The sequence below is a fragment of the Manacus candei genome, unplaced genomic scaffold, assembly GCF_025592945.1.
Source record: "Manacus candei isolate 608988 ecotype Guabito, Panama unplaced genomic scaffold, ASM2559294v1 h1tg000034l, whole genome shotgun sequence".
Taxonomy (NCBI): Eukaryota; Metazoa; Chordata; class Aves; order Passeriformes; family Pipridae; genus Manacus; species Manacus candei.
The window spans coordinates 8,090,638-8,196,514 of NW_026138082.1; the positions used below are offsets into that span (position 1 = coordinate 8,090,638).

General features: G+C 40.3%; 3 protein-coding genes across 12 annotated transcripts; all 3 read right to left on the reverse strand.

The window, feature by feature from the left end:
- Positions 1-6,057: 6,057 nt before the first annotated feature.
- On the reverse strand, positions 6,058-18,962 carry SMPDL3A (sphingomyelin phosphodiesterase acid like 3A). 4 transcript variants are annotated; one of them, XM_051792245.1, is made up of 9 exons: positions 18,591-18,736; positions 17,383-17,491; positions 16,907-17,120; positions 15,419-15,563; positions 12,450-12,546; positions 11,036-11,214; positions 9,748-9,928; positions 7,717-7,841; positions 6,058-6,570 (listed from the first exon to the last, which is right to left on the reverse strand). In XM_051792245.1, the coding sequence occupies exons 3-9, from the start codon at positions 16,948-16,950 to the stop codon at positions 6,265-6,267; spliced, it is 1,077 nt and encodes a 358-aa protein (XP_051648205.1). In that variant the 5' UTR covers positions 16,951-17,120; positions 17,383-17,491; positions 18,591-18,736; the 3' UTR covers positions 6,058-6,264. The 4 variants fall into 4 exon arrangements, with proteins under 4 accessions (XP_051648205.1, XP_051648206.1, XP_051648203.1 ...); XM_051792246.1 differs by lacking the exon at positions 17,383-17,491 and having other exon boundaries at positions 18,591-18,962; XM_051792243.1 differs by lacking the exon at positions 17,383-17,491 and having other exon boundaries at positions 16,907-17,033; positions 18,591-18,809.
- A 2,254-nt stretch (positions 18,963-21,216) lies between these two features.
- FABP7 (fatty acid binding protein 7) lies at positions 21,217-24,727 on the reverse strand. Its single transcript, XM_051792311.1, has 4 exons — positions 24,565-24,727; positions 23,728-23,900; positions 23,010-23,111; positions 21,217-21,580 (listed from the first exon to the last, which is right to left on the reverse strand). Exons 1-4 carry the CDS (start codon positions 24,635-24,637, stop codon positions 21,530-21,532), a joined length of 399 nt encoding a protein of 132 aa, XP_051648271.1. The 5' UTR covers positions 24,638-24,727; the 3' UTR covers positions 21,217-21,529.
- A 12,740-nt stretch (positions 24,728-37,467) lies between these two features.
- PKIB (cAMP-dependent protein kinase inhibitor beta) lies at positions 37,468-91,014 on the reverse strand. Of its 7 annotated transcripts, none has more exons than XM_051792316.1 (3): positions 90,923-91,014; positions 42,817-42,991; positions 37,468-38,374 (listed from the first exon to the last, which is right to left on the reverse strand). In XM_051792316.1, exons 2-3 carry the CDS (start codon positions 42,962-42,964, stop codon positions 38,289-38,291), a joined length of 234 nt encoding a protein of 77 aa, XP_051648276.1. In that variant the 5' UTR covers positions 42,965-42,991; positions 90,923-91,014; the 3' UTR covers positions 37,468-38,288. The 7 variants fall into 7 exon arrangements, with proteins under 7 accessions (XP_051648276.1, XP_051648273.1, XP_051648278.1 ...); XM_051792313.1 differs by lacking the exon at positions 90,923-91,014 and adding an exon at positions 90,668-90,722; XM_051792318.1 differs by lacking the exon at positions 90,923-91,014 and adding an exon at positions 90,683-90,706.
- Positions 91,015-105,877: the final 14,863 nt, after the last annotated feature.

Consider the following 105,877-nt stretch of genomic DNA (forward strand, 5'->3'; position numbering starts at 1 on the left):
TGTGGATGCCCTATTCCTGGCAGTGTTCAAGGCCAGGTTGGATGGGGTTTTGAGCAACCTGGTCTAGTGAAAGCTGTCCCTGCCCACGGTAGAGGCATTGGAAATAGGTGACCTTTAAGGTCCCTTCCAGCTAAACCACTATATGATTCCATGACATGGAAAAACATGGGGCCTTAGAGGGGTGACTTGAAAATCCTGAGCAGAGAGACAGGCTGAGGAGAGGGGTGGTGGCTGTCCAGCTGGCTGCTGAGAGAAGGGAGCTCATGTTACTGCCATGAGCAAATGGCATCTGCTGAACAGCCAGCAGGCCTCCAGCTCCAGCACTTGCACCCAATGGAGAACTGCAGAACATAGGACCTGAGGAGCCCACTGAATGTTTTTGCTCTACCCTGATGCCCCACTGGCCTGCCTCTGACCCACTCCTCCAGCAAACTCCCTGCTCCTGCTCCTCCTTCCCCTGAACAGACTGAAAACTCCTGTCTCCTGCTAGCAGGAATCCCTCCATCCGTCCCTAAAGCCTCACACACTACCAGTAACACACTCTGCTTCCCCCGTGGGTCACACTCTGAGGGGAGTGCTTCACCCATACAAATATTTCAGCCGAAAATTCCCAGCATAGCATTGGATGAGACTGTGGGCTGGGGGTGATGTAAGTGATTAATGGGTCCTCTGCAGAACAAAACCTCCTCAGCTCTGTCACAAGATAGTTGCTATGGTTTTTTGACACCGCTTAACAGAAATTTACTTTGGCCAGGGGATTGGAGAAGGGGAGAAATAAAGAAAAATACTATAGAAAAGTCCTCTATTGTACACTGGCAATTATTCTGAGCAAAATCCTGTGCCTGTCTAGAATTTCAAGCTCTATATAAATACTTACAATTAGACTTAAAAAAAACCCCACACACTAAAAAAAAAACCCCAAAAAACAACAAAAAACCCACAAACCAAAACCACAACAAATGAGGAGACTTTGCTAAGAACAGACAGCTTGAAACATGTCTTGTTGTCTATCAACAGGGTCTGTTAGAAATGCTGGAAGGTTTCAGGTAGGTTGATGTAAAAACAACATCAAATATCCCCTCCTGTGAGAGACCAAGTTTGCAATGACTTAATTAAGGAAGGCTAGGTAACAATGCATGCTTCATTGCAATCAGCTGGAACAACCTCAGAATCTTTTAGCATGATATTTTACCAAAGTCTCAAGTTTCAGCTGGCTTAAAAAATGCTCTGTGACAGATGGCAGTTTTCATAGGTGTAAAATGTTCTAATATATCAGACAAGTTCTGCCTGAAACATCCAACAAAATAGGAATGAAAATTGGCCAGGAAATGTTTTTCCAAGTCTCTAAAAATGAATGCTTCCCAGTTTATGAAACATTAAAAGGCCAGAGCAGCATGAAAGAGTTTTAAAGCACTTTGCCCATCCGGAAAAAGATTCTTTCTGCATGTATTTTGAATGACACAACCACAGGCTTTTATCACCACTCCCCACTTGAAGGAAGATCCTGATAGACTGAATACTGGAGATTTGGGCTTCAATGCTTGTACAAGATTGTAGAGAAACTGCTATCCTTTAGCAGCCTCAGGCATGCCTAAATTGTCTTGTAAATTCCAAAATCCTCAAGATGCAGAGTCCCCCAGCTCCCTAGAAACACTGTATAAGGGGTTTCCATCTATAGTCAACAAACATCAAACCAGAACACCTGGGAGCACAATTCATGTGGGTTTGTATGCTTAAGTCTGTTAGCAACATTACACAGGCAAACATTGAGGGTAACTTGAAAAGGAAAGAAGGATAGCTGTGTTATCACATCATTCTGGGCTACAGGAGCAATTATTCCAGGAAAAAAAGTATACTGATACAGATACTCTGCTACTGCTGCCTGAGACTGCTTGTTCACTTCCAGGCAGGACTGCATTATGTCACACAGAAATGCTTTTTAGGTATATTGGAAAACCCATTCCCAAATATCAAGTAGGATTCGTAATTACTTTATTAATTCATCATTTCACTAATTTCAGTGCTCTGAAGTCAGTTTTTACTAGCAGATCATCTGGCCCACACGAACTATCAAAAAGCTTAGACTATACAGGACTAAAAAAGCTGCTGCAGTGTATCCATCAGGATGTACTATGTTGGACAGGCAAGATGTCAAACTTTATAGCATGCGGGAGAAGTTTTGAGAATTGCTTAACAGTTTCAGTGGAAAATGCTGTGTCACTATCAGATTTTTTTATATAAACGTAGCAGTACCAGTGAAAATTTTAGTTTAGAAAGTGGTTCAGTTGCAGAAGGAGACCAGAAAACCACATTCCTCCAGCAGAACAAGAAAGCTAGGACTGACAGTTGAAAGCTGTACTAGTAAGCAGCTAGAAGCTAGTTTTCAGCTTTTGGAAAATAAGGAAGGAAAGCAATTAATCTTGTTTAGACAGTTACAGTTACTTTCTTCATTGACATTTTCATAGTTCCTCTTGACTGGGCATAAGAGGGACTTCCAAGAGGTTTATTTTATTCTTAGACCGATGTGACAGCTCACCTTCTTGAGATTGTTGTTTCCATAGAAGGAACTTAGATACAGTGTTAAACTAGATATTTATCCTTGGAGATGCTATGTGCTCATCATTTGTCGATTTCATCACAATAGAATACATGTACTTAGTTTCCTCTTTCTGGTTTTGGACAACTTAAGCTCATCAATTTTACTAACAATATGTTACTCATTGCCAGTCTCCTACAGTCATTTCAATTTCTTCAGGCTGGCAAGTGAATAACAATAGAAATTATGAGATCACATCCAGACACTAATGAGTGCCCCAGTCTAAAACAATTAACATGTGCCTCTGGGTGAACCTTCACTTCAGTTTGGATCTGAAGCACATCTTCCAACAGTTTACTGATCATCCTCACTGTGCTTTTATTCATGTTGCAAAGTGCTCTTGGAGAGAGTTCTTTCAGATGTAACCGCAGTTGGCAGCTGCATTTCAAAAGTACATCTAAAGTCCTTCAACTGCTACTGAAATGTGCAGCAGTGACCAGCTCCTCAGCACCAACCCTCCTGTTAAAGAAGGCACTCCTGTTATGCTGCAGTACCCGTAAAGGTAGACATAACCTCTGTTAACTCCAGCAGAGAATTAAAGCACAGAAACTAATCAGAAGACATCAGCCTGCTTGGGGACTATTTTTGGTTTCTGTTGCACCCCTTTTCTGCTGGCTAGCTGAGCTGGACTCCGAGGATATCTTCCATAAGATTCAGTTCTCCCCTGAGTGTGGGCTGAGACCTGTACCTACTGCAGGGTTCAGGATCCATCAAGTGACATGGCCTCTAGAAGCCAGCAACCATTTAATACTCAGAGAAAGTGTGCAACAGGACAGTACTGCTGAAGTACAAAGAAGTAGCAGTACTTCCTTCAAAACCTACTTACCTTCAAAAGGTAGAAGTTAAATCCTATCATATTTAAAAAATTACTCTCCTTGTTTATATGCCTCTAGTTTTAAACTGTAGATAAATGAAAAGCTTTTTACTCCACTAGGTGGTGTAATTTGTCTTTCTGTAAAACGTGGCTTTACAAATATTTCCCCTAACCTTCATTCAAGATGGGACCATAAAATACCATCTGAAAAGTGAAATGGGAATTTGGTCTACAGGAGTCAGCTACTTTATCAGGTCATGCCTCTTTGCCATTTTCTATGATTCCTTACAAAAGCTCCTATGAGGACAGGAAAACTTTTCTGTAGAACAGTCCTAGATCCACAAAGGAATAAAGTAGGAACCCAAAACAAAAACATCGTGGTCTCCCTCTATTTCCCCTTATACTCAGGCATGACACCTGGGTATCTAAGCTGTTCATGTGATTTATCTCATGTATTTTAAAAGTGTAACATTCCTAGAAGCTCTCTCCGTGGTTTATGCCCAAGTTACAAGATAATGCAGTCAAACATATTCCTGGATCTTTCTTGGCCAGTTATGCTAGAACTTGCATGGCTATAGTTACATATAGGGAAAGCAGAGAATGCTAGCCTGCATAACAGGATGTATCTTGGAGGATATACTCTGGCTAAATGTAACCCTGGTGGATATAACTCTCTGGCTAAAACACAAAAACATCTTGGCTGGTGCCATCCAACTCTTGGCTTCAACTGAAGTCCAAATTAATAAAAAAGTATGCCTGGATCATAGCTTGCTGTTTAGACATTTGCAGGCATTTATTTGTTCATGATCAGTGAACAACATCTACTGACACACATACACAAAAAAAAAAAAAGGCCATCTAGTAAGCAAGATGCCCAACACCCCATCAGCAGCATACCTCTCTTCCTAGAATTCTGTAGCTACTAAATCACCACATCGTCCAGCTCTGCCTAAAGTTTAGCATCAAAGAAGTCCATAATGGAAAAATACAACTTGATAATTTTTATAGCGCTTCCAGGATGTCTTGTAGGTATTAAACAGAAGCCATAAAACTCACAGAAACCAACCAGTAAGAGAAAAGAGATGGTTCAAAGCTCAAGACTGAACTGAACAAAACCCATCTGGCAAACTGGAGGAAGCTCAGCTATCCTATCAGCTCCAAGTTCTCTTCTGCTATCCACCCACAACTCTGCCTCCTTGCCCTTGGAAAACTGGTACTGGTAAGAGGCGTTTTTTAATGAACACACCCATGAGAAACGCAACCAAGGAACACATCCAACACAGATGGAATCATCAGCTTTCAGTGCTGAAACTTTTTGGCACTTCCTCATAGTCGTAGTCTGTACAGTACCTGCGTTAATTCACGTTATTTACATATACAGACACATTTAAGAGCAGCCAGAACAGATTAAAGAGTTTACATGCTCACCATACCTTCTCCAAGCACTGAATTTAAAATATAGGACTGCCTACTGTGCATTATTAATGGCATTTCTATACATTAGCACCACTGGAGGATTTTTTTTTTAATGCAAATTTAACAAACCAACGATTTCCTCTATGAATAATTAATGTGTGACAAATCTGAGGTATCTGCATCTACAGTTGTGCATGCTAGAGGCTCAGAAAATTTACCTGAAAATTTTCTGTTAAGTACTTCAAGGTTGGGTAGAAACAAACCCAGAAAGTTCCTCAATGGCTACAGTAAAGGCTTTAATCTCATTAAAAAAACCATAATTGGATTTGTCTCATAACCACTTCTACAACTCCAGTTACTCAGGGATAATATTATCTAGAGTAGGGTCTGTGTTGCATTATACTGACCAAAGCTTCCAAAGGTGTAGCTGTTGAGGTGACAGAAAAATGGGTAAAGGTCCTTCTTGGTTATACACACACCAGATAAAGGGCCATCTTAATAGCATCATCTTGTGCACATATTTAACCACAAGAAGAGGAAGAAGCAATTCTGCAATTGTAAATTCATATGTGATAATCTTCATATTAAGTACTAGACTGTTCTGTGAAAAAAGAAACATAAGAAACACCATGACAAGTGCATGACCTATGCCACACAGAGAATGTATCTGTTATGTCCAGTTACTGATGTTGATCAATTTAAACCTGATTTACGGTCTGCTGCAAAATCTTATACCAGGAGACTCCCTGATAGCAGTATCAGTGCACATAGCTCTATCATGAGAAAAAAAGCACTTCATGCTGGGCAAACACACAGATTCTGAAAAAATTAGATTAAGCATTTACAGGATGGAGGTTTGTCTTCCATTAAGTCACTTTTATGCCATCATTAGAAAATGCCCCTAAGCAGAGGTAGGTTTGAGGGATTAAGAAGGAAAACTTGGCACAAAGAGATACCTAATAGTGGCATCGCATCAACAACATAACTGCACTTAAGTCTCAGCAAATGTGGGTTTTGCTGAATTCAGTTTGCAAATTGTGACAGCAGATGGTTGAAACCCGCCCCCATGAAAATTCCATGCCTGAAATGGTATTGCCTATGTTTACACACCCTGAGAAATAAGACTTGGATTTACAAAGAACCAAGTGAGTAACTTCTATTTCCACATGCTGTGATGCCTGTTATGCAGGGTACAGGACACTTGAAAACACAGCAAAGTATTTGGCCACTATTACATAGTCAATAAGCTTTTATTTAGATAATAAAGGACAACATGTTTGCAAGAAGAAAGATCTAGGGAGATTTACTGCTCCCCTGAAATTCAGAGAAGTTCCCCAGGTTCCCTGTCTGTACATCAGTGCTTGAGCGAAAGAACAAGTAGGTTCTTTGAATCACAGGCAAAGTCACTATCTGCATCAACTGCACAGAGATTTCATCTTCACGTTGCCTCCCGCTGGATACACTCTGTGTATGAAGAGTGATCTAAATATTGGATTGCACATATTTGGCAGGTCTTGCACCCCTCTTCACAGACAATGGTTTTGTCATAACTCACAATGAAGTTACTGTAATACTGCTTAAAGAGTGTGCTGTGTGGCATAGACAACTGTTTGGCCATTTCATATAGGCTTTCTGGCTTCAAGTCTTCAATGCCATAAGTTTTAGTCAGGATGTATTCTAATTTCCAGTTGGATTCATTTTTCTCATTGGCATCTCTGAGGTCCAAGTAAAACTGCCAAAGATCCTACAGTTAAAAAAAAAAAAAAAAGAAAAAAAAAGAGAAAGAAAGAAAAAATAGTCATGGCTGTATTGCTTTCTTCCCTGCTTCATTAAGTCTCTGGAGTGATATATTGATTAGGAAGCTGTCACTCCTCATTATTCACAAGCGAACAGAAGGTCATGTCCCACCCCAAGAGCTGGGCTTACACCCAAAGCTGGTGCTTGCAGTTCGGTAATGGTGGGGGGATGGGGAGGAGAAGAAAAAGGAGACACAAAAGGCAGCAGTGCCAGTGTTAGAGGTCTTTCCTGTCCAAACTCCTCTATGCTCATGTCTGCCTTAGGAGCAGGGCAAAAGGATAAAAAACAGAAGTCTCCTTTCTGCAGGCACTCCTTGAGGGGCAGAATGGAGAGAAAAAGAATGGCCCAGGGAGAATTTAAGGGAAAGGAAGAGATCTCGATGCAGGAGTGAAATCTGCACAAGAAAGGAGCAGCCTGTATTAGCATAGGTCTCCAGAGAGAAACCCCACTCCCAGTCAAGCTGCAGAGTGCATTGTCACTGAACTCAGTGGAGTGAAGATTTTATCCTGAACTACAGAGAGAAAGTCCAAGTCATTCAGAGCCAATATAATTATACAGGATTCACTTCATCTCCAAAAATCACAAGACTACAGAGTAAAAGTATTTTACCTTTTTTCCTTCTAAATTTATCTACCATTTCCCATAAAAAGTATAAACTCTATATAGGAAGATGCATGATTACAAGACATCATGGGGTTAAAAGTGCTTTTCTTCCTCTGCCCTTCTAGACCCTTTAGAAGCCTTTCATGGACTGCATCCCAAAGCTCAGGCTATCTTCAGCAAACAACAAGCCTAGGATTTGGGGTGAACCTCCTTCACAGTTGCAGAGCTCCCTGCAAATAGTTTTAGGATTTTGCCTAGAAAAATTCTGATTGTCTTTGATTCTGTGTCATAAGAATATTCCATTGAGAATAGAAGATAGTCCAGCAGGCACAGAAAGACAGATTTCCTTTCCTTTGCCCAGGAAGAAAAATTAAGAGTAAGCACCAAAGTTCCACCAATAGCCATGATACTACAAAGGCTGATATCTCACTGTAATTTTAAATTGCACTATATTTAAAGTCTTAAACAATGCTTTAAAATGTTTACTTACCAGCAAAGTATAATCAAGAATATCATACTGATACAATCTGACACCAGGGTTATTGGACTCCATTTGCCATACATTCTTCACTGGGGTTACAGCAGGTGCCACAAACAAGGAATTGACTGGCTTTTCTGCAGGAAAAAAAGAAGGTGAGGAGACAGTTTCCTTTCAATCATTTTTTCAAACAAATGTTTTTTTAGAGAACCAACACAGCAAGGACAAGAGTGACTGGCTTAAGGATATTAGCTTTTTTCCCCCCTGGATAAGCTATATCACTGTGAACTCCTATACTTCCAATACACAAACCAAAACTTGTGTCAAATACAACAGTACTCACTCCAGTGTGTACCACTTAAGTTTGTCTATACTAGAGGCTTCCCAACCAATTCAACTACCTGTGCAAAGTGTCTTGCCTATATGTGAAGTCTCTGCATTTTGCATATTTCTACTGAAGACATATTCAAAACCTTTAGCTGCTGTTTCCATACGGTATTTTACATGTCACTTTATGTGTTTATAATGTTATTAGAAACACCAGAGTCTCATAACGTGACCCTGACTTCATTCAGCTACACTAACTCAGCACCTAGCACATGAACACAGATCTTTACAGCAACTGAATTGCGAGGATGCAGATGGTTTTAATGAGACAGAATATGCAGGTAACCACATTGAGAGGTTCTCTGTGGAAGAAAGAAACCCTAACTATTCTCTTCTCTGACACTGCCACAGCAATGAAATCACAAGGTCAGTCTCCACATATGAGCAGAAGCTTTGAAAGCTTAGAAATCAGTAGATTCTTCTGGAGAAGACAAAACTGAGCTCTATCTCATTACACTGATGTTGGCTGCAATATTGCATTTGTCTTGAATTCTCTGGAATTCTGTCAAGAGGAAAATGTCATGAATAGAAGACAGACTAAAACTGTACAGATAAACACAATCTGTATGTAGCTACATGCAACTTCACTGTTTAAATCTTGTCAAAAGATGCAAAATTACTAAAATAATTTGGAAGCAGTTGCACATGTGAACTGTAATGACAAGCACCAAGATCAGTCTGTCCCCAGTGAAATTTGCAGTAGAGGTGATGATTTTAAGCATAAACGGGACAAGGTACAAAAAATGTAAATATGAGACTGCCTTAAACACCATTAAAAAAAATACAAAAAGCCAGTTCTTTCATTAGTCTGGATTCTTTTTACTGGAGATTAACTCCATAATAACACCATGTAAAAAGGTAAAAGATTTGGAATAGTGTTACCCTGGTCATCATTTCGGGCATAGTTTTTATAAGTTTATATAAAACATAGATGAAGAGCCAATTAACATTTGGGTATTTTACATAAAGCAAAGCAACGGATCTCTCATTGTTCTATGCTACAGACACAACTTGTTAGATATCTTCTGTTAGAGATGTTAGAGTGCTCCATATAGCCATGCCCATGCTTCAAACTAAGGGATTTCAAAGCAATAAACAAAAATTTCAATGTGGGTGATTTTCTTGAAGGGAAATTAGCTGATCTAAGAGATGCAACAGGCAGAGACTTTCTTTCCTCTGCCTCCTGCTTACCCTTATCTTAATTAACTTTGAAGCAGCAGGAAACTCAGCAGAGAGGCACAGTAATGATGCAGGAAACACAGGAACATAGAGCATGTCTAGCTGGCCTGAGAACATTCCCTTTGACACATTACACAATAGCAACTGGCTAGTATAATTTGCCCGTGTCACTGAGTGGAGAGGAAAGACTAGAAATGCCTGTCTAGGCATAAGCATTCATTAAAAAAAAATAGATTAGGAAGCTAGAGGAGTCTCTTCTGACTTCAATAAAAAAAGACAGTCTGCCTTGCAAGATTCTCTTTGGAAAAAGAATGGCAGTGTGTGAGACTTGAACTCTTGCAGGTATATAGCAGTATTTCCCAATTTCCTTTTTTCCAATTATTTATAACAGAAGCTGACTAGGAAAAACATGCAAGAAAGTATTAATTTGCTTTTAATCAGGAAGAAAAAGATTCAGGAGTCAGCAAGCATCATTACCTTCTTCATCCAGGAGGACCATGATACTATCTCTATGAGTATGTCCAAAAAACTGGCCCGCGATAACACTACTGTATTTGCGAAAAATCTTTACCAGTCTCTCATTGTAATACTCCCTTATAGCTGTAGTATTCCTTGCATATGGCAAGTATCCTACCGGTACATGACCTATTATATATACCTAAGGAATTAAATACAGAAAGTATGATTAGCACCTTCATTTGAAACTTACACTTTTAGCTGTAACCTAATAATGGTTACCACATTTTCATAATAATGCTGTCTCAGAAATGTCATTCTGAAAGATGTAAATCATGACAGTTTTTTTTATATAAAATACAAACAGTACGAATGTTCAAATTCATAATATCAATTAAGTATATTATTAGAGGAAAATAGTTCCAATAAATCTACGCATGATTTTAGGCCTAAGGAAAATGTTATCAATTACTTCAAATGAAAAAATTTAGTTACTAGGGCAAGACTTATAATTTGGCATCTCAAGAAGATAGAAGGAAAAACTTATGTTCAAGTATCACAGTGCCTGTATAGTCAGAGAGTCACCAGAAACATGGAAAAACTAGTTAAAACCCCTCTGTCTGAGGCAGAGGCTTAGTGCCAACTGCACACACCAGCTAATATGCTGCAGAGTTTCATGAGGAAGGGAAATCTCTCCTTTCTCCTGACTGGACTATAATATTTTTTAAATTAAAACACTGCAGCAAAATGTAAACATGTTTCAAATTAAACACATCTTCTGCTCAGATGATGATCCAATCCCTGCACCAATCAATCAATCAATCTATCAGGAGCCAACAATTTATAACTTCACTTCAAAACCTGAGTAATATACTATAACACTCAAATGAGAGCAATTGCGCAGCTTGGCTAAGTTTTGTGGTTGACAAACTCCTTTCTAATTTCTATTTTTGATACTTTTAATTATATTAAAATGTAAATCAAACATGCTAGCTTTTGTCTTAGGCCAAGAGTGTAGATTTTAAAATTAAAGACTATGGGTAAAAAAGCTAAGAAACTGGCTTCTGCAGTATTTTACATAGTAGGAAAGAAAAAGTATTTTACTGTATAATTTGAGAAACTTCATTAGAGAAACTTCATTCAACTATTTTATTAATTGTTGCAGTATAATGTGCCTATCCAAAGAGAAATTATTAAAAAATAAATTTTAATTTTTTAGTATCTTTGGCAGCATTAATATTCTTCTAGAAGCATGTTTATATTTTCATTGTCTCTACTTCTTCTGATGGGTTCTGTTCATGGCCCCTACCTTTTCCTTGTTTTGTGAAGAGGTTTCAAGTATTGCCTCCAGCCAGGCAAACTGGTTGGCTGGGTCAGTGATATTCACAGTTAGGCTGTTGGGGCTGTAATATAAATTTGTGTTCAGACTGATTATCCTGAGCAGTTGAGAGCTATCACCGGATTCAAACAGCTGTGTGTAGAAGCCACCTGTGAAAACAGGACCAATATCCTATGAAAAATGAAAGGCTTCAAGGCACAACTTTACAATCAAAGTATGCCACTGATAAAATACCCAGCCTTACTCTTTCTAATAGATTACTGATGCTTAATCAAGCCACATATCACCATATCACAACAGAACATCTTAACAACGTTTTCAGCCACATTTTAGTATAAATTGACATTGAATTATTTATGAATTCTTGCCTGTAATTGCCTTTGTGTTTAATTGACAGTATTCAGATGCAATTATCACATGCAAGAAGTGCCCTCTAATGTTTCTTCCACACTGAGATACAATAGTTGTTAAAAGTCCCACATTTCTTGAAATAATGCAAACGTACAGGCTCCTCCAGGAAGAACTGTTTGAGTTTAGTAGCCTTGTACTTTGAAAGTCATTTAACTTCAGACTGGTAATATGATGAAAAGTAAAGATCACATTTTTCAATTCTAGCTCCCAAAACTCTCCACAGCATGCTGAGCTTCTTCATGGGTGTAACTTCATAGTTCAGTGGAGCTACAGCAACAGAATTATAATATACGTGAATTTATGGTCTGCTCTTTGAGTTTTATTATCCTTCTTAAAGTTTCCACTTCCATTCTTATCCCGAGGTTGTTCTCATTCAGGACACAAACCCACAAATTAAACTTCCAAATCCCTAATGTTTGAGTGGATTGGAAAATGGGTTGAACTTTTCAGTCCTTTGCTAAAAAGAACAATCTTAATTAGGATATCAGTATTCTCCCAAGTAGTAAGTTGGACATAAATGTTAACAGTATAATCACCATGACTATGTGCTATCATAACCTGAACCAAAATGTACCTATTCAATATGCTCTGAAATACATATAGCATTAAAACAGAAACATCATTTTAACAGTTTTTTACAACCAAAGCTAAGTTTTCTTGTGCATCCATACACCTTCATCTAAAAAGTATTAAGAGGTATTAAAGTCAGAAAGGTATTTCACATGCATTGGTACAATGTCAATAACACTGTACATCTCTACAAGAAGCAATAATTATTGCATCAGAAAGGAATACATGTATTTTGAATATAGGCATTGCCATTGAAAAAGATAAGTAACTTCTTCCAGGAGAAGCATTACAAATAATCCATTGTTCTGATTCATCCTATGAGACTTAGCTAAACAAACAGCTAATCCATAGAAACATTACTTTCCTAAACCTGAGCTTCACAATGCATTACTGCCATATTTACCTTTTCTGAAGGTATTGATTGCTTCATCATTTAGCCAAGGTTTCCAGAAATCGGCAACAGCATTGTAAACTTCACTGGTAGTTACAGGAAGCTGATCCTGTGAGAGAGGAGAATCTGGCTAAATCTTAGCATTCGGACACACAGACAAAAAAAACCCACTAAATTATCCTACCTGGTCTCTTGCATAACATGTAAGTGTATCCAGCCATCACCAGGAGGAATTCGAGAAAGGAAAAAACCAACTTCTGAACATCCAGTATTGCTGATCAGCTTCAAATGCCTAAACTTAGTCAGAACTGACTGCATGGCCTCATTAATGCACTGATAAACTAACACCAGAAATATGTGAAACTTTAGGAATACAGCAGAATGGAAAACCATACATTCTGCAGAATTAATAAACATATCAACTGACAAGTCAAAGTCTAAAAATAGTCTCTTGGATGAAAAGCTTGAAGGTAAGCTTCTCTTAAAGAAGGTGATTTTTTCAAGAACTTGGGGTTCATAGCAGCTCCTTAAAACTCCACTATGGCCCTCAGACACATTCAGAGGAAATTGGCAAATGTTGCTGTGGTGTCCTGTAGTTCTAGTAACAAAGTATTTAAAATATAAAAGAAAAAGTTTTGTCAATGTTTTCTCCCACGGGTTTTAATTAGGACTGTAGCACTCTTCAGCCTGAGCCACAGCCTGTTAAGAGCCATGCTCTGATCTAACCCTGACAGAAAGATACCAGCCTGTCCTAACAGGGGTTGAAAAACAGGAACAGCATTGCAGTGCATGTTTTCTTAAACATAAATTTGACCTTTCCAAGATCTTTGAAACTAAACCTAGGTTGTTAGAGGCTTAGGTAGTAAGCCTCTGTCTAGGAGCAGTGCAATCAGACGTCTGTTGAGAAATTTGCTGCTTGCAGTGCACAGACATCAGTTATTAGGACCGCTTTGAGCCAGACCTAACAGTCACTAAGACACACAGCAAAACCTGATCTCAGATAAGAGATCATGTTATGGACTGAAGGTGGTTTGGACTCAGGCAAGCCAGTGTTCTGTGAACTGCTAGACAGCAGTTGGGGAATTTGTTTTAAGCAGGGGCAAGGGTGTGAAGCAAATAAGACAATGCAGAAAGACTTAGGTCACAATATACGATCTGAAAGGTATCCCAATGCTTGATTATACTGAGTAGTGTTTATAACATGTTCTGCAAGAAAAATCACCCAAGACTCTTCAGTTGTTAAGACAGTTCAGAACACAACTGGGAACAATAAAATTCTTCAGTGTATGGTGAGCACGCAGCTCTCACACTTGCTTTGGAGCAGCCCACAGTGTGTGTCTTGTTCCACATCACTTCCAGCCTACAGGACATTTGCCATGCATGTCCATATGAAAAAGAGAAATGTCATAACTGCAAAAAACAAACGTTGAACCAATCAAAACAGATGAAATGACCCCATAGTGGGGATATTCTGATCCCATGGCATTTTTCAAGCAGTAACTGAAAAGCATGCCACTTCTGCACATTGGTGAAGCATGCGATTTCAAAGCAAAGTATCACACAAACTGTGTGGCTTTGCACAGAGAAAACTACAACAATCACCAGTTATTCAAATCACCTGACTGCTTCAAAGTCCTATTTGCTGCCCATCTGCCCCTCCTGAGCATCTTTTTTTCTATTTTCAGATTTAATTTCGCAAGCAAAATTCATATTTGTTGAAGAAGTCCCTACATTCTTTGTCTACAAAGTTATTGTATCTAGTTTTTTTCTTCTATATCAAAGGAGACTGCTGAATGACAACTATTATCTGTTTAGACATTTTTAAAAACAAAACAAAATGAAAACAAAACAGAGTCCTCAGTTAAGGGGTTATTTATCAAACCAGAGGTTTCCAGTGAACCAACCTGTCCTCATCAGTGCACCTGACAAGCCAACACAAAACTACCACAGTAAGAACCCAAGAGACTGAAGTCCCAGTTTGTTTTGTACGCTCACATTTCCAGTATATGTCTAGCTCTTATTTTTGTTTCGCATGTTTCCTTTTCCCACTCTCTCAAGCACCTCTGTTACTCTTCAGTCTGGAAACCACTAACTCCAGCAATGACACAGGAAATTATATAATTACCTACTACACCAACATATACCGTGACAGGCCTAATGAATAACACAGAAAGCTGGAATAAATCCTTTGGGGTGTGAAAGGGTGTTACTGAATTCCCATGAGGCATTTCAAACAAAATATTTTAGTTGACCTGCTCCCCATCCCTTCTGATCCCCTCAGATCCAATGACAGCATTTGCTTCTGAGTCCTGTGTGCTGCCAGATCAACCCACAACATGCTTGAAAGGACACATGAAGCAACTGTTTACTTTTGAGCTATGCCAAGAACAATATTCACAGTACACTCAAAGCGAAAAAGTCCTCAGCTGCACATAGAAATATTCACATTGATGATTCAGGGGCTAAAGGTCCAATAAGGAAAGAAAAAATAGACATATTTTTAATAATAGTGGCAAAACTACAGGGACATTACAAAAATTCTGCCATTAGTTTGGTAAAAAAAATAAATCCAGTGATGCCAGCAGACAGATTTCCAGCAGGACTTTCAGTACACCTTGAAAGTTATCACAGGCTCATAGATCCATTAATGATGTAATTTCTGATAGATTACACATGCATGACTCATACAGCAATAAAAAAATAAGCATGTATTAACTATTTCAACATATGGTGGTTCTAAGCCATGAGGAACAATTAGCAGTGAATTCACATGATCTCAGGCCACGTACAGATTTTACCTGGCATCAACCTTTCCTCGGGTAAGAGCACAAAGAGAGAGATTTAGTTTCTGTTCTACAGCAGAACTATTGATAATTTTAAATGCTAACTGAAGAATTGTAGAATTCTGTTTCCAGAATAATTTCTGAGGCCTTAGGAACACACTCAGTATGACGTATAAAAAAATAGCTAACTTGTTTTACCTGTGGCCAGTAGTCATGATTGCCCAAGGCCGGGAAAACCTGAAGATCTGGAAAGAAATTACGAATTGTAGAACTCATATTGCCAATGATGCTAATGACCAACTTCGTGGAGAGCTCTTTTACAGGAACATGAGGAGGGCTATCTCTGAAAAAGAAAAAGGCTTTATTAACAAAGGTTTGTTAGCAACATAAGGAAAGGCAAAAAATTCTGCAAACACATCTACATTCTAGCATGTAAGGCTACTATACTTTTTTATTAAAACCACAGAATTGCTTGAAAGACTCATTGCAGAGGCTTTAAAAAAGTGCAAACGAGCAGACTAATGTTGTTTCATATCATAGTGAAGACTTCTTAGAAATTAAACTAATTTAATGCCATCATTTTGAGCTACTGTGCAGTTTGGGTTATATGTCTTTCATCACCTGCACAACTTTGCAAGTTTCTTTTTTTCCTTTTAACAACATCCTGTTGAAAATTAAGTACGATAAGGTAAGTGAAACAAATTCATCACTTATCTTCATATATTAGTATTTTTTAACACCCTTCCCCAGCAAAATTGACACAACATAAACAAACTAGTTCTCACAAACACTCAAAACTATTAATCTCTTTGATAAATTATCTGTTGAGCTATACCATAAAAAACTATGTGATGGTAGAATTCAGAGTTTTCCTATGGCAGAAGAGTACATCAATGCTATCTTTCATGAATACCTAGAAAGTAACAGGGCATAGTACTATCAAGCTACTCATATGCCTCCCTTTCACACTTCTTTCTCCAGTCCCATTGCTAAGGCACAAAAAGCTTCACAGGTAACACCTCTGTGAGAGTATTATTATGCTCACTTTCTAATATAGAAGATTGGAACAGGAAAGGTAAATGCTTTTACTCAACAGAGTAAAATGATAGTACTGAAGAGAGAGGCAGCAACTATGACACTGTTACCCTCCCCCTGAGAGCTGCTGATCTAAAATCCATACAGGCACCAAACCAGAATGGTAACTTCATACATTTAAAAAAAAAAAAAAGCATAAGCTATAGTATTGCTTGATTCTAGTTACCTCTTAAAGAACTAAATACAATGTAGTTACAGGGTATCTTCTAAGAAAGGATGCACTTCAGATGCAGACCTGAAGATGTACAAAATTCACTGCCTCCCGTAATAATTAATTCCAGTCAGTTATTGCCCTGACCTTTCTTTTTGTTTTTTCCATTTTCCACCCCCCCTGCACCATTTCTATTAACTTACACTAACACAGCCATGTGGTAAATACCACAATGAACAGTCCAACAATTAATACAGAGATCAAAGTCTGCTCCTGAGGCCTTATATTCTCAGTCTTCCACCTAGTAGCCATTTGGACAACTAAAGGGACAACTAGTGTTTGTGAGATACTGAACTCAGATCTGTTGGTGCAAATATAGACTTGTGAATTACCGCACTATGTGGCTATCCCGCTTTAACTGCAATGACATGAACACTTACCCTGTCCAAATCATGAATGAAACCTGCTCTTTTGAATCCTTCATGAATGTAAATGCTGACAAAATAAGTTGATAAGGAGAATCACACAAAAAATCTCCAAATGGGCCTGGGTTGGAGGCATTGGCTCCTTTGGAAGAAGAACAAACTTTGGTGCGATCAGGGGTAATGTGATAAGTCGGATCTAAATGTAGATCGGATACATGCCAGAACTGCCCTGTTTTCAGAAAACAAAGATTAAAGAAAATGCATTATTTGCATCTGAACTGGATATACAAGGGTAATGCCAAGTTTGCTCCAGGTTTCTACTGCTATTCCTCTTTAAACTTTTGAAAAGGAGAATAAATTTAACAAATTGTTGATCAGCCTGTTTGATAAGTGTAGGCAAGTTCTGCATTCCTGACAAGAGTCGAGTCCTTCATGTAGTCTACTTAGAAAAACTGAAAACAGAGGCAGAGGCATGGGTTTACACTATTTACCAGAAATAAAAGGGAGATTGGAAGGAACTGAAAAATCAGCTCTTTTTCATTAATAGCAATCTGGAAACTGCAGAGTAGAGGAGGCAATAGAAGGACTTCTCCACTTCACCTGAAAAGAGAGGGAGTTGCATTTTAATTATTTTTCCAGAGCTTCCCTGGCTGGAAGCTACTATAAAAGATCAGAGCCTAGAAAGAATGGCAAGAAACAGCATGTGTGCAAAAATTTCAAAGCTCTTCTCCTCAGCAGCCACAGTAGCAGAGACTGGGCTTCTCACCATAGAGCAATGTGTCAGCCTTACCACTGTTTTCCAGGCTGACATGTTCTCAGCCATGGCTACACAGCACTGCACGGACAAAGGAGCTGAGAAGTATAGGAATATGATGAACAAGGTGAATGAAGTCTGTATTAGCCTATAAGCCTTCAAGTTTCATGTAAAATAAGAGTAATTTCTTTCTGTCCGTTTCAAAGCACTTGGTAAAGGCTTTGATACGTATGTATCTGGGGCAGTGGTTGTGAAACAGGGACGGATATAAATTGATTTTTCCCAAGGTCACATGCCCACTCTGTGGCTGAGCAGGCACCACGCAGCTCTACCCCGTGGAGCTTTATTTCAGGAAGCAAAAACCAGCAGCGTTCTTCAAAATCTGTAAAACTGTGACTCATACGATTAGGACTCTCAGAAACGCCAGGACACTGCTGCGTGTTCGGTCCGAGGCAAGTGTGAGAGACACGGAATGAAAATTCTGTGGGAAACCATTTGGGAGCACTCACCTGCGTACACGGCCGTACCAGGGGCCACGGCGGGCAGAGCGTGTGTTTGCTGACAGCACGGAGCCCGGACGCGGTGTTTGCAGTGCATGCCCCGGGACACCGCGCCACAGGCAGGGCCGCGCTCACCTCACCTCACCCCACCCGCCGGATAACTGGATATAAACCCCACTTAACCCCCCGTACCTGAAAAGCGCCGTGTTTACTGATCTAACAGCCACGTGCAGCTGGAGCCACTTGGGACAGGGAATACCGCGGCAGGGGGCTAAGCGCGGGCAGCAGTGCCGCCAGGGGAGAGGAAAGGAGGCACAAGCGGGGAGCGCGCACCCCAGCCCCCCCGCCGCCGGGCCAGCAGTGCCCCCGGCCGGGTCTGCCTCCGCCGGGCCGCCCTTCGCCCGCCTCCCCCGGCCTCCGGAGGCGCTGCCCCCCGCCGACTCACCCACGGCGGAGCGGGGCTGCGGGCCGGCCGGTGCCGCCTCCAGCGCGGCGCAGAGCAGCGCCAGCCCGAGGGCCACCCGCAGCTCCATGTCGGCCGTGCGGGAGCGCCTGGCCCGCCGACGGCTCTGCTCATGTGACTGCCCGGGAAAGGGGCGAGCCCCGAACGGCTTGTGCAAGCCCCGGCCCTCCGCGGCCTCGCCGGGGCCGCCGGAAACCACGGCGCCGCGCCCGCCCGCCCGGGGCCAGCAGCCGCCCCGGGCCGCGGCCCCCGCCCGCTGCCAGGCGGCGGGTCCCCAAGGGGCGAGCTGCTGTCGCCTCGGCCGGCCGTGCCCGCGGTGACCTTGAGGGGAGCTCGCAGGAGCCAAGCCTGGCCGCGGGCAGAGCTCAAGTCAGAGCACCGGCTGTGAGGCGGCCTTGAAGGAAGGCTGCGCTCAAGACACCCCACACCTCAAACCTCTCTTGGAAGGATGGATCCCGGTTACTTAAGATGCTTTAAAATAAGAAACTAAACAAAACAAAAAATTGATGAAATATGCTATGAAGTACACGTTTAATACAGCTTAAGGGAAGTGATGAGATGTACTGTAAATATGAGTCTCCGCTGCCAAGGCTTTATGGTAGCAAAGCTGCTGTTTATCGCTGAAGTCAGAGTAGTTTTGTCTAGAGTACTTGCTGTCAATTTTAGGAGCAGATCACAGTAGCGGTGTCATGGATCCTGTGGTTGCCCTCAAATGTCACAATGCTCTGTATGCTATTCTGTTCAGATCTGCTTTCCAGGGCTCTGCAAAGCTGTTTTATTAGCAGCAGCTGGAAGTCCCATGTGTCATTTTTTTCACTCCTCTGAGCAGTGTCACAGGCACTACTTCTCCACGTTTCTCTCCTTAATTTGACATTAATGTTATTTATCTTTAGAATAGCAAAAGACTTTACCAATAAGCTTCACGATGGTTTCATATTACATATAGAACTGATGTCTGTAGGGAAAAGTAGCCCTTGTTTAAAAGCAACTGTAATGTAAAATATTTACCGTTCAAGGTTTATTCTGAAATGCAACATCTCTGCATTCATTTCCTCATATTTAATGAAACCCTTTTTTTTTTTTTAATTAATGACTCCACAAATTACTTGTTGTGAAGATGAATGCCAATATTGAGGAGGCAAGTCTGTTTTTCCCAGAGAAGAAGGAAATGCAGCTGCTGCCACCTTTCTCAGAAGGGGTGGCTGGGAAGGACAGCCATGTGGCACGAGCACCCACAGGCAACAGTGGGAAGGCAGATAAAAGCTGCATCAGATACTGAAGCTGAGGATTAAATGAGCTAATAAAACTGAAGGGCAGAAGATGCTGCTTAAACATAGCTTGCACTGTAGCAGCTAAGCAGCCCAGAAGAGCTCCCCATACCACTGGAGCAAGTTCTACTTTCCATTTCTCTGATGAAAGTGTTTGCTCCAGATTTTAAAAACTACCAATAGCCACCAAATAAAACATATCTTTAATGGTTCATAATTAAGGACTCTCTTCTACCTGTGTAGTGTTCCCCACAAAACAGACTTGGATCTTCCTTTCAGACAGCTTCTTTGTGAAAAAATAAGCTAATAACATTGAATTTTATAGTTGTGTGGGTTAGGTGCCTGTTATGTCTGAACTTTTATCAGATGAGTGAGATGGGCTACCCACATTATCCTACCTATCCAGGGAAGTCAACAGCATGTTTCCATAATATCACACAGGAGACCTGAAGGATGATACAGTGCAGGATTAGGCCTGGGAGTTGGGCTCAGCTGTGCCTTTGTTTGCAAGGCTATAGGTAGCTACATCTCCATGTGGTTCACTGACTCAGTGTGTAGAAAACATGGACTCTCTAAATAATCTCCTCCCTGCTGCCAACAACCCATTCCAATTTTCTTAATAATCTGAGGCGTAAAGTGAGTTTTCTTACTCTGGTCTTTTAAGGAAATATTGGTCAGGCATAGGGTTTTAATTTATCGTTTTTAAGCAGCATTTTTATTTTAAATTGCTCACAGTGCAAACTGTTATCTCTCTCATACATATTAGCTATAAAAAAACAGGTCAGGGAAGGGAATTTTGGTAGGTTTGTCTTGTACTGTTTTCCTGCCATCCTTGTGGAGACTGATGAAAGAGTTATTTATCATGTTGACCCTTTCCTCTGACCCTATGAAAGACTTCAATATTCGCATATTAGCAAAGAAAAGCCCAAAAAAAACCCAAAAAAACAACCCAACAAAAAACCACAACCAAAAAACAAACCTATCAAAACAAATTAACTCTCTTAACTACTAAACCCAAAACTCTATGATCATCCCAACAAAGTCTGTCTGTCTACTGACCTTAGCCTGCATTGGGAAACAAATTCCCAGTGAAGAGGGGAGCTGAAACTGGCTTGAGCATCTTACTTCTTTGTCTACATAAAGACAGGGACTTGATCTTTCTCCAGCAAAAAGAAGCCACTGAAGTAAGTCTGTTTTTCATTTCCCATAATACTCTACACCACATAGAAAGGCTGCTGCATCATTGCGGTGCATACTTTTCCATCCTTAAACTCAGAAAAGGAACTTTGAACACCTCCCTCCAGAACACTGGAATATTAGCTGATTAAATACCAAAGGAGCACATGTTTAAAAAATGTTTTAATTTCTTTTTGATTTGCATTCCAAAACAATTCACATTTTTCCATTTACTGTAATAAAAAAAAAAAAAAAGAGGCAAGTGTTTCAGAAATTTAATGCCAAGTTTAACCTGTTTCACTATAGAGCACAAGCATGCCAATTTGATGGCATAAAGTTGTTTTTATATAAAAAACACTCCCCAAAACTCTTTATTAACCTTTCATGCCAGAAATGTGCATTTTAGCTATGCTCGATTATGGACGGGACATTAATCCATCCAGCAGAAGTAACATCTGGACAGAGGTCACGTAAACTCTACGCTTTCTCATAGTGGCGAACAGCAACCACATCACCAAAGGTGAGAGTCTGCAAGTCCAAGGAAAAGACAGACATGTTAGATGCTGGACTATTTTCTGTAATAACACATATTATGAAGGCCATGGTACAACAAGTTCAGTTTACATTGTGTAATTTATAGAAAAATAAATTGGTCTAGCTTGACATTTTGAATGAAGAAGCAAAGCCTTAGTTTAGTTTCCATAAGAAATGAAACTTTCTCCTTGCTACTTTCACACCCAGGAAGCACATAATGCACATTTACAAGGGCAGTACAAGTGAGGTTAGAATTTAAGTTTTTCAATATAGCATTGTTTTAGTACACTTGTTTTCCCAAAGCTGATCACACCAAGATGTAAAATTTAAAATTTGAAGTCCTCTATACCCCTATTCTATACTGTTATGCATAGGTATATACTTAAGGAGAATCTTGCACTAAAAAATGCATTCTATGCCCTGTGAAGCTAGAACTAGCAGATACTATAGTTGCTGCAATTGTGTAGAACACTAACTACAGTATGCATTCTGGAAGTATTTCCTGAAGTAGAACAGGGCACCTCAGAATGTTCAAATTCCAAAGGAAAAGGTTTTCTGTATATGTGTAGCTATTTCAAAAAGCAAAGCATGTGTATTCCCTTGAATCTCTTGCCACATTGTGTTGCATTGACTGTATGCTTTAAAGTTTGTATTATTTGCAACAGTCTCCATCCATGCAGATACTCTCTGAAGTATGCAGGAAACAAACTAACTGGTTTTCTCCAGAGACCAAGTGTGATACATTAGTATAGCTGAAGACGTTTTTTTGAAAGCTACATTTCTGTGCCAAAAATAAGCATGAGAAGTGCTACTGTGGACATTAGCTATAGTAACTTATAACATTTATTCGCCCTATACTCCAGTTTCTGAAAAGCTGGGAAAATAACGTGAATTTAAACTGAGATTTTTCTCTATACAACAGCTGTTTATTGTAGTTTATAAAAAGATAGGAGGACTAAACCCTTTATTATTAAATATGAAAATGCCATTACCTCCTGCAATATTGTGATTTTATTTTCACAGGGAAATACTTATTTTGTGTAATAAACTATTTATGTGTGCATGCTTAAAGTTTTCAAAGAAATCTGAAATATCACTGGCAACAGATAATTTCCTATATAATCAACAACTTTGTATCATTACCAGAACTTTTTTTCTCAGGTATTTACATAAAAGTCTAGAAAGAACATATACACTCTGGAAATCCATAGCCTGACTTGCCTAAAACCACTAGCAGTTTTTTAGTTGTCACTAAGAGAAGACACAAAACAAAACAACTATTTGAAAAATCCCTGCTAGCTTTCCCTGCTAATTAGTTTAAGGATTTGTGTCTAAGTAACACTATCTGTTCACAAAGCTTGAGATAAGGGTAAGTGAGAAGTGTTAGTGGTACATTCGAACGCTCAGGGAGCTTTATACTTACCATTACCATTTTGCCATCCTTTATTTCTCTCACGAAGTTTGTCTCTTTGCCGTCCCATTTCTGTACGTGCACTAGCTTGTCTCCATCCAGGGTCATAACTGACTGTGAGATACCAAGAAACACAAAGACCTTCATTTATTTGGAATATTTGGGATTCTGCTCACACATTCTATTGAATTCTCTTCAATAGATGGATGTGGATCTAGAATTATAAAGTAGTCCTAGCCATTTTCAAGCCAAGGCTATGAATCATCCTTGTTTTAAGCATGAACTCCACACAATTCTTGTTTGTGTCAAAGGATGAAAAAGTTGTTTCCTTCAAGTTCCAGTCTCACAAGAACCTGCTTCAGATGTGCTTTGGGATAACGTTTCATGTTAAGCCCCCAAAGGTGCAGTAAAAAAAGAAATTTGACTATTTCGACTGGAAAAAAGTTTTGCCAAATTGTATTCAGATTGAGAGAAAAGCGGGCAGCTAACACAATTCGTCGACACTGGAAGACAGACAGGGAGCTGGGGAAAGGACACATTGATTCAAGCAAGACGGTAAGCGGGCTGGGCAAGCAAAATGCAATCTTGCCCTTTTTTACCGTCCTTCGCAGTGCTACAACTAGTAGTAGCAGAAGTTACATTTTTTTCCCTTTGACCCTACCAAAGATAGAGCCTCGGGGGCGGGGAGGAAGAAGAGAAAAGAGGCCACTGCAGCCCAGAGTTCACTTACTTTGCAGTTTCTATCATCGGGGGTAGTTTCATCAAATTCCTCTCCAAGTTTACAGCTGACTTCTGTGTTTTTGAAAGTGCTTTGAGTCCTGATCACTACTTTGTCCCCCTCGCTGCTGATAATCACAGTGGGTTTAGTCACATTCCCCACCTGCCGTGTTGCAAACCCCACTCCTAGACCATTCAAGGACAAAGAGAAATCCATCAGACCTTCGTGTTTTTATATATTTTTTCTTTTAGCCACACATCGAGGTACAGAAATCTCTCCTCCCGCTCTACAATTGTAAGCCATCCCTGTGCAGTGCTGCTTTCTGCTTCGCTTGTGCCCTGGTACCGACATTATCCATCGGTACTGCGCCCCCCCTCGCCCCCCGCTGTAGCTCCGCGCCCCCCTCGCCGCCACCGCACCCCGTCCGCGGTCACCCCTACGGCCTCGATCGCTTCTGCTCCTCTGAGTTTCAGTTCCTTATCACTCCAGCATAATGATTTCTTTTGTGTTTGTTTGTTTCCAGCTTATCCGCAAGCAGCATGTGCCCGGCTTTCACACGCATCTCCTCGCCCGGGGCCATCTCCCGGAGCCTCTCCACACAGGACGGCTCCCACGCAAGCACACCCGCACCCCCCGCCTGAATGAAGCAGCGAAGTAGCTCTGGGGTTAGAAGCACAGCCGTCTCAAACAACCTCCCTCATCACCACTACTGCTGCCTATGCCTCATCTACATCTCCGGCAGTGGGGGGGGTCCTTTTAAATTTTGTTGTTTTTTTTTTTTTTTTTTTTTTTTAGTATGGTGCAAAATTCCAAGGTCTCCTAAAGGTGCCGCCGCCCGGCCGTACCTACCCAGGGCCTTCATGTACTCGTCGAAGTTGTGGCTGTCCACCAGCTTCCAGGTGCCGCAGAAAGCCTCGACCATGGCGGCCGGCTGCGTGATCCGAGCGCGATGCCGGGGGTGGCAGAAACGCCGGTCCTACCGCGCCGCCCCGCATTTAAAGCAGGCGCCCGGCGGGGGGCCGGGGGCGGGGGGCGGCCGCGGTCCGCCCCCGACGGCCCCGCGGAGACGCCCCACACCGCCGGGGGTGGGCGCTCCCCGCCCCGGGGAAGGGGCGCGGTGGTGCCCAGCCGGGACACACGGCGGGACGCGGAGGGGAAGGGAGAGGAAAGATTGAAGCACTGCTCCTCACCCGAGCCTCCCCGGGGGCACCCCCATCGGTCCCCGTTGCTATCCCTAAATGTAAAGTAACACGGTGGAAAAAACAGAAGCGGGCACCCAACGTGAAAGACTCCACTGAGGATCACAATGCCACCGAGTTTTCCCATGAAGATTTTCAACCCCAGTTTGGTGTTGGCCAAGTGCAGATCCCTTTACCCCTCACAGCATCTATATGAATGCTTTCTGAACTTGGCATCTGGTATTGCTGATTGGAAACAGCACCTTGCCCCAACAACTGGCAGCATTTGGAGACTAAGAATGAAGAAAGAAGGAAAAGAGATTAAAACTCTTTCTTTCTTTTTCTTTTTTTTTTTCCCCCCTGCAAGAGAGGGAATGTTTTCTTCCTAGTTGTTCTTTGAAATCCTTCTAAGATGCTAGGTGGTCATCTTGTCTCTCAAATGTTTTTCAGAAAGCAGCCTGTCTCTGGGACACACCACAGTGTCAGCTTTACCAGACCTATGACTTGGATGGATTCCAGAATACTGAATCTAGCACTTCAGCTCTCGTAACAAAACTCAGGGACTAAGTGAATTGCTGAGGAACAAAACCTCAGCAATTTTTTACCTTGTTCAGCCATACAAAATATAAATAATTATGAATATTTTCCCAATATTTTTAAATTAGTTTCTGACCATCATTTGCATTTCTTTCAGGCTCTTGTAGTATGGCACATTCTTTAAGCGTAGAGCAAATGATGATTTCTGATGGGATTTTAAGTAAATTTGCCATTTTCTCACTTGTCCTCATAAGGAATTAAACCCTCTCTGAATTAATCTGAGGAGTATAATTCTAATTCCTTTACAATTCTAATTCCTTACAATTCTAATTCCTTTACAACACAACACAATTTTCATTAATCTTCATAACCTAACGTTATGAACTAGTGCATCAATTTCTCTTTAACTTTCCATTCACTTTGAAGCAAAAAGTGCCCTCCTGCAGCTGCTCAGTTTATGTCTGACTGCCTCTTCTGACCAGCAATTCTGAGGCTTTTCAGCCCGTACTCAGAAAGCCAGGGAGACTGGAGCATCACTTGAAATAACAGACCTCCAGTTGTTCATGAGACTGAAAGGAATCAGGTCCCCTTTTTTTTTTTTGTCAAAGTTGAGTAATGCTGTGCCTCCAAAGTTTGCAGAGAATATCAGTCTTAGTGGTGCATCTCATATGGATGTTCCCTAACTTCATGTCTGTAGTCAGTCAAACCCTCTGTAATGAATGAGTGCCAATTACACTTTGTAATTGGCATTGTCATGGCACAGGGCACATGGGTTTGGTATTGTGCATGCGTGTCATCCCTGGCTCCAGTTCAGTTTGGGGATTGTGTTTCCTCAATAGAGTAACATTATCAAGTAAATAATGCCCACCACTCGTAGCCAAACTCTGCAGTGGTGGTCTCACAGAGCCTCATCGCTGGCACCCAGGCAGCTGACACACAAGTACATGCAAACTGACCTCATCACTTACTTACTTCACCTGAGATGCATCAGTACCTAACGCGGACTACAAGAAAGCTGGAAAGGGACTTTTTCCATGGGCATGCAGTGATAGGAGAAAGGGTAAATGGCTTTAAACTGGAAGAGAAGAGGTTTAGACTAGATATTAACAATAAATTCTTCTAGTGCACAGGAACATGGTCACATCTTGCCTTTAGAGCAGATTAAATTTAAGACCTATCAACCTCAGCATTGTCTGGGTCAGTTTTCTTCCTCTACACTGACAGGGAACAAATTTGAAGCCTCTGAGGTGTCATTTCTCATGCTTTGAGTTATTCCCTCCTTTAGCACATAGAGCTGTTCCCTTCCTGAGGACGATAATTTTTCAGCCAAACTTGTGAAATCAGTGAGACACTGGAACATGTTGCCCACAGGAGCTGTGGATGCCCCATCCCTGGAACTATTCCAGGCTATGCTGGATGGGGCTTTGAGCAACCTGATCTAGTAAAAGCTATCCCTGACCCTGAGGGGTGGGGGTTGGAACCAGATGATCCCTTCCAACCCAAATCATTCTATGATTCTATGATATTAAATTCTAAATGATTTTAAAAATATCACCTTGATCTGTATAAATGCTTTGCTATGGCTGGAATGGAGATTGCAGTGTGAAATACACTGACCTGGTGTGTATTTTAGGTTGCTGCACAAGAGACCAGCTTGGAGTTTCGTTTTTGCTGTCAGCAGTTTGATAGTTTTAACAGACTCTGTACTCCTCTGTAAAATGCCTGTGTGACGAAAGCTACCTCTGGAGATTCCTCTCTGAACATGAAGGGATTCATTCTCCTTTACACTAAACTCTTTACACCACCTGAGCAGTCTAAGTAGGCACATTTGTGTTTTCTGTGCAAGGTCTGCTTGAAAGATGAAAATGCTGTGGCAACATATCCCTGTGTAATGAGTAATCCTTGCTTCCAAAGGCCATTCAGGGTGAATGTGAGGCTACTCTAACCTTCAGCCTTCAAATACAGGTCACAAACCCTGCTTTTAGCTACCTTTCCCCTCTTATAACCCTGCTTCACATGCTCTCAGACATTCAGAGAATGAGGCTGTCAGCCTCGTTCAGCCTTCATTCTGTACTTGAAAGAAAAAAATTCACCTTTTCAGGAAAAAGAAAAAAAGAGGAGGAAGGAGGCACCACACTATGGCCACCAGACTCCTATGGTAGAAAAGGGGGGGGGGGGCATGAGATTCTATCATGTGTGGATTCCTCACAATCAATGTCAGGAGCTGCTGAGCATATAATCACTACAGCCAGACACTAAAGGCTTAGTGTCTGGCTGTAGAAATGTAGTGAAATTGGTGCAGCTAGTGTTTGAAGTCAGGTTTATCTGTCCTTCTGCTCTGTACCTCAGTGGATCTAATGCAGGCAGGGCACTCTCTCTACACCAATTCAGTTAAACCTCCATTATTTCACTGTCTTTACAGTACAGTAGCCAGGAACTGCGTATTACTCTGTAAAGTTTGATCAGTAGTTAAGGGGATACTAAGTTATAAGATCTTCAGATAATTTAGTGATGACTGCATTATTCAAATATTTCTTCTGTGTTCGAGGCAGTAAAGACCCTGGAACTGCAGAGTATCTTGTATCCATGTATGCAACAAAGGGCAGCAGTGATACCAGACCTAACTCCCCTGGTATAAAAGCAAATGTAGGCACTCAGAGGCCTTTTAGGTATTGAATCCAATTGAAACCAACATGATTCAGGGTCCTAACTGACTTAGGTGTTTCTTTAAACTCTTAGCATTGTGAAACATATAGAGGGCTACTTCTGAATTAAGGAAATTGAAAATAATGTGCAGCTGAAAGAAGAAGCTTTCCCTATTTATGGACAGCCAGCTAGGGTATTCTTATAATGTTTTAAGCTTTTTTGAAGTCCTGCTGTGAATCTCTGTGCAGTTTTGATCTCAGTGCAACACAGAAATGAACAGATTTTAGTAGCTATTGTGTCAGATGGGATGATGTTACTTCAGGGCTGAGTGCGATTTGATTTTTGATGTTGCAGAAAAACCTAATGTCAAACAGTAGAATGTCCTTAACTAAAATTATCTCATATGCTCTCTAGCTGTCTGAGAGATTTCCTAATCCTCCTAATAAAAATAAACCATTTCAGTGCTGTTGGTGAATCACGGAAAATATCTAGGTTTATTTACTCTATTTTCTTTAGAAATCCCAGTTTCAACAAATGCCTTATGGAAAAGACACCCAATTATGCAGCTGCACAAGGAAGTGGTCACAGAATGGCCCCAGGTACAAAGCATCTGCATGAATCCAGTCTTGTGCTGCATAAATCCCAGGCTTTGCTGGAACTGGAGACCACATGATAGGCAGGGTGCAAGGTAATGCAGGTAGAAGCAGGGAAAGCATGTTTATACCATATCCCTTCTAAGAGCATGGCATACTGTAGGCAAAACTTAGGAGCATGTTCAGCAGGCTTCTTGCCACTGTAAAAGCTCAACCAAAATAGTACCAGGACAGTCTAACATTAGACACAAGTCATGTTAAGGTCTAATTCTGGTGTTGATTGCTAATTAGTGAAAATGAAGTGGTCTGTGATCCTGCATTGCATTTGTGAAGATTCTCTCTTATGTTACAAATTGGTGTGACATGAGATTAGGAGAGTCCTGGAAAGTAAATACCCACTAATACCTCATTATGAACTATTAGACATATATTCGGATTGGTTTAAGCTGAGAGGACAGCTGGTCAACAATGGTTTAAAGAAGTAAGTAAATGCTGTGAAATATCTCCAGGGCCTTCTCTGCGTCTAAAAGGCTTTCGAGGGGTTGTTATCTGTTATCTAATATTACTGCATCAACTCATTTAGAGGACTCAAGTCAGAGGTTCTCCTCAAAGAGTAAGCCTGCACTAAAGCCTTCCTGGCTCCCGGTTCAATTCATTGAAGATGCAATTACTTTAACTTCATGCCATTACGCCTTTTTAGATTTAATATTTGTCTTTGCTGTCTTTTGGATTTAAGAGTAGAAAAACTATTTAAAAACCTCCAAAATATAACAGGAATATTTGATACAGGATGTCACTTACAATAGCAGTCTAGTTATTGTAAAATCAGTACCAGAAATCAGCTTTTCAGACTTAAAATTTCAGAATGGGCAAATGTAAGGTCGTACACTGAGGAAAAAAGAAAGAAAAACAACTGACTATTTCAGGGGTAATAATGGCTCAGAGAAATTTAGAAGACATATGAATAAGAGGAACATATTAAATTAAATAATCCTTATGTGGAAAAACAGAAAAATAGCACATAGATTTAAGGAGATTAGATAACTTGCATTTGACTTGTTACAACTGATTCTGAGTCATGTGTGGATTTGGTTTTCAGGGCATACCAGTGAGAATATTAGTGGAGCTGAAACACACTCTGTATTAAGGTCCAAGGATTCTGTATTATAGCAATGGAGGGAATGATTTTTATCATCACCAAATAAATTTTACAGTGTTAAAGGTACAAGTTTAAATTGTCATATGTCATTAATGTCATATTCTCTTTCTGTAGCCCTAGTATACAGCATGGAGGCTGTCAAATACTTACTAAGTGTGACTACTTGGAATTCAGTGTAATCAATGTCAAGCTAAACCTTTCAGCATAACAAAAGACTGTGTAGTCTGCAGGGCTGAATTTAAGAAATTTTTGGAATAGCTCAATGTAGCTTCATTCTGTTTATCCATACTGAGGCATTCCATTTTCTGCATTATCCTGAAATAACTCTCAACACCAGATGAGATTTAGATAAGAAGTAAAATCAGGTTTATTTAACTAAATTTCAAGTTTAAGAAAACAGCTACTGAATTTGAAAAACAGATGCAAAGTTAAAGCTCAAGGACACAGCCACATCTGCTGGAGCCAGATGTGATCACCCACTCCTCTGGGTTTGCGTCCTCTAAATCAAAATCTCTCATCTGGAGGAAGCCATTTTCTCTGAAGTTCTAAAATGCAGTGTTAACACACTCTGGAGAAATGTCTGAATTCCACAGTCTTGATAAATAATTTAATTATGTTATCAATTTATGGGACGGTCATGGATGAACAAATGCCTGACACAGTTCAGGCATTTGAAATGAAACCTCATGCTGGGTGACCTAGCTGGAATTACACACCTAACCTGATTCATTCAAGAGTGCAACTATATCCCTGCTTTACATATTGGTTTGTGACCAAGCGTTGAGTTATTTCTGAGTTTTCATGAGTCTAAATACATAAACTTCCTGGAACACAAAATTCTAAAGCAACTTGAACCATTGTAGAGTTAAGATAGCTCATTACTAGCTTTAAATAGGTACTACCTCAAGACAAACTTCAGGAAAATTTAGGTCATACTGGCTATTGGGAGACAATCCCAGAGAAACAGTGGTCTCTTCAATCTGGTATACAAAATTCCAGACACTGGAAGTTAAGCCAACAGAAATTTATATTAAAAATGAAGTGCATATTAGCTGTCAGGAGACTTCACCCTTTGACCAACTTTCAAACTGCCTTACAAGACTTTTTATCCCTGCAAGTTGTAAACTGTGCTAATAACCACAGCTATTGAACATCATGCAGGAAGTAATTCAGAGAAGTTCTATATCCTGGATTATGTAAGAAATCACATTGAGATGGTTGCAATAAGCAAGTCTATACCAGGAAACTGAAAATCACATCCCACTTGCTAAGCGTGTGTTTGCACTTTGCCAAATTCAGAATATACCATGGGAAGAGATAGAGATATGCATAGAAAGGAAAAAAGGCATGCAGTCCCTGCCCAGATAATCATGGGACTCACTTTCTGGACTGTACTGCAGCAAGTGCCAAAGAGGAAGTACAGATACAGCCACTATTCCTTTAATTCTATATATTCATGTTTTTCAAAACATGTTTCAAAATATTTCCCTGTCCATGTGGCAGTAGTAAACGTAATCCAAGGCCAAAATGAATAACTAATCGTGTAACATTTAAACAAAGCTTCTAATAGCATCTTCCTCCAGACCTTTGAAACTTTCTTGAGTGGCTGATCAGCCTTGCAGCCAGAGTTCAAAACATCCAGAGTCCGGAGCCAGTGGGGGGTGCAGGAGCAGGCTAACTTGCTTGCACCACGACTGGCTCATCTGTTCTTATAAAAGAAGGGCTATGGAGAAGAAACATGGCACAACTTTCATGCATTTAAGTCCATCTCACTGTGCTTTGTCTCCCCTGTCCTTAAATATATTCCTTCTTACATTTCAACATTTCATTTTATCCTTTATAAATTTACCAAGAAGTTTCGACTCACAACAGGCCACGTTTAAAAAAAAAAAAAAGACACAAAGTTCAAAGGCTGAAAGAAGACACTTATTTCAGCACTTTCTTATATTGCAACACCATCTCTGCATAATCACATGCTATTTGTTTTCTACAGAATCTTTCTCCGTGTTCAAGTCAAGGGCTGTTCAGGGACTGGCTCAAGGGTCTCTAATGTGTCTGCCTGATATGTAAGATTTACCCAGAACTTGCTGGGAGGAACAGCAATGAGTTGTCCTTTTACCATCTCATTTTAGTGAACACAGAGGCAATTAAAGAGATTAGTTTCTTGTATTGGGCGTTTAAAGCACTAATAGTTGATGCTGGGCATAAGAAGGTGTGAGTGAAGTGAAGGGTGAGCACTGAAGAAAAGGCAGTAGATGGATGTGAGCTTTGAATGGAGTTAGATGAGAAATTAAGAGGGAACGAAGGAACGTGATTGTACTGTGAGCAATTAAAATAGAAGATGGGTACAAAATTGGTGGGAGGAACAAGAAGGTTCAAAACGTGTAGTTCTCCTATGGAGTTTTCCTGTTTTTCACTTAAAGGGCCCTTTTCGTTCACAGTGCCCTGGATGTCTTGGCTCAGCCCCGGCTGCCTGTTGGAAGCCGGAGGTTGTCCGGATAGCTGCCGGGGAAATCTCGGCTCCCCAGGCAGCTCTGTGCAGGGGGCTACTGGGCCATGGGGGGGGGGGGGGGGGGGGGCTGCAGGAGCCACAGCTTTGCCGGAGAGAGAGAAGTAATGATATAGTGCTGCTGTTTTAGCTGCGCAGAGGGACGCCGGTGCGGTCCCTATGCAAGGCGCCTCCGAGGGCAGGTCACCTGCTCTTCACCGACAGGAGCTGTAAGGGAGGCACGTTTCCAGCCCAATCTCCCTGCTCGGGAAGCCTCGGGAGTTCCGGCGCTCAGGGCCCCGTAGGGCTGACCCGCCGAGCCGGCAGAGGCCGGACGGGGCCGCGGGAGCCGAGACCGGCCCAAGGCAGGAGCGCCCTCTGCCGGCACCGCCCGGCGCCCGAGGAGCCCTGTCATCCCTCCCGCGGCCGAGGCGCCGGTACAGCCGCCGCTCTTTGTCATGTTATGGATCACCCTGAAGGACAGGCGAACTCCGCCGTGTCCGAGGCGCTGAGAGCCGGCGGGCGGACAGAGGCGAGGGCTGAGGAAGGCGAGGGCTGAGGAAGGCGAGGGCTGAGGAAGGCGAGGGCTGAGGAAGGCGAGGGCTCGGCCGTGTCCCTGGCAAGGCTCGGGCGCCACCTTGTGCCCGCCGAGCGGGAGGTGCCGCCCGGCGGCTGCGGAGCCCGTCCTTGGGGAAAAGGTGTTCCTGCAACCTAAGGAAAGTGGGCGCGTTATGAGAAACACACCTCTGGAATACTGCTGAAGGTTAACTGCAGTTCACGTGCTCCTTCCTTTTGTGTTTACCCTGCTGGTATATAATTTGCAAACATGCCCTAGAGATCTGGGAAAAAAAAAACCAAAACAAACAAACAAAACAAACATCCAAACCAAAATACACAGAAAGGTTAAACCAGCCACAGATTAGCTTTTCCGTACACTGTATGGTAAGCACTGGGTTTACACCACCAATCCCTGCATAGCAGAGTGCCAGGAATAAAGCCCTGGTAGGGATTGTCCAGATCCTCACATCAGGACCCTTTAAATTGCAGGCAGTTGTTGAGTACATGTTTAACACAGAAAAGCCCACAGCACCCAGGAAAAAAAGAAAAAATCCATCAAATCCAAGTCTTGCACTAAAATCCAGAGATCTGGCATTAGGCTATGGTGCAAAAACAAGGTGAAGTGACACCCTTTAGGCTTCCTATCACTCCCAGCCATCTTCGGATATGAACTGGCCCCATTGGGCTGACAAGGGAAATAAACCAAAATAGTAACATAAAGTAACAGCTCTCAGCATTTATTGCTAATTACTAGTAGAACAGCTTCAGGTTGGGAAGATGAAACTGAGTTCTCCCTAACAAGAGGTCAAAACCAGTCTGCTGTGGTGGGATTGACACCCCAGCCGAAATTGCACTCAAAGCTGGGTACCAAGCTAGGCTCAGGCACCTGTTTTACTACAGAATTTATGGGTTGGAACATGAGATGCCTCCTGTTTGCCATCACCTACATTTCTGAATACAGAGGCACCAGGGTTCTGGGCCCTTAGCAAAACCCCTGGAATGAACGTCTCAGATGAGCTGGAGACAGTCGGCCTCTCAGCAGGCCAGTTTGCAGCTGGGTTTGAGGTCTCTTAAACTGTCTCCACTTCCTTGCACAACCTACCTGAAAGCTGAAGACCCCACTAGATGGCAGGACCGTTTAAGCCTTTGCTATTTCTACTTCAGAGCAAGCGCCCCAGCGGGCTCAGCCCCACTGGTCTGTGCTGTCTGGACTGTGGGGTTTATAAGCTGTGCCAAACCAGTGGAGAAATCCATGCAGAAATCTCTGCTCAATTCCTTTTCACAGGCTTTATCACACACAGAGCTCCATCAGACCGTAAAGAGGAATACAAACTAATCCTGATTTGCTAAATCTTTAAGTATTCCTCTTTGTGTGTGTGATACCTAAAGGATATTTGGCTTACTGATGGTTAAGTGTAGTTTAAATCTCTTCTAGCCTCTGCTCTGTTGTAATTTTTAAGTAATGCAAGTGGAGTTATAATTTTGTATGATCACCATTGTATGAAAGTTGCAAAACAGAGAAGTGGCCGCTGTGGGTCAGGTCACAGATGGATATAACTAAGTAAGATGTCTTGGATAGTGCAAACATTTCCACTGATTAGCTTCCTTGCCTCCAAGCATTTGTGTTTATGGACTTTCTGAATCGGGAAATATTTTCTGTTTGATTAGTAACTCATGACTTAAAACTAAAGCTAGATATAACTCACAGTGTAGCTAGTATAGAACCAATTTTTGTCTTCAGTGATAACTAAATTTGACCTGCATATGGCTGCACTATCACTGATTTGGAAATTTCTTTTAAAATACACTACCTTGTGAACTGCTTTGCCACTCATTTCATCCACCCAAGTTCAGCCTATGCAGTACTGCACCAAAAAGATGGTACATAGCACAGGTACATATCTGTATGAAGAATCAGCAAATAAGCTTCATTTTAAAAAATCCTTAATTACTTCAAATTATCTAATTAACATTCTGATAATCAGTCCCCTACTTCAAATCTATTTAGTCTTTTATTACTTTTCAGATAAAAAATTGAACTCTCCTGTTCTATAGGAACAAAAGATGTGCCTCAGAATATATATTCATCCACTGCTTAAAAGAAGCTTATGATGAAGGGCTGACCCAAAGAAAATTACCCTCTTAATGACATCTGGCAAATATCATGGTTAATTTTCTGTATATTCAAAATACCTAAATTGTTTTATATGTGCACAATAAAATTACAAGGGTATTTCCTGGGTTTTTTGTTTGTTTTGTTGGTTTTCTTTGTTTGTAGTTTTGTTTGGTTTTGTTGTTTTGTTTTAAATATGCAGAGTGGGTAAGAATAGATAATTGTTTCATTAAGTTTTAAAATTTGGAAACAACAAAGTTAACTTTTTTCTTGGTACTAAAATGAAATTCTTTATAAAAGCTCAGAATAGTGCTGTACGATGATGAAAAAGTTACTATTGCCTATGCCGCACTTGCTGGAATGGAAATTGGGATTAATGCATTATAATACCAGATTAGCCTTAATAGAAGTTTGCTGCAGTAATTTATCAAGGTAATTAAGTATGTACCTAATTTTAGGCACCTAAGTAGTTCTGTTGACTCCTGTGAGACTAGTCTGCATTTTAAGTTAAGCACGTTTTAAAATACCCTGCTGATTCAAGGCCATAACTTTTTGGCCACAGTGAATTAAGAGAATGCACTGTCCTCAATAACCCATTAGTTAAGCTAATGGGAGGTGGTACAGACTGGATAATGGTTGAAACTGGATAAACTGGCTCAATGAAAAGTATATTCAGAAGCACTTCATTTGTTCTTTACAGGCTCAGCTGAGATTTAGTAGGTCTATTACCTATCTTCAAGATACTAACAACAACATGAACCAGAGCTTTCCCAACTTTGGCTGCGCTTAAGACAGTAAACCCACCTAAACCCCAGATTCCTGGACAGCATGGAATACAGTCCCCCCAGACAGCTCTAAAGGGGCTAGCTCCCATCTGCCTGAGTCAAGCATAATGCACAACTAATAAACTCTGCTCGTGTTCAAAGATTATTTGGCACAATGTCTCCCACACCAATCAGTTTGTGGTTCAGTTTATACTGGTCAAAAATATTCACCTGGCTCAGAATCTGAAAGATTTGAAAAAATCCAGGCATAACTAAATATTCCTCTTCTATTTCTGAATGAGCTCTCTCATGCAGTCTAGACTAATAATTGTTTAGATGCAAACAGTACATGCATGTGGCAAAGAAGCATTTCTGTGTGTGTAGCTTGGTTAATATGCAACTAGGTAATACACGTGTACCACTGTATAACATATTATAGATATTTTAGAAACGTTCATCCCACTTTTAATTGAGTTGCATTTTAAATCTTAGTTTTTACTACTTAGGTATTTTTTTCAAATTTTCTGTTAAAATTCTTCTTTCTCCAGGGTGTTGAGCACTTTTGACTAGTTCTAAGCTATACATTTGTGAGCAGTTAACTCCATTTATGTATATAGCTGTGGAATTATTTTTATATAGAATTTAGCACATGAATAATTTGCTAAATTCAGCTGGTTCATAATTGGTGTTTTAATAGTAAAAAACTTCAAATCATCTTAGGCTAACAAAGTACTAAAAGTATCTATTCCTGTAGCCCAAATTTCAGTGTCTGTATTCTATCAAAGAATCTAAATATATTCAGTGCTGCAACTGCAAATGTGCAGAATTCAATATAGGTTGTGACCCAGAAGAGCACATTAGCATATGCTCCACCTAAAGCATATAAGGAATACTGTTTCAGTAGTACTTGGTTACTTGATTTCCATGGGATCATTATAGCTTCTTATAATTTGCCAATTTTATGTACTGTGATGCTATAAAGGAGGCTGGTATAGGAGAATGAGACTGCAACCCAGAACAAGAGTGCGTGCCACAAATATAGTTGTCTCCAAATCCCTCTCCACTGTGGTTTACAATGCTGATCCTCCCGCATCAGCTACTTCAGTCTCTCAGACTCTCTTACGTCACTTGTTTTTCTCCAATGGAGTAAGTTATTTTACCTTTTCAAACCTGAAAAAACCCCTGAGATGTTGCACTTGTTACATGAATACAGGTTAAAGAGAAGGGAAGTAAATGTCAGTTCAGTTGCAACTGGATCCTTTATTGAATGGTCCCCAAACAGCAGGGCATGAGTAAGTGCACAGCAGGAATGGAAGTTGTACAGAGAGGCCTCTTACAAGTTCTCTGCCAGCTGTAGAATACACAGATATTTTATAGATGGAATACCAGTCAAATGTGGAATGTACCCATCAAAGATGCTTCCTCTGTCTGGCTACAACGCAACAGTGGGCAAATAAAAGCATTTGATTGCAGGTGTTGGTTAGGTTTCACGATGTATGTAAATGGCTGCTACCCAGGCTATAGTGAAGGTGCTTGCCTGTACCTGAATCTTAGGTCTCCTACAATAAGGGAATGAATGCCAAGTATTTTCAGGAGCATGGCCTCGATAGCAAAACAATTCCCTTCAAGAGACAAAAAGCTTTACTTAAAATCTTTGTAAAAATCACAATGATTGAAACATCTTCATTGTCAGCAAACAATAAAGCAAACTCTAGATAAAATAAAAGAAGCATGTATTATAGGGTTTTGTCATACAGGAGAAACATCAAGGAATCAACCCAAGACAGAAAAGATTATAGATAATTAATTTCCACAGTGAGATTAAACAATATTCATCATATACAAACATGGCTACTTTATTTTAGATACACATGAACAGCTATAATATTCAGCTTGAAAACAAATTACAGAAGTGGCAAGACTGTAAGAGTGGGAGATATGCCATAATCAAATAGCGCTAAGGAGAGTTTGAAAACAGTGGTATTTAAGTAGTTTACAAAACCTTTTAGAGACAGGAAAAGGAAACATTTTCTTTTTTTTTAATTTCTCACACCCATCTACATATGTCTAATGAGAACAAAAATCTCAGGAGATAAATTACAGATAATGTCTGTAATCTAATATATACTTAATATCATGGTGGAGAGAGTGAATACACCTCTGTGTCAGAGAGAAGCTGTTTTAGGAAATTAAGATACAGGATTTTTATTTTGAAACAATCATTCTTGGAACATCTGCTAAATATATTAGTTGGAACTGTCAAAGAAGATTAGTTAGGATGAATACTATAACCATGACAAAACCCCAAACAAGAGATACATTCTTTAGTTCTCTTCCCATTTGGATGTGTAGAACACTGGTTTTGAAGGATGACAGTATTAAAAACAGTATGTCATCCACATTAATGTCATCTAGATACAAGTGTGTTGCAAAACCATGTCTATGCTCCTAAAGTTGCTACCACACTTCAGAAAGGGTGACAAAGGGAAGCTGGAAAGTCTGTTGATAGGTTTCATTAACCCAGCAGTCCTTAGGTGTTAAGAATCATTGCCTTTTTGTTCCGCCTCTTGACTTTCCAGCAAGGCTTTGGATGATGGGACTTCTCCACCCTCTGCTCCTGCATCTAAAAATAGACAGAATTAAATATTTATACCACACACATTCTCATAGCTTTTTTAATGCAGCCAAATATTTGAGTTCATCTCTGTTTGGACTGGCTCTTTATTACCACAGTCCTGGATGCTTTAGAAACAGAAATTAACTTGCAAGATAAAGACCTTGCAGAGGATCTTTCAAAAGCAATTGCCTGTTGGTGTTGATTTGTCTGTTTCTTGCACAGACTGATCAATGTGTATTTGGCTTTAAGAAACAAATTGGAAATAACTCTGTATTACTGTTATTCTTTTTTTACATGGGTCATTTCCATAGACAAGTTACAATATTACATTCCTTTGAGCACTGCTTGGTTTCAGGTAGATAATGTTACAGTTTATGAACATGCCAGTTATCTGTCTGACCTTCTTTGCCAAGAAATACCTATGTGAATTCACCCTGTCTTCACAAGAGGAGGGATTTTTTATTACTCTGATTTGGAAGTTTGCTCTTCTATAGATTAGAGTTGAATTCTTACATGACTAATATACGTAAAAGCTCCCCAGTGTGCCTGGTCATTATATGAAGAGTTCCACACTGTTTCTTTTGATCCTCAAGTTTAATCACTAAGAAACAGGAACTTCTCTTCCCTCAATTTCCTTTATAACCATAATAATTTTCACATTACCTTCAAACCCCACATGGCAGTACCAGAGGTAACAGAATACCCAAATCTATGGCAGCACATAGTTTTTGGGGACAAGGAGAAGTCTACTCTGGCTGTACCATCTTCTACTTTAACAGCAATAATCCAAGGAGTACATTTTCAGCTATTTGCCCTGGAGACTTGCTATAAAATATCACAAACACCCAAAAGAGTTACATGTCTTGATCTCTACATATCATAGCAAATATATAATGCTGTACACAATTCATCAGCTAAAGCTGTTGGCAGCAACTGATTATGTTTTTAATTCTGGCTAGACGTTTAGAGACTTCGGAGGTCTATACTGGTAAATAAAGAACTGAGTTATTTGACACCCTTCAACATTAGGTGTCACAGCACTGTTGTGGTAAGGCAGACAAAGCAATATCTTCTATTGGCTGTTTCTGTACAGGGTTGGATGTCTAATAATAGAGGAGTCTTGCAAACAGGGTAGAGGAAAACAGTTGGTTAGAGGAAATCTAATCTCATAGTTGGTAGCACTTAGGTGTGCAAACAGGTGTTAAGCTGCTGAGTGTATCAAGATAGTTATACATAGTCACCTAGGAAAAAATCAGCAAACAATAAAGGTTATTGACAGAATGGTGCCCTAATGCAGATTACCAAATGTGGGAGACCAGTATAGCTGCTTTGCTCTCTCTTTGCGTCTTGCAGCCTCCTCTTCAACCTTTGGATCACCAGTGACACCAATCAGCTGTTTAACTTGGTTCCAGTACAACCTCCCACCAGATCACCTGTGGAAAGTCTCCACCCTCCAAAACTTATGCACCATAAGAGGACAATCAGACAGGATACAGATGGTCTTCATTTCAGAGTTAGGCTCCAAGATAAACAGCTGGTGCCAGAATCTCTCCCTCTAATCTCATCAGAACATTAATGTGGTGTGGCTTGCAGAGTACATGGACATCTGTATCACACAGCTACTATCCTTGTATAAATAAAGCAAATCTCTTTTCTAAGACAGACAAAAGGTATTAGCACATCCTGTTCCTGATTTTTCACTATGACAGGAGCTGAAAGCATTTTAGAAAGAGGAAATGTATGATACAATGAGTATTAGCTAAATTTGAAACAAGATGGAGAGAGTCCTCCTCACCACTTCCCATAATCTTCACTGAATCTGAATTTCAGAGCAGAAACAAAATAGGGCATACTTTATATAGCCACATGTTCCATCTTCTGCACTTCTCTCATTTATCTAACTTCATTCTTCTGAGCTGCAAATGACTTTCAATTTTTAACAATTCATTGTTATAGCCTGAAACAGGCAAAAAGAGATGCCTGTTTGAGCTCCAAATGTTTTGCAAACAAACTCCCTGTCACAGTATTTGATCTTCAAAACTGTCTTTCCATTTTGATGAAGTCTTCTCAATTTGCTTGCTGCCTCCTCAAAAGTTCAACTTACAACACAACGAGGCTGTAATTCCTATCTGATGCTTATGGAATTGCCATCCCCAAAAAGCATCCAAACAGTCAGTGAACCTAACTGCATCCTGTATTCATTTCCTATTATCACTGCTGTAAACTGCTGATAACAGAATCTGCTCCCTTCCAGCAATCTCTGGCACAGCTATATGTCAATGACAAAAACAAAGTACAATTCCATGATCTTAATTGTTCTTCAAATCTCGGCAGTGCTGGTACCTGTATTTGTAAGAAAGCATCACTACATTTTGCTAAAACTAACATAGCTATGTTTCATTTCTTCCTCTTAATACATTGGATGGGTACTAGGAGAGGAGGACTATTCTGTCTGGAGGGCTAAATACTTATTTTATACTATGCTGTAACATTTCTTATAACAAGATTTTCCCTCTCTCCCGTTTATTTTGGCGAGGGGGGGGAGACTGAAGAGAGAAAATTTTTATGCTTTAGAAAGTATATTCTTTCCAACTACTAAACTTTCCAGAGGCTAAAGTGAAACAAACATGAGAAACTTATCTATAGCTGTTGTATTCTTTTGTGGTCTAACATGGTGCAACTCCCTCAAGATTCACTTCTCTAGACAATACAAAGGCTAGTTACCCCTAATATAGCAATGAATATTTCAGTGGATTGAACCTGTCATTTCACTTCCACAGCTCCTGACACTAATAACAATATGAATTCCCATCTATCTCCCCTTTGGTAATGGAAACAATTCTTTCCTGCTGAAGCCTGACCATGCCAGGTAGAAGAGCTATTTGGAACAAAAAACCCCATAATATTTGAAAACCAGAACATTAAATGTTAAGTGACTGTTTGTACTTCAGAATGGATTTCCAGTGCTTCATCTGCACACACCAGAAGGAGAAAATCTGCAGGGACATAATGTTCATATTCATAGCGAAAAAAATCTCTCTTTGAGACAAAGAGTTTTAACTGGACTCACAGGACTCCCAGCTTTACTTTGATTGTACTCTGTCACAGGAATCCCACCTGTTCTTCCAGATTCTCCTAGTTCCCCTCACTATTACCCTGCAGCCTGAGGGTATCTGACCTTGCCATCTTTCACAATTTTTTCTTTATTTCCACCCTATTTTCTTCATAAATCCTTGCACCTTCCTTTCTCAGAAGTAATGTCTTCTTCCAGCACCCATTTAGATTCTTATTTTCCTCTCTTTTCCCAGTTCAAGTCAGGGTAAGGTCATTTGGTCCCCTGTCACACCTCCTGGAAGTGTTCTTTCCACCTGCCCAGCATTCCTTTGATTAGATCCATGTTTGGTTTAGATTACAGAACCCCAAATACATGAATATAAATTAAATCACCAAAGCAACGACAATTTGTGATCAAATAAATCCTCCCCCCCAGCCTTTATGGTGCTTTAGGAAGCTGTAAACTCAACATCGTGTAATTGCTTCAGGCAATGTAAAATGAGGACATGCATCCTCATCTCTCCTATAATCTACTTCAGATTCATGGACCCTCCACAACTCAGTGCAGGCTTGCCTTTCCCTGTGCTGCACCCACACCATCACTGCTCCTGGATGTGGGACCATCAGTTGTGGTGGCATTTGTCATGGCAGCAACAGTGATGGGCATGAGATGAAAAGGTTTGCTGAAAAGATTCTGATTAAAAAAGTAGGGGCAAACCATGTTTAAGGTCAACCTATAATATTCACTTCATATGCATTAGAAACCAGATTTTTCTGAGTATGAAAATCCCCCTGAAGTCACTCTGAAAGTAAAAAGCTCACATGCAAAGCTGGTGTTGATTAGACCTGTGCTAAATTAACAGAGCACCTTATCAAATTAAAGAACATGGCAAAATTGGGCACTGGTCTCAGATAGCAAAGTTGAAAGCCTACTATCAGGAGTAAATCACTATAAACCTTACTCTTAATGTATATGCCTGAGTTAGGTTAGCTGTCATTGGATTAACACCACAGCTTGCTGTCTTGTGCTGTTATCTCAGTGCAGGAGTACATTTGAATTTATAGCTGGAGCGATGGGTTTTCCAAGTTGCCCATCAATGCAACTATGTTTGCTCTTCCTAAGGGGAACTGGAATTCAGTTCCCAGCACTGAACTGTTTCCCCAGGCTGCTGAACACTGAATCTGTGGGTGAATATGGCAGACTTAGTCTGGGTTACCATTAACTTGTCTTATCAGGAGATACAAGAGAGAACTGCATTGGAAGGTTGAACTTATTTATAAATGAAGAAATAAATGTCAGTATTGACATCAAAACTGTGTGGTGGTAGAAGTCTTAAAGAGAAAGCAAAGGACGACTGCATAAAAATGTTCCTGTCTGCATGTGCAGCCATTACCTTCTGAAACAGAGAGATCAGCCAGTTTGTGTGGCAGGTCTGAAGTCCCAGCACCAGCAGGAGAGCCCAGGATATCTGGTAAGGCGTTGCGGCGCCCTGCCCGTCCTGATGCTGCAAAATCTGTGACCACAGGCTCCACATCAGTCATTGCTGACTCCTTTCGTCATAGCAACGTCTGCAAACGGAACAAACAGAAGAGGCAAACAGTAGCCTGATGGACGCTAATCACCTGCTCAACAATACAATAGCCATAGGCTTTGCCCAATGGTTCTTTTGTTATTAAAACCGATACATTTCAATACTGAGTGCTTAAGCTTTATTTCTGCCCCAGCTGAAGATAAAAGAACGTCTGTCCATTTCCTTTGCACATCACATTAGCACTATGAACAACTCTGTACTTACAAACCTGTGAACAGGGTCAGCAGCAGCCCTTTCTGCCAGCCATCTGTATGTCTTTTCATGACCTGTTCCCTTTTTTTAAGTGGTTTTGCCATACAACTACCTGGAAGGAAACTGAAACTCTGTTGTCATAGTATGTATGAAGTAAAGCATGTTTTCTTTATTATCAATCTTGCTCAGACTCTTATTTACAATCTTGTTAGAACAAACTCGTTTCACAGAGGAGCAAATTATACAAAAAAGACCTCTCAAAAAACAAACTGAAATTTTTCATAAAATTTCTTTATCCAGCAGATACCAAACCACTTGTTTTCCTCTACTCCTCGTTAGCCTGGTTGAACTTCCGCTTGGGAATTTGACTTTTAGCTAATAAGTAACTGAATCCTGGAAATAATAGAGTCAACAGCGCTCTACTCCCTTGTTCCCTGTCTCAAAGCCCATTGAATTGAATAGGAAAACTGCTGACCAAAATGGGCTTTGGATCAGGCACGGAGGTGTTTGCAGGATCACACCCTAGGGCAACAGATAAAGTGAGAACACCCTGAGTAGAAAGAGGCGATACTTGTCTGCAAGTGGCACACAGGGATAGTGTGTGAAAACTGCCGTTAGCAGTCACAAAAGACTATCAGACCAGAATTTACACAATAATTGCTGATAATTAACAGAGTAATTTCTAATAATTAGGCATCTGTTACTCAAAAACAATAGTTACTTGCCCTATATGAATGCAGTTCTGTGCACAATATGGAAACAGGAATTTTGTCTCTTTGGGTAAATACGGTCAGTACTTTGAGTGAGAAGGGATACAGATGGAACCGGAGACCAATCCGATGGAAGGCTGTCAGCTTCTGTTTGACAACTGTCCGTATTTAGGATAAGAACTGGATAAGGAAAATCACAATCATGTAAGTGTTTTTAGTGTCGTTCGTGTAAGAAGCAAAGCATCATAATCCCCTTTCTAAAATTCTAAGGTTGGGAAATATTAGTGCTTTTATTTCATGGAAATAAAAAATTATAGAAATAGAGATCAAACACGACTTGCTCTGATTTGCAGGAAGGAAGGAGCAGAAATTTGATTACTGATGCTGACTTGGCATTTGCACCACAAACATTTTCTCCCTCAAAGTGCCTTTCAGCTGTGTCACTCCAGAAACAAGAATAAATATTCTTCATCCTCTTTATATCTCTAAATACTTTGTAATAGAAGAAATGCATAATTTTTGGTGAGAAATGAAGGCACGAGTAAAATCTGCAAGTCTGAAAGATGACCTGAACATGCAAATAAACCACTTTCTTTAACCAGAGTCAGTAAGTAAAAGTTCTGACCTGGAGATTTAGCAGAAGGTTCCTGTCCTGCATGAAAACAGGTCAAGTCCAAATGAATCTTTTCCATAAGTGGCAAGAATATAAAATCATGGATATTCAAGAATGCAACTTTTGAGAAAATACATAAAGTACATGCATTGACATTCTCAGATATAGCACTATACTATGTATTAATTAAAATGGCTAAGATTCAGTACTTGACATGTAATATAAAAATAAGGAGAAAGAATCCATGTTTACAGACAGTCCCATGTTTTTTTGTGCGTGTCCATATTTACTTAACTGTAGGTGTTCTAAATGTTTTCTTCACATGCTCACCAGAGCAAGTACAGACACTGTAAATTACACTTCAAGAACAGAAAATACTTGGGATCTTCTTTTGTTTAGTAAACCTGTTAAAATTTGTTCCCAGTTCTAAAATACGCTATTGCTGCAGTTCCTGCCCATTTCATTTCAGCCATTTATACAGTGAAGACAATAATGCTGTTGCGAGTTGACTCCTGTCCACATGACGATCTACAGAATGACATTAGTGTTCAAACACACCAAAGACTTTCTCAAGCCTGCCTTGTGGAGTTTTTTCCATCTTTTCTCTCCTGCATGGATGTTTTGGTCCCTAAATGTTTACTTTTTAAATGGAGAAAATCTGCTCTACAACTCACGCTATATTAAACTACTCTCTTCTGCAGTAGAGTTTCAACTTACCCACCTTGTGTACTTGTTTCGAATCCCTCCCTCTCCTCTCCAGCACACCTCTTTCTCCTATCCTCTTTGTCCTATGATGTAATCTCCCTTCATTGCACAATACTAGACAACACAGGAAGATGATGAAGGACACATTCTGACACACCTTTGTGTAAGTGAATTTTGATTTATGCACTTGATTAAAAAAGTGTGCAGAGACAAATCTAGAACATCTGTCAGACAGAAAATCAGCTGATCATTATCAATACATCTGCTGGCCATAATTCAAATGGAGTTATGTAAAAATAATATAAGTACACCATCCTTTATATACATAGTGGTTGTATGTTTTCACCTTTGTTTTTTCTGTGCTACACTATGCTAGCACAGGATGTTCTTTAAGTATATTTGAAAGACGAGGGACTATCACAGCATGCTTAGAATTGACATTTAAAAACTTAAGTCCATTTAGGTCCATATAAATCAAAACTTAAGTTCACCTCCAAACATATGACAGACGTTATTCAAAACAGCTTGCTGCTGTACTTGAAAGAAATGGCATTTTGTTCTTTAATGTTCTAAGGAATATTTTCAATTTAATTCTGATGCTCTCTTATAATAGTATTTTCTAGGGCCTATATCCAAGTAAGGATGTAGAGTTTCTCCTCTTCATCTGTTTCTACCTTTAATTTTTTAAACATATCCATCAGGAAATATCTACCTTTCTGGCATCTTCTTGCATCTGTTAAGCACAGTATTATTCATCCTTACTCACAGAGTAAACAATAATTGCAATGTGCAAAGCACCTATTTTCTCAATTCCACTCCTCCTCCTGCTGGCAACATCTCCTTCAGCTTCACTGAACCCATTTTGCTCTAGCCTTATCCAAGATAAAGATACTTATATCTTGCCAACTCCTGCATGCAGTTGCTTCTCTCAGTTTCCAAATTACTATTATCCATTTTCTCCCGTGTCACTGCTCACCAGACTAACAGAGCACAGCTCTAAAAGAATAGTACCAGATTTCCAAAACAGAAACTTCTGTTTCTGTACTTCCCCAGCTCCCTTTTTTCCACAGCAAAAACCCAAGCTACCCAAAAGTATAAGGAGACTGCGTGGAAACAAAGAGCTGGGTAGGGATGCAGGCTGTTTGCAGGAGGGTCAATAGTAGGAAAGCAGATGGATGTCCCAGAAAAGCTCATCTACTAGAGACCAAAGGCTTTGCCTGGCCTCCCATCAGTACTCCATGGCACCAGAGTAACTTTGAAACTCATTCCTGGGCCAGGTTTTTGGGAGCACTAGGTTAATCCTCTCATATGTGCCTCTGAAATCCCTGCAGGACCACACAGAATGCACATCAGACCATTCAGGTGTTGTCAGAGACTGAAATGGTTAATGATTTACACATTCTGGGACCGCTATGGGACTTTTGCAGGCTGGGAAGAGACGGTTGCTCACCCAGCCGGGCCCATCCTCCTGAGGGTGCTGCTGAGGTGTAGAGGACTGAAAGGTGGGATGAGCCGTTTTTGCCATGCCCTTCAGGTGAACTCTGCACATCTGGCCTGGGCTGTTGGAGATGTTGGAGGCTCATGGCATGGCCCGTGACACTACCCATGGTAAAACTCCCCACCCCTGAAAGTACAAGGTAGTCGCACCTGAGCGTGAAATATATAATAATTCATAACTTCTTTGAGCGTGTGGGTTTCCCTTCCCCACCCCCAACAGATCAAGACCACCACTTCAACTAATAGACATGGAAGCTGCAACTACCAAGTTTCATCACTGGATCCAGTGGGCAGTGACTATATATATCTTTCCACCTTTATCTTTTCTTTCCCTTTCTCTCTCTTATGCATTTCCTTAAGTGTTATCCTTATGCTCTAATGATTGATATACTGCTATAGATGATAGATATAGATGATAACACCCAAAATGGCAACATACCTGTTTACCTTTGAAACAAAATTGTTCTAAAATAAACCCTACATATATATGTTTTCAAACACCGATTATTCAGTGTCATTTTCACTCTAATCCACCCCAAGGGATTAATTAATAAGAACTTGGGTTATCCTCCGCTTCTTCTAGGGGCAGGTCAAAACAGGTGTGCAAGCGGAAAGGAAGTGCTCTGCTTGTGAAAACTGGCTACAATGAAAAGCAAAACTCAGTTACTGATGTATGAGACATTCAAGTAATCATTCTCAGACAAAATAATGGCAGGTAAACTACTAGTGACATTTTTTCTGAGAGACAGCTAGTTTGTTAATCTTTGAATCCTCTTTTGTTGGCAGTATAGCCAGCCCTTTGGAGGAAAATGAGTCACAGAAGCTGGTAAGAATTTCTTTAAATAAATGACAAAGGAAGAGAACAAATAAGTCTCCTGAAACAACTTGCGTGCAGCAACAAGAGAAATAATGCTTCAAGGTGCTCAGCTGTAGCGGTCCACATGAAATGTCAGTGCTATCTCTTCCTCACTCTTATCTGTTAGGAAGAAGATAAATCACCACCTTAAGTATTTGTGAAAGCTGTTATTTCTTCTGAGCTTTCTACTGTCTCACACAGACAAAATACTGATTTTGTTCTTCTTGGAAGGACAAACTGTTCCTCAGTAAATGTCAAAAGGTTCCTGACATTGGTATTGTGGCAACTCCACTCCACAGGAGACTGAAAGACCAAACATATCACTCCTTGCCACTCAGGCATTCTGTCAAAAACTCTTGTCTTAGGTCTTAGGAACAGTCTCTGCCTGTAGCAGAGAAAGCTACACTTCGCAAACACTGTTCCTTTTGAATGCCCCTTAATAGGAACAAACTGGAAAGTGTGAAATCCTCTCACAAACAGATGAAAAATAAGTAGCCAAGTAGTACTTTCAGAGCCATACTGACTGATTCTACATCTTGAGGGTCTCTTACTGTAAGATGCATTTCAGCATCTTACTATATTCAGAAAGAACTTTAGTCCTTTCAGTGTTGTTTAGTTCATTTTTATTTACTTGTAAGTAATAAGTGTTCTCCAAGCACCTGTAGGTTCAAAACTTTCTAAGTAAGGAGAACAAAACAGAAAACTTATTGAAGGAAATGCTTCTGACCATGCAACTGAGTTGAAAACCACATCCCCTTGCTGTGCAGTTGTCACGCTTTCACATCCACTTCTGCTGCAACTGCATCCTGATGGCTTTGCCTCCTCTTACCAAAGGTCTCAGAACAGGAACATTCTCACTATATGTGCTCATGTAATCCTTATACTTTACTGTGAGGCATTTTTGTATTACAGAAAAGGAAAAAAAAAAAACCTAGGAACATTGTGCTTTTAAGGAAAACAGCCCAGAGATTATGATGATGACTAACAGTAACCTGGGCACTTGCATAACAAATTTTGTGAGAAAAATTTCTGCTATGTGTTTTTTTCACATCAGGAACATTTGTAACACACTGGTAACCCTAGTGCTGGGAAGCACACAGAAAGATAAGCAAGTGCTCTTTACTATACGTATATCCAAACACAGAGGTCTTGATTTTGTTTGGGGCTTAAGACAAGAGACCACACATTTCTTAATATACAGAAACAATACATCTGACTGTATGAATGTTAGAAGTGATTAATTAAGGAAAAAGAAGTAAATTTGTTAGTTTTCAGTTTTTTAATACATCACTAAACTTGAAACAAGAGTTCCTTTTATTATTTCATGTTAGGAGGATGATTTGGGTTTCCTGTACAAAAAGAGTTGGCCTCTCTAGTCCATGTTCTCTGAAAAACTGATGAGCTGTTTTTCCCTACAGGGAAACTAACCTATATCCCATCTCAGTAAATCTACAGTGCAGAAGCATGTCTGAGTCCTTCTATATCTGTGTCAGTCTGGATGTTACAACCAATATAACACACAACATTTGTGAGATGATATTTCAAAGTCTGGTGTATTGTATAACAGGTTTTCATTTTTGGTTGCTTACAGTGTACACAGCTGGACAGACATTTAGCACAAATGTCTTTTGTGTTCCTTCTGCTCTGGATACACTCTTGCACCAGAAGAACATTCTTACTGATAACCAATATTATACTCATGGGAGGGACAAGAGAAAAAAAGTCATGTAATTTATTAATCCTGCTGCCTTCATGCTTCTGGAGAATGCACAGATACCAATTGTGAAGTTCACTTTCTGCAAGCCCATGCAAAGTAGAAAGCTTTACTGTGAACTGTGTCTGATTCCTGAGTATGCACAGTGCTCCAGTGCACAGGAGAACACATTACAAAACTAATAACAGTTCTAAGTAATGGCACAATTTTCCCTTTGTGAAAGAAAATAAGGGAGAGAGGAGAAGGGGTCATGATACTGACAACTGAATCAGAAGTTATCTGCAGTAAGTAATAAATGAAGTGACATTAGCTGAAGGCAGTCAATACCAGGCAAGCAAGCAGATCACTTTCCAAATGTCTGTGAGTGACCAAGAGCAATGACAAACATAAATGTTTGTCGACTTCATTGGAAACACAATTCAATTCAAACTCATCAGCTATACTGGAAAGAAATCAAACACATCCTCTACTAGAGAACAAGAAATAAAGTTCAGTGGTAACAAATCAATGACCAACTTAATTCTTCCTCTTATATTTTGGCCATTCATCCTCACAGAGTTTTCATTTCCTATTGCAATATGTATAAGTATCACCTGTCCCACATACCCCCAAATAACTTTCTGAGTTCAGCCACGAAGTTCCAACCTTCTAAATCCTTTCTTAGGATCTGTATCTGGCTTGAAATCCAAGAGAATGTTGCCCACTTACAGGAATATACATGAGGAGTAATTTAGAATCACAGAATCATAGAATCAACCAGGTGGGAAAAGACCTCTGAGGTAATTGAGTCCAACCCATAACCCAACCCCACCCTGACAACTAGACCATGGTACTAAGTGCCACATCCAGTCTCATCTTAAAAACCTCCAGGGATGGTGACTCCACCACCTCCCGGGGCAGCCCATTCCAATGTCTTGTGTACACACAAGGAGGAGTCACCATTTCCAGACCAAAAACTAGTCATAGCAGTCTAATACAAAAACAAACAAACAAACCCCAAAACAAAATAAAACCCAAACCAAACACCAAACAAACAAAACCCCCAAATAAAACAAACAAAACCAAACAAAAAAATCTCCCAACACAAACCAAACCAACAAAAAATGAAGTGAAACTTAGTATTAAATTGCTACTTACACAGAGGTCTGGATACAAAGTCAGCTTAACTCTCCATTCTTTACTGAGCAGTTAAAGTGCTAACATACTAATAAAGGCTATTTTTATTTTATTTACCACAGCAAGCTGCAACAAAGCCTGCTTGTCTTTGTCATGAGCCACCTTGTAAATCTAACCCTCCAAGCTTTTATTATTCTGCAGCTTCCTTAAGCACCAGCCTGACAGGCAAAGCAGTTGACAACTTCAGTTACTTTGGTAATGTTGACTGTTAATGCCTCTACCACTCTCTTCACAAAAAGCAAATATCAGTCTGAGAGCCACTAAGGTATCTTGCAGACATCACTCCAACACTTCACTCAAACACAGTTCTCAGGGTCTCAGCATCATCCTTTCATCATGAAGCTCTGCATAACTATTTCCCCCATAATTATTCATATGTTTCTCACTTCAGTTGCTTCTTGTACTCCATAAGTGATCTGGATTAAGCTATTCTTCTGGTCCATCCACGGATCCTTCTGGAAATCCAATCCAAAATACTTAATTTGGCATTCTTCACTGGATAGGATGTTGGAAAGAAAAACATGTTTGCTCAACTCATTAAATGTTTAATTAGGTAATAAAATATTATTTTATTAACTCACTTCAAGGGTAGTAAAAACTCTTTAATTTTGCAAATATAAGTGAACTATTACAGAATAATTCTATAAAGACATCTCCGCTGGTATACCCAAAAGCTTTTCCAATTACATTTTTCTAACTAATAAAAAAACATTTTCTTTCCCTAGGAACTCTGTCTTGACCATGTCCTTAGGCCACCAGTGGTGCTGGAAAGTTCTACAAAATCACTTTGGTTCACTTTGCCCTCAGGGGAAGATGAACCAACAGAGAGGAGAACACTGTGCTTTTCACAGTAATCTGGTGACTTTTAAAGTATGCCCAGGCAGCAAACAGCCATTTGGTAAGCGAAGTCTAATGCAAACAAAATGGAGCTAACTCCCAACTGCAAGTCAACCTGGTGCACTGAAGAGGCCTTTAATGAGACACTGAAGTTTCCTACTGCTGTGCTCAACATGTCAGTGATTTTAAGATTTACAAAGATTAAAAATCAATAGGACATATGGTTACATTTTGAGTAGTTATATGACTTTGCTGCACTGTCTTTGAAAATCTAGACCCTCAGTTCCTGCTCTGTATGTTCAATTAATATTTTATTTATGCTTTAGCATAAACTTTTGCCTCAGAAACAGTATTTCTTCAATATTAAATGACTAATTTTTCATTTTCATTTCATTCTCCAGCATACATCATGCTTACTCTAATACAATTCCACTCAGATTATATCCTCTAGAGTTTACCTGTTCAATCTTGCCAGTTATCCTATTTTCTGATTTTAACGAAATTACAGTTTGAAAAATTTGCCCCCTCCCATGGTGACTCACCAAGAAAATAGACTGAGATTCGAGAAATCTGTCTTCCTTTAGGTTTATAATATAAACAATGACCTTGATTCACAAGACTTTCTCAATTATATTTACAATAGACTTTAACATGCAAGGAAAAAAAATTCAATCAATTACAATTCACTGAAACATATCCTGACAGTAGAGGTTTACAATTTGATCCTGCAGTTCTGCATGTACTTGGCTTCATCTAATTGCAAGGCTTCTGTTGCTTCCACTGAAATTTGCTAATACAGACAGGAGACAGTACTAGGAATGAACTCTTTGACATTCAAGAGCAGACCAATGAGTTGGATTGGTCCCACTCAAATTTGGTGACAGGAGTTGTCTCCAGAGGATCAGACACCTGATGATACAGTCCCTGCTTATCTGCACACCAAAAAATCTGTCACTGCACAGATAAAGGTCAGAGACTGCAGAGTATTTACACGCACAGGCACAAAGGATCAGAACAATGCAAACCTCAGACTTACTCCTCTTCTAGAAAATTCTGAGATTGGGGGAAAACTTTCTCCACAGAACAAGGAATATGGGGGTACAAATATTTGAGAGCATCTTGTTCTTACATTTTCTGTGAATGAGCTACTACTCCACTGAATATCACTGATGAGAGAAATGAAATAAATCAAAAATCCACAACTCACAATCTCCTGAGGACTAATGATAGAAATGAATAGGCTATATGATTATCCAATTTATTTTGGATTAACTTTACACTTCAGGTGAAGGGTTTATCTGCAGTACTATACTTGTTCTTGCCTTCCTATTTTTAGATGACTCCATTTGTTTCCTCTGTGACTCTGCTGAAAGGATACCATCGATCACAGCAATTTATAAACCTGCCTGACTTTCATGCTATTTTAGAGTGTCTCTTTTTCCTAGGAGAACATGTCTAATAGGTAAAATTCATATTAGTTACAAGCCTAAACATGTTTAATTTCTTTAGCATTTCAATATACTTCTATTTTATCAAAATATGAATAATCTCTATTACCCTCCCACACCCTTAGCCTAGGACATTAAAACAGCCTTCTTATCTTAGGGCTTCACAGTTACAGACTAGTTTGGTAAAAACAAAAGATGTATTTCAATCAAAATTCTAGTAAAATATACTAAGGAAATTATTTTAGAATCTCACTGATCTTACTTGGCAATTGAGGAAAATTATCATCTCTCAGAAAAAGTAAGCCCTAAAAGCAAATCCCTACCTCCAAATATTATAACTGATCTGTTGTTCAAGAACAAGCACCAAACAGACCTTCCCAAGGCATGCATGAGGCTGGCAGTCAGGTAATTTGCACACAGTTGAATTTATGTATTTTAAATAATTCAATTAAAATTATCTCAGATTAAGGTAGATGACTTTAAAAAGAATCTTTTCCATTTTGGTAAATGATGCTTCAGTAAACATGCCCTGCTATTGAAGCACCTGGGTAAAGTGCTTCAAATAGGGACCAAAAAAAGGTGTATTTAGATCCCAAAAGATAATTAGGCTATGGAAAACAACCAGTACATATAGGATGATTTAAGAGATGACAGCAGAGAAAAAAATGTGCTTTTTATAAATTATTTGAATGAAGTACTTGCAGGCTTTGAGTACTTAAAAGGGGCCTAGAAGAAAGATGGGACAGAGTTTTTAGCAGGGCTTGTTGTGACAGGACAAGGGGTAATGGTTCTAAACTGAAGGAGGATCAATTCAGATTAGATATTAGGAAGAAGCTTTTTACAGAGGGTGGTAAAACATTGGCACAAGTTGCTCAGAGAGGTGGTGGATGCCCCATCCCTCGAAACATTCAAGGTCAGTTTGGATGGGGCTCTGAGAAACCTGATCTAGTTGCTGATGCCCCTGCCCTTGGCAGGGTGGTTGGACTAAATGACCTCTAAGGATCCCTTCTAACCCAAACCATTCTATGATTCTAAGTACAGCTAGGCCCTTAAGGTATTTTAGCTGGGATGCCAGGAGCCACAGAACTTTTATTCAACTGTATTAATCTTCATGGGCCATTGATGCTTAAGGAAAAGTGGAGGAATGACACCAAAATATAAACAGGCAATCAAGTCTTGTTCCTACTTGTCATACAAACAATATTTAAGTAGAAATTCCACATACTGAATCTTTTGGGTATAAAAGTTTAATCAGTTCACTTTCTCTTGGTCTTTTCAATTTTAGTTTAACGTTTAATCTGCTGTATTCTGAGTGAGAGGTGGGTTTAATTTTGACATGTTAGAGCAGAGCCATCAGAGTCATTCTTCCACAATGAGCAGCAAAAGCAACAAGCAAGATCGGTCGGAGCAAATGTTACTTCCTTTTGGAGTTGAATTGGATAGGATTTTCATCTTGAAAACTGTTTTTCACTACAGAAGAATCTGCACTTCCACTGCACAGAGGTCTGTTGGAACCATGCCATTCCTGAATCACATCAATTTTAATGAAACTTTTTTACTAGGTTTAGTCAAGAGAGAGATTGCTGACTGCTCCTGAAGAGTTGCTTGCCAGTAGTTAGGGGCTGGCACCGTGTGGGAGGACAGTCAGTTTGAGTTGCTATGGATATGGCGAGTGCTTTAATCACCAGGCTTAACTGGAAACTCCATGGGATTTTTCTTTTTTTTTTGGTGGAAATACGAGTTGAGCATTTCAAACCAAAACCTGGAAGTGATACTGACTGACAAGTGCAGATCACTGAGGGATTATGCTGATGTTGTAGCACTCAAAACATTTACTCCTTGTTTTATGTATTGACATTTACTTCTGCATTAAGACCTATATATTCGAAAGGTCAAAAATAAGAAGGTTGCTTGCCATGGTCTCCTGGTGAGTGCATATCCTTAGAGACGGTGGATTCTCTTTTTCTAAACACCACTCAGCACTGGAGTTCAGTAGAGCCTACACCCCATCCCTAGAGTCTTGCATGAATCTGGGTGGAAAACTGCATATGGTGAGATTTCAGGGGAGTCTTTCTGCAGATGATCTCTTGTTCTTGAAGAGCTACTAAAGACTACAGGCACGAGAGGAAACATTCTTCTACATTTTTATGTCTCACTTTAAAATGAGCACTTGAAAGGTTTGTTTTATTTATAACTTTTGGTTTTCTTTAAAAAGTGCAGAAATAGTTCTGCATTTTCTTGATTGCAGATGAATAAGCATGACCTTTCACTGAACAGACCTGTATGCTATTCTCATTTTAAAACCATGGGGCACATTCTGTTCCTTGTAACATCAACTAAACCAATACAGATTTGTTCAATGACATGGAAGTTAAGGAGAGTACTGTCAGAAAATAAATCTCTGCAGATACCCCTCCATAAAGCCCTACTCATTTATGATGACAGACGGAAAAAAGTAAGAGCAAGATTTGTTCCTGCCTGAGAAGTTTCAGCACTCCTCCCTAAACTGCAAAGAGTCTCTCAAATTTGTGATGACTGTGTGAAGGCCAAGTCCAAGCAAAAGCAGCTATTCCTGCTCATTTCAGAGCTGCTTGTGTCCACTGCTCCATCTCAGACTCCTGATGGTCACAAAGGGCTCCAGAAACCTGGCTGTGATACATATGTCACTACAGGACTGACCTGACAATCTGCATCTTAAGGGCCACATACATGGTTTTGCCTGATGAATCCCTCTTCCCCTCCCCAACACAGAAACTGAACCCACTTCTCAGCAGGGAACTCCCTAAAGCATAGACAACCACAGCTAAAGAACAAAATTTTAACATATTATCTAGAGTCTTTCTGGCTTTTAATCTAACCACATTTATTATACCAATAGATGCTTGCTCTGGCATTTCAAAGCAGAGCCTAGAAAGACAAAGATGACTTCCACAGTGTGTAAAGCCCAGTGAACAGGAGTACACTGGCAAGGCTACAAGTTTAAATTAAGGGGAATTTCTCTGTTTGCTTAGTCTGTTCAAGGCAGTAAGGAAACAAACACAGCTCTTTAACTAAACTTCTTTAGGATGGTAGATGCTTATGAAATGTTGCTAAAGTACGTTTTAAAAACAGACTTAAAAGAGGTAGAAAATACAATATGGAAAATGAGAGCATAAGAAAAAAGTTACTTACAGGACAGCAAAAAGGGGCTGATGAATACCAGAGATGCCCAGAAACAAATGGAACATGATCTCAATGTCTGGCTTTTCAGCTGACTACAGCAAAACACCAAGGGAAAGCGGAACTGTTGCCAAGAGGGAAGATAAACTTGCACGCATTTAAAATAAAGGAACGGATTACAAATTCACATAAAGAAGCACATGCCTTACAGGTGGACTTCTGGACTTCAGTCTTTCCATTCAGGGCATTTCTGGTACAAAAATAAGTCCTTACAACCATGTCATTAAAGGAATTCTACATCCTCCCATAACAGAGGGCAAATCTCTCTGCAGCAGCAATGCTGTTATATTCATCCCAAAGGTGGCAACTGCTGCCTGGACATAGTGTAATCAAACAAGTTTTGGCTGTTCAATGGCATTCTGCTATCCAGCAGCATTCTGCTATCCAAAGAGAAAACACGTAACTGGCATAAAAACTACTTCCACGTTGTTGTAAGATAAATAATACTTTCCCAATGCATTTTCAGCAAAGGCAAACAACAGTTAAAATTTCAGCATCTACACACAGATTTCACAGCAGACAAGAAAGCTGCCTGGAAATAACCATACTGCTTAATTTTGTATTAGCTGTCAGTTGACTTGCCCAGAGAACCAACTAGCCTACAAGAAGAGGGTCATCTAGTACGGCTATTTGGCAATCTGCCCAATTCTGCCTTCCCTAAACCTGGAAGTTTGTGATTCAGGTATGCCCCCAGCATCCACGCCATGGTCTTTCTTCAAGAGGGGCCAGGCATGAGCTACGGGAGAAAGCCACTGCTTGAGCTATGCCAGCAGCTCTGGCTTCTATCGTCTCCTCAAAAATAACCTGCTGTCACATAACTACCAGAGAAGCAAACTGCCACTGGAAAAGCCTCCCTGCTTTTAAAAATCAGGAAGGCTGAAACAATTTGAAGCCATAAGAACAAAAAAAGCTTCTTTTGTGCTGAACATGTCAGCAGGGTAAAAAGAGGAAAGGAACACTGAAGAAAAATTAACTTCTCAGTTAAGGAAATGATTCAATATTCTGTGCCAAGACAAGACATTCTCCACTGATGTTTTTCAAGGGTCAGTCAGCCACAGTTGAGGGACTGGGGGGAAGGTGAGGTTTTATTTACTATCAAATAGGTTTCTTCAACACAGAGGACCAATGCTGAGTAAAACTTGGGTGCCGTATATCTAGAGCAATCCCACAGGAGTTATGTTCCTCTAGATGTACACCAGGGCAATCGAGATAGTGATCTTAGTACAAACTGTTCACATCAGCAAATTACTTAGTTACTAAAGTAAAAATGGACATTTCAGTGGATGTCAGTGGAAACATAAAGTCAGGTAGCAGAAATAGAAAATAATTTGCCTAGATACGTATTCCTTTTCTATACAGTGTCATCTCTATTTCAAGTATTTAACCTAGACATGAAAAGAAGATAAAAAAGGAAACAATTTTGATTAAATGGTTCTATTAAGCTAACCTTCAAACAATTAATGTATTAATTTGGGTACCACACTGAAATGAAACCACGCTAAAGTCTACACATATCTATTAAACAATTCAGCACTTGCCAAATACAACCTTTTCTTCCCCATATCCTCTCTCGGATGAACATTCTTCCCTCTGCACTTTCATACTGAGAGATAATACTTCATGAAACCCTGTACAAACTTTGCAAAGATCTCAGAGAACCCCTGCCCTTTTCACAGGTATTAGTTATAAAAATGCTGTACCAGAAAGTTAGAATAATAATATGAAAACCAGCAATGTGAAGTAGATACGGGTTCATCATAGACAGATGACTGGATTTCAAAATATTTCAAAATAAACTGTAACACTTCTCAGCTTCCACCTCAACATTTCTGCAACAGTAGCTGATACAATTAAGAATGCATAAATTTACAGAAAAAGCACAATCTTCCCTGAAGCTTTTAGCACTCTGTAAAATTAGTTTTCTTCTCGTGCATATTGATTATGGCCATTTTATTGTTTTGCTTAATTAGCACTATCTGAAAAAAACTTCACCTACATAACTGCCTTTGACCATTGGTTACAAGATATGCTTCATTTATTTTAGTATAGCTGGCAGGGCAAAGTAAAAATGGGATTCTAATTAAGAGCCAGGATCTGAGGAGACTACAGGGAGTAGTGAATTCACAGTATCTGTGAATACAGGGAGACAGAAAATGTTATCAATTTCTACCCGTTCTACAGCAGCAGAAAGTATGTGGTTGCCACCATGCTGATGCTCACAAACAACTCAGGGTAATGCAACGTCTACAGCACCATTAGCCCCCCTTCCAACCTGTTTTCTTCTCTTCTCTTCCTCCCCCCCACAATAAATCATGCCTGATATCAGCAGGAAAGCATAAAATTGTGAATGTTATCTCAAGTTAAAATGCCATCTTGTTCTGAATCTGTTGCTCACCTGAAGACCAAACCCCATGCTTTTATTTCAGCTGATACATTACTGGACAAACTGTGTTTTTAAGTGCTTTGAACCACGTCCTTAGTCCAAAATAGTTTCTTTGCACATGTCCTTTCAAACCTGACATTTTGTGTGTTTATTTTAGCTGCCTTAGAGTTACCTAAGTGCTGGGGAGAGGAAGAAAACAACATGCACATACAAAAGGTCTGTTGATGGGTTCTCTCTTTCCTATTTTGAAGTTTAAAAGCGCATATATCATACATCTTTGCAGCTCTCCAGCGTTTTCTACTAGCTAAAGGATAGATTTTTCTGAGTTGTTACTGCAGCTTCCAAAACCATTATTCAGAAACCAAATTTTTACACTTAGAAGTTCAGCAAGTGACATGGTGCCAGATAAATTAATGATCTAAGAGCTTCCTAATATGCATCAGGATGCTTTAATGAAAGTTTGCCTACTACATATGCAAGGACAGATTACTTGCTGTAAACTTGGACAAACTTTGTTGGTCTTGCAGCATCGAGAGCATTCAGAGTATCACAAAAGACATGTTTGGATTGTGTAAAGTCCATTCGGACATGTAATCATTTAGTAAACCACTTTTGCATTTCAAGAAATTAATTTTCCAGATAATTCTGCTGAGACCCTTACTTACTGACTTTTTCTACCATAAGAAGTTCTATTTATTAATTTTTTAATATATGAACAAAGTATTCTGAACTTGAATTTGGTGCACTTGAGAAACTCAGGTTAATCTTTTTATAGACTGACCAACCAAACTATCTTGTATTAATTTTTAAAGAAATCAAAATTAGAACGTGAGATATATTATTGGATCAACGTCCACAAGGTTCTTGGGTTTATAAGATGCATAGAAAGGCATTTCAGGTTATTTTTAATGTGCATTTATTTTGTATTATTAGGTATGGACAGCTCCACATCTCCTATACCGAGGAGATACGTTATCCAATTTATTTTCTCTCTGAATGCTCTTGTCATAGCCATTAAGGTGAGAAGACCAGGGATGAAAAGAAGTTCTCTGAGTTTCATTGGATATGAAAATATTTGAGGTCACTCCTACAACTGATAAACCCACACTTTTCTCTAAAGCAAATAAAGGTGGAGTTAAGCACAGTGGAAGCAGCCAATTGCGAAGTCTAACTTTTTGTGGACTGTCATGATAAAGGCCCACTACTGCCCCTGGAACTCCTCTTGCCTTTTTTCTTGTTTCACACACCACAATTCTTCATAGTGTTTGGGAGTGGGTTTTCTTCATTCTTCAGCCAAGAGCATGTGCATGTATGACAAGAGCCACAACACCTCTGCTTGAGGTAACAGACCTGCAAAGCATACAGAGGCCAAACTGAAGAACTAGATGCCAAAGTTTCCTCTCCCAAGTTGGATGCTTCAGAAAACTGCTTCAACCTACAAATTTCATACATGAAAGGACAACCACTCAGAACTAACCAACAGGTAATATCTGGGAGAAGGGCATGCCTAGGGATCCCACTCATCACGGACTTTGCCTTGCTCTGGGTTGTCAGGCGGCATCTGCATCTACCCACCGCTCACTTCAGCTAACAAAGTCATCACGTCTGCAATGACACCTTCAAATCACCAGGCACAGTTCATTCCTCCTTTTGAAAACATGCCCAGAGGAATACCTTGTGATTTGAATAAAAACTGCCTTGAGCTGCGGTCTCCTGCATGAATGTTCTGATCAGCAGGGAAGAAATGAAGTTGAGCAATAGCACTTTACACTGTGCAGAAGTATTTTAACTGAAATGCTGCTCTTTTGATGTCAACTGAAATTTTGCCCTATTCTTTACACTTTAACCTCTAATGCAATGCTTTCTTTGAGGGGGAAAAATGTATGCCACTGAAGTTGGGAGTCAGGACTGGCATTAGTCAGGCCACCACCTGAAACACAGACGAAAAATATTATGCTTTACACCTAAGGAAACTTGCTTCTGTAATTTATGCAGTGACTATTTTTTATACAAGAAGAAAGAGGCCTTGGAGTCAGGCCAACATTCACAACTTCCACATTTGCAGTTGAGCACCATAATTACTGTGCTTGTTTTGTTCCCACAAACCATGAATTCTTATGTGTCCTTTTCTCTAATTAGCTCCCAACTAGCTGAATAAAATCTGTCAGCAGCACTGAGCTTTTAGAAAGGGTTAAACCAACATGAGCAAAACCAAAACAAAATCAAACCAACCCAAAACACTGTACGTTTACACTTAAAAAGCATGGACCATGCTGCATGGAACATGCTGAGTGTTTCTATGAAAGAATATTTTCCTTGCATTGCCAACATTACATTACAAAAATACTGCTAAAGAAAGCACTCAGGAAGACCCCAACAAGACACTGTTCTTTTGGGGACAACAGTTGCAAAACATCTTAGGACATTTACGTGCTTCTTGCAACTGAAAGTGAATGAGATCAATCACAACACAGACCTGCACAGTTGTAATTGTCTCTGTTGCTACACACTATGTTAACTCACCACAACTAATAGTTTGATTTTTCCTATTTCCCTGGTGGAATGGTTAATAGAATTTATCCCTGCTAGTGATATAAAAGGAAAGGAACAAGATCAAAAGAAAGTTGAAGAGTCAGTTTTCAATTGTATGTATTATTTGCATGTACCAAACTCAAACAGAGATTATTTATTCTGGAAAGAATTTTAGACAGTTTTAATACAACTACACTCAGGGAAAAAAATATGCCTCTTGCCAGCCTTTGGTGATGTTTAAATACATGGCATACATTAGTTTGTGAGGAATACTGGGGTTAAGAGTTCTGAAAAAAGGAAGTCAGTGTAGCTGTTAGACACACGCACAGCACTAAACAGACCACTAACGTCCAAAATAAGCAGAAGTTATTCATGCAATTATTTTGGAAACTCTAGGCATCAATTTTTGGGTTTATCATTCCTACATCACATGTGTCTCCTACTGCAACCTCAATCCCCAAACACTGACAAAGCTGTACCAAGTTCAAGAGCTGGATCATCACATAGTGAAGCCTTTATGATGCCTACACTTCATCATGAATCATACATCTGCACTTCATCATATATCAGAAAATGCCTCTTGTTTTGTTCCCCTCACCAAATAGAAGGCTGATTTACCCAGGTTCTGAAAAGTCTTGCTCACATTGCTCTTTTGGAGAGAAGTTCTCAGGCACATACCAAGATAATCACTGAATTTGAAGTTAGTGAACTCTTAGCAACTGCTAAGAAAACAGTGATGACCAGTTCTCAAGGCAGCATAACTGGATAAAATGAAGTGACTTTTTAGAGACAAACTGACCATCCTACCTCTCTGACAACAAGGAGCTGTGTTTTCTGGGAGAGACTTTGCTCACCTTATTGTAAGCCAGTCTAGCAAATTTCCTCTTCAAAGTAACATTTTTAGGGGAAAAACGTAATACCAAACATTCAACAGTGGCCTAAGAGCAAAAAAGAAGTGTTCTTGTTATAACTTTTGCTATATACTTTAACACATTGGAAACTGAGTCCCTTTAATTTTAGGAAAGAAAATAAATTCTGCCATTTTCCTAACTTTCTTTCACATTTTATTATAAAGTTATTCTTTCAGACTACTCATGGGCAAATTTTAGATGATGTCTATCTGCCCATTCTGTATGGATTCTGACTCTGTTGCTGAAGAAAAGCACGAGCTTTCTGAGTTTTTCTCGATGTCAGCTGAGGAGGGTAAAGGAACAAATAATATAAATGAGAAAAAGTACAAACTAGTTCAACTTTATGCTTTTTAGTCTTCTAAAAAATAGTTCTGTGTATGAAAATAAATTAGGGTCACTGCTTCTGGAACAACTGAAAAAATGATTTAAATCAAAGCAAGGAATCTTATTTGACTTTGCTGAATACTTTCTGAACAGATGGGGTACATGAGACACGAAGAAAGGTCTGTGAGGAAGCAGATTGTGGTGGCTTCTTAGAGGCCACATTCCGCTGATGCTTGCTTCAGAATAACAACACAGACAAATTTCAGGATAGACTAAAATGTCTGTCTCCTGAAAAAAAAGAACAGTCATATCTTTCACAGTGAAAACAAGTTAAGGAAACAAAGTTCGTCTGTTCAGATGGGAGTAAATGGATGAGGTAGTCAGGAAGAAATCAGTAACTTTCACTTCCAGCACTGGTTAGAACCATCATCTTCACCAAGCAGATTTACAAGGCCACAGGGAGAGACTGGCATAGGTTTGAACTCTGGTACAGAATCAGTCAAGATGATGATTGGATGTGAAACATGTTTTACACTTCTCTGATGTAAGAAGTCAGTCTCTTGCCAATGAGTCCCGGGTTTGCTGTATGGGGTTTAATTTTTTTTCCATCTGTCTTTTTGCCTAAATGAAGATGTATCCAGTGTCTTTGGCTCATTTCCTGGTCCTGCTCCCAGAAATTGCTCCACTTCATTTTGGACCTGAATACAAGTTCTTTGAACTTACTTGATGCTGGAACACTAGATGGTATTATTTCTTCATTTTCTGAAGCAGAAGGAAAACTTCATTTTTGTTATACTAAACTCCCTCAGCTAAATGTTTGCTGGAATTCCATTCTGCCTTCCTGCTAATTACTGCTATGGTTTCTTGCCAGCTATCATTTTGAAAAGTCAAATACTAGCTTCCAGATGAGCAGCAATGTGAAAGACAACAAAGAATCATTCTAAATAAAATATATGGTAGCATGAAAGGAAAGCAAATGTTTTTCTGTTGGGACAGTTGCCTACAAGTCCTGGCTAAGCAACTGCCTTATGAAGACAAGGTGGGGTTCTGTCAAAGTGGGAGTTTGTCCACATCTCAAAACCAGCACACTTTTCATCATGTCATGGTTCACTTGGTGGAGAACAGCATTCCTTCATTCCCTGTAGGTGTCTGAGAGGTGTCAAGAGGAGGTGTCTGGGACAGAGGCAGAAGTAGAGGACAAAGCTAGGTTGAAAATTTGGTGATATAAAATCATAGAGTAATTCAGGCTGGAAGTGACCTCAGGAGGTCATCTACTCCAACCTCCTATTCCAAGCAGAATCAATAATTAATTCAGATTACAGTCCTTGAGAATTCATCCTTTCAGCTATTGAATATTTTCAAGGATGGAGACTCCACAACCTCTCCGTGCCAGGGTTTGACTGTCATCATGAAAAAAAGACTCTTCCTTACCTGATGTCTGAATCTGTCCTGTTCTAGTTCAAGACCATAGTCTCTTGTTCTCCTGCTGTGCAACTCTGTAAAGAGCCTGGCTCCATCCTCTCAGTAATACCTTACAGCTACGGGAATGCTGGTCATAGGTCCCCCCAAGTCTTCTCCAAGCTGAAAAAGCCCCAGTCCCTCATCCTCTTCTCTTCCCTGACCAACTTGGTGGTCTCCTGCTCCAGTTTATCAACATTCTTTTGGCAAGGCAGGAGCAAAACTGGACAGTCTTCTGTACACAGTCTAATGAGTGCTGCCCAGGATGTTTACTCACCTTCCTTGGTGAGTAAAGTTTGGCTTGCACAAAGCAGAATACGACAACTCATGTTACCAAGAGTTTTCAGGTTGAGTGGCTCACCCTGACAGGTGTGCAAAAGATGGGGAACTATCCACTGATCCAGCAAGATTTTGTATTCTAAGAGTCTCCACCATTTGGAAACTGGGCACGGTGACAGATTTCCAGTTCAGCTGTGAGACATATAGAGCAGAGCATGTGGTACTCCAAATCAGGCATCAAAAATCAGCTTTTTTATTCTGAACAGGACTGGCACCGAGTCTGGTTTCCAGACGGTTTTCTGTTGTCTGTTTCTGTTGCTTAGAGGAACACAGCAAAATCAGACAGGGAAGCCCTTCCCCACAGAGAAGTAAGGAATCAGGGAAGCTGAAGTAAAAACCTGAAGAATAAGGCAATAATTAGAATATTACATCACTTTCCATGTCAGTTTTCTCCAGTAACGAACCAGCTATGGAAGCTCTCACTTTTATGCTAAACAATTCAGTGTTTGACTCTTCTGTCTGTAGTAGCTTTGGCTGGCTACAGTCTTATTTATAGTTAGATGCAAAGCAATCCATTAAAATGCTTGTTATTTCTTTATTAAAAAATGTGGTCTTTTAAAGGACAGCTCTTGTTTACCATCCCCTCAGATTTCAGTCAAACTTCATATCAGTGTTTGTGTTCTATACTATACAAAGTCCGATTTCTTTTGTTCTCTGTCTGCTTTTGATATTTAATTTTTAAAACTGTTCAATGACTGTATTAGGGTCTGGTTTAGTTGTTTCCATATTTGGAATTGTTCCTTACAGCTCACTGATCTCACATTCATTCATGAATCTCATTAAAAGTCAATGGGAAATTTCAGTTTAAGAATGTGATCTTTGGAGTAGCTCTGGCTTCTAAAAGATGCTCAGCACAGCTGAAGAGCACATACTAAAGCAGGGACACGACAAAGTTTACTTAAAGGACTGCTAACTATACTCACCTCTAACTATTTGTTGGTGTTCCATTTACTTGTTGTACTAATTGTCCATTTATTACCTATTATTTTATTTTTTAATTTATTCTTTAAAAATAGCAGATGCAGACTGAAGCGAGACTACCAGGACGCAACAGGTCCGAATGTTTAACTTTCTCTTTTTAACTCTGCAGAGTACTGAGTATTGCTGACTTCTACAGGTACTGGGGAGACATAAAGTCATTTAGCAACCTAAAGGATTGAGCACTGTTAAATTACAGGAATGCACAAGACCTCATCAGAAAGGTTTCTTCCACTGGGGAAATCTTATCTAACAGTAGATTTTTCCCTGACATCTGATTTCCTGTAATAGATGGGATCACATTCTTGTGGGTCTTTTGTGCTGCTGTGGCCTTGCACCCAGGCATCTGAGCAGACAAACAGAGCAAAGATACAGTAAATTATAAAAACAGGATTCCCTTTGGTGCTTATACCATCCTGCCTAAGGGCATGCATAGGAGGCTGAGCCTGGGGTTCACTGTTGCTGCCAAGCAGCAGTACCTGAGATACAGGAATCAGGGCAGGAATTACATTACTCTCTAATTCTACTGCTTTTTCAGCATTTGCCTCTTGACCTTCGACTCATCTCACAGTTTCCTCACTCCTTACCTATTTTTCTCTTTACCTTCCATCTTACTGATACAGAATTCGAGGTAATAAGCTTTATGAGTTTATTACTTTTTCCTGTCACCTACAAATTACTTGGCTTGAAGCAGAAATCCAGGAAATCTACAGACTGTGGTAGCCAAAATGTCAAACTATCTTTGCAGAGACATAAGCAGCATATAGACAGAGTGGCAGATTAACCTGTGCTCATAACCCTTCAGAAACAGCACTGTAAAAAAGCAAATGTGTGGTTGCAGGACCCATGAAATACAAAGAGTGAACAGGCTGCATTTTGAAGGGTAATTTAATTTTAATCACCGGTCAGAGATTTGCCGAAGGCAGAGAAGGCCGGTAAGGCTTGCTACTGTCCACAGCACAGCCATGCAGATGCCAGTATGTCAGTAAAACACCTTTTTTCACATGCCCTAGCACAAGGTGGACACAAGCAGAGCCACGTAGACATCAGTAGAGCTCCAACCAGCCCTATCTGCTGGTCTGAGACCCAGAAAGAGCCATAGACTCAAAAGGGGAAGGCAGGGAAAGTGGTCAAAAGGATTTAGTCTGTCCTCTTATACTGTAGAGCCCATTGTGCCTCTTTGTCACACAAAAAGGAAGAGAGGAAAGAAATCTCCCCCAAACATCAGTATGCAATCTTCCACAGCTTGCAGTCAGGAATCAGCAAATTCACACAGACAGACCTAGGTCTGCGTGAGGTTACAGCTTATTTCTGTGCAGGTTATCGTACTGTGCACAGGTCTTTTAAAGCACAAATATAGTTTCTGACATCCTACCTAAATGAGTGGAGTGGTCACCATAGTAACACCTGCATCACATGGCACTGAACACCTGATACCAATCAATCTTGAAAAAATCTTTTAAAGAAACAGCCTCCTGGAAAACTGCAGATGAATATTTCTTGCTAAGACTAAGAAGATGCTCTTTTCAAAAATGAAATTTTACCTTATCGTCTTCTCATCTGACTCTCCCTCCATAAAATCCCATTCTCTATCAGCTTATAAAGGTGATAGAAAATAAACAAGGGCAATGTTTCTGTGCTGAGAATAGTTACAAACAACAAAGTACAGCTGGCACATAAATGATACCTTGCATTTTTTCCCAGAGCATGAACTGTGGCTTCAGCCATGCTCTGGTTGCTGAAACAAAATATCAACATGCTCACTAAAGTGTCTCTCCACCTTCCTAGGACACCGGATTTCCTTCAAATGCTAAAAAATCCCAGAAATTTCATCAGCTTCTTTCTCCTTTTTTGGTTTCCAAGTCTAAAATTCAATTTTGTTGATTAGCATTGTGTTCCTCTCTGTGGGTATAAGAAGAAGAGTATGTTTAAGGAAGTGAGGTTTGCACTTAGCTTGATACTGAAGTGCATTCTGCCACCAGCCCTCCAGACACATCCAGCAGCCAAAGAGCAGATGAAGTTGCTGAAGTCCCTAGGGTTTTTGGCACATTGCTGTTTTCTTACAGCTCAGTTCCACCCTAACAGCCTATCTGTGCTATGACTGATCCTCTGCCTCTTATTACCCTAGCAAGAGCATTACTACAGGTTGATGAAAATAATCCCAGCGAAAAACTCATGCACAAAGTTCCACTAGTCTCAGCAATATTTCCAACATAGTCTTGCTATTTCCTATTTTATTCTATCCCAAATTATCACTACTTCCATTATTTCAAAGTCTTCTGTTTCTTAGTTTTCCTTTGAAAAAGACTGTTCAGATGGCTTCAATCTTTGTCATCTTCCATTCCATATATATTTTCTTTTTCAAATAACTCACAGTTATAATCATCTATTCTGACATCTATTTCATATGATTTCAGAACAGGAGAGCCACTGAATCTGTAAATGCCATTGACTGACAAATTTTGGATATCCAACTCCCATAAAGCTAGTAACAAATTTGCACAGAAATTCTTTCAGCATCCTAGAGATGTGTGTAAAACCAACAGAAGTAGACACTGCATGAGTCTAAGGAGGGAATTAGACATCCTTTCATAAGCCTACTGAATACACTAGCTGCTCCCCGCCTTGCCATTGCTGACCCACCAGAACAGATTATGTGCACATGAACTGCTACCACAGGTTGTTTGAGCTCATCTGGGTGACTGCACACTAAAGATGATTAGGAAAATGCTTCGATGACTCATTTCCAGAGAGACAGTCATATCTGGAACTAACTACTTAAATCATCAGATGGCCACTTAGAAAAGATCTCACTACTGCTGTTCAAGAAGAGTGCTATCAAGATTTTGTAAGAAAGGAAGTGCAGTAATTGTGTGATTATGGTATGTATAAGTCACTTTGCATGCATCACAACTGAAATGTCAAATCGTACTTGTTTTGTGCTTAGGTAGGAAAAAAATCCAGTTGTCTCCAATTTTAATATAATATGGGCCTCTACCTAGAGGTGTGTTTCAGAAGAAAAGCGAGGAGCAGAGAGAACTAAGATGCATGTTACTTTGAAGCTAGAAAAATAAAGGGAATTAGCGGTATGTAAACATTTGTGGCAACTGTTTTCTGCCCACATGTTGTCATGCAAATAACTCTGAGCAGCTGTACCAGGTATTTGTGCTGTCTGTAACACTGTACAAGACAGCGCTTTCTACAAGTCAGTGCTAGCAGTCACGCAGTCCTGGTACATATTAGGAAGCCCAGCTTTAAATCTGCTTTCATAGTGTGGAAGTTACATTTATTCAGTAGTGGTTCTGATGCATGTCTCACAGTAAATGGCATTACTGTTCAACAGGGCAACAGACTGCAATGATAGAAATATTCTCCAAAATCAAAATGAAGAAGTCAGTAACAGTTTATTGGGTTTTAAGGTGTGCCAGGGCCCAATTATGGTTTTCAAACTGCAGAGGAATCAATGGCAGAAGAGATCTATTGATTCCATTGATTTTGGCCAGGATCGGAGACCATACTTCAACTACGACCAATATCTTTTGCAAAGATAAGTGGTAAGGGAATATCAGGAAAGTGCAAGTGAGTTGTCACAGCAATTGAGAAAGCTGTCAGTGGCTTCATGTGATTTATCAGCCTGTAAGAAACTGCTCAGAACCTCCCCTGCCCAAATCCTTAGTTTAAAGACAACAGCGTAATCCTTGCAATGAACACAAAATGAGTCCACCCTTGCCCTGAAAGAGCATTGTCATAAATAACTAATTAACCACACAGTTCAGCCTGGAAATCGAACGTTGTACTTGCCACCAGAAAATTATGATTCCTTTGTTTTCCATATCCATTTATAAATGAAGGGTCATCAAAAAAAAATAGCAGTGAAGGTAAAAAACACCACAAATATTCTCATTACCTTCTCTAGCAGGTCTTCATATGCTTTTGCTGACAGGAAGATCACAAATCTTTCACCTCTATGCAGCTGACTCATCAGAGCTGTAGAAGCTGTCAGTACTGCAAGTTTTGAAATGTATGCTAAACTGATGCTTTCTGTTAAGGCTGCTACTACCTTTATGTGTATGAACTTCAAACACCAAATACCAGATTGTGAATATGGCATGTGCCTTTTAGGCTGGGGTTCATTTTTTAGTGCTCCTTTAGTAATAAAATCTTTATATAAGCACATCTACATAGTGATTCTTTTTTATCCCCTGATGCTGTGTAGTATAAATAACTAAGAAAATAGCTTACTAAAGAGTTATTTATACAAGTACAAACACAAACCCCTAGATTTGATAATATATATTTTTTTTGTACTAGTGTAATAGTGAAATAAAATCAGCTTGATAAAAATTTGATTCATAAAGAGAAAATAGGATCAGAACAGCAGAACCCTCAAGCAAAGCAAGTCAGAAAGTCTGCTCTCTGAGTTCTCCTTTCATATTCAGACTTCCATCCCTGGCACCTAAGGTTAAGATTTTTTTGCCTTCGTCCAGTTATAATTTCTGAGTCTCAGTACTATCACCTAGATACATCTGACACCTTTTGTTCTCCTCCTCAAAGAAGAGCAAAAGGCAAGGATAAAGGTTGGATTCTCTGACAGGTTTTATCTTCACACTGTGATTAATGAAGCTGATGTTGTACTGAATTTTAACTTGAAAATGCCAAAACCAACAACATCCCTCTGACACACTGTGGAAGAAAGGCACCAATTCACCCCCTTGCCAGCCTGAAATTGCTTAGAAAGGTCAAAAACATTTCAAGACAGAGGGTCTCCCTTACTCCTTTAATTTCCCTACAAAACCCTTTAGACATAAACCATTGACCAAGCCTGGCACTGAAATTGAGCTCAGCTATACCTAGGCTCCAATAGGAGTTTAGAAAGCAAGGGAGTCCCCCTAGAACCTCATGACTCAACGGGAATATCTTCCTTACCTTTTACATCCTTCCCCTCTTACATACCTGGTCTCCACGTAAATCATTTAAAATTGATTCTAAACTGATTTTTCTTTGTATGCTTTATCTACATAGAAAGTCATAGAATGAACCTTGCCATCAAACTTTGTCAAGATGCACCTGCACAAATTGAGATTAAACCTTCTTTAGCCAGTACCTTGGACAGTGATTCTTTAAGTGACCTAAACCATTCATTTGCAACAGTCTCCTAAGAGAGAATCCATGGTAACAGTTTTTACCCAGTTTGTACCCTTTGCCTCGTTCTGCCTTCAGATGAGTTTGCATCTGCGTTAGGAGCAGCCTCCTAAGTACTGACCTCTACTAAGAGGCATTTTATGCCAGCTGTTGAGATGCACAGGATTACTGGCTGAGTACAGCTCGACTGAAGGGGAGGGACCGAACTTCGGTCTACAGATCTCCATGTGCTTCCTACTCCCCTGACCGCCATTATGACATCGTATTGGCTGTAAGAGGCAAACTTGCTCTTTCTTCTGAAATATGCAAACATGGCATCAATTTAGACTGTGCAGTGGTTTTACAGAACATCTTTAATGCCCATGTAGAGCAACTTTAGAGATTCATCTGTTCTTTTTGAGAGAGGTGTAGACAGGATCTATCCAATGAAAAAATCCTTTATTGTAATTCCTCATGGGTCCAGTATAATGGTATTGATCTGGAGGACTGTTTCCCCATTGCAGTGTGGTGCCCAGTCCCTGGAGGTTTTGAAGTAAAAAAAGGTGTCTATGTTGAAGAAATAAAGATGTGATGTTAATGTGGGTTGAATTCTTGATCCAACTCATGCTGAAGTCAGGGAGAGCATTTCCAGGATCTCAGATGCAGGACAGGGCTCTAAGAGGGTGATTTTGTATATGTTTGGACTAGCAGCAAGGAATTCTGCCTTCTGTGAAGCACCTTTGAACCCTGAGAGGATGCACAATGGCTTAATCCTCCTCACACGGCCTATGCTGAACATGAATGATATTGGCAGGAATGATTTCTACATTGTAAACTTGTATTTGAGGAGTTTATCTTTCAAAAATGGATGAAGCTTATCAATTTGCATATTTTTACCATTCCCAGACACAGAGATATGTGAGCTCTAGGTCTGAACAGATAATGAAGGTCAATTCAATTTCTGATCCCATGTTGCAGCTACTAAGCTAAACAACTTGTGTCATAAGCCTCATCTGCAGTGAAATATATAAAAAAATGACATTTCATTTTAACCTTCTTTTATCAAGGTTAAAAATATGTCTATAGCTGCTTCGTAGGTTATCTTATGCTTAAGCCACATCTGCTTACAGTTGTAGTTCTTTCCTCGACCAGTAACTTGCATAAGGGCATTCTACCACTTTCATAAGAAATTTCACAGATTCAGAGAGAAAAAAAACCCTCTTCATACCTGGGTATGTTATTAATACTTATTGATGAGCATTTAAAACTCTAAATCTGTTTTAAACATTCAAGAATGAGCAATGAAGGAAGCTTGTTTTCAGTGGCAGAAAAACAGTTTTTCAAAAACAAATCTGTCCGTATTAATGAGGCCTAATTAAGCAACTTTCCCTTAACAGTCCTGGCTGAAAGCACATACTGAATTACTTACTAATTTGCAGAACTGCTGAGAATGTACTTCTCATGTGGAATCTGTAGGAATTTAAATGAAACAATATAGTGCAAATATAATCTCCTGTAATTAGGCTTAATTTTAATTATACAAGTTCAGATGATTTGTTAACATATATTTTCTTCAGATTTTCAAACACAGCATTAAAGAATTCTGCTCTCCTTGTCAATAGGAGAGAGTCCCTGTTTCTTCCAGCGTTGTGACAGGTTCCTGTTCCATTCTCTTTTCCTGGGACATTTCAACGTATACCTTTAGTATAATCAATAGCCAGATCATCTGAGGGGTGTTCATTGCACACACACCCTTTCTCACCTCAGTATTTCTGCATGTGCTGAGAGGCACAAGAGCAATGCTTTTGTCTTCAAAACTGCTTAGCCTTAGCAAGACAATGGCAACATCCCTATATACTTGAAGTGGACAAGAAAGCAGTGGCTACAACTGGGGTATGGGACAAGGAGCAAATCACACCAGCTGGAAGAGGTTGATGAGAAGGAAGAAGTTAAAACCAAAAGAGAGGTGAAATATGGCAGCAGTGAGGGCTGGCTTTGAGAAGATGGTGGCTATCATTCCCGATGTCCTGTCCCTTGGCCAATATCTCTGTTAGAAACCAACACTGCAAATTCACACATCTCCACAGATTTATGGTTTGCTTTCCATTACACACGATCTTAGCATTTCAAATGTTCACAGAATTAACAGGCAACAAATTTCAACTGTTTCAAAGACAGAACTTGCCTGATGTCATGCAGGTGGCTTCAGGGAGCAACTTCTGGATGTCTGTGGCAAATCTACCCTGGATTTGAAAACTGTTCAATCTAAATAAATGAGAGGTCAAAGAGGTAATTGATAACGTTGAGAAGGTCAAAAAAAACCTGAAGCAAGCAAAAATCTATCAACAGCAATTAAAAAATACTGTGTCTGACTCCAATAACCAGTGAGCTGCTGAGCACTGGACACATGGAGAATATACAAGGGGATGCACCTTTGTGTGTTCAGAGCGTTTTTCCTTATTTTTTACCTCTCTCAGCAACAACACACTACACTGCCATTTGATAAGAACCAGCTCAACTGTCCTCAACTGCTCTAGAGGAAAATATGAAAACAAACTCCCCATAAATGAAATCCCCATTATGTCAGTTCAAAGAAAGTGGAAAAGTTCCACCCCTTTCCTTACCAAAGAGTAATCTAAGTCATTTAATCACCATTGACTTAAGTAAACTCATTTCTTTCTGTGACAAGGCAGAACATCATGTTTCTAACAAAGAGAAGATTACATAAAAACATTTCCAGTTCTGATTTCAACCTCCAGAACCTGGTGTGAGAGATCACCTTCAACTAAGCCCACAGAAATCCCCTGCAGAGGGGTAGGACTAGTCCCTCCTATGGCAAGGAGAAGTCAAATATGTCTGCTGATTTTGGAGGTAAAAAGCAGAATGTGAAAGTGGAAAATTACAAGGGTATTTTGTGCTAAGACATCAGCTTTCTGATGAAAATGGGAAAGGATCCCTTTAACTGTTCATTCAGTTTAGTTTTTTTATTTCAAATAAGAACTAGACAATGAAAGAGCACTCTAAAGATTGAAAGAGATCAGTCAGAAAAGAACATAAGATTATCGATTTTGTCTTCCTATTGAAACTGTGTTACCCCTTCACTCGTGCTAAACTCTGCCTAAATGGTAAAATGGGAAGTTTAAAGTTTTAAAGTGCACAAAGAGATGAATATGTAGGTTTTTCCATATTGATCACCCCTGAAGCCCAGTAACTCTCTGCTGGTGGCTGCAGAAGCAGCCCTGCAGTGCTGCAGGGTGCCCTTCTGAAAGGACAACAGGAGCAACCAACAACCAAAGCAATGCTCTTTAAAGCAAGGTGATGAGGAGGAAATTTAAAAGTCAAATGCCCCAAAGAATCAACAATTGCTGTCCTGTCTACAGAGACATCTCTGACATTGGGCAGGCAGAAGATGACAATTTATGTTCTGTCTTTGCCATAAATAAAGCCATCAGCATAGATGTGAGACCTGAAGTCAGCAGTTCCAAAACTAAATCCCTCTTTAAAACCTATGATGAGAAGGAAAAGGGGTCAGAAGCCCAGACAGACTCCAGCTGCAGGTTGTAGTCACTTGCCAATGTTCAGCTAAAGCAATCTGCTCTCACACCAGGACTCTCCAAAGGCTGAATGGCGTTTGGAGGTGAGGGGAAGGCACTCCCAGGGAAGATAATGAATCATGTTTGATCCCTAAAGAGATGCAGAGGGACAGCAGAAGCAGAAAAGGGATTTCTTCAGTCTTTGTTTTTCCACTGTGTAGGCCAGACACAGTACTTATATCTGCATGTAGTAAATAATAACAAGAAGATGCAAAACTGATATTAATGGCAGAATGATGATAAGCCTGAAGGCTTGATGATTAGCCTGAAGAGAAGTGTGTCTGAACACTACTCCCTTATGTTCAAATTCACTGCTGGATCCACCATTCATTTTCCCCTCCCTAATTTCATGCCACATTATCATTGTGCCTACTCCTCCCTTGCCCCCATGCAAACTGTCCTGCAAAAGAAGACTCGTAGAATCACAGAATCATAGAATCAACCAGGTTGGAAAAGACCTCCGAGATCATTAAGTCCAATCCTTGATCCTACAGCATCCTGACAACTAGACCATGGCACTAAGTGCCACATCCAGTCTCTTTTTAAAAACCTCCAGGGACAGTGAATCCACCACTTCCCTGGGCAGCCCATTCCAATGTCTGATTACTCTCTCCGTAAAAAATTTCTTCGTAATATCCAACCTAAACTTCCCCTGGCACAGCTTAAGACCATGCCCTCTTGTCCTACTGCTGGTTGCCTGGGAGAAGAGACCAACCCCCACTTGGCTACAACCTCCTTTCAGGTAGTTGTAGAGAGTGATGAGGTCTCCCCTGAGCATCCTCTTCTCCAGGCTGAACAGCCCCAGCTCCTTCAGCCTCTTCTCATAGGACTTGTGCTCAAGTACCTTCACCAGCCTTGTTGCTCCTCTCTGGACCTGCTCCAGCACCTCAATATCCTTCCTGAACTGAGGGGCCCAGAACTGGACACAGTACTCATGGTGTGGCCTCACCAGCGCTGACTACAGGGGAAGAATCACTTCCCTGGTCCCGCTGGCCACACTGTTCCTGATCCAGGCCAGGATGCCATTGGCCTTCTTGGCCACCTGGGCACACTGCTGGCTCATGTTCAGCTTCCTGTCAGTCCAAACTCCCAGGTCCCTTTCTGCCTGGCTGCTCTCCAGCCACTCTGTGCCCAGCCTGTAGCACTGCAGGGGGTTGTTGTGGCCAAAGTGGAGGACCCGGCACTTGGCCCTGTTGAACCTCATCCCATTGGAATCAGCCCAACTCTCCAGCCTGTCCAGGTCCCTCTGCAGAGCCCTCCTGCCTTTCAGCAGATCAACACTTCCCCCCAACTTGGTGTCATCTGCACGTTTGCTAATGGTGGACTCAATCCCCTCATCCAGATCATCAATAAAGATATTAAACAGAACTGGGCCCAACACTGATCCCTGGGGGACACCACTAGTGACTGGCTGCCAACTGGATGCAGCCCCGTTCCCCACCACTCTCTGGGCCCGGCCCTCCAGCCAGTTCCTGACCTAGCACAGAGTGCCCCTGTCCAAGCCGTTGGCTGCCAGCTTTTCCAGGAGTATGCTGTGGGAGATGGTGTCAAAGGCTTTACTGAAGTCCAGATAGACCACATCCACAGCCTTCCCCTCATCCACCATGAGGGTCACCTGATCATAAAAGGAGATCAGGTTGGTCAGACAGGACCTGCCCTTCCTAAAGCTGTGCTGGCTGGGTCTGGTCCCTTGTCCATCCTGTAGGTGTTGTGTGATTGCACTGAGGATGATCTGCTCCATAACCTTGCCAGGCACTGAGGTCAGGCTGATGGGCCTGTAATTTCCCAGGTCCTCCTTGCAGCCCTTTTTGTGGATCGGTGTGACATTCGCCAACTTCCAATCATCTGGGACCTCCCCAGTGAGCCAGGACTGTTGGTAAATGATGGAGAGTGGCTTGGTAAACTATTCCGCTAGCTCCCTCATCACCCTAGGATGGATCCCATCTGGTCTCATAGACTTGTGAGGATCCAAGTGGCTCAGCAGGTCACTGTTTCCTCCTGGATTACAGGGGGGGCTATTCGCCTTCCTGTCTCTGTCTACCAGTTCTGGAAGCCAGTTGTCCTGAGGACAACCTGTCTTACTGTTGAAAACTGAGGCAAAGAAGGTGTTAAGTACGTCAGCCTTTTCCTCATCTTTGGTGACTATGTTCCCCCCATGTCCAACAAAGAATGGAGGTTTTCCTTGCCCCTCCTTTTGCTATTGATGTATTTGTAGAAGCACTTCTTTTTATCCCTAACAGAAGTGGCTAGTTTGAGTTCAGAGTGTGCTTTTGTCTCTCTACTTTTCTTTCTACATGACCTAACTATATTCCTAAACTCTTTATGAGTAGCCATGTCTGTTAGCACAAGGTTATCCACCATGCAGGCTCTATAACTGCATTTGCTAATGTTTCTTTTGACCTAACAGGCTGTGACTGACCGTGTATTATTCCATGTCCGGTATCACTGAGATCAAACCTGAAATAAAACAATGGAAGGAAGCCTTAGCACACTGGGTATCACATTGCTGAGAACTGAAGGTCACCTCTGGACTCAATGTGCTGTCACACCAGACCTCAGGCAATCTGGTGGTGTTCCTGCTCTTCTCTCTGCTATGTATACCACTGAAATTGTGAAACAATACTTGTGCAGCTTTAAGCAACCTGCAAGTGAAAATAATTCTGATGTTAATTCACCAGGTATTATTCCTGGTCCATCTCTCTCTGAGGTATGCACAGGAACAGCATACTCTACGTTCATTCCAGGAATGACAGCTTTACCTTATCCTATATATTGAGGAAAAGAACAAATGCACTTATTCTGAACACAGTTCACATGTCAGTGTTCTACACAAGGATATGGTCAGGTCACACATCAATCAACCATGCAGCTTTACAGCAACAAGCAGGCAGAACTATAGATTTTTTAATTGCCTTTGGCATGGATGACATCCCCCCAAAAAAAGCAGGGCCAGTGTACCACTGTGCTGGAGAGATGCATCTGTGAGGCTAATGTAGCCAGGTACGATTTGTAACAGATATTCTGATATATATATCAGAAGCCAAATTCACTTCCATTTACCCTCAGCCTCCACAAAGCGGAGGAACCAACACAAGACTCTACCCTTCAAGTCCTGGGCGGTCCATTCCTGAAGCCTTGATGAGTTGTGGGTCTAAGCTGGCTAAAAGCACCCCCTGAAGGGTGCTTTCAAGAAACTACAGTTCTTGAAAGAGCTGCTAAAAAGATCTCCTAAGGATGCACTGCTTCCAAACAAATGCATAAAATCCCAATTGAAATAGAAATAGGGTGGATACATCTCACAGAAATGAAGCGACACATGGGCATAGGACCCAAGATTCCCTATATTCAACCAAGTTCCTTTCAGAGTTTTATTGAACATCATAAAAATATTCATGCATAGCAATCCAAGCATACCCATTCTCACTGAAGGATGCTCAAGCTCTACAGCCAACTTCTCATACAATGCTCTGAGTTTTTTCTATTTGTCCTTAGTTATTTTTTTGCTTCTTCAAAGAATCCTCAGGGCCGCATGAAGGAGAGGAGACAGCAGTTATTTAGCAGAACTATCATGTCTGTTAAAAGCACAAAAGCTACCCTGCCCCAAATACCATCTGTCAGGGGTTTGTGCCTAATGCCCTTCCTACCATATATTCTTAGGATGCATCAGTCAGCCTGGCCTACATGGTCTTCTCAGTTTTCATGGTCACTGAGTTTTGTGAGCTAATACGTGATTTCTCAGAGATGCATGTTTTGAACACATCAGCTGACTGACAAAATCCTCAAGATATATATATATATGAAAATTGTATGTATATGAAGAAAAAAGGAGCCACATTAACAAATAAACTACTCTCCTGGAATTCTGGTCTTTCGGCTACAGAAAAATGGGTACCAGATACCAAAAACTGATGCAGACAAAATAACCTACTCAAAGGAGAATGAGCTGCAAGCTCACACTAAGTCCTTTATCAGTGCAAGTGTTAATTTTATCTGGACCTGTGAACCACTATAAGAAGAAAAATCAAAGTCAGGATATACCAATAGCCTTTCTGAGATTTCACGCAGCTGAACCTACATATCCAGGAAAGCTCTATTTAGCAAAGTGAGGTTTCAGATTGCTTACAAAGTGAGCTGAAATAGTTGAATGGACCAGGAGTAGTTTAATGGTTGTAGAGCAAAACAAGTTGAGTGAAAAAACAGTGCCCAGTCTGTGTGATGGCAGAACCCTTGCCTTGTGCAACATGTTTTACATACAGGTCAGTAAACATTTCTGGGATCATAAACTTTTCACAAAAAATGAATTTCTATTATCACTTGCTAAGCACAACTGAATCCAGGTCATGTCACTCGTTTGCCTCACTAGAGGACATGAACTCCTCACTCTTTCAAGAAGCTTCCATGGTGACACAGTTGTCTATTCTGTGCTTTGAAGGTTTCATCTCACGACTCAGAAGGTAATGTTTTCCCATTTTAGCAGGGACAAGAAAATCCACCCTTAACCTCACAGATCCCCATCTGAAGGGGATGTGGCCTGCAGCCCCAGAAGAACACTTCCAATGGAGGATGATCCATAACATTCATATCACCAAATCACAATGTGGAGGGATCTTTCAGATGCCACAACCCAGACCTTAGCATTAATCAACTCTGACAGCCAGATGTGGCTCATCAACAAGATGGAGAAAAAGCTGAAAACTTGTGCAGGAATTGGGGCCACAAACGGCCATGAAACCACCAAGCCAAGGTGGGGGTGTGAGCCCAAAGCCAGTGGTGTGTATGGTCAACAGATGCAATACAACAAGCAGCAGAAAAACAGCTGCAGATCTTACTCCCCTTCCCCATGTCCCACACTATTAGATGTGGAGAGGGAGGAACTTGCTATTGCTGGGAGGTACTGTGATGCTGCACATCAGCATTTTTGTCGAAGCTCATTCTGGATTAATTGGATAGCTGCCCTCACTACTCAGTCCCAGAGAAAAAAAAAAAACACAGCCAAAAAAATCAGGGTTGCATGGTAAAAAGGCTGTTTTGATATGTTTGGGTTTTTTGTTTCTTTGTTGTTTTATTTTAATCTGAACCATCCATCACTCTAAAGCTCCATACAATTCCTGCATTATCTCAGTATGCACTGCTGATGCAAAGCAAGGATTAGTAACAAATCTGTGCCACCCCAGAGCTACTAAAACAGCAAGTCAGTGGATGGGAAAAAGACATGCATCTGATAACTAAGATGACCTTTCCTACAGATATTCATGTTTGATTACCAGTATCTTTTCTGGTTATACAGATCTACCAGTACACCATAACATCACAGCTCTTACCGAATTGTAGAGACAAAAATAAGATAAGTCTGTACAACAAAACAGTGCTGCGTATGCAGTGCAAAATAGTACAAAACTACCAGAACAACTTTATTCTTCTGAATAGTAAAGATACTTTAATAAACCCTATTAAACCCAAGTATCAGTACCAGCCCCGGCATTAAATTGTTGAAGAGCAGTCTTTTTATGGAAAATTTATGACCCAAGGAAATGTTCCAGCCTTGGTATTTTTATAGCATCCATTTATTCTTTAATGGAGGAGGGGGTTATCCAAGATTTTAAATGGTATTCAAAGTGTCCTCTACCTTGAAGAAGAAAAATAACCTACATCCAAACACCCTGCCACAGCTCCCGGAACATGAGATGACACCTGGGTACAACTGCTGTCGACAAAGCACATTCATTTTGGCACCCACCATTCTCCGCAACAGACATCCTGCACATTTTGGTTATAAAACAAAGCCATTCTGACCTTTTATCTCACTCCTCTTTTGAGTATCATTGACGCCCATTGTCAAAGTCCTGGTTCACAGCCCCAAGGCCAAAGAGCGAGGGTCCTCAAGCTCTTTCCTGGTGCCACAGACCTTGTTTCCCAAGCTGCCTGCTGCTCTGCCACCTCAGCTCTGCCCCCTCTCCCACTGGTGGGCTGCCTTTCCCAAGGCGTTCAAGTGAACATCCCACAAACTCAGCACCCCAAACAAGAAGTAAACACAAGTCATGAGCTATTTTCCAGTGATTTATTACCAAATGCAGCATGACCTGAGAAAAAAAATAATTAACTGTTATTTTTGTTCCTCTAATTTAGAAAATGAGGGCACAATTTCCTCCATAAAGCAGATGTCACAGAATTAGTGGTGAGTTTTCTTGGTACTTTGTTCGCAGTTTAAATATTCAAATTGGAGTCGCAATATGTGTTTGTTGAATGTTTAGAAGAGTTAAACTCCATTTTTAATTAGAGATATATCATTTCAGATGTCACAGTTCACCAACAAATGCTGAGCACCACCTTTGCATAGAGTTGCATTTCCCATAGGATTACAACTCCAGAGCTGTTAGTGGAAATGCCTTTTTCTCCTGAGTGGCAGTTTTTCAAGTGAAACATAATTAACAAGATACCACATCACTGCAGCTCCTCTGCATCTTCCATTTGCAAACAAACTGGTGCTAAGCCCTATCATATTCCAGCTCTCTTCTCAGCTTGCCTTCCCCCTCACCCTCCCTTCCTAAATTCAGGGACACAAATCTACAGAAAAATGTGCTAAGACACTTTCTGAAGAGATGTAAGGAGAACAGTGTCTGCTATGTTTCTCACCCAAAATAAGTCTTTTATACAGTCCATATGCCTATTTTCTTAACAATTTTGAAACTCCCTTACTGATACCAGACATGAACATGCCATAATATTCCTTCTTTAGTTTCAGGGGTTTTTTTCCTCCCAAGGATTCAGTCCTCTGAACATTCCCAGAACATCTCCAGCCTTTCCCAAGTTCAGTACTGGCTGTGCTGGCACTGTGCAAACACAACTCGCAGCAACACCACCGAGCTGTTTTTAGCTCCCATGCTGCCTGAGGCTGAGATCTTCCCCCTCATCACATCCCATTTTGTGATGAGCCATCTATCCTCATGCTTTTGAATGCTATACTGTCTCTTAGGAAATCAAGCCTTAAAAAGACATGGTCTTCATCAAAAGAACATGTCTCTATGTATTCTGCTGTGAAGGCCTTTGCCCCAAAACACAGGAGAAGTCAACACAGACACTAGAAAATCAGAACTAGGTCTTACCCACACCTATTTTGTTGGGCTATATATACAGACTGGCCCCCTGTCTTGCTGGAGCAGTTTAGACCGGCACAGGAAGAGTGGAGCCAGATCTCTCTGCCAGCTCCTGGTGAGACATCTGAACAAATATCCTCATTTTGCGAAAAGCTTAATTTCAAATGGTAATTATGTCTCATCTTTGATGGGCTCCTGCTTTTCTAAGCCTGAACACTGGACCACCTCGCTTGTCACAGACACAACCAGCGGATCCACTGCCATCAACACATCAAATGTGACTCCCGTCAGATGGCAGCTTGAGCTGTCAGCCTTGTTTCTCTTCCTATACAAAATACTGACGTGGGAAATTCTCAGCAAGGAAACTGGGATTACAGGAGACATCCTTTGCTCCAGAGACAGCACTGACGGCTCTTATCTCTGTCCTCCAGTTCTCTATAAGGAATAGTGCAGTAATAAATACATTCAATCCTACCTTGAAAGGCAGCCATACAGAAAGGTCTGGGTTGTAAATCCCAGCTTTTTGGTGACTTCAATCGAATGGAACAGCTTTGGGAGGAGAGGGGAGTGTGGTAGTTGGGAAGTGTCAAGCCATTCAAATTTAAACTGACATTTTCTTAATTTGCTTTGATTCACCTCTTACACACTTTTTCCTAAATTTTGAAAAGGTACAGAAATGAGACCAAGATACAGATTAAAAAAAAATAATTACTATTTCCTTTCAAAATGTATGCCTAGAAAAGTTGCATAGTTAAAATATTTACAGTAAGGGCTAATCAAGCCATTAAGTATAATTTAAAAGTTTCCTTTCTTAAAAAGGTGCATCTCTGAATCTCATCTTTCAGTTCTTCCAGAATATAAATCTTTATTTAATTTTAAGCAATAGAACCTCAGGTTCTAGGTTTTACAGAAATCTAAAGGACCAGCAACTTTTAAGATCATTAAGGTGTGAAGTTTTAATTGATTTTTTTTTGGTTGTCAGAATCATGAGGGAGATATCGCACCATGTGGATGTTCAAAATAGATCAGCTGGATAAATTTGTTCAGTTTTCTCCTATGCTCCACAGACCAACAATTGCTATTTCTTTCTAAAGAGGCCTCCGATTTTGTTTGTTCTCCCTTTATGTGAATTAAATTCTCTACAAAGGTTGGATTGTTAACCAGTCAATTAATACAGTGATTATAGCGTTAAACGTCTTATTACATCCCTTTAAAATAGCTGAGTTTCTGCTAAGAATGCTTGAATTCATGCTAAGATGTATGAATTATTATAGTTCATGCAAAACAAGAAACTGTGCAAAACAAGAAACTCTCCTTAAATGTGATTACAGCAATAGGTTTCAATTTGGAATTATGTTAATATTCATTAAAGGTAAATAAATTAGTGTCATGACTTAATATTTATTTATTTTATTTCTTTTTCAAAACTTGCTAGAACAGAAGCAATACATTGAGTCTCTTGGGAAATCAGTTTGAGAAACACATCATCCCATTTATTCTGTTTTACTTTGAAGCACTACTTCCAGCTACCTGTAAGTAATGAGAATCTTGAAGGAGAGAAGGCACATAAAAGTGAGTTACTCATTAATAAAAGCAACTGTGTGGACAGCATGTACGCTCTCTTCAAACTGCAAGTAATAAAACTACCAATTCAGAACAGAAAAAGGTAGCATTACCTTTTCAATGAGCCTTTTCCTAAAGGCAACATGCTATATACCTTCCACGTTCAAGTGGAAAGCTTCCAACCACATCAATAATAGGTTGTTTCCATTAGGAATTGGCTGAGATTTATTTTTATTCAATTCCTTCCACGATTCTAGCTTTTCCAGCAAACAAATGCCAGTTTAAGAAGAAAGAAAACAAATATTCCCCCAACCCTCCCACACTCATCTTTTTAAGCTTTTTTAAGCTCTCTGAGATAAACACCGAGCACTTTTAGTGACAGCTTCTGAATAATGATGGGGAAGAGTGAGGAAGTGGTTGAAAGCACCACTGGCTTCTTAATGCAAACTCTTTTACGTTACTCAGGGAACATATGTTCAATCACTGCTTATGAAAAAGCTTTGACAACATGGAGAGGAGCTTTTTGCTTGCTGTTTGTTTAAATGAGACTATTGTAGAAGACATTGCTTTTAATTTCCCCCTCCTTTTTTTTTTGTTAGACAGAAGGAACTCACAGTCTTAATAACATTTTAGTGAGTGGCTGTCTTCTCTAGAGACTTTGTTATCAAGAGGTTTCACTGCACTTCAGCTCTTCTGAGAAGACATTTAGAGAAAACATCAAAAGGGTAGTATTGAATTTCTAATACCTGACCTTCCCAAGAAGAAAAACAAGCAAGATACATTAGAAGAACCCCATGTTTACGTAGGGACCTTTCTTTTAAAGATCAAAATCACACCACTGCACATGATGCCTACTTCCAAGAAAGCAGTAGGTTCAGTGTTTCATTTCTGAACACAGAACATAACTATCACATTAAGGCTTTAGCAAAACATGTTTACAGAAATCCCTGCGTTTTTATTGTGCTGCATTATGCCTTGGAGAAAGCTTTTCTTAAGTGAACAAAAGCAATAGCAGGCTGAATTAGACTTGAAGCCCGAAACAGATCACATGCAGAACAGTTAGAAATTGTGTTGCAACATTGAATTTAACCATATCTAAGGCAGACTATATTAGCAAGATATTTTAAGGCAGGGACTGCAAACCACTATGCTGTTGTTAGCAACTATTTGTTATTTCTTATTAAAGATACTGTTGCTGGCCTTCTTTCACTCTGGTAAATAATGTTGCTCTTTCCTGTTACATTTTTCATGCATAGATGGTTAACAAGGACTTCACTGTAACTTTACAGAGTCTCAGCTTTGGTTTTGAACTTTGAATGACAGAGTCATGGGACAGCTCAGGCTGGATGGGAGCTCAGGATGTCCCTGGACCAGCTCATCATCGAGGTCAGATGGGGTTGATCAGGGTTGCCCCCCCTTGGGACTGGAACACCCCCAGAATGGAACTGGCACAGCCACCCTGGGCAGCCCACACCCCTGCCTCCCTGGCCCCTTTTGTTTGTGCACCATCTGAACCTCTCTGACTTGGTCCAGCTGATGCCCTTTGTGTCTCTTCTTGACCACCTCCCTACAGTACCAGGGGCTGCTGTCAGCACTCCCAGAGCCATGCCCCCTCAGGCAGTCCATCCCTCAGTCTCTCCTCACAGGTAACTTCTCCAGCCCTGATGATCATGCTTTTGATACTCTAGAAAATGGCTCCTTCCATAGAGGAAAGTGCATCCCATTTTACAAGGAAACAGGTAAGGTGAACTGTACCGACAGCCCTGGCCAACTCCAGAGCATCATCTGACTCCGTGTGTCAGGACTGGAAGTGCATACCTGTGCCCCAGTCCACCTCTGCTACAGGCAGGGTTACAGCTAAACTGGTGTCTCGTCTTCCCATTACAAGTTGTATCTGTAAGAGCATCCCATCCATGATCTGGAAGAAGTGACAACAGAATTGCAGAGCTCTGCCCTGCTCCTCAGTTCCAGGCTGGCTTTTTTGTCAGAACAGTCTATAAAGCCAATCCTCAAAATTTTTATTCATACAAAGAGCAGCAAAATTCCTGCACTCCCACTGTATCATAGATTTAAGTTAAGATGAAGTGCCATATGATTGCTTAACACTTTGTTGTGTCATCTGCCAAAGCCAACACTATTCACAACTGGCTAAGCCCTGTATACTTCACATATTAGCAAACCATATCCTTCTACTTGGAACCACAAGGGAATGGTTAACATTTCACGTGCTACTTTCAGAACTGCTTGTCCACTCAGAGACAGAATTTCCAGGCGAAATCTTCCTGTCTTCTGCTTCCTTTAGTCCTCTTATCCAACTACACCTTGTCTACAACAGACAGAAGAGACATATAAAGGTCTCCCTGTAAATATTCACAGGACAAATCTTATCAATGCTATTTAATGGAAACTCCCTTAATTTAGGACTATAAAATCCACCTCTGTGGATATAAATTGCTTATGGACAAAGCATATCACGTATTGCCCAGGAATTAAAGCTATTTTTGATGAGGCAGAGGGAGGGTGTACACTCATCTCAATGACAATCTTTGGCATCAGTGATACCACAGAGTACTTTCATTGGTTAGTAAGAAATATTTAACAGCTGCCAGTGCTTCTGCATCTGTCTGAAAAGGTGTTGCTTCCTTTTCTTTTAAGGCCTATCACACAGGTAGTGCTAACTGTTTTGAATTCACAACTAATTCAAAATACCATGAAGAATATCCTAGTGACACCACCCTTCAACAAGTCAGCCTGCTCTATCAGGAAGAAAGATCAAACACAAAGATGTGAAGGTATCTGGGTTTGTCTTCTAAAAACAGCTTGTGTACTCCAGTGAGGATCACTGTAATATTGTTTTAATGGATCTGCTAGCTTCTCTTTACATAAAATGAGTTACGGGATGTTGATCCAATCCAGTGCTGACTCTGAGGGATGGGTTTTCATTGCAGAGGAGGAAGCTGTACCTACTGCCCAAGAAGTGTTGAAGGTTGCACATCTTCCAAGGTCGTTTCAACAACTGTGAAGCTGCATTATTAATCACAGTTCCAGGTTACTCAGGAGCCTATGGGCAAACTTCTGGGTTTCCCACAGAATTTTGCAAACTGGTTGCAGAGGTAATTGAAAAAGGCCAAAATAAAAGGCTGCCCATTTGCCCATGAGGCCTAGAAAGCAGTACAAATTATTCCCTCTGTTCTGCATCAGCAGGTGCTCAGATCTGCAGGCATAAATACTACTGTGTACTACAAACCCTCTTCACCTTCCTCTGTTGGATGGAATATGTGGACAGGATGGTCCTACAGAGATAGTTTTGCTATTGTTCTGTATGCAGCAAATACTGTTTAATCTGTAGATTAAAAAAAGAAGAAGCAGCTAAAAGAAAAAAGCAAGAGGTGCTCCCCGATCTGCAATTTTTTCCCTGGGATTTTCCTAAGGACACAGAAAATAGAAGGTTTTTAATTAAGAGCTGTGTCCTTGCAGCACAACCTAGCACAGACCTGCTCCCACTCCAGGGTCAGCATGGAAAAATGTGTGCTACATACAAAAGCAAGCACATGCAGCAAAAGCTTCTGCTGCATATATTCAGCCCATACTGCACTCTGGGAAGCAGGCTGAACACCTCCTGTCCAAATGCCTCAGCCTGAGTGCACCTGGCACAGATCCACACTCAAAGGCTGCTCTGGGTACACATCTTTGCATGTGCTCTGCAAACCTGATCCAGCTGGTAAAATGATCGTCTCCCTTTGCTGACAGTGTTTTTTTTTAGGCTATAGTCAGATTTTCTGCCTCAACCACAGGTGAAGGGCTCCTGCTCTCAGCCCTGCTGATGTCTTGCCCAGCCCAGGCCCCTGGCCTCTGGGCAGAGCCACACTCCCTCTCTGTAGGATGTCACTGCCCTTCTCCAACCTGCCAAGGTAATGGCACGGGTTTGCACACCCTACCCAATCTTTCACCACAATACAAATTAAACACTTCCACTGGCATGGTTTTGAGATCCATCCCTTGGATGCATTTGAACTGAAAGAAACTGGGTATCACCTACGTATGCCACTACATCCCACATTTCCGGGAGCCACACAGCTGCTGGTGAAGGGTAGGGGGTGAGAAACCTCTGTGGGAGTTGTCTCTTACACCAGCTGGGAGGCACCCGGCCCAGGGCGCAGAGTGGCAGCTGCACGGAACACGTTCCATGTGGGGCTGCCAGGAGGCCAGGTCCTTGTGGCAGGGAAGGATGTTTGGCTCCATCAAAGTGCAAGAAGATGAGGCAGGGCAAGATGCTACATGAGCATGTGTGCTTGTTCCCAGAGAAAAAGACATCATTGTGCATTTTGTCCTTCCTCTTGCTAAGATAAAACAAGAGAATAAAATCAAAATGTAATTGCTATACAAGCACAGTGCTCCTGTCCTCAGTGGGGAATGAAGGCTTTAATAATATATAAATGATTATAAAAGATGTAGAGGAGAGCTTAGTGCAACTTGAATGCAGACAAGTATTTTAAAAGAAGTGAACATTATCCACTGAGCACTGTAATAAATTAGTTTCATTTATAGATGTACATTCATTCCCAGAGAGTAAGGCCAGTTGATAGGATTTCTACAACAGGGAAAAAACTAGCAAATCAACCTAATATACTATTACAGCTCTCTAAAAAACAAAATTAAAAAAAACCCAAACAACCAAACTCACCTTTCCCAAAAAAACCTACTCACAGCAATCTTATAAGGAGATAATGAAAGATAAAAGACAGACCAGTATTGTGATGATATTAAAGTTGTCAAGACGAGGAAGAGAAGAAAATGGGCAATTACCCATAAACATATCTCTTAACTTTAGCTATATAACAGAACAAATTATCAGAACAATAACCACCACTTAAAAGTCAATAAAAGCAACATGTATTTATAAAGGTCTTGCTAGATAAACTCATAATACCTTTTCATATTTCTCCTCCACTATCATTCTCCTGTCATGACACGGGGAGAGTGTTACAGCAGCCTGCTGTGCAGAGAAAGCAGAAGAGGATGTTTGGATGTAACCATAGCCAGAAGAAACAGCAGTGGCAGTAGGAAGTAAATTAAAGTCTAATCAAAAACTTGTAAGCAATTCAGAGAAACTGATTGTGGAAGAAACTGGGTTTTATTGTGACCACATTAATCGAGTGTTTGCACTGAGTCAAGATAAAAAAAGAAAATTACTGCACCATTGGCTATCAACCCTGTATCAAGAAGTATTAAATTACAGGCTAGGAATTCAACATGTCAGTTTATGAAGTTAAAAAAATAACAGCATTTGTATATATAACCAATTACCAGAAACATCTCGGAGACATGGAGCTTACTTTGAGGGGACTATGGAGAAGAAAAGGCACGATCAAAACTACCAAGACTGTGCACTCCCAAGGAGCAAAGAAATTGAAAAATATAATCACCAAGCCTTGAGCAGCAGAAGCGGTAACACTCAACATACTATGGAGCACCCACACAATACCAGAAGTCTTGAGGTTTGTAAGATTTCATCACTTTGAAATCTCCGCTCTTCTATTTATACTGGTTGAAATTAATCTCCAGGGGTAAAAACATTACTCCAAGGCAATGAGGGGAGCTATCAGTCAGACAGCATTATTGTTGTTTTAGCTTCATCTCCTTAGGAAACCAGACTGAAATTAATACAGACAAGGCAGAAGGGAAGACATAACAAACACAAATCTAAAATGGGAAAAACTTCTAAACCCAAAATTATTAAGTCAAGTATAGAAGACATTATTTCACGTGAGGAATGCACAGATTTGGGAGCTTTTCACAAACAGATCACCATTTCTGACTTTCTAGGATTTCTGCTAAGCCATACTCTGAGGCTGCAATGAAAATCTGGATGATCCCCTTGCAAAAACGCAAACACTAGAATCTTAATCCATTCTAACACAGATGTTTGACTGTCTAAATACTTCTACCAGACAAGATCACTTGGATTTACTTTTGTAATTCTCCCCTTTCAGTGCTGGAGGTGATCCCATGGGTCTGAGTGGCCAGTCTGGATGCCACAGGGTGGAACAAATTAAGGCACCAATCTGAAATCCTGCACTGTTGCACTGCTCATGGAACTGTTCGAGAGAACAAGGACCACCCTAGGGAGACACAGTGAATGGAGGCTCTTTGGACATCAAGATATGGAGAGAGCACACCGATTTCCCTCACTTTGCCCCCAAAGCCAGCCAGGAGGGAGCCATGCCCAAAGAACTGAGTGCAGTCCTGGGGCATCTTTGCCAGGAGAAGAAATCAATGAAGTCCAGCAAAAAGCCCAGCAGGAGTTCACGGAACATATGATCTTGAGCTGAATGAGAAAACTACACAAACGATTCCTCACAGATTTTCCATCTCAGGTTTTAGAAATTGAAGGATGTAGTTACATTCTGAAAGGCCCATTAAAAACACTCATCAATATACTAATAGAAAATATTATTTGTACAGGACAATAAAAAAATGGACACAAGGGAACAGTTTTGCACTTCCAGACAGATTAACAACATGACCTGCATGAGTTTCTTTCTCTCTGCATTTCATTGTTTGCATTAGTATTTTTTAAATTTGTCATGATTCTGAAGTTCATGTATATTTTTATAGCATAGTGATGTATGTTATGCTGTTTTGCTTAAGCTTTTCACTATCATGACATGACTAATAAAAAAAAAAAAAAAAGAAAAACAACACTGGTCTCTGTTCCAACAGGCTGTATTTCAAAAATAATTTACATAACTAAACCTTCCCTCTAACAGTACAGTAAAGTGGTTGCTTTTAGGAGTTATTTGGGTATTTCTAGTTAAGTTGCAAATTATTTTACTAGTATATAAGTAATTTTTATCAACCACAATGTAATATCTCAAAAACATCATAGCACAAACATTCAAGTTCAACATTTCAAAGAGAATATTAACAATTGAAGCAAAAAACCCCAACAACCATTCTCATCCCCATGACTTCTTCAGTGAGAAAAGGTAAACAAAGTGTCATGGTCTTTCCTTCAGCTGTTTTCAAGGTCTCTGTTCCGATCAAATATTTCATAAAACCCTGTTTTTTTCTAGCTTCAAAATGTGATGAAGTTATGCTGGGCAAGTCGATATGCCTCATGTATTTCCACGTTCTCCAGTCTTAACCACAATGACCCAAGAGGTGGACAGGATTTTCTTAGAATGACCAAAGTCTCATTTCGTTTCAAAATGTAGAACTTTAAGAATTGAATGTATCTGTACCAACCAGACAAATAGCCTGGTGTAGACAATTTTATCTATTATATTGCTTAAAGAATATTTTTTCTATTGCTTCAGGAATGTTGAATACTCTTTTACTTCTTCCTTCATTAAAAGCACTTGCTTGCTCTTCAGAGTCCACAAATTATCAAATGCTGAAAAGCACCATTTTTAACTGGACTAAGAAACAATTTTGTTATTGCCAACATTTTGCGGCAATCAGAAAGAAAATTTCCTGCCTTGTACATGATCTAAGTACAAGGACACTCCTTACATGCACAGAAAGCTGAAAGTTAATGATGTATTTTAAGTGATTTTCTAGGAACATCTTTTGCATCCACAAACTGCGTGTTAGTTGTTCATTATCCTGTCCGTGCAACTTAGATTATGGACTTCATGCAAAACGGTTATGTTTCAGAAATGTATTTTAATATACCTAAACAGTGCCACTGTGTAAATAAAACCTGTATTTTTACTCTCTAGTCTTCATGTTGTCGCTACTGATTAATTTGAGCATACAAACATAATTTCACGAAGGAGATGCAGTTAAAGGTCGCACCTGGTGCACTTCTGATTGCTTTTCTCCCGGAGAAAAACTCATTTCAGCTTCCTTCCCGATGAGGGGCAGCCTACGTATGACACCGATTAGCAGTTTCCCTAAAGGCTTAATACCTGGCGTTAATAGACATTAAACCTGGTCAGTCAGAAAGCATCCAGGGCAGGGAAGCACGGACAGATTATCCGTGATCTATCCACGGTCACGCAAAACGCCTGGGACACGGTGGGACACGGGACATCACGTCCCCAGGAGCAGCCTCAGGAACAGCTTCACCACTCGCCCGGAGTTGCCCGCCCTCCACTCCAAACTTCTCCCCCTTCCTTTCGATGCCCACAGGGATGCCCGGGACCGGGGTCGCGGAGCGGGGGGCCGGGAGGGACTCGCACGGTACCTGGAAGCTCCGCGCCGCCGGGAACGCTCCGTAGGGCGAGCGGCCCCTCCCACGCCCCCGCCGCGGCTCCCGCGGGGTGTCCCCGTCGGCACCCGGACCGGGAGGCCGATCCACTTCCCGCAGCCACGGCCGGGCTGGAGCGCCGCTTGCCCCCCGCCCGGCCCGGCCTGAGCCCGCTGCCCGCACCGCCCGCACTCACCGGCGCCGCACTCACCCGCTCTACGCTCCCCGCCGGGAGCGCGGCCGTGCGGGAGGCGGCGGGATGCTGTGCCCGCCCCCCCGGCGTGCCCGTCCCGGCGGGAGCGGCGCGGGGGGGCCGAGCCCGAGGGGCTGCCAGGCCTGGAGGGGGCGGGCGTAGGGCACTATTGCCCAAAATAGCGAGCGTGGGGTGGCTCAGCTTGCCTTTGGTTGGGACCCCACCTCCACTCCATCAATCGCGGAGGGACGTACCCACCGAGGGTCTCTGTCTCCCGTAGTCCTTACAGGGGCACAGAGCTGTCCCCCTGCAATTTGATGTCGCAGAGAAGAGCAGGTCCCCCTGCCCAGTCACCAAAAAGCAGCGGGGAAAAACACAGCTCTTACCCGGAGCCTTGCTCACTTTAGTCCCAGTTCTTCCTGTTACGTTTCTCTTTTTTTGGCTGCAGTCCCTCAAACTGAACCAGCAAAATGACACAGGACATCCTCCCGCTCCTGCCCGACGCAAGCAGCTGCATCTGACAAAAAGTTGGCACCTGGATGTAGCCATATGTGACCCTTTTCGGCTACAAGCTTTGTGACACCGCGCAGGTAGAGGCCGTGGTGCAGCTGCAGTTGTCTGTCAGAAGGCTGCTGGCCTCTGGGATTTGCCTTATGCAGGAGTTTGGAAAAATCCAACCTTGGCCTAAAATCAGCAGTCTTTGCCCTTTTCAGCTTAAAATGGTACCCTGTGAAGAATACTGCAAGTTGTCTGTCTTAATTATTGCATTTCAGCAGAAACACAAAATTAACATCTGGCATCTGGCATATCAAGGCACTGGTACATTCCCTGAAGCTGGATCTGTAGGACCAAATTATACCAAACTGGCTTTGAAAGCTTTTTAAAAGAGCTAGGTGGCTTAAGGATTGATTTTTAGCAGTTTTGGGGTTTTTTTTCCTTTTTTTTCTTTTTTTTTAATTTTACCTAAGGGACTCTGGGCTATCTATTTTGAAATCACTTTAAACTGTTTTGAAAATCACATTACAGCCAATCCATATATATCTAAGCTTTTATCCAGCCATTTCCCTAGATCCAATCAGAGCTGAATGACAAGGGAACCTACACAGAGGTTTTCCATTTATACTCTCAGATACTTTACATTTGTATTCTGAGAACTGGACAGATGCAGCTAAAGGTGGGTATCTTACCTGGATTTTACAGTGCTTACACTATAAAAAATGTAGGTTTTTTATTATATTTATTTATAATAACAAATAAAGAGCGCCAGAGGATTAGACTTTTATTTCATTTTGAAAATGAGGTTGGCCTTCCTGAACCTAAAATCCCTTGGTTTTACTTCTTACAATTTTCTGGCGTGACCTAGAATACTTAGGATCTATTTTTAACACTATTTAAGCCATGTTGTTACAATAATCCAATTTACAATGGGAACTTTAAACTCCAAATAACTCAGGTGATGGCTTAGAATCGGTTGATTATTTCACATTTTTACTAGATGTTCCCAAATGTCCTCTTAAAATATAAGAGCTGTAGTTTGGAGTTCTGCCAACACTCCCTCTAAAATATTTTTCTTAGAATATAATATACTGTACCTCCTTTGATAATTAGTCTTTTTGTAATTTATTTTATTATTTGGGCAGATGTTTTGATTTCTCAAAACCCCCCCTTATAACTACTATTTTTGTCTTAATGACAAAAAAAAAATTGGCAGGTGCCTTTCATTTTGCGGGTTATAAGAAAGGTTTATCAGTAAAAATAAACCTGCAGTTTTTCTCCCATGAAGCCACAACTTCTACTATAGATTTACATTCAGTGGCTCATTTTTCCAATACAAACTGAAATTTAGTGTGCTGATCACCTACGGTGCTTTGTTTGTGTGAGGACACATGAGGTAAGGAGAATACACCCAACCACCACATCTATCACCATTACAGATAATAGTGCCAAGATACAGTCCTGGACTTAGCTTGGTGACATGTGAAGGCCTTGACATCTTCGTAGCTCATCTGTATGTCTTCAGAGAGAAAATTCAACCTGCATATTCCTTCAGGCTGAGGCAGAGGTAGGACTTCTGAGGTAGTAGGAAATGCTGGTCAGCTTTCCTGATGCAGCTGGCATCTGCCGTGTACAGGTGGGATTTCACGTGTGAGGTTTGGAGGGGAGCACTTCAGACACCTTCTCTGAATTGAGCCAATATAAATATAAATATAAATATAAAAATATAAACAAATGCTTGGAAGAACTCCCATGCCTGTATGTGAGATGACTACTACATGGCAACAAGTTCTTCAGGGATGTGCACGCTCCCACTGTGGCACTGAGAGAAAAATCCTTCCTGCAGAGGAGTGAATCAGTTACCTTAGTGATGTTCAGTAGTGGAAAGCTGTTTTGAAGCAGCTGGGATCAACTTATTTTCTGCTGTGGGCATGCCTTGATGGAAATGTGGAGCTTCCCACTTAGAGCTACAGTGGTGTTTCTCTTCCCTTTCTTTATCATAAATTGCTATTTCTTTATTTTAGTTTTTCCTTCCTTGTAGCAAAATCAATGTCATTTGAAAAAGAGATTTTATGTATTTGTAAATTTTGCTGAGAAACTTTTCAAGTTGTAACTCTGTGCAGTTTCTATATTTTTAAATATCTGGAGGATTAGGAAAAAATCCTAGTGTACTTTAATAATATTCATGTTAAGCCTCTCTTTCTTTATATTATATTGTACATATTGTTTAAAGTTTCAGATAGAAAATAACACAAGATTAAATCCCAAAGAAACTTCTAATGAAACTGATTGCTATCAGAGGAAACAAGACAGTGACGGAAATACTGTAGATGACTGTTTTTCAATTCCAGTTGAGAAATCTATGAAAGAAGATTGTGTTTTACTGTGGTGCCTAGCAGACATGGAATTAAGTCAGTGGCCCAGATCCTCGCTAGTCTTGTGACCACGTTCCATGTTCCACTTGGCATCTAAAATTTTAGAGATAAACAGGATATAAATAAGGTAAAAATGAACAAAAGCAAAATGCAGACTTCTACAATTATTTTGCTCTCTGTTCAGTGCCCCCACTTGCAGCGGGCACTGGCAATACAGATGGGAGAGGAAGGGGGCTACCCCTGGGGAGCTGTGGGGAGCTGCAGGACCACCATTCTTCTCTGTTGGCCACCTCACTGGACAGGCCATGTACCAAACCTCCTGCCAATGGCTCTTCCCTGGGGATAGAGCTCTGCTGAGCTGGGTTTTCATAGGATCTGAGCAGCCACAGTACTGGATGTGTCAGAGACCGAGGCTACTTTTTAAGCTGGAGGCAGAATCTTGCCCAATAAAGGCTTCTGAATGCTCTCCTTTCTACTAGAGAGCTGGCTTTAGAAAGCTGATATTTTACTCTCCTTAAAAGCACCATCTTAAGAGATGCAGAATAAATTAATATTCCTTGTAAAAAAAAATATTCTTAGATAAATAAGATGACAGAGCTAAATAGAAAAGGTCTTATCTGAAGGTAAAAGGCATTTTTCAAGAAGTGGAAGCTATGTGCAAACAAGGGAGCTTGCACAGATCATAAGCCCAAACAAATTATGCTTAAAAATATAAACAAAGGGTTTGAAGAACAACTTGATAAAGTCAAGTATAAAAGTTACTCATAAGACTTTAGACCACAAAAACTAGGAAGATCTGCAGAGCTGAGGGTTGATCAAGGAGTAGGAGAATCACAAAAAAGGACATAGAAGAGGTATTAATGCAAATCTTTGTTGAAGTGTTCACTACCAAAGTGCTTGGAGACATTCATATCCATGCACTTTCTTTATGAAAATCAGGTCTGCAGAGTTATCTCATATTGAATGGTTGGAAGAAAAAAAAAACTCAGATAAGGAAAATGGGTAATAAAATCAGCGTGCCTGAGTCCTATGCACCTAGAAGTTCCTTGAGAGGTCAGATATTGAACAGCTGTTCCAGTAACTGAAGGGTAAACTTAATGTTCAAATAGTTTTTGAACTCATCCAAATAGAAGGTACAAAATTTTAAAAAGGGCTTCAGAGGGTATTTGTATTTGAGACAATCCATTTAAAAATAACCTAAAGAACACTATCAGTTGGCACATGAATAACTCTGAAATAATAGTACCCTGGCCTGTATCAGAAAGAGTGTGGTCAGCAGGATTAAGGCAGTGATTGTCCTGCTGCACTCAACACCGGTGAGGCCCCTCACTACAAGAAAAACATTGAGGTGCTGGAGAATAAGTCTTGTGAGGAGCAGCTGAAGGAGTTAAGGTTGTTTAATCTGGAGAAAGGAACCTCACAGGGAACTCATCACCCTCTACAACTGCCTGAAAGGAGGTCGTAGTGAGGTGGGGTTAGTCTCTTCCGCCAAGTAACAAGTGATAGGATGAGAGGAAATGGACTCAAGTTGTGCCAGGGAGGTTTAGATTGGATATTAGGAAAAATTTCTTCATTGAAAGGGTTGTCCAGCATTGGAACAGGCTGCCCACAGAAGTGGTTGAGTCCTCATCCCTGGAGGTATTTTAAAGAGATATTGATGTGGCACTTAGGGACATGGCTTAGAGATGGACTTGGTAGGGTTGGGTTGATGGCTAGACTCAAAGATCCTAAGGGTCTTTTCCAACCTAAATTATTCTATGATCCTATTCTATGATTCTATTCTATGATTCTATTGTACTATTCTGTTGTATGATTCTAATGAAGAAGCATCAACATGCCTTTTGTGGAAGGCAGTCATACCTCCTTGCTATCTGCTGAATGCTTCATCAAGCTCCTTCCTACGCAAATGTTCTGTTTTATCTAGACTTTTAAATTCTTAAATTAATGCTTCTTTCAAAGTCTTTCAGGAAAGATCAGTGAAAACCTTTATAAACAATCTCAACTAACTTGAGTTGAAAAGGATTAATAACTACTTAAAGGCCCATCATGGGATATTAAAGGGAGTGTTCCAGATTCAGCTTCTGTCTCACAAAACAAGAAAAGAGTCTCTGAATGAAATCCTCAAACAGTGTTTGAAATAAATAAAAAGAAGTAGTTGTTCCATGCCACACATTATTAAATGACACTTTGCCCACATGATCAGAGGATAATGTAGAAACAAAAATCATAAATGTGTAAAAAATGCAAATTATGAGGAAAATATCTATCAGGTGAAATTGCACACAAAAATTGAGGCTTCTAATAAATGACCCAAAGAAACAAGGTTTATAACAGAGTAACGAAACAGAAAAGCAAGTGCATCATCTGTGTCTCAGCTCTTTGCAGCTTTAACACCTATGGTATTTTTGGGGGAAGGCTCAGACTCTGGAGACATTCAGAAATCTTCTTGGAGAGAATGTTAGTTGGAAAAGGTGTTCAATGGAATATTAGTTTTTTATTTACTTGTTTACCAGTATTTTCATTAAAATACTGGCAACATGAGCAATGCATGGAGCCCTTCCTAGTTTGCACAGCACAATTACTTTAAGTGGCAGAATCTTTCTCTTGTTAGTATCACACCCTCACATTGATCAAAAGCAGGGACAGGGCCTCCAACATATTGGCCTCTAGTGACTGGCCTCTAAATTAGTATGAAGCAAGAGTAAATTCCACAGAAGTTGAAAGTAACTGTGAAGCAAAAATCGAGCTTCTGTTCATGAGGTTGATTACAGGTATGCATCCAGACACATGCAAACTTCCACATGCAGGCTTCCTGTCATCTGTGATACAGCATCAAGTATCACATCTTGCTGTGACCTAGAACAGAACTGACAGTTATATATGTACTTTGAATTAAAGCACTCTAAGGAGAAGGGAGGAGATTACATTGCCTAGATTCAGAAATGTCTACCCAGAGGATCTTCATCTGAAATGTGTGTTTGTATCAGAATGACAAAGCCAGGGTTTGAAGACAGATGTTGCTTTTTCAGCCCAGAGTTGGCCTTGACGGGTTGCATGTGATATGTGCCTTGCAGATATCCAGTTCCTGCCTCCTGCCCCTCCTCATGTCCAGGCTTCCACACACAGTCATAAAAGGCTTAGAGGATTTAAATTGCCTTGTTACAAAATTGTATTGAAACATAGATACTGATGCAAATTGTACAGCCTGTTGGCACTGTATGAATCACGTCAGGCCTAGAATGAGTCTACATTAATTCCAAGTGTGCTTATTTCCATTTCCAAACTAGTTCTCTTTTCATATTCATATTGTGAGTTGCCTTCATTTAGATTATTTCCTTCCTTTCTTTTTTTAATTTTCTTTTGCATATATTAATGCTTTTGCCAAGTCTCTGCATACATAGCTAATTTCCAAAGCTTCCATTATCCTGTTCTGTGTTTGATCTCCAGTTCTTCCAAAGGAATATATACAATGGCAATCAGAAATTGAGATAAAGAAAGAAGCATCTTTAAACTAATTGTTACAAACAAATCCCTATTAGAAACAGAACCAAAGGAATAAGAAAAGTGTTCTTTCCCACTGTAAAGTTGCTTTTTTTTTTTCATCCCAGAGATACGCACAGTGGACTAGTGTCCTACCATTTTGGTCATCCTCACTTCTTTCATATGAAAAGCGTGTGCCACCCTTTGAAGCCTGTTTCTGCTTTCTAAGGGAAAGTTGTTCCCATGTCACTGCCATAGGGAACACAGGCACACATACCAACAGCACATGCACCATGCCATCAAGAGCAGTCTTCTCTCCAAAGAATGTAGAAGCAGGAAGACGATCCAGGCTGGTGATACTGCCACTGAGTAGGCTACTTACTGTCATGGCTGCTGTGATGCATGGCCAAATTCAGGTGATACATTTGAGAGTGGCTATAAAACACCTGTCATTAGGAATCTGCATTTATAAAGTCAGACATAACTTTGGTGAATCTGATTCCCGAGGGGATTAATGGGCAAGACATATGCAACTCTGTGTGCTGCAGCAGCTACCATGAAGTCAGTACATTGCTACCAAAAATTACAAAAACACTTTTAACAAATAGAGTTGTTCATAAATCCCAGGAATAGCCTGCTGGGTGAAAAGTTCCTTAAAAGTCACATTCGATTAACAAATGACTGTTGTCGCCAGATGTATATATCCTGAGGTGCAGTTTAATGTATGTCAGACACAGACAAAAAGACAGGCTAAATGATGATTAATGCTTAGCTGTCAATTTCACAAAGCATCACACTAAGTAAAGGAATACCTCTGAAATAAACATCCTAATCCACATAACTTAAGCTAACTAGGGTGAAAATATGAAATAAGTAAAAATAGATGATGCCCCAAAAATACACAGAATTGCAATGTGTTTGCAGTCATTTCGCAGGCTATATTTCTGTCTTTTACCCAGCTGGGGAGGAAACATCTCCTTTTCAGGTCAATAAATAGACAAACATTTTGTTCAAAGTGATGAACCAAAGCAACAGAGCTGTAACTGCATGCCCCAAAAGACAACAAAGGCAAGGTAGGGTCTTAAATGTGTCTTACTGGGCTTCTGAAGAGAAGCAGTGTCACATACAGGCTCAGAAGACCCAAATGGTGTTCATGAGCCTTTACACAGCTTCCTGGAACATCCTACTGGCCTAACACATACTACTACGATGTTACAACAGAAATACTGTGTTTTCATTATGTGAGTGTGCTGGCATCAACAGGGTAGGCCACAGGCAGTAATGGGTATTGCCAGAGAAGTATCGTGAAAGCACAGTCTCCATTCAAGCTCTGCTATCCTGCAACCATCAACATATCCATAATTGCATGAGTCAAGAACTGGGTCAACTTTGCAGAGCTACGCAGCAACAGTTGGAGTGTTCAGACATTGCCTTTTGCTGGTGTGATGTCCAGTTTATGGATTAGCATTTAAAGAGAAGACACTGATTCCTTTTGTCACACAGCTCAAAGTTCCTAGTGCAACCGAAGCAGTGCGGAAAAGTTGCCAGGCCATTACTTGCCTCTTGATACTTGAGTTTTGCAGCATGAGGCACAGGAAAGGTACAATGTAGGCACTGGAAAATTAATGTTTCCTTGCTTTATAGCAGTGAGAAAACAATGCAAATTGCTCTTGTTCTGTGAAATCGTTTCTTAACACTCTTTGGGGTGCGTGATTTAGTCTTGTCCACTCCATGACCTTGAAACCTCTGGTGATGGAAATTACCAGGCAAGTTACATCAGTTGGAAGATTCACAGTTCCTGATCACTGGGGTATCAGATTCTGGATGAAATACACCTTCAATGCATCAGTTCCGTTTACATTTATCTTTTTATTAATTTTTCCTCATTCTATTGGAAAGGTACAAAGAAGTTAGAAAACATTTGCTTGTATTGCTGTCTGCAAGGTTTTCTTTGTGACTGAGGTCAGCTTAATATTGCAGAGCTGCTAACACTGGCTGCTGTAGTAAGGTCACATACTATATGAATTCCTGGGCTGAACATTTTCACTTTTTCTGCACACCATAGCAGTTGGACAAAAGGATCATATGGGAAGAAGATACCAATCAGTCCCAGCTGGAAATATTGGGAAATTGTACTACGAGAAGCAATCTTGTCAGATGTACAGAATGAGCTGTAATTACTGGGGGAAAGTCCTAAAAAGGCAGTAAACTGAGAAAAAAAGATTTAAAAAAATAGCCAGACATGTTTTCTCACTCTAAAAGGGGTGGGTTCACAGCATTCCTCTTGTCCACTTCCATGTTTCCCTCTTCCAAGGTTGCTTGACCTGTCTTTCAAAGCTGGCCACATGCCGGTCACACATGTTGTTTAAGCTGCAGAAAGGCAAGTAGCAGTGGTACATCCCTTCAGCCTGCACAGGAATCACAGATACGATACAGTACAAGATACAGCACAAGATACAGCATATGCAGCCTAACAGCAACCACAGTCAACCAGTGCTCCAGGCATCAGACTAACTTTACCAGCAGTGAATTTGTGGATTTACCACCAAGCAGCCCTTCCTGTGCAGAACTGTAAATCAGTCAAATACCTCAACTCTGCGTCTGCATCAGCTTCTTGCATACTGGGTGAAAGAACCCATTTCAGGACACCAGTATGGAATGCTTGTATGGCATCACACAGTGAAACAGTTGTAAGAAATAAGGCCTGATTCCCTCTGATAATTAAATAAAATAACACATTTGTTTATTTCCTCATCAAATAAGTGGACACAGGTGTGCTATCATTTGTTTATGTTATGGGTATACAGGCTACAGTGACATCTCTGTAAGGTCTTGTTATACAATTTATAATGTACTTGATACATCTGTAACTGTTTTACAACATTATTATCTGCATTTTTCCTTTCCTTTTTTTTTTTTAATTTATTTAAGCAAAGCAACAAATAACTTATCTTTCAGCTATAAATTCCCAACTTTGGGAATGGGCTTTGGAGAAGTCCCAGCTAAAAAAATGCCATGTTAAGGTATCCAGTTTACCTTGGTCATCTCCAAAAAGCCAGGTTCTTCCTCAGAATTTGTTAACTAGGGAGCACTCTTTAGTAAGCACTGAGTAAAGGAGCTGGAGCTTATAAAAGGACGTAAACAGGACTCTTGGAAGCTGCAACAGCTAGAAGAGCAAACAAGCACTGAGACACATTAATGATGAATGAAGCACAGATCAGTAGAGAGACAAAAGACAAAAGAAACAGCATTGTGGAGAATTATCTGCATGTCATCACAAGGTGATTATAGAACTAATATTACAAGCATCCAGGCACATAACTATCTATTAATTTAGCATTAATTGTAATTTAAATTTAGTATCTGAGCAACCTGGACTAAAATGTTCCAAATAAAGAAGACAATAAAGGCAAGTAATTTGGAATAAAAGAAATCAGAGAATAGAGTGGACTTGAATCTGAGTTTCCACTTCAGATGTAGAGATCATTATGTCAGGGATGATGTAAGCAGTAATAAACTTGTACTGTGTCTTTCTGAGAGGTACTCATATCATTGCTGGCTAGGAGAAGTCTCCAGGGAGAGAGCACGTGGATACTGAAAAGCAGAAAAAATAGATTCTCAAGAGGGGTGAAAGGACATTTTGTCCTAAAAAAAACCCCAAAAAACCAAGAGAAGATGTTTTGTGAAAGAACCTCTCAGAATGAATCAGCTCCTTGGAGTGGGTTAAGTTAGCTTTACAAAAGAGATTGTTGCTATGTATTCACCATTCAGGAACCTTCAGTGAATCAGGGAATTAATTTCTTTTAGGATGTTTCTCAAAAGTGCCTTACCAACATTACTGGAGAATTAATCTTTATAATTCAGCTGTCAAGCAGTGTGATTGATCACCTACAGTTTTATTCTTGTTCCCTCATTAAATGGTCTCTGCTTCAAAAAGTCTTTTTCCCCTAAAAAATTGATCTCAAATTTAAGCAGGCTTGAAGATCAAAGTTCTTAACTTTGTGTTTATTAGTCAGCCAGAATTGTAATTATCTGAAAATACTAGGAAAGCAAAAGTTATATTCTTTAGGAAGCTCAGGAAGAGAAGGTAACTAGGCCATAGACAATGAATTTGAAGACACAGGCTGACCCTCTTAAATAACCTTGTATAAGACTATGCAGACTTGGAAGATGGGAGTATTAATAAATCAGAAAATTTTAAGAGAATGATCACTATGGATTTGGAGGTCCAAAACATTATACCAGGTAATGAACCCGTAGGGGAAGAGATTAAGGATGGACATACCTGGGATTTGATCGGTTCTGTGGTCGGCAGTTTGAGCAAGAATCTACTGACAGAAAGACCATCAGTGAAGGACTGGGGAGAGTGATGAACTTTTAGAAAGCAGAACTGAAATATTTCTCTCCTGATGGTGATTAAAATGTGAAATGTCCAACAAAAACAGTTGCAACAAAACTCCATATTCAAATAAAATTTGTATGTAGTCAGATGGTACCAACCGGAAATTGTATCTTTATCCAGAAGCACTGAATGGGCATATCTCTGAGTAACTCATATGTTATTAGGATGCCAGAGCATCACCTCTGTTTGCAGATTATGAGAACAGCTGTAACGATTCACAGAAAAGTTCTATGACTACAAAAATGCTGCATGCGGTCTTTCCATAATTCAAACTTACTATTAAGTTCCTTCCTGCTACAACATTTTAGCAACAGTAAAGACCTTGGTTATTGTAGAATGCAAAATTTTCAAATCATGACTATGTAGGAGACACACAGCCTGAGGGTTTTTTTCACTCTCATAATCCCTGAAAGACACGTTTTCTCTAATTGTGCACTAGAAAATATTATTTCCTCTTCAGATTTCTTTGCATACCATGTTAACAATGTGCAGAGATGGCTGGTCTTCTACATTAATAAGCAAAATTACTTGGGGAGCTGTCACTGGAAAGTTCATTTGCTATATTGCTTAGAGTTTATACAATGTTTACTCACTTGAATGTGCTTCTAAATTTAATAGAGCTGCTTCTGTAAGTCTTCACTAGAAGACAGACAAAGTGGTTCTTGCTACATGGAAAGTGCTAAATATTGACTTTTATTTTTTCTGGTTTGGTTTTATGCGAGAGGACAGAATGAGAATATCCTAAACTAGAGATGTGAAATATACAGCAAAAAAGATGTTTCCCAATTGGAAAATCTGATTTTTTTTTCCAGTTTGGAGGGGGTGTGTTTTTTGTTTTTGCTTGTTTTTTTTAGTTTAGTTAATTTAGGGCAATTCAACTTGATCATGAGAATAATACTTGGAATTGGAAAGTGAAAAGAACAAAAGGAAAAATGCTCTTAATTGGAACACTGGCACACGGCGGAAAAAGCATTTTCCAAATTTTTTAGTTTTAATTAGCATCTATTAAAGTACAGCCCCACATCAAAAGTATGACAACATCTTATTCAGAAAAAAAACTAAATGCTGATGGCAAGACATAACTTTCACAGGGGTTTCCTCCATTTTAAGGAGCTTCTAAGGACATTTAAAGGTGTATGAACCTCTTAATTATTTTGCTCTCAAGCATTAACTGGATAACCTGGTAATGCTACAATTGTCAGGAGATGAAAGTAAAATATATGGTCCCAAACATAAGCAGTAAAAGCTAGGTGAAACTAGCTTAGGCTGGGTTGTTCTAATAGACATTTCTGTTGTAGATCTCCTCCATATTCATTATGTATGTTCACCTTCGTATTCATCATATTCTTATTTCATCCAGGTTTTCTTTCCCTCCAAGATCACACACTGCAGATTGAGGAGGTGTTGCTGCCCTAAGACTCCCTTCCATAAAATCCCTGTGAGATGGCCACTGATGTGCCAGTGTAGGAGTACAAAGTATCTATAGTTCGTTCCCTTCTTTTCATTCACCAGGGCATGCAAGCTTCTGAGACTGATCTTTTTCCTTTCCCGCAGTCAGCTTTAAAAAACCCCACTTTTTCTGCTAATGGCATATCAAGTCTTGACATGAGAATGTCAGAGTGATCTATAAAATGGTGCCCAGCCTCCCAAGCTTGACTATCTGTGGACTTTTATTAAGAAAGATATTTGTAAACACTTGTATAAACATGAGTTCTAGGAGGAGGCAGCACTTATACTGTTTGCACATGAAAATACCTGCTACTAAATGGAATGCCAGGGATGTTACCTGGGTTCCAGAACAGCACCTGTCACTACCTAAGCCGATAAGGATAAAAACATAACATTGTAAATTCAATTTATGGGCATGGCATAAAAATATTTAGAATGGGTTTAATGTATTTCTTTTACACTAATGTCCATGTTTTATATACAAAGATATATATATTTATAGGCCCAAACCCCATTACACATGCTGGGACACCAGACTATGCCTGCTTAGATGTCCAAGTTCAGATTCATCCTATCCCCATCCCTGGAAGTCAAGGCCAGACTGGATGGTGCCTTGAGCAACCTGGGCTAGTGGAAGGTCCCTGGCAGAGGAGTTGGAACTAGATGATCTTTCAGGTCCCTTCCAGTCCAAACCATTCTATGATTCTATGATTCCATGATTGTGCTCCTGTAGTCTGCTCTGCACTTTCATTCTCCATCATCTGGGTTAGGATATATAGGCAGGAAGGACATTGTCCATCTCCTGAAACATGATTCCAGTCCTGAGACTTGAAGTCCTGTCACCAAGTGCCCAAAGCCCCCTTCCCAAGTCTCCATCTTTAAACCAATGACCAAAATATCAGTAGGTTAACTATCTTCCACTCACTGACTATGTAGGGTAGGGGAGCTTGGGCAACCAGGCATTTATTTAAGGCACATAATTTAAGAAAGAATTAATAAAGCTTTAGATTGGCCTTCATTTTGGTATGTTGCAAGAGATAGATGAGGGCATTTCTAGGCCTTTAATTTACCCAGGAAGATGGACACTGGATAGTGACCTTTAATCCACTCTCAGCACCACCTGGACCAGTACTGCTTGGACCTTTGTCTTTCACCATTCACATTGCCCTGAAACAGCACCTGACCTCCTTCAGACCTGTTACATCATCTGCCTCACTTGACATACTGCTGCCACAGATTTTGCCACTCCAGAAAGAAGAGAAATTACATTTCATTCTTTTCCTTAGAGCATTGAAATTGAAATCTGCCTCTGTTGTTGAGTAGCTTGGAGCTGGCTCTTCTTACCTGGATTTCAAGTGGGTAGACAAGAACATTTTTGTCCTTGAGTTCTGATTCACTTCTCAGAGCTGGCAGAAAAATCTCACTGCCTTTTTTACAAGACCTTGCATGCCCACCTGAAATAGGTTTGCTACAAGGAGATAGGAAAATTTTATTTGCAATTTGCTCAGCTTTCACCAAATTACTTTGCCCAGAAACAAAGCTGGTCTGGGAGCATTCCAGAAATGGTGGGAGGCTGCTGAAAACTGTAGTGCAAATCCTCACCAGGAGACAGCACAACCTAGGCATGACTGTCTTGGCTTTAGCCCTAGAGTCAAAATAGGACTTTATCTAGTTCAGCATTTGAAAGTTTCATGTCAGTGTAGGTGTGAAACAGTATGGATGCTTGGGCCAAGCCCAAGCTGTGGTAAGATATACTAGAGTGCAAAGAGAAACTGGCAGAAACTGCCATGATCCTCCTGCTGACTACTGCAGGTTCCAGAGAGCCAGATGAGCTAAGAGTCACCACAGGCTAGAAACCTGACAGCCCAGACAAGGAGGGAGTCAGGTACTGTTTCCTTTAGGTGAGCACTGTTTCTCTACAGTTGCCACACATTGCCACTAGCACATATTGTCACTGAAGAGAGATGTTTTCTAGGATAAAAGTTAAGATGCCATGAAAGTGAGGAGACAAGATAAGAAAATTACTTTTCAATCTGGATCTGAAAGGATATCCATACAAAATAAATTATTTATACAAAATATAGAGAACATATCAAGCAAATTTGCCGTAATAATATGTTGGGAAAGCCCGGAAAACCTAAGAAAGCAGATCTAGACCAGTGTTTATATAAAAGGTATCATCAATGAATTATAAAATCTATGCTGTAATTACCTTATGTAGGAGAGATGAAAAAACAGAAATCCAGTTGCACTAGTATGAAAAAAAGTACAAAATTTTGTGTTGGTAGAGAAACAGAAGTTACAGTGACTCCTTTTCCTGCCTTAGGTTACAATAAGCCTGCTGCAACTGGGATCAGGAGGAAAACAAGAAGCTACTAGTAATGAATAATATGTATAATATGTTCATGGTAGTAGAGTAGATAGACCTCCTCCTAAATTCTTACATGGCTAAATAACCCCCCTCTTGTTTTTAGACATAAAGAAGAAATCAGTGCTGAACATATTCCAAAGCAGTCACAGAAACACCAGTGCTTCTGAATGCTTCCTCTAGCCCATGGCTTTTCCATCATTGCTACAAAGTGACTGCTCCAATATCATTACTCCAGTGCAGAATACCATGGATGATGAAATGCAGATTTAGCAGTAAAAAACAGTGTTCTTCAAACCAACCTGTCAAGCCAGAGAAGAAAAATGGCAGAAGGATGTTGTTCTCATCACAAATAAGCAATTGTTAAAAAGGAATTTTGGCTCTAAGGTTTTGAGTTTTTTTGTAAATAGGGACCCCAAGTTAGGCATGATTGGCCTGAGTGGTCTGCCAGCTGGAGGTCCAGAGAATCAGCAAGTTCAGCTGAAGTTAACAGGACTGCAAAGGAATTATTTACATATTAATTCGGGCATTCATCTCTGAAAACATTGATTCTGTTTAAAAACTGGTTCCATCTGAAGTCAAAGGATTCTGAAAATAAACACTGATTTACTTCCTGATATACTGAGCAGTATATCTGTGGTGTG

Coding starts and splice junctions, on each gene's coding strand:
- SMPDL3A (XM_051792246.1), bottom strand. CDS start 18,678: ATGGAGCTGCGGGTGGCCCTCGGGCTGGCGCTGCTCTGCGCCGCGCTG. Junction 15,564..16,906: donor TCATTCATGATTTGGACAGG/GTAAGTGTTCAT, acceptor TTTCTTTTTCAG/AGATAGCCCTCCTCATGTTC. Junction 7,842..9,747: donor GGTCCTCCTGGATGAAGAAG/GTAATGATGCTT, acceptor TTTTTCCTGCAG/AAAAGCCAGTCAATTCCTTG.
- FABP7 (XM_051792311.1), bottom strand. CDS start 24,637: ATGGTCGAGGCTTTCTGCGGCACCTGGAAGCTGGTGGACAGCCACAAC. Junction 23,901..24,564: donor CGAGTACATGAAGGCCCTGG/GTAGGTACGGCC, acceptor TGAATGGTCTAG/GAGTGGGGTTTGCAACACGG. Junction 23,112..23,727: donor CCGATGATAGAAACTGCAAA/GTAAGTGAACTC, acceptor GGTATCTCACAG/TCAGTTATGACCCTGGATGG.
- PKIB (XM_051792316.1), bottom strand. CDS start 42,964: ATGACTGATGTGGAGCCTGTGGTCACAGATTTTGCAGCATCAGGACGG. Junction 38,375..42,816: donor TGATCTCTCTGTTTCAGAAG/GTAATGGCTGCA, acceptor GTCTATTTTTAG/ATGCAGGAGCAGAGGGTGGA.